This window comes from Equus asinus, chromosome 27, assembly GCF_041296235.1.
Source record: "Equus asinus isolate D_3611 breed Donkey chromosome 27, EquAss-T2T_v2, whole genome shotgun sequence".
Classification (NCBI taxonomy): Eukaryota; Metazoa; Chordata; class Mammalia; order Perissodactyla; family Equidae; genus Equus; species Equus asinus.
Genome location: NC_091816.1, coordinates 19,250,912 through 19,372,807, shown reverse-complemented (window position 1 = coordinate 19,372,807; position 121,896 = coordinate 19,250,912). Strand labels below are relative to the sequence as shown.

At 36.2% G+C, this 121,896-nt stretch overlaps 1 protein-coding gene and 1 non-coding gene across 6 annotated transcripts; both read right to left on the bottom strand.

Moving 5' to 3' along the window:
- Nucleotides 1-18,544: 18,544 nt before the first annotated feature.
- On the bottom strand, nt 18,545-117,768 carry MICU3 (mitochondrial calcium uptake family member 3). 5 transcript variants are annotated; one of them, XM_044760520.2, is made up of 15 exons: nt 117,360-117,768; nt 81,573-81,726; nt 74,290-74,321; nt 67,615-67,693; nt 64,019-64,066; nt 60,844-60,926; nt 58,019-58,090; nt 53,884-53,922; nt 43,342-43,437; nt 37,349-37,449; nt 36,708-36,879; nt 25,919-26,027; nt 23,430-23,587; nt 22,296-22,367; nt 18,545-20,581 (listed from the first exon to the last, which is right to left on the bottom strand). In XM_044760520.2, the coding sequence occupies exons 1-14, from the start codon at nt 117,747-117,749 to the stop codon at nt 22,296-22,298; spliced, it is 1,605 nt and encodes a 534-aa protein (XP_044616455.1). In that variant the 5' UTR covers nt 117,750-117,768; the 3' UTR covers nt 18,545-20,581. The 5 variants fall into 5 exon arrangements, 4 of the variants coding, with proteins under 4 accessions (XP_044616455.1, XP_044616457.1, XP_044616456.1 ...); XR_011498762.1 differs by lacking the exon at nt 23,430-23,587; XM_044760522.2 differs by lacking the exon at nt 43,342-43,437.
- On the bottom strand, nt 79,567-79,673 carry LOC123281493 (U6 spliceosomal RNA). The gene has a single exon (XR_006521039.1). It is a non-coding gene; the product is annotated as a U6 spliceosomal RNA (small nuclear RNA).
- Nucleotides 117,769-121,896: the final 4,128 nt, after the last annotated feature.

Here is a 121,896-nt window from a genome sequence, read left to right as displayed (position 1 = left end):
TTATATGACTGTAGATGTAGGCGAATATTTCCACCCAGTTTTCTGTCTTGATGTTCCATCTTTCTGCCATGCCTAGTGGACCACACAGCCTCTCTCCAATCTTCTCAGAAGCACTGGCTCACAGGCCTAAGTGTCCCACGAAAGCAGAGCCTGTCACTAACACCTCTTCTAGGAGTTAGAAGTCACCTCTGTCCACTTCCTAGTGTTCTTGCATCACCATAAAGCAATTTATCATAGAGGTTAAGAGATCGACTCAGGAATCAGGCAAACTTGGGTTTGAATCTTGATTTTATTCTTAATGGTTATTTGACTTTAGGGGAATTACTTAACTCTTTTAAGCCTCAGATATAAGCTGGGAAATAAAATATTATCTACTACCAGATAGGATAGTTTAGGATATTAATGAGATTATGTATGTAAAATGCTTAGCCTAGTGCCCACATATATAGAGAGGCTATACATATATGGCATGTGTCCACATGTAGAGTGTACTAAGCATTTATATGCATAATACATATGATGCATATATGTTGGCTACTATCAGCATTTACTGTCACAGGAGGCAAATTCATCTCATTGAAGCTGAAATTCTTTGTGTTTTTTATTTTTAAATTTTAAAATAATATCTATCTATCTCAAGGGACTGTAAGTATTAAATGAGATAGTCCATAATAAGAGCTCATCAAATACCAGCTCTTTCTTTCACCAACGCTTCGTTAATGGGAGTTAAAGGTAAAGGCTGAAGCACTGCAATTGTTGGGTCGTGTATTTTCCTAGGAAACTCTCGAGTATGGGAGTAATTGCATTTGTTAGTTTTAATATGTGAAGGCAGAGACATGGTTTTGGAAATGTATTAAGTAAAAGTCAGGCAGAGACTGTGTTTGCTCTTCAGGCTTGATATGCCTCACTCTGTTTATTCGTTCATTTACTCATCCATCCATCCACCGATTCTGTCAGCAGATATGCAGTGGTTATCTACCAGATCCGGACACTATGCTAAGCACAGGATTGAGCCGTGCTTTCCAACAAGAACAAAGCTTTATTCCCACTTCTTAAAGGAAAATATTAGATTCAAAAAATAAAAAATGGTGTTGTGGGGGCCAGCCCGGTGGTGCAGAAGTTAAGTTTGCATGCTCCACTTCGGCAGCCCGGGGTTTGCTGGTTTGGATCCTGGGTGTGGACCTACGCACCACTTGGCAAACCATGCTGTGGTGGGCATCCTACATATAAAGTAGAGGAAGATGGGCACGGTGTTAGATCAGGGCCAGTCTTCCTCAACAAAACGAGGAGGATTGGTGGCAGATGTTAGCTCAGGGCTAATCTTCCTAAAAAAAAAAGAGGTGTTGTGAGGGAATATGAGTGACTGGGGATCTGAAGCCAAAGTGAAAATATATATATATGTATGTTTTTCAGGATGACCAGATTTTTCTTTTTGTAAGGAATATTTTGCCCTGAGCTAACATCCATTGCCAATCCTCCTCTTTTTTTGCTTGATGAAGACAAGCCCTGAGCTAACATCTGTGCCAATCTTCCTCTACTTTATATGTGGGATGCCTCCACAGCATGGCTGATGAGTGGAGTAGGTTTGCACTCGGGATCTGAACCTATGAACCTGAGCCTCTGAAGCAGACCCCACAGAACTTTAACCACTCAGCCATGGACTGGCCTCAGATTCTTTTTTTTTTAATTTTGAAGAGTTTGTTTGAGCAATCATCGATTCAAATCAGGTAGGACCAGACGGAAAGTTGTTAGGAGCCTGAGATTTTATTTTAAATTAGCTTTGAGCAATAGAAGCAGTTTTCTGCTATAAAAGGAATGTATTTTAGCTTTTGAGTTAACTTAATGTTGTTTTTTTAATTTAAACTAAGAGTGGAGAATGCAAATTAAGTGAATATATGATTTGGAATCCTTGAGATATCAGCAGAAGGAGCTGACAAGAAGATAGACTTCTATTTTTTTTTTAGCCGTAGGCATTCCTCTTTTCTGTTTTTAGGAACAAGAAAAACTAGTAGACAGAAATAATCCTAGGTACATGGACTATATATTTCACATGCACAGCATAAAATATGTAATGAAGTTAAGTAGGTGCCCAAAAACCAAGAGAATTCAATAGATGAAGATGGTGACAACAATTAGAAGATGTACGGGATAGGTTTAAAGTATTTGGCAATATTTAACAAGAGAAATTTTTTAAAAAATATTTTCTTTTCACGGTTTTTATTCCACTTTAATAATCAGTACATTTTCAATTTCCCATGAATTTTTACCTTCACCTTAATCTTCAAGGTCAAGTTCATGAACATGATTATAAATAAGTTGATTCTAAATGAATTTTATTCTTTGTGCCGTTGAGTGGATTCTGACTCCCAGTGACCCGGTGTTCAGCAGAGGGGAGCCCTGCCTGGTCTTTTTGCGCCGTCCTCTCTCCTGGTGCTACATCAGACAATGCTCTGCTGCTATTCATGGGGTTTTCATGGCCAATTTTTCCAGAAGTGGGTGGCCCAGTCCTTCTTCCTGGTCTGTCTCAGTCTGGAAGCTCTGCTGAAACCTGTCCACCAGGGGTGACCCTGCTGGTATTAGAAATACCAGTGGTGTAGCTTTCAGCATCACAGCAACACACAGCTGCCACAGGATGACAACCGACAGATGGGTGGTGTGGTTCCCTGACTGGGAAATGAACCCGGGCATGAAAGAGCCAAATCTTAACCACTAGACCACTCTAAATGAATAGGGATATTATTTTAGGAATAATAATAACTAACATTTATTAAGTGATTGCTAAACTCAGCACTTTCCAGGCAATGTCCCATTTAATTCTCACAACAACCCTAAGACTCAGCTGCTGCCATCATCTCATCCTACACGTGAAACAGCTGAGGTGTGGAAAGCGTAAGAACCTTGCGGAACTACAAAGGCAGGGAGTGACAGAGCCAGGATTTGGACTTGGCAAGTCTGACTTGGAAGCCTACGCCTAATGATGCTATTCTGAATGGATAGGCTACATGTATTTCACCTGTTATGGGTATTTTCCAATTTATCCTTTTTGAAATCTTTACGTCTGTTTAGATTCTGTTTTTAGTCCTTGCTGATTTTCCCACTTTTTCCCAGGGATCATTTAACTTTATAATTATGCAAGTCCACGCCTGTGTGAATGATACACTCACTCATTCATTTAGTTGAAAGGCAGAAACCAAATCGATTTTTAAAAATACTGTAGGAACCTAATTGAAAAACTTCGTGAATCACCTTAATGAGAAACTGCTACCACGATATCAAGCACAGAGAACCTCAGACAATTACTTTTTGAAAAATGCTAATCAACTACATGTTCCTCTTGAATGAAAATACCTCTTTAGCAAAACATTGTTTGAAGACAGTAATCATTGAAGTATCGGACGTGAGAACCATTTCAATGGCTTTTAAAGAATTATCCCTCATTCTTCTGAAAATGATGATGTCTGTTTATTATTAAAAAGCAAGGAGACCAGTATTCTTTCCAGCACGGAGTAAAGACAAACAAAGTTGACATCATTATTTGCTAATTCTTGCATTTTTTCTTAGCAGCTGCCATTTATTATTTCCTTCCCTAATTTGGATCAAGCCTAGGTGATCTGTTCGAGCAGTCTGGCCACTCTGCCCTAACAGTTGAGGGCATGTTGTGTGTGTCCTTTAAACCCTCATTTTTACCTAATTTCTGCCTCATGTAAAATTTAAAAATATTGTAACATCTTGCTATTATTTGTTCTTTATAAACTTACATTCTGCTAGAGTTATAAGCTTAACTTTGTACTTTCTTTTTTTAAAGTGAACCTATTTGGAATTTGGTTGTTAAATAGAGTCCCTAAGTCATATTGATGACACTCAAGCAATCAGTTCAAACGGCTCATTGTAACTGCTCTCCAGACATCAAATTCTCCTAGAGCTTAATGCCAGGTTGTTGCCATGCACTTGGGGGTCATGAGCAGCATACTTACCACCTTAATATTCTTTTCTCTTATGTTTTTTCTAATACAGAAACCATTTTCTCCATTATAGTTTTGAGAAAATCAATACCCACTTCCAAGTAGCATAAAATATTACTCTTTTCCTCATTTGTTTCTTACCATCATGTGTCTCATCAAACCCACAGACACGCTTGCACACTGGCCCAAATGTCCATATCCCAGGGCAGGACAGGCTACATAATTTTTGGAGCCTGGTGCAAAATGAAAATGCAGGGAAGTTTGTTCAAAAAGGCAGGAAAAAGTTCTATGGTATCAAAATACAAAGCTTTTTTCTTTCTTCCATGGTCTCTCTCTCTCTCTTTCTCTTTCTCTCTCTCAATTTGTCATGATGTTTCTTATTTGCTATTGAATGTCATTTTAAGTAAGTAAAAATTTTAAAGTTTAAATTATTAGCATGACTTTTACCCTTCATCTTTATATTGTGCAATGACAGTTTTAAATGCACATATCAGAGCCTTTAACTCCTCTGTGAAATCACTGAAATTACGTGATTTGTATTTCATAGCACAGCTTCTCAGAGTGCTTCCAGTTGGTCAGAAGAGGCATCACAAATCAGACACAGGAAGGCTGGAAGGAGGAAGAGAGGATTCGCCCAGCCTGAAGGAAGCCAAGGGTATGCTCCTTCGGGCGTGGGGATGTTTACGTGGTGAGTGTGGACCCCCACAGGTGCCCGGGGACCCCATCCCATGACTCAGAATGCACGTGCATTTGCTCAGGCCTGAGGGCTGCCAGGTTCCTTCTCATGACAGCTGCTGGACTGCTGCTCATGTTCCACCTGGGGGACACCCTGGGGAAGTCCAGTCAGACACCTCTGTTTCCCACAGGCGTGGTACCCCAACGAGCATTGGATGAGCAACCCCCAAGAGTAGGGCGCCCTCTGAGTTAGAAAGCTCTCAGTACTGGGATTAGGAGTGGTTAAAGGCTTATTTCCACTGACTTGTGGCCTTTGGCTGGCTACCAGCCGATGCACCATGGCTCTGTTAGCCTAAGGCAGGATGGCCTCCTCATGTTGTGCCCCAAGACTCCATGGGGCATGGGTGTCCCTCCGCATTCCTACCCGTACCTGCACCCAGGGCCCTGCCAAAGGGCCGGAGGGTGGAGTCAGTTGCTGGGCAGGTGCAGGGAGGGTGAGGCTGGGAAGGCAGAGGGTGGCCAAGAACCCATCCTTGGGAGCAGGAAGAGAACCAGGTGTGAGCAGAGGCTCCAAGCCCCTGCATAAGCTCCATGGTCCCACTGAGCTCACGGACAAAACAAAAATTCAAAGACAGCATTATTAAGAATTTCAAGGTGGTGACTGCAAAGCATTAAACCCCAAGTGTGGGGCCCTTCTGTCGTGGAGCTTTGTACAACTGTGCAGGTCACACGACCATGAAGCCAGCCCTGCCTGGGAATACCACGAGGGAGTCATCTGACCCATAAGAAGGTAGGTGTAAACAAACAACACAGTTTTAAAATAAAATGAGAAAATAACTCTTTTTATTGTTTCTTCCCATGATTCCTACAAGAATGCTATTAAAATGCTATTTTCTTTTCTTTAAGAAAGAGAAACATCTCACTCACAAATATAAAAAATCCTACAGGATATATAACTTTCTCCACTCAAATGATATTCAAGCCTCTTGGTTCATAACAATAATAATGGTAATATTAGCTGAACATAGCCTATGTACCAGGCATATGCTACGCACTTAAATGAATTTACTTTATGTAAATTATCTCATCTAATCTCTATAATATGGGGCAGATACAATTTTTAGCCCCAATTTAGAAATAGAGAACCTGATATAGGAAAATCAACTTGTCTAAGACCAGGAAATGAGAAGAATGGTCTTCCATGACCAGAGTTTATTACAATAATATTAGGAAGCCTATAAAGCAGATATATCACATCTGGGGGTGAAATTGGAAAAAAGTATAATCATGTCACTGGGAGCTGAAAAAGCATCTGAGATGATTCAATACTCATTTCTTTTTCCAGAATCTTCTAAATCCAGGAAATAAAGGATACTTTCTTAACAAAATAAAGTATTTGTCTCAAATCAACAGGAAAATATTATGCGTAATTTGAAACATTATAGATAATCCTATTAAAACAGGAAATCAAAAGATTTCTGCTATCACTATTAGTATTTTACTTTGTCCTGGAAGCTATAATCAATGCAATAATACAGGAAATAAGAGCGATAAATAAGAATAAGAGAAATGGCAAAGACGCATTTACCATTATTTGCATATAGTATGACTGTCCACCAGAAAACTCAAGAAAATCAAGAGAAAAAAATGTCAGAACTACTGCGAGTTCAGTTAAGTGGCTGAATAAATCAACTGCTTTTCTATATACCAACAATCAGATAAAAAATATAATGGGGAAAATTCCCATTCTTTTTTTTTAATTAAAAAAATTTCTTTTAAAGATTGGCACCTGAGCTAACATCTGTTGCCAATCTTTTTTTTCTTCTTCTTCTCCCCAAAGCCCCCAGTACACAGTTGTACATTCTAGTTGAGTGCCTCTGGTTGTGGCATGTGGGATGCTGCCTCAGCATGGCCTGATGAATGGTGCCATGTCTGTGCCCAGGATCCGAACCGACAAAACCCTGGGCTGCCAAAGCGGAGCGTGAGAACTTAACCACTTGGCCAAGCAGCCGGCCCCTAAATTCCCATTCTTAAAAGCAACAATAATTATGTAGGATCTAGAAAAGACCTGTGAGAAGTGCTATGACTAGATAATGAAAGCCATAAATCTTGAGAATAAATAACTGGAATAATTGTTCCTGGATGGGATCAAAACATTATCAACATGTTGTGATGGTTAATTTTTTGCATCATCTTGACTGGGCCATGGAGTACCCAGATATTTGGTCAAATATTATTCTGGGTGTTTCTGTGAGGGTGTTTTTGAATGAAATTAACATTTAAATCAGTAGACTGAGTAAAGCAGATTCCCCTCTATAATGTGGGTGGGCCTCATCCAATCAGTTGAAGGCCTGAATAGAACAAAAAGACTGATCTCCCCCAAGTAAGAGAGAATTCCTCTTGCTTGAGTGCTTTGAACTGAATCATTGGCTCTTGAGCCACCAGCCTTTGGACTGGCACTAAGCCATCAGCTCTCTTGGTTTTCAGGACTTCAGACTCAGATGGGAACTCCATCATCGGCTCTCCTGGGTCTCCAGCTTGCTGACTCACCCTGCAGATCTTGGGACTTGTCAGCCTCCATAATCTCATGAGTTAATTCCTTACCATAAATCTCTTTCTATGTATGTGTACATCCTATTGGTTCTGTTTCTATGGAGAACCCTGACTAACAGGTGTCAGTTCTTTCCAAATGAATTTATAATTTTAAAGTAATTCCAACAAAAACCCTATTTGGAGGAGATGTGATTAAACAATTCTAAAGTTCATCTGAAAGGATAAATAAGTAAGAAGAGTTAAGGAAATTTTTGGAAAGAAGAGGAACCTAAGTGTGGCTATCGAGGGAGAAAATATATTAGTCTTATGGAATATGAAGACATTCTAAAGCTAAAATAATTAAAACAATGTGGTTACGAGGTTAGCCAGACAGTCCAAAGGAAGAGAAGAGTATCTGAAAACAGATTCAGGTATGTAAAAATACAATTTTCATTATATTGGGTGGCAAATATAACGAGAGGTTATATTTAATACACACAGAAATTGAATGAATAGATTTTTAAAAACTAAGATTTCAATATGTGTGACAAAGGACATGAACAATCTGTAAATGATAACAAAATTCTCGATGGCAAGCAAGTAAAATGCCAAAACCAAGGGATTTCTAGCTTCTGGTAATGGAGGAGCAGCTTGATTGGTCTAATTCTCCCATAGAAAACAATGACATGGTGCTCTCTCCCCACAGAGCCAGAACACATGGGTTCAGGAATGAAGGGGTGGAAGCAAGACGGGCTCCTCTCATTATTACACCCAATACCCACTTGCAGAATATTTGCTTCTTATTTTGGCATCTTTGAGCTCTACCAGTTTAGAGGTCTCAGTCCTCAAGTGGAGCATGGTCCCACCAGGGGACATAACAATGGTTCCATTTTTTGGAGAAAGAAGAGATTGCCATCTGGCTACTTTGACGTTCTTATGCCACTAAACCAACGGGCAGAGAGACGGGTTGCTCTTCGAGGTGGAGAGATTGATCCCTATTACCAAGAGGAACTGGGTTACTGCTACACATTAGGGGCAAGGAGGACAGTGTCTATAACCCAGGAGACTCTCTGGGTTTCTTAGTACTCCATACCCAATAGGAAAGTTTAATGGAAAACCACAGCCACTGAAAAAAAAAGCAGGATGGCTGACTCCAACCCTTCAGGAATGAGGGTTTGGATTACTTGACCAGGCAAAGAATCCTGATCAGCTTGGGTTCTGGCTGAAGTTTGGGGAAGTAAAGAATGGACAGTGGAAGAAGGAAGCCATAGATAACAATTAGGGCCTTGTGACCAATTACAGAAACGACTATAGTTGCTTTTCATATTTTCTTTTTGCTTCTTATAGGTCTGTGTTTATGGGTATATGTTAGCTATTTTCCTCTTCTTTCTCCTTTCAATTAAAAACATTTATATACGAGTTAGAGGTTAATTCTACAGTTTATAGTCATTAGGCAACAAAATATTCAGTGGATCTGTGATGGATTATGAGGGGTAATTAAAACAGCCCAGGAGGCGTATGCAATGATTGTTGGGCTGTGCATCGCCTTATTTGAGAAGATGGTGAGTCTCCTGTCGGATGAAAATACCGAGTTGCTTCATTGTTGTATGGCATTCAAGAGCGTGTAGAGGGTACATATGGAAGCTGAGTGGTGAAATGGGTGGACCATGCTCTTTATCAATTTATTTTCTTTCAGCCCCAAATCCACCCTTTTTGTCTACTCTGTAACAACAAAGCTGGATTTTGTAAACATTTCTCCTTTTTAGCCAGCCTGGTATTGAACCTTGTCACTAGAGGGTTCTGGAAGGACATTGGAGGAGGAGGGGATTTTCTCTTCCTGGTTCTGGTGTGACTTACTCTCTAGGATCTGACAGACTGCACTTTTCCCCCACTTCTTGATCCCTGCCTGGTCTCTCCAGTGCTAGGTTCCTGCAGGGGGCAGCTGTCTCCAGCATTTAGTGACAGCCCGCGTTCTGCAGTGCTCAACTCAGGCAGCCGTGGTGCATTTGGGATCCCCAGATAGCATGAGACTTTGTCCCAAACCAGATCACGGCTCCCACATCCTCTCTTCAGCCCTAGAATCCCAGAGCCACCCTGCGAGTAAGCTGGGCTCCTGCAGAGGGCTGCCTCTCCAGATCTGGTTCCTGAACTGCCCAGCCACCAGCAGCTCCCCCTGGTACTAGTGAGTCCTGAGGCTCACCAAGGATTCTGATGATGATCGAGAACTCCACTCCTATGTGGATGGCCTCTCCTGCTATCCCAGAGACTTCCAGAAAGTCCACTTACGAGGCAGCTCAGTGACTTCACCATCCAGTAAGCCAAAGCTGTGCCCTTCCCAGACCCCAGTCTGGGTCTCAGCCCTGGTAGGGCAAGGACTCTGCCTTGGGAGCTCCATCTCAGCCCTGGTGGTAAGCGTTTGCTCCTGGTATCTGCTGCTCTCATGTTCATTAGAATTCCCTTTCACTCTCACCAGTCTGTTCCCCCTTATTCCAATAATTCTTTGTGTTAAATTATCCTCTTTAAATCATTCTGTTATTTTTGTCTCCTGACTGAAGCTCCACTAATACATCTGGCAATATTCCTGGCCTTGACATCTATTTTGTTTGATATTAACATAACCGCTCCAGTTTCTTATCATTAGCGTTTGCATGGTATTCTTATCATTTTACATGATAGAAAAAATCCTATCTATGTCTTTATATCTAAAGTATATCTTTTCTAGACAGCAAATGACCTTCATAAAAAAAACCAGTCTGATCATATCTAACTGTTAATTGAAATATTTAATGAATTTACATTTAATGTAATTATTAATTGGTTGGATTTATGTAATCACTTTGCTATTTTTTCTATTCCATCCTAGTTTTCTTTGTTTCCCCCTTTCCTGCCTTCTTTTGGGTTAGTCAATATTTATTATTGCATTTTTTTCATCTATGATTCTATGGGTGAAAATATGTGTTAATTGAATGAATATTATATCATTTCACCTATAATGTAAGAATCTTACAACAGTATATTTCCATTTACCCCTTTCTGTCCTTTATGATATTATCAAAAATTTCAGTGATAAACTCCACACTGCATTCTTACTATTTTTGCTTTAAACAGTCGATTACTTTTTTATACATTTAGGAGAAAAAAAATTTATATTTACTAAAAATTTACCACTAATGGCAAACTTCATTATTTTGAATAGATCAAAGCTTCAGCCTGGTTTCACTTCCCAACAGCCTGAAGAACTTGTTTAACTTTTCCTGTAGTGCAGGTCTGCTGGTTGCATGTTTTGTAACCTTTATCTGAAGGTGTCTTTATTTCACCATTATTTTTAAATGCTATTTTGCTGAATACACTATTCTAGGTTGACATTTCTCTTTTCTTCTCTATACTTGAAAGATGTTATACCACTGTCTTTTGCCCTCCATTGTTACTGAGGAAAAGTCAGCAGTTATGCTTATCACTAACCTTGTGAATAACATATCTTTGGTCTCTGGATGCTTTCAACATTAAAAAAAAATTCTTTTGGCTTTTCAGCACTTTGGCTAGGATATGACCAAGTATAGGTTTCTTCACTTGGGGTTTGTTGAACTTCTTGAAATTCTGGTTTACATATTTCTTCAAACTTGGAAAAATTTTGGCCATTATCTCTTTTGATATTGTTCTGGCCTGCACCCCATCCCTGACTTTCTCCTTTTGGATTTGCAATTACACTGATGGTAGACTGTTTTATGTGGTCACTGAGGCACCCATTTTTTTTCCTCAGTAATTTTTCTTCTTTGTGCATTGGTTTGGCTAGTTTGTATTTCTCTGCCTTCAGGTCAGTGAACCTTGCTTATTCTGTCTCTAATCTTCTAAGTTCACGCAATGAATTTTTTATTTTAAATATTGTATTTTCCAATCGGTTATGTTTTTCTGTATATAATTCCCATTTCTTCTCTCATTATGTCCATCTTTTCCTTTAAACCTTTGAACCTATTTATAAGAGCTCTCAAAGTGTTTATTTGCTAATTCAAACCCCTGGGCCACTGCTCATTTGTTTCCATGATCTGCTTTTTCTCCTGGTTAAGCGTCACATTTTCCTGCTTAGCATCAATAATACTTGTCCACCTTATAGTGGATGTTGTGGATACAACATTATTGAAAACATGGATTTGGTTGTCTTTCTCTAAAGAGTACTGAATTTGTTTGGGCAGGTAGTTACTATACTGGCAGATCAGCTTGATCTTATCAAGGATTAATTTTAGGTTTTAGTAGGTTAGATCTAGAGTTGTCCATACTCTAGAGTAGCGTAAGGTATGTCCTTAATTTAGTTCTTGTTGTTTGGTGAGGCCTTTACACTGTGGCTGATTAGAACTCCAATGTCTCCCAGTGCTGCATGACCTCCATCAGCTGTCTGCTGCCATGCCTCATGGGGTCTCACCCTACTTATGTGCAGCTTAGTATTCAGCCAAAGACTTAAGAGTGCCCCATGCAGATTTCTGGTGCTCCTTCTTTGCACAGCTCCCTCTTCTCTGGTACTCTGTCCCATAGATTCCAGCTATGTGAGCTATCCTTAACTCTGGGCTCATTTCTTCCATTCCATGAAACTTGTTTTCTGTTTAGGCTTCACTTCCCTCTGAAAGCCAGAGTGAATGTAGAGGTCACCTCATGAATTTCCTTTCTCTCAAGGATCAAAGCCCTCATGTGTTTGTTGTACAGTGTTGTAGTTGTTTATGAGAGAAGGATAAGTCTAATATCAGTTACTCAGTCACGGCTGGACCCAAAACTCTCCACTGAGGATTTTTTGTTTTTGTTTTTTAAAGATTGGCACCTAAGCTAACATCTGTTGCCAATCTTCTTTTTTTCCCTTCTTCTTCTTCTTCTCCCTAAAGCCCAGTATATAGACATATATTCTGGTTGTAGGTCTTTCTGGTTATGCTATGTGGGATGCCATCTCAGCATGGCTTGACGAACAGTGCCATGTCTGCGCCTGGGACCCAAACCCACAAAACCCCAGGCTGGCAAAGTGGAGTCTGTGAACTTAACCACTTGGCCATGGGGCTAGCCCCCTACATTGAAGTTTTGATTTGAGCAATTACATTTTTTATTTCTGTAAATTCTAGCTGGTAAGTGTATCTGTTTAATCTCTATAGGTTTTTTTTTGAAACTCATTTGTGCAATTTCATAGTTTGTTTCATACACAGCTCTCATGCATTCTGTATTCAGTTCAAACATCGGCATTCTTTGGAGTCTAAATTTATTGTCCCCGTTGATTCTCACTCACGCTGTCTGGTCTTCCCTGGATTTGGTTGTCTTTAAGAGGTTATTCTTGATTGTAATGTATGGGAGTCTTGTGGGACGGTTTCTTCTGCTTTGGCCAGTTGTGTGTGTGTGTCATGTGTGTGTCTGTACACTCATTTCAGGACCCTTCAGGACCTCCTTGAACGTTTTAGCTCAGCAGAGGGGGTCTCAGATTCAGGTTCTCCTCCTCATTGCTCTTTCAAGGCTTAACATACTCACATACTGTCTGTGTAGAACTCTGACCTCAGGGCAGTCATACCCCTCCACAAAGCCTGCAGGCTCCCTATCTTTATAGTTTCAAGGACCTGTGAGCTCTGTTGTTTTGGCCTGAGATCTCCATCTGTGTCTCTGGCTATTGCCAGCAGGTCTGCTCAGGCTCTAAGCTACCTGGTCTACATCACTGGCTACTTGGGGCTCAGCTCTTTAACTTTTTAAAATTTATTTTTACCTTTCATTTTAAAGTTTATTTTAATTTTTAAAGGAGAAATCCATGGAGACTAGAAATGCTTCAGCGTATGTTGTATTTGGGAGTCTAGCTATTGTGGAGGAGAAGTTAATCTCTGAGCTTCTAAACCTCAAGTATTAGGGAGAGAAAACATATGTATTAATTTTATAATTAGAAAAATAAAGGCAACAAATATCTGTATCTGAATTACTAATGTACATATTTATGTGGTAATTAATCACTGAGAAATTGAGTTAACAGTATAATCTATTTAGCATTTTCGTGTTGCTTAATTTACTTCTTAAGTCCAAATACTAGCTAAAGGATACTTGCCATTGACTGAATCTTTGTAAATTTTAGAAAAACATATTTAAGTTGACAAATGAAGGCTGACATTTGGCCATGCTTTAATAGGCTGAACACCAAGCAAATCCTACTTCTTTATTTGTTCATTTTGCAATAAGTCTTGACATCTCCTTCTCCTCTTTCTTACATTTGCTTACTTAGCAGGGCACAATGCAGTTTTGATGTGCAATCTGATTTCAAAAGAATCTTTGAGACAGCTAATCTTCTGTACACTCATTGTAATTAAATATTATAGCACAAATGGTATATAAGATACTCAATTTCTTGAGAACCTCTTTGCACCAAAGAGCAATGACATAAAAAAAGTATAGATTGCCAGAGTGGTTTTTTGTAGATTTTTCAGCTTGAACTTTTAACTCTTATGGCACCTAGAGCTTGCAAAGAGTAAAGCATTATATACCACAGACTGGAAATATCTTTATTGTCTTTCATTCTGCCCTACACACTCAACTTTACCTCAGTCTAAAATCTGCTAGTAGACAAATTTGCTGACCTTCAAGCCGTTCGCTTCATCCTTGAAAATATGCAACAGGCAATGCCATACTGAATTGGACTAATAATCAAGTTCAACTTTTTGTCTGTTATGGTAAACATCACCAAAATAGGTTTTGTAAGGAGGTATGGCTGCTATCTTTAACATTTTTAACCCAGTAACTGATTTCCACTGATGCTCTTTTGTGAATTAATCTCTTTCCCATCCCTACCATCCAAGCTTAAACCACGTGATAGTTCCATAAATTCACAATCACCATTATATTTTTATTTTTCTTAAAACTATCTCCATCGCTTCAGGAAGAAGTAACCTATCTCTGGATTTGGTGACTAAATCCACCTAACACATGACCTTCATGATTCAGTCCCCCTGTTTCCAGACTGAGATGCCCAGTTTTAAAAACGTGCTTTTCTTTAAAAAGTAAACAAGGACATAGTAAAAACATTTTACTATGTAAAAATTTTACATAGTAAAAACATTTCAGTAACAGCTCCTTAAATATATTATACGAGCTTATGGCCCCCTTCATTAAATAACCCATAGCAGGGGCCGGCCCTGTGGCATAATGGTTAAGTTCGTGCACTCCACTTCAGCAGCCCGGGCTTCGCCAGTTTGGATCCTGGGTGTGGACTTGCACACCACTCATCAAGCTGTGCTGTGGCGGCACCCCACGTAGAAGAACTAGAAGGACTTACAACTGGGATATACAGCTATGTACTGGGGCTTGGGGGAGGGGAAAAAAAGAGGAAGATTGGCAACAGATGTTAGTTCAGGGCCAATCTTCCTAAAAATAACACAAAACCCATAGTGCCATCTTCAAAGGGCCTTCTGAACAAAACAGGGGCTAGGCTTTGAACTACGAGGCAGGAGAAATTTGACCAAAGAGAAAAAATATATTGATACTGATGGTCCAGTTTCCTCCCATGAAACGGCCCAGCCAGAACAGCAGTGAGAGGAACCCGTCAGTCAGAAGCTCATTCCACGCATGCAGAGCTTCCAGTTTGTTTTAAAATAGGAACATATGGCAAAAGATTACCAGATAGTTGAGAAAAACCTCTACTATGAGACACCTAAAATACAAACAGAAAAAAGGAATGAGGCAATGAAGGAAGCAGAAGAAAACTACAAAAAAACTGAAATTAAGTAATCAGAGAGAGAATAAAAGCTACTGAAAACACAAAACAAGAATAGGAGACAATAAAATGGTAAATTCAGAGAAAAATTTAAAAAATATGATGGAATAAATGAAAAACAAGAGAATGGGTAGAAGGTAAGAAGGTTCTCAAGAAATCTTTTAAAAAGGTACATTAAAAAGACAAAGAGATAAACAGTAAGAAAGAAGAAAAGAAAAATTCCAGGCTGAGCATAGGAGATTCAATATCTGAGTAATAGAAGTCCCAGAAAAACTAGACAGAGAAAACAAGGGGGGGAGGAAGTTCTCAAAGAAATATAGATGGTCCTCGACTTATGATGGTTCGACCTATGATTTTTCGATTTTATGATAGTGCAAGAGCGATATGGGTTCAGTAGAAACCGTACTTTGAATTTTAATCTTTTCCCAGGCTAATATGCGGTACGATACTCTCATGATGCTGGGCAGCAGTGGTGAACCGTGGCTGCCAGTCAGCCCCATGAACACCAGGGTCAACAACTGATAATCGACAGTGTGCTGTGTAGCCAGCGCTTGGACGAGCACCCATACACCAATTCTGTTTGTCACTTTCAGTACAGTATTCAAGAAACTATATGAGATATTCAACACTTTATTATAAAATAGTCTTTGTGTTAGATGATTTTGCCCACCTGTAAGCTAATGTAAGTGTTCTGAGCATGTTTAAGGTAGGCTAGGCTAGGCTATGATGTTCGGTAGGTTAGGTTTATTAAAAGCATTTTCGACTTACAGTATTTTCAACTTATGATGGGTTTATCAGGACGTAACCGGATCATAAGCCCAGGAACATCTGTAATTACTTTTTTTTCCCCCAGAATTGAATGCCATAAGTTTTCAGGTAGAAAGGACTCTTGAGTGCCCAGTACAAACAATGAGTAAAAGACCTTTGCCAAGTTACAGCAATGAGCAATTTTAGAACAGTCGGGATAAAAAAGAAGATTCTACTAACTTCCAGAGAGAAAAAATCCAGCTCAGAAATCAGATTGGCATCTGATTTCTTGAGAACAACACTGAAAGCTGGAAAACAATGGGGCAGTGCTTCAAAGTTCTGAGGGAAAAGTGTGCCATTCTGGATTTCTACCTCTGGACAAACTGTCACCCAAGCATGAGGGGAGAATAAAGGGCATTTTTAGGCATACAAGATCTCGAGCATTTATTTACCATGCAGCCTTTCTCAGGAAATATAGAAGATTGTGCTCCACTCCAAAAAATGAAATGATAAAAAAGAGGAGGACCTGGGAGATAGAGAAGGTAAAATAGAATCTGCAAGAGATGGAGAAGGGAGATTCTGGAATGACGATTCTGCATCGGGACTACAGAACAACCATTCTAGATAGGACAGTGAGACGGAGAGCGCCAGGAGGCATTTCTACAATTATAATGAAAGTTTACATATTACTTGATGTGTTAGAATGTATCAACAATGTATGTTTAGTTCTGGAGATGAGTCTGGGGATAAATCAATGATAGGTAAATGAGAAGTACATAAAAAATTAAGCAAACTGTAAAGGAGAAAATGATGAACTCTAGAGAAAGTAAGAAAATCTTTAAGGAAGGAAATATAATAATTGATGATGATGAAATAATTGATTTAACTAAAATTATGCTCTAGCTATACTGAAAGGCTGGAGAAGGGGAAATGTGTGTCTGTACATCTTGGAGGGGCTTGTGTAAGAGCCAAATCCTCATCTTCCATTATAGGAAGTTGACAATTAATAATCTAAAAATTAAATGAATCTACAAATATTGGTATAAGCATATTATCTTGAAATATGAAGGCAGACACCAAAAGAAACTGCTAAAAGATTTGAAAGATTGCCTCTGAGGAGCAGCAATGAGGGAAGAGGTATGCTGGTTTTCATTTTAACCCTTTCGAGCTCTTTGCTTTTTAACAGTATGTACACATAACTTTGATGAAGATATATTAAATATAATTCTATGCAATGAAAGTGTGTTTCAAACGCACACAGTAGCATATCACACACTCTTCGGTGCCTCACTGCACTCCTGTAAAAACACCCTGCAGACCATCTAGTAGCAGCATGATAAATGGACTTTGTTCTTTTTCAGAGTTACGTACTAGTTCATTGTCTAAATATATTTGTTGACATGCCTATTTATAAATATGTTTTGGGATATTACAATCCCAGAAGTAAAATTCTAGATCAAAACTTTTAGATATTTCTATATTGCCCTCCAAAGACGTTCGACTCAAATTTATAGCCTTACCGACAATTGGTCCCCACACTTACCAACACGACATACAACAAAACCACTCTATCTTTTCAATCTGGTATGTGAAAGGATGTATTGTCATTACTGATTTAACTTGCATTTCTTTACATTTATTTCTCTAAAAACTGTCTACTCAATCCCAATTTTTAAAATCTCTCCTCATTCAGCTCCCTTCTCCATTCTCATTTTATCTATTTTCTATTTCTCATAAACACTTGTCTTTCTCTTCTTTACAATACTGGACAAAATTTATCTTTTCCAAAAAACTTTTATAATAATGTTTTTACTTCCTGAGCATTGTATATTTATGTGCATATAGTCACAATTATAGGTATATTCCTCAGTTTTTAAGATGTGTGACCAAAATACTGTGTTATAAAGAGAATTATAAAGATATAAAGAGAATTATATCTTTTTGTTGGTTTTCATTATACAATATTTCACAGAATTTAAGATGTGATTGATTGCAAGATGCACCATTATTTCATGAGCTACTAAGAAAGTAAAAATGCTGCCAATTAAAAGAAAAAACCCACAATGTTTTCATATCATTTAGAATTTTTATTTTTACTTATAGAATATTATACAATTCATGTTTTTACATCCTTTGGACTTAAAAGCACTATAAAAATGTTAATTTATTGTAAGGCTATAAAAAGTAGGGTAATTAGTGTATTTTGAAAACTGGTAAATTTCTAGGAGTTTTCTTAGTTAAGATGATGCCTACAAAATACCAACATTAGTAAAACAGGGGCTGCTGGTTCTAATTACTTTAAGCCATTTAAACTATTCAGTTCTGTAAAGCATAACTGATAGTCCATTACGTCTCATGAAAACTTTCGGAAAGCTTTCCAGTACCTACCAATGACCATAATTCTATAATGTACGAATTCCTACTATATACTTAGACAAGCTTTATAGCTCCATGATTTATCTAGTGTTGATGAGATTAACAGTGTTGATGAGACTGATGTCATTAGCATGCATTGCTAAAGCAGAGGGTATAAGATCAACAGAAGTTTGGTAACCAACAAAGATCAGCCAAAGTTTGGAGGTGATACTTTTTGGAAGGACATTAGTTCACAGATTTACATAAAAACAAAGTACTAAGTTTCTTGATTCAAGAGCAGGTATATTTATTTTAAGATAATATAAGAATGTAACATAGTCTGCTTTACAATTATATTTTATAATAAGAACAATAAACTGGAACTTTAAGTTAAATGAATTCCTTAATATGAAATGATTCTGAGAGAACCATAAACCTTTTATCAGGGAGACTTTCTGTAAAGAGTATGATAGTAAAATTTTACGTATAGCTTCATCTTTCCAAAGAATAATTGGCAGATGGAAATGCTGAGAATAAGAGCATACATGTATTTAGTATATTACTATTTTCAAAGCATTTAAATTTTTTTAATTGATGTAAACAACAATCCAGTGAGATATTTTACCTCCATTTTACAGATGATGAAGTTCAAGAGTGATAATATAGGGAATTACTGTAATTTACTACTCTTTTCCATTTTAATTGATTAGAATATTTCATTTATTCACATTTTAATATTATGCTGCAGTCTTACAAACAAATGAATATCCATTCACTCTGATAAGCAATAAAGAATAAAGATTGCATATGTAGGATTCCTTGGGGAAATGGCAGAATTATAAAGAATTTTAATGAGCTAATTCAGTTTTTAATCTATATTTATAGGACTGTTCTAAATAGCAGTTTTTCCATGTATGCAAGATAATATAACTTACAGTCAAAGATAAAAGTAAACTGGATCTTTTCAATGGTTTTAAAATAGTCCTGGGGCATGTTAATGAGTGGGTAGGCATTTTCATTTAGTCAGTCAATTGAAGCAACCTTCAAGCAGGTGAAATTAAATTATTATACTCTATGGAATCTTCAAATTTATGCATCATATATTTCTATAACAATGTAATAAATACTATCAGATAAAGAATGTAAAAAGTCTAACAAATACATAGTCAATGTTAATAATAACATTTTCTTGGAAATAACATTACTTTTATAAATAGACTGATGGAGAACGACCAATTTCACATTTAGTAACATAAAAACAAGTCAGTGTTTCCTATTTTCATGTGCAAAAGCAAGGTAATAGTTGGAGTGTGTGCAATTTACATTAAATACATCTTAGAAAAGAAGAAAAATGAACTTATCTTCCACATACAGTATATAAATATATTAAACTCCTTGTTCTATTTTTGTATAGTACCCTTTCATAACCTATACTTTTTAATTGAACAGATTTCCATTAAGTACTATTGAATTATTTTCTCCATGTGAAAACCCAATTTTGTTTTTCAATAGAAAGTTTTCCCTTTCTTTTTTATGATTTATTATTTTGAAATAAGGAATTATATTTAAATTATTCATTATTACTGGTTGTGTGGCATCACTTTTGCATGTGGTCCTTTTACAAGAAACAAAATAATAACTTTTACCTAATATATACATCAGTCTTCTAAACCATTTTATACTAGTCTTTTATAGTACTCATTTTGACACTACAGACATATACTAAGAATATGCAATAAGTTACCAAGCTGTAAGATATTATTTTTAGTAGTGTTATTAACATACACCATGTGCAATCAGGAGCAGCATCATGTTTAAGATGATAATGACAATGACAGTGACTACTGCTACAACAACTACCAGTGTTTCTACCATCAATATATGACTTATTTTGAGGAAAAAAATCTACGTTTTAAATTTCTTTACACAAAAGAATAACAGACATTCTGTTACCTTTGGTAAGTAAACAAAAACTTAAAAAATTTTTTACATGATTCAAACAATATATGTTAAGTACTTTTAAAAGTTAAAAGTACAATGTAAACCATCATCATTTATAGTAGTTTAATTTCTATTTGTTTTTCAAAATTATTTCCATGTAACTAAAAACCTGGCAAGTAATGAGGATTTATTAACAATTTTAAGAGCCCTGAGATAAATCTCAAGGAATAGTCATTTTCTGAAAATAAGTTCACAGTCTAAAACCAAAGGAAATATGTTGTTGTTCATTTTTAAGTGATCTAGATTCCAGAAGTCATACATTATTTTGAAATGAGGCAAATTTCTAATAAATTAAAAAATATTTAAAATACATTCTGACATAGTCATTGGAAGTATCTATATACTTCTGAAGGGAATGAAAAAGTGCAGAGAGTTCAGTAAATCAAGGCAAAAGCTCAAGTTGATAACATACAACATTTGTAGTTAGTGAAGATCCATTTTATCTCTTATGTTCAAGAAAAAATTATAGTCAGCGTTTCACCTTCTCCTTCAATTCTACCTGTTCTGATCCCAGACCTCCTTCCGCTCTCTGAAAGTTTTGCTTGTTGCACTTGTCATGTAGATAATAATGCTTTAAACTTTGCTTTAGAAGTACCTAATTAAAAAAATATACATATATAAGCAATATTTATTTAAGATGAAATTCAGAGGTGATTTCATCAATCAAATATTATTATGATAATATGAAACAGTCAGGTACATAATAAAAACACTCGGAAAATATAAGATTCCAAGACAATGATAAAATATTTTCTTTAATTTAAAAGCTCAGTGTTTTCTTTAGTAACTTGTCTAATCCAAGTCTTATAAAGGTCTAGAATAAATGTAGTCATTTTTATCTATGGTTCTATGTACGACTACATAGAAACAACAGTGTCAGTGTGACACTATTACAAGTTGGTTGGGAACACCACGCATATGGACATAATATAAATGGTATAGTCCCACTTTTTTTAACGTTTACCTTCTTATAGGGCACTAGAAAGTTTCTCAAAACAGGGATTAAGACCTGACTTCTTTTGTTAGCTCAATCACAGCAGTTACCACCTTAGATAAATAAATAAACCTACTTGCCGATAAGCATTTTAGACCAGCATTTCCCAAATGGGTTCCATAAAACATTAGGCCTCAAAGCTACTTTGCAAAGTACTGAATACTACAGTTTTCCTTTACAGAGACAAACGAATAGTGGCATATTAAGATCTGATATGTTCTAAGGGGGAAGGAACCTATTTAACCATGTTTATTTTGGTATTTCTCAAACTTATGTGACTAAGCAGCTTCTCTTTTTCTTTTAAAGAATAATATGCATTGACAACCTATGGAACCACTTTGGGAAATATTGCTATAGGCAAATTTAAATGTTTCAAGCTTGAGAGAAACAGCAAGAAATATATATTTCCAAGTATGTATAAATGAACAAAACCTTCACCGCAGAGATCTAACTAGTCAGAATCCATAGCTGACCAAAATTTTATAGCTACAGTGGACTTTTAAAAGAAAAAAGGAAAAACAAACCCTTCATTTTGGAGATCAGCAACAAGTCTGAGATACTTCTTTGGGTTGATACAAATTGAATGAATCTCCTGTATCTTCCTCACCTACCGCATTCTATGGTGCTAGTGCAGTAAATACTAAGAGCTCTGCCATCAGACAGAATGAGGCTCAGACCCTAGCTGGCCACTGACTAGCAAGTTATCTTGGGCAAGTTACTCACTAAGCCTCTATTTTCTCTCCGGTTAAATGGGACACCTCTCTGTGAGGATTAGCTGAGATGCTGCCTGTGGAAGAACACCTAGCAGAGTGCCAGGCTCCCACTGTACCTCTAAAAACATTAGCTGCTATTATTGTGGTGGATGTTTGGAAGCATCATCCTAAAAAATGGTACCAAATTCTTCTTAGATGCTAATGAGCCTAAACTATAAAAATCCAATTTTTAAATATTGTATCTGTACAAAACTGCAGGTTAAACATAAATTTTTTCAATAAAGACACTGCAAAAGAATGCCAGTCAGATGAGTATTTATTCCAGTTCATTTTTAGATGATACCTTAGTGTCGAACTAATGATGGCACTAATTAGGGGCAAACTAATGTTTTGTTATAATGACTAATCCTTAAATTGAACTACTACTGGTCAAAAATCAAATCATTAAAAGATTAGTTCTTAAATTGAATTAGTGGCTTAAAAATTAAAAATAAATTATAATTCTATTTCTTTCAGCTATTTTCTAAATGTCATAATAGAAAAATAAATTATGACCCTTCCTTTATTGTTACTGGACAAATTTAGACAGCAAGCCAACATACTTATCTGCTATGAAGTTCCTTCTTCAGACAGGATTTGAAAGTGGGATACTTCTGAACAGTTTTATTATAACCCTGTGGAACAGAGGATTGAAAGTGTGCAAATGTAAATAAAATATTATGGGGCCACAGGTGTGCAATAAATGAATGAAGCAAAAATAACACAGAACACCTAAGACAGCAAAACAGTGCCAGAGGTTTATAGCATAGTTCATATTTTAATTTGATCTTGCTACTCTAAAATTTTTGAGGAGAAATACATGATTTTCAATGTCTGCCCTTCCAGGTACCTGTGCCATCATTGCAAATGTTAACTAACCACTAGGTGGCAGTTAAGTACACAGTATCTTCACCAGGACAACTTGGATTTTAAAAAATCTTTAAAAATACGGTGTAAGATGAATCTTGTTTTTTTTTGTATGTCTAACTTTTCCCCTTTCTAAATGTATAATACTTAGGGGTATTCTTACCAAAGAGGGAAGACTGAATATTCTGGCTGTTAATAGAAAAACGTTTTTCTTTTCCTAATCGTGGCACATCCACAAGTACGTTAGGTGTAAACACATTTATTGATTCACGCTATATTTCATTGTTTAAAACATGTTTCTGAGAAAAAAATCATCGAATTTCTAGTACTTGACTTTGTAGTATAAAATGTTAATGGAAAAAGAGTTCAACAGGCTAAAAACATTTTTTACTTTATTTTCCACATAGAAAGTACTAAATATGCAGTGACTTAAGAGCCTCAAGTTGCCTAGTGGAAATGCGTGTCATATAAAATGAGAAATAGTGATATTTCTCATATACTAACAAGTCTGAACAGCCAGTGTGCAGACTGAATCTATCAAAATATTTGGCAACATTCCCTCTCCCCCAACCTGAGATGAAGACATTAAAGTAACAATATGAAAATAAGTTATTGAAATTCAAACTGATTTTATATTTTAAAAAAGTAGTATCTTTTATCACCTTAAATTGTCTGAAGGTACGAAGGCCTTACGTTTTTTTTCTTTTCCAATATAACTTTTCAGTTTATATCCTTAAAAATTTATATAAATTATTTCTGAAACTTAGATGGATTTTTTTCTTTCAGATTTAAAAAAAGAATATCAATAGGCTTGAAATTTATAGGTTTACCCGGAATCCTCTATGGAGTCTGTCTTTCATAATTCCAATAAATTCTTTATAACTTAATTGATCATCTTTGTCAACGTCAAAAATCTTGAAGACTGTGTTCACTAAATGTGGTGAAAGTTTGAGGCCAGTAGCTACATAGACGGCACGCTTAAATTCATCTAGATAAATGTTACAGAAAAGGAGTAGACTGTTAACATTATTTTTATAATATGTGTTAATTTACTAGAAAGGTTATTAAAGTTTTTTTCTAAACATGGGTAATGAACTTATGTAACACAGGACTTTTCATTAACCACGCTATCTTCCAGGGAACAAAAAATTTTTGTGGTTTTAAGTAAAAGGCCAAGTAGCTGTATCTTAGGTTAATAACGCATTCATATCCAATGAATTATGCTTAACGAGCACCTAATATCAGCAACAGACACTTGAGAGGTTATTAAGATGAGTAAGTTCTCAAGAAACTTAGAGTTCAGGTGGGAGACGAGACACCCGCCCAAAGACCCATTACACAGGACCACACAAGAAGTACCAACAAAGCACTATAAGAATTTGGAAACGAGTGATTGTTTCTGTCTGTAGTGTGGAGTAGGGAAAACAGAGTGAGAAGGACAGTGATTAGGAAAGGCTGGGGCCGGCCCTGTGGTGTAATGGTTAAGTTCATGTGCTCTGCTTTGGCGGCCCAGGTTCACAGGTTTGGATCCCAGGCATGGATTTACACCACCTGACAGCCATGCTGTGGCAGTGACCTATATATAAAGCGGAGGAAGACTGGCACAGATGTTAGCTCAGGGCTAATCTTCCTCAAGCAAAAAAAGAGGAGGATTGGCAAAAGATGTTAGCTCAGGGTGAAGCTTCCTCAAGAAAAAAAAAAAAATGAAAGGCTGAAATTTTGAATATAAGCTGAGCGCTGAAGGATAGAGGACTTCAGCTTACAGGGATGGGAGAAATGGCAGATGAGATAACATAAAGGCACAAAGGCATGGGGGAGACAGGAGAGTATAAGGCACATTGCGAAAACAATGAGCGGTCTGGTCTGGGTAGAGCCCAGGGGACAGAGAGGGGCTGGAGAAGCCCTGCAGAGAGATTTTGAGGCAAGGAACCTGTGCATTCTTCAACAGGTAACTGGGGAACTGAAGAGTTTTCCATAGCAGCGTGTCATAGAAAGGTTACTCTGTATTTTAGAAATATTATTCTGTGAGTTGTCTAGAAACATCGGAGATGCAAGTGGAGAATGGCAGGAATACCACTGAGCTGGCTACGGCAATAGTCGTTTTGAGAGGTGATAACCTGAATTAAGGTTCTAGCAGTGGCAGCAGAAAAGAGATATATTCCTAGCACCTGCAGGAGTAAGCAACTGATTGCTTTCATTTCCCAGTTCCACAAAAAAGCAACTTTCCATTGTGAACCAGGTATGCAGATACTGACTTTTATTTTCTTTTTAAGGTTGATTAGTAGGTTTATCATGGTAGTTAAGGATGGTCTGTGAAGGCAGGGCTCCCAAAAGTTCTGGTTTTTAAACGCTAAAATGGATTGAGTTGAGAAGATACCCTATTTGAACATCTAGGCTAGACAAAGGATAAAATATGAAAAAATTTCCAAGCTTCTCTTCCTCAATGAATAAATGAGTGAAGCTATCTGAGGGAGTCAATATCTACATTTCCGGGAGAGAGACAATTATCATTAGCACTTACAGGCTGCAGTTTGGCTCCTCCTTAGAACTTGGTCATAAAATAACAAGACTGCCCTCTGAGATTTAAGCTTGGGAACCAGCACTTATTAGATCATGGCAGACACAGGTAAAATCACGTGAAAGACATAAACAGAAAGTCCTCATACGGCAAGAATATTAAAAAAGGATATGGTCATGCAGGGAGGGAAAGTGGTCATAGCTACAGAATCCTAGCAAAAGAACTTGACTTGTTAGTGTACCTACAGGGAAAGAATGAGCTGCTCCTGAGCACAACAGCACTCTGAATTCTATGACAGTTGTATTTCTTTGTAAATTAAGCAAAATTGACATTCAATTTTGTACATCATTCTTAAAACTTGGCTCATGTAAGTCCACAGGTAAGAGGTGACTCTGTTGACAAAATTCAGGTTTCTGAGCCAGCAGGGATTGTGGGTAAAATCAGTAATATAAATAGCATCCTGTGAAGATGTCTGAGGCGTGGCCAGCTGGCCCTTCTATAGATAGATACGTCCCTCCGTGCCATCAAGTGGCCATGAAGCTTCTTCCTCTTTGAACCTTTACAACATCATTAGCTTTTTCCCGTTATACAAAATGAAGGGCAATAATAAATTTAATACAAAAATTTAGTATATTTCCCTAAACTCTACTTAGGGAAAACAGATTTCCCACTGAAGTATACATCAAACTTACAGGCAAGGTGATGGCTAATATGATATATCTAATTAATTTGTTGTGAAAGTCCCTAGAAAAAAATGTAGGATTATTTTTCGCTTTTAATTTTTGAAAGAGGCTTACTTACCTTGCCCTATAGAACGACTTGCAAAGTTATACATGTTCAAGGCAATTGCAAAGTCTTCTAGGTTGTTCAAAAACTGGAAAAAAGACCTGAATTCATCAAATGTGATGCCCTATATTAAGAAAACACATGTAAATATATTTGGTATTGCCAAATTTATTAAAATAAGTATCTACACTTACTAGAAATAAATAGATTAAGCATCTGCAATATATCTTGTAAGTAAACATTTCCAGGGTACATTCTGACACCTTTTTCCAAATGGAATGTAAAAGTCACTCAGATTTATTTCCACTGGGTAGTGTTGCTACCATTAGAAATGAAAGGTGAAAATATTTTAAAAACACTGCCATGTCGGCACAAATTTCCTAAAAATGAATTTAAAAGTTTCAATTTTGAAAACTTTGTATTTCAGGTCTGAATTATTTAAACCCTGAAAGCAAATATGATGATTAAGAGAAAAAAAAAGAGTAAAAGAATCTAAAAAAACAGTTTTTGGGGCTGGCCCCATGGCCTAGTGGTTAAGTTCAGCATGCTCCACGTTGGTGGCCTGAGTTCTGTTCCCAGGTGTGGACCTACACGACCTGTTGGCAGCCATGCTGTGGTGGTGACCCACAGGCATAATAGAGGAAGATTGGCATAGATGTTAGCTCAGGGAAAATCTTCCTCAAGCAAAAAGAGGAAGATTGGCAACAGATGTCAGCTCAGGGTGAATCTTTCTCAGCAAAAAAACCTCAAAAAACAACAGTTTCCCCTCTACATGTACTCCTTAAATATAATTCAGCATTAGGTCACTAATGTCTTTACAATGACTATGCAAAATAAAAATGTTAAATAAGCCAACAGTAGTGTCTTCTCCCTAGTTCCTGCCATGATAACACTGCCAGGACAGCAGGAGGAAGTACAATGACTGTGTACGCACAGCTCTGGGAGGCCCAGCACCGGGCTTGGTGTGGGACCACGGAAAGGACCCTGGAATGTCCTTTATATAAACTGCAATTATGGCTACTGCTATTACGTCAATCAAACAGGAAAGTTATTTGAAATAAGCACAATGTATCTCAGATAATACAAATTGGGACATGAAGAACTGCATTTAATTAATGTGTTCTCCTTAGCAAAATTAACATAATTGAGAAAGTAAACAGAAAAGAGCAGAGGGCCAAGAGATTAGGCTTAACAAATTCTGACCTTAATACAATGCAGGGGTAAAAGGGGAAGGGAAGCTACCAAGGCAGCATTGGAAAGCTAGGGCAAGAACCAGAAGAGTCTATTTTCATATAAGCCAACTACTGATTAAGTGATTTATTATCAAAATAACATTTATTATTGAAAAAATAATACCAAATTTTGGTATACATTATTTCCACTTCAATTACAACCCCTCTTTATTGCAAGGAGAATCCTCACTGTCTTTTCTCTTAAGATCTTCTCTTTCTCTTTCCTTATATTCATTTATGGCCACGCCTCCCCTGGAGTCTGCCTGCCGTGTCTTCCAGAGAGGACTGTTTGAATCAATCAGGGAGACTGAGCCAGAAGCGGTTTGTCTCCATGAGTAGAGCTTGTTGCCAGGGAAACCGGTCACTGCTCTGCTTCTCAATCAGTTTATGCTGCGACCAGCTGCCACGGCAACAGTCTCTGTCTCAGGGTGACAGCTTAATGCTGGTACATTAACAGGAGGATGGGGTATTTTTATGCAAAGTGTAAACAAAAACGTCAATAATTTTAGGGAGTATAAAATTAAAAAGCAAATCAAAGAATGACAGGATACAATGTTTACCATTTGAACCTTTGGAGTTTTCAAAATAGGCTTCTCATTTTTGGAAAGACAGGTCAAATTCAAAATTGTACACTAATTCTTTTGTGTAGATTAAACTCTTTGTGTTTGGAAATATGGAATCGTAAATTGAAAAACAGGACATTCATTTTGATGGAAATAATTTAAAGCAATCAGTTCTTAACAGCACTGAGGGAACGATTGTCTGGGGGAATGGCAGGAAGAGCGGGTATGGCCGTTTCTTCTCCCTCCCCACTCACATCCTCAGAATCACTTCTGTAATGAGCCACTGGGACTTGAATGGAATGTGTCCTAATTGTTAGGTGTGCAGTGAAAAGAAGTAGCTTATATTTTAACAAAAATAAAATGATGATAACTGAAAAATTTAAAACATCAAAAATACATACATACTGAGAGTCCAGAAATAAACCCAAACATCCATGGTCAATTGATTTTCAGTAAGGATGTCAAGACCATTTATTGAAGAAAGAACAGTCTCTTTAACAAATGGTGCTGGGACAACTGGATATCCACACATAAAAAAAAAGAAGTTGGACCTTAACTTTACTCTGTATATAAAAATTAACTCAAAATGGATCAAAGACTAAAATTTAATAGCTAAAATTGCAAAACTCTTACAAAAAAACACAGAGGCAAAAACTTCATGACCTTAAAATTGGCAGTGCTTTCTTAAATATGGCACCAAAAGCATAAGCAACAAAAGAAAAAATAGATAAATGGGACTTCATCAAAATTAAAAACCTGTGTGCATTAAAGGACGTTATCAAGAAACTAAAAAGACCACCTACAGAATGGGAGAAAATACTTGCAAATCATATATCTGATATGAGTCTAGCATCCAGAATATATAAAGAACTCTTAGAAATCAATAACAAAGACAACCCAATTAAAACATGAGCAAAAGACATGAATAAACATTTCCCCAAAAAAGATATACAAATGGCCCAAGAAACATAGGAAAAGATGCTCAACATCATTATTCATTGGGGAAATGCAAATCAAAACCACAATGATACCACTTCAAAGCCACTAGGATGACTAAAATTAAAAAAGCAGACAATAACAAGTGTTGGTGAGGATGTTGGGAAATTAGAAACATCGTACATTATTAATGCGATTGTAAAATGCTGTAGCTACTTTGGAAACAGTTTGGGAGTTCCTCAAAATAGTTAAACATTAAGGTTACCACATGACTCAGCTATTTACTCTGAGGTATATACCTAATTCTCTGGAATTCAAAACATATTTCCAATCAACTTACAAAAATCAGTTGCCTTTCTACACAGTAACAAACTAGCAGAAAGAGAAGTCAAGAATACAATCGCAACAAAAAGAATAAAATATCTAGGAATAAATTTAACCAAAGAGGTGAGAGACCTATACACTGAAAACTATAAGACGTTATTGAAAGGAATTGAAGAAGACATAAAGAAATGGAAAGATATTCCATGCTCATGGGTTGGAAGAATAAACATAGTTAAAATGTCCATACTACCTAAAGCAATCTGCAGATTCAGTGCAATCCCAATCAGAATCCCAATGACATTCTTCACAGAAATAGAACAAAGAATCCTAAAATGTATATGGAACGACAAAAGACCTTGAATAGCCAAAGCAATCCTGAGCAAAAAGAACAAAGCTGGAGGCATCACAATATCTGGCTTCAAAACATACTACAAAGCTATAGTAATCAAAACAGCACGGTACTGGTACAAGAACAGACACACAGATCAATGGAACAGAATTCAAAGCCCAGAAATAAAATCACACATCTCTGGATAGTTAATCTTCAACAAAGGAGCCAAGAACATACAATGGAGAAAGGAAAGTCTCTTCAATAAACAGTGTTGAAAAAATTGGACAGCCACATGCAAAAGAAAGTATACCATTATCTTGCACCATACACAAAAATTAACTCAAAATAGATTAAAGACTTGAATGTAAGACCTGAAACCAGAAAACTCCTGGAAGAAAATATAGGCAGTACACCATTTGACACTGGTGTTAGCAGCATCTTTTTGAATACCATGTCTGCTCGGGCAAAGGAAACAAAATAGAAAATTAACAAATAGGACTACATCAGACTAAAAAAGTTTCTGCAAGGCAAAGGAAACCATGAACAAAATGAAAAGACAACCCACCACCTGGGAGAAAATATTTGCAAACCATAATCTGACAAAGGGTTAATATCCAAAATAAGTAAAGAATTCATATAACTCAACAACAACAACAAAAACAGCCCGATCAAAAATGGGCAGAGGATATGAACAGACATTTTTCCAAAAAAAGATATACAGATGGCCAACAGACACATGAAAAGACATTCAACATCACTAATTATCAGGGAAATGCAAATCAAAACTACAATGAAGTATCACCTTACACCAGTAAGAATGGCTATAATTACCAACACAAGAAACAACAAATGTTGGAGAAAAGGGAACCCTCATACACTGCTAGTGGGAATGCAAACTGGTGCAGCCGCTATAGAAAAGAGAACGGAGATTTCTCAAAATATTAAAAATAGAAATACCCTATAATCCAGCTATCCCACTACTGGGTATTTATCCAAAGAACTTGAAATCAATGATCCAAAGAGATTTATGCACCTCTATCTTCATGCAGCATTATTTACAATAGCCAAGAAGTGGAAGCAACCCAAGTGTCCTTCTACGGAGGAATGGATAAAAAAGATGTCATGTGCATATACAATGGAATACTATGTAGCCATTAAAAAAGACAAAACTGTCTCATTTGCAACAACATGGATGTTCCTTGAGGGTATGATGTTAAGCAAAATAAGCCAGAGAGAGAAAGACAAATACTACATGATTTCACTCATATGTGGAAGATAAACAAATACACATGGACAAAGAAAACAGATTAGTGGTTACCACTGGGGAAGGGGGCTGGGGGTGGGCAAAAGGGGTAAAGGGGCACATATGTATGGTGATGGACAAAAATTAGACTGCTGGTGGTGAGCATGATGAAGTCTATTCAGAAACTGATAAATAATAATGTACACTTGAAATTACACGGTGTTATAAAACATTATGATCTCAATAAAATTATTGAAAAAAACTTATTTTCACACAAAATATTGTATACAAATGTTCACAACCACATTATTCAAATAGCCAAAACTGGAACAACTAAAATGCCCACACTAACTGACAAATAGATCAAACGTGGTATATCTATATGATGGAATATTACCTGACAATAAAAAGGAATGAAGCACTACTATTTGCTGCAACACAGACGAACCTTGAGAAAGTTATGCTAAGTTAAAGAAGCCAGACACAAAAGGTCACATACTGCATGATTCCAATTGTAGGAAACGTCCAGAATAGATAAATCCATAGAGACAGACAGCATTTTAGTGGTTGCCAGGGGTTGCGGGGAAGGGGAGTGAAGAATGGCTGCTTAATGGGTATGGGGTTTCCGTTTGGGATGATGAAAAAGTTCTGGAACTAGTACTAGTGATGGTTTCACAACACTGTCAACACACCTAATGCCACCAAATTTTACTCTTTAAAATGGTTAAAACGGTAAATTTTGTTATGTGTATTTTACCACAATAAAAAATTACATATACTCATTGACATATGTTATTCAGGATGTGAACATGCATATATAGGTGCACTTGGATTGAACTGCGGCAAAGCATAAGTGGACAAAACTGAGATAGTTAATAAAACATAATTCAATAAAAGACAAACCAGAAAATGCTGTGGATGTCAAACTGCTACTATAATTCACTGGTTGCACTGGCTGATAATGTGCTCTGTGTGCAGCCATGACAGCGCTCTCAGTGTGCGCTCTTGCTTACCTCTGGGTGAGTTATACAAGCTGGAAATAACTGATATATGGCTAGGAGAATGGGAGAGTGGTGTCACGGAAAATGGGAGAGTAGGGTGTTTAAAGAATTAGTCCCTCCACTGAAACAACCATAAACCGGGAAAGACTGATGACATCAACTCTTGTGGAAGTCTGGAATCTAATCCAAAGTGTACAGCAAGCAGGGGACTGATTAATGAAGAGAAGGGTGGCTGAAATTCAGTGATAAAATTTCAGTTGTGGTGTTTTTGTCCACTGAACTACTATTTTTATCTTTCAGTGCTGTGGCAGCTGTGGGAACGGCAACTGGTGTTCCTGGTGTAGCTTCCTGGTGCCAGATGGCTAATACGGACCTTGTTCTTAAAATGTTGTAGTGTGCGATTTGACCCATCTGGTGGTTCCCTGAGGAACCAGCACAGAGGCTGACTTTTGTTTCATCCCCTTCCCCTTGGACTGGAGCAGCTTTCCTGGTGACAGCAACATCTATGAAAAGATTTAAAGACATACACACTCTGTGCCAGCCTGGGGCAAGTGGCAGACAGAACCCAAGAGTCTGGGAAGGAGGAAGCTGAGGAGAATGGACACTGGAGGAAGATGGGCTCAAAGGGCCACTGCATATACCTGGGAAATTGGATGTGCCCAGGAACTGATGCTTGCTTTGAAAAGACCTGAGAGGACCCTAGGTTACCCCCTCTGGCAGATCTGTGGACTCTGTGGAATCAGTAGGTGAAGCCGAATGAAGAAACTTAGGTAGGAAAAAACTCAAATGCCCATGGACAGATGAATGTATAAACAAATAGTGGTATATACATACAATGGAATGTTATTCAGCCATAATCAGGAATGAAGTACTGATACAAGCTACAATGTGGATGAACCTCAAAAACATTATGGATGAAGCCAAACATGAAAGGTCAACTATTACATGATTCTCTTTATAGAAAATAGCCAGAATAGGTAAATCCACTGAGATAGAAAGCAGACTGATGGTTACCAGAGGCTGGGGGAAAACGCTTAATAGGTACAGCGTTTACTTTTGCTGGAATGAAATGTTCTAGAATTAGATAGAGATGGGTGTGAAGTGGTAACTATGTCATTACCTTTACTGGAATTCTTTATTTCTTCATATGGCTTTGATTTAGTGTATAGTTTCCTTTCTTTTCAGCCTGAAGGACTCCCTTTAGCATTTCTTGTAGACAAGTGTACTAGTAATAAACTCCCAGAGCTGTTATATATCTGAGAATGTCTTAATTTCTTCATTTTTGAACGACAGTTTTGGCACATACAGAATTCTTGGTTGACAGATTTCTTTCTTTCAGCGCTTGAAACATCCTACTCATTTCTGGCCTCCATGGTTTCTAATGAGAAATCAGCTGTTAATCTTATTGGGGCTCTCTTCTATGTGAAGAGTCACTTCTCCCCTGCTGCTTTCAACATTATCTGTGTCTTTGGCTTTTGATAATTTGTGGATATCTAAGAGAAGAGCATTCAGGGCTCAGAAAAGAATATATATATATGATTCCTGAGATAGAAGATTGCCTAGTATTAAGAAATAGGAAAGCAGCCAGTATGGTTGGAGCAGAGTGAGAAAAGGGGAGAATGGTAGGAATGAGGTCAGCAGTAATGAGGGAGCAGCCTGTGGAGGCCTCGTAGGCCATTGGAGGGATTCTGGCTTTTACTTTGAGAAAAATGGGTTATTACAAGAAAATCTGAATCATGGTATAAAGCATTTCCTTAAATGTTAAATGGAGAACAAATTGCAGGGAGGCAAAGCTGGAAGCAGAGAGATGATGTAGGAGGCAACTGGAATAATCCAGGCAAGAGAGAACGGTGACTCTGTTGGTAGCAGTAGAGGTGGTGAGAAGCGGTCAAATTCTGATAGATGCAGTATCAAGAGGATCTACTGATGGATTGTATATAGAATGTGAGAGCAAGGAGTCCAAAAATTTTGGCTAGAACAACTAGGAAGAATGGAGTTTCCATTAATTGAAACAGAGAAGACAGTGTGTGGAGCAAGAGTTTTGGGGTGATAAGGAGTTTCGTTTTGCAACTAGTAAACCTGAGATGTCTACTGCATACCCAAGGGAAGATGCTGAGGAGGCAGTATGATGCGAAAGTCTGAAACTCAAAGGAGAAGTTTAAGCTGGAGACACAGTTTGGAAGTCTATACACAAATGATTACCAAAACTAGTCGTGACTGCATCTGATTGCTAGAGTCACATATCCAATTGCCTGCATAATTTCTTCACTTAGATATTTTATAGGAATCTCAAACTTGTCCAAAATAAAACTATCGATTCTTTCCTAACCTCAAACTTGTAGTCTTGCTTAGCTCAGGAAATGGCAATGGCACCACTGTTTCACCTTGTGGTTCTAGTTCTTTTTTTTGTTTTCTTTGGTAAGAAAGATTGGCCCTGAGCTACCATCTGTGCCAGTCTTCCTTTATTTTTTGTATGTGGGATGCTGCCATAACATGGCTTGAGGAGCGGTGTGTAGGTCCATGCCTAGGATCCAAACCTGCAAACCCCGGGCCGCCAAAGCGGAGCACGCAAATCCAATCACTAGGCCCCTGGGCTGGCCCACTTAGGAGTTAGTCTTAATTCCTCTTTTTCCTTCATTTTGAAGTCTAATCCAGCAACAAGTTCTATTAGCTCTACTTTTCAAATGATCCAATATCTGACCACTTTTCCCTACTTTCACCCTGGTCCAAGCCATGCTCATATCTTACCTATACTCCTATAAAAACACCCTAAGTTGTCTCTTTCAAAGCTGGGCCAACAAAAGTCTATTCTGTATAAACCAGCTAAGATGATCTTTTGAAACATGAATCAGATCATTTTCTAGTACTTGAGTCAGATCACACTTAACTGTCATAGTAGACAGGAAATACTCACTGAATGTGTATTTGTTGAACTAACAAACATCACACCTATGCTCGAAAGTAAGCTTGGCAAACTTTTTCTATAGAAGGCTGGAGAGTAAATATTTTTATTTTTGCAGGCTACACGGGGTGTGTAGCAAATACTCAACTCTACCATTAATAAGCAAAAGCAGCTCAGATGATACATTAAAAGAATGAGTGTGGCTGTGTTCCAAGAAAACTTTATTTACAAAAATAGGAGGTAGGTTGCTGTTCCCTATTTTAAAGTGTAAATACTACGGTAGCTTCCCGTCACTCTTAGAATCACCATTAGAATAAAATATAAACTCCTTATCTGTAAGACCTAATACCTTTCTATCTCTCCATCTCCTACTACTTTTCCACTCACTTATTTTACCCTTTTGGCAATTTCTCAAATAAATCTAGCTTTGTCTGTCCCCAGGCCCTTGGTATTTGCTGTTTCCTCTGCCTGGAATGTTCTTCATCAAAAGCTACCTCTTCAGAAAAGCTTTCCCTGACAGTCTATCTTCTTTTCTGTTCCCCTCACTTTTGGTCCTCTTCGTAATATTTATCATTATCTGAAAATATATCATTTATTTACTTTTTGTTTACTTGTTTATTGTATCTCTCCACTAAGATGTATTTCCATGAGAGAAGAATTTATTATCCTGTCACTTTATCTACAGTGGTTAGAATAAGGCCTAGTAAATCGCAGATGCTTAATATTTGTTAGGTAAATGAATGGAAATGAAAATATTTTAGAAATGTAAAGTGCTATTCAAATAGGAGAAGATATTACCCTTTTGGAGAGATGGGGCTGAGAGGTGGAGGGAAGGGAAGGGTGTGGTAGGAATGTCACTGGCTTAGAGTCTTGGGTTTGAATCCTTGGGCAAGTGTCTAAGTACCTGAGGGCCTCAGTTTCCCTGTTTCTAAAAGGAAGATGTCAATATCTGGAAGGTTGTTCTAAGTATTGATGAGGGAATGCCAAAAAAAGGGCAAAAAAAATCAACGAGAATCAATGCTGGTTCGTTTGCCAAATTTTCCTTTTTTATCGTAATGCTTTGTAGTGCTTAAGATACTTCCATCAATTAGAAGTTTTCAGGAGCGGAATTTAACTTAAAACTTTTTATTCTGAAATAATTTTAGATGTAAAAAATAGTTTCAGAAGTAGTACAAGGATTTCCCATACACTCTTCATTTCCCATTCCCATTCCCTCTTCATGGGAAAGATTTCCCATTCACCCTGGAATTGGACTTTTTGAGTTACATATTTCTCAGTTTCCATTAGATAAAAGAAAAAAAAGGTAGATTCTTTAAGGTCCTGAATAATACCTTAGGAGCTTGATAAAGTGGTACAACATCCAATATTTATCGTTAGGTGAGTGTCTATGAATTGGAAAAATTCAGTTTAACATATAAAACAGATAAAAGACCCCTGATTAAGAGATTATGTAAACTAATAGCCAAATGCATCAAGTCCTTTTTTCCTATTCCTTAGGGGACCTGTAGAATTGTTAGCACTGTCACAGTGTAACCATTTTAAAAAAGGTCAAACTATTTGCAAGTTTTTCTTGGAAAGATTAACTTGATCCTTCTACAAACACAAACAGAAGGCAATATATCCAAAACATCCCATACTTGAAGGGGTACTTGTAACACCAGTTCTATTTGGTTGCAATGATGCATTCAAATACCACTAGATAATGCAACTGTTTAGAAGTGCTGACAAAACATTTGCTACTAAATAAACAGACAATCAGTCGTCCCAGGTTCTTAACCATTCACGCCATCCAAACCCTTTGAAAACCTCACTTTAACTGCTGATAAGATCACTCACTCCCTCATCAGTGGCCGTCTTCAAATGAGCTTTTATTAAAGATATTATAGGAATGACTAAAGTGTGACTGAAATGAAGTCAATATAAACTGTTTTATATGAGTTGATGTTTATGTGGTAGTCAAAGCATATAGCTAGGCAGAATTTTCTTGAAATATGATATTCATAATTTGAATAAAACAATTGCTAATAACCTTAAGTGTTTTCAGCATATGTAAGAAAAATACAGATATCTACCCAGAATTTTAAATTAATCAATTCTTAAAATTTAGCCAGAGCACTTAGCACACGGAGTAAAAAAAAGAATGAAATATATCCAAAGTATCTGTTAATCTACAGAGGAGCAAAAGAACTAACAAAAAGACAATATATTTTAAAGGCCTATATTATTTCAACATTATAACACATATAACAAAGTAAACATGGGGATTAGATACCTTTTCTTCAGGTATACTGTAACGCACATTTTCCAAGAATACTGACGTGTTTTCCACATTTGTATATCGTAAAAGAATATGAGCAAAATCTTCTTCACTGATTGTATTCATCCCATTAGAGTAGGAAAGGAATTCTATTTCAAGAACTTCTGTTTGCAGGTTATCCATGAATCTACGACAAGAATATATGGAGAATGAACAAGACAAATGAAGAGTGATGGTAACAGATGGTACTTAGCCTCTCAGGGCTTCAGCTTCTTCATCTGTGAAAACACCTTGCAGGGTAGTGATGAGACTTAAAGGAGTTAATGTAGTACCTAGCAAACACTATGTACATGCTTACTGTCATTACTGTGGCTTAATAAGACTAAGGAATTGATAATATACTTTCTTCTGAATATACAGGAAATAAAAATCAATCCAGATACCCCAATTTTTTTCACTCAGTAACTTCCCATTATACTTATCAATATGACCACTGGTACACAGGTACTGAAGGAAATGGACATTTGTTACAGTGTATCTTCAGGTAAGGTGACAGCAGCAAAGAGCTGAGTATCACCACACTAGATAATTCCTAAAGATCCTTCTGATTTTAGCATGTCAACATTTTTCAATACAAATAGAAAAATTAAGCTCACCTATAAAAATCTTCAAAGTTGAGCTCAGCTTTTCCTTTCTTTCCAAAAAAGTGTACAAGAAGTGTAGTGTCTGTTACTAAACTTGTAATGTCATCAGCACGCTTAAAAAATCACAATTTAAAGGTTAGCTGCAATAAAACAAACAGAATAGGGATATCCAATATCCCTCAAAGAATTTTATCAACATATAAATATCAAGAACATAAATATATTAACATTAGAATAAAAAGCATAAGGCTGTATTAATAAATGCCATTACAGTTAAAATGAAGTTCAAAATTTGCAAATAGAAACAAGAATGAAATTGCTTTTTACCCTCAAAAAAACTTTAAAGATATGATTATATTTTAAGAAGTTTTCAAGTTCTAATTATGCATCTAGGCTATCCATATTTTAAATTATCTAAAATAATTGAAACCCTTTAGTAATCATCAATTATTTTATTTTTACTTATTCAGTTTGGTTTTTCCTAATGAACCTGAAAAATCCATTCATTTAGGATGTTCAAAAGAGGTAAATTCTTCAGGTGTATTGAACACATGGGGCTGACAAAACAATGGTCTCAAGCTTCACAGAACAGTTTCCTTGACCCATGATACTTTAAATAGAAGATAGTGTATTTGAAAGAGAAATTACAGTAACACTGCCTTAGAATTTACATCATCTATAATTTTTTTCAAATAAAAGTCTCACATTTTTTTAACGGATAGGAAATTAATTCCAGAAGATTTTTCCTTCCCCACTTAACTTTATAAACCAAGCTCCAACAAATGTAATCTTAAATAGCTTAATTATAGTCCTTATAAATAGTTTAATGGCCTATGAAAATCTTCTTTCTTCCTTTACATAGCTTTATAGGTTTTCCTTTCTTTTCCCTCTCTCCCTCCCTTTCTGTTTCCTTTTCTTCATTCTCTTTCTTTCCTTCATCACTTGGCCATTAACTCATACCTATCTTATAAACTCAGGTACAAAAATCATAAAATTCAAAGGACTCTACCTCTCCCATATATTATCCTGGGAAATGTAACGAAAAACAAGAGGTTAAATAATAACCACCATTTTCTGTATTAAAAAAAATAGCTGTAAATGTCCACCTAAAGGTACATATTTGAAACATTACTTCTTGGCCAGACTCCTCATAGTACTCCATAGAAAACATAAGAAATAGAACGCATATACTTCTCTACAAACGGTCAGTCGTCTTCTATGTCCCCTGACAAAAAGTCCCATCTTATTCGTCTTCCACACACTAAATTTTGGTAATCTTTAGACTCCTCACAGCCCTCTTCCCAATCTTTCATGAAGATAGCTATTTCATCCTCCATAACATTTGTTGGATCTTTATTTCCCTTCTCCCTGGACCAATATTCTTCTCTTCTAATGACTAGTATGTAGAGACGACATCTTCTGATTAGTCTTTGCCCTCCAGCATGCCCTCCTTTAATCCATGAAACTGTTTTTCTAAAGTGAGCTCTCTGCCACTTTGAATATTCATATCTCTCTTAAAACTCCAACATCTATGGTATCTTCTACTTTAAATAATCTAAAATTGTTGAAATTCTTTAGTAATGATCTATTTATATTTCACTAATTTAGCTTGGATTTTCCCAAATAACCTCTAGCATAGAACCTCTGTATAACTGGTGTGGAAGAGCTCTACTACTTGTCAGTTTAGTTGGCTGACCAGTCCCGGGTACTCTCTGGAGTTGCAATAATTGAGAAGTTCCCGATAACATAACCAACTCCTTTGAAGATCTGATTGTGGTTTGATCTGATTGCTAGGGAAAAAAATAACACAGCCAGACAGCCAGGTGTCACATACTATCTTTTAAATATACTTTCTTGAACAAGCTTCTTATGGATGTTGAAGAATATTAGGGGTGCCAGCCAATCAAGGCTCCATACGTGTCAGTAGACTAGTTTAATTTTGGTTTAGATCGAGGAGGCAGACTGTGGTAATGGAAAGAGGATAGGATTTAAAACCAGAAGACCTGAGTTCACTGACTTTTTTGACCTTCAGCTTCCTTATCTGTAAAATGGGATTAAAGCGATCTATAACTACAATTTTGAGGATAAAATTAGAATATGAGTGTAAGTGAAACATATAAATATTCTTATTGGTAGTCATAAGATGCTGCAGAAAAAATTATTATGATCTTTGGGGCACACAAATATATTTCGTTAATTACAGACATTCTTTTGTGATTGTGTATAATCAAGTCTAATCAGTTTATTCTCCATGGAACAGCTTAAATTAGTAGTAGGAGGAAACACTTGAGAAGGCATGCCTAGATGGAGTGTAAGGGGGAAGGCTCTAGCCAATTAGAAGTCAGCATGAAGAACTGGGGCATCTATCTGGAAGCTAGAGGAATGGGATGAGGGGGAGCGACAAAGTGGAAACAAGTGGAGGGGGGATGGTGTTTTAGAAAAAACCGCTTACTTCACAAATAAGCAGTAGTGTGGTGAGCAAACAAGATGATGAGCTCAAAAGTCAGATTTCTGGCTTTGAATCCTGACTTTTTTCCTTATTCCTTAAGTGACCTAGGGGAAGCTAATCTCTCTGAAGGATATTATTATCCACAGGAATAGCAGCAATGCTCCCTGAAAAGGTTGTTGTGAGCGTTAGGTAACACATGTAAATCATTCAGCACTATAACTGCATATTGTAAATGCTCAATAAATGTTAGCTATTATTATTCATTTTTGCCAAATCAATATATTTCAAGAAACTGAAATAGGACTAGACAAGACAGAAAAGATAATAACGTTAAGCTTAATGCAAAACAGATTTTTACATAGTACACTGTTTTTTGTTATTGAAACTATACACATTATATAGATCTGAAAAAAATGACTTAAAATGAGAGGTTACAGGAACACCAAAAGTTAGTGGACTCAGATAACTTAATTATGGAGTGTTTCCTCCAGGCTGTGATGTCCTTTATAATACACGAAAATGAGAAGGCTTTGTTTTACACGGGTTTTAAATAATGACCTCATTCAGCCAGTTTTTCTCATGCCCATTGAGCACAGCAGATCTTCATTTACAGTCTTTCATCATCAAAATCTTATTAGACTTAGGTTGCACTTATCCAGATAATCCAGACCCACAGAGGCATAAGTAACAGTTTGACATTAGAGGAAAAAAATTAGAAAATGAAAATGGTGAAAACCTTCTCCCTCCACTCAGTGAAACACAGCACAGCTGGGAGTCACTGAAAACTATACCAGTGTCCTTGGTATCCCAACAGTGTTATATAACTTAATTCACAGGAGAGCTGAGACAAAAATAAGAGACTTTATCCCTTTGATTCTTGTGCTCATTGTTAAAATAAAACGAATCTAAGTGTTTTCATAACAAAGCAAGAAAAAGCCACAAAAAGAACCCCATAGGCCACTTACATGAAAGGCCATTATCTAACTTTACTTTGATTAAAAATTACTTTAAATGATTTCATCAACAATAAAACAAATTAATAAATTTGCATGAAATAAATGTCAAACTATTAAAGCATTTTAAGATATTATTTCAACATATTTTTAGTGATTACAATGTGATAATAAACTGATCAAGCTCTATCCAAGGGCTGGAGGAAATCTTTAAACTCTTGATTTGTAGTGAAGGTTCTGAATAATCTACTGAAACTTATTAAGGATAAGTAAAAGTTTAAAATAAAAACAATTAAAATTTCATCGGTAAAACTCAAAACAATTTTTGTAATTTGGGTACTCACAGACTGTATTCAACAATTGCATGATAGGCTTATACTGTACTATGAATTTATTATCTATTATTTTGGTTAGAAAGTGCTGTCAGCTATGGCATATTCAAATTTTCATTATAACACGGTTTTACTAAAACTGAAAAAAACCTATGGTTAGAAATAGCTCTGGAATAAGAATATAAGAGGCTAATCTCAAATTTACCTACAATATTTAAAGAGAATTGCTTTATCTCAATATTCATATTTTAAATATACGAGAAACAAAGAAATACAAATACAAATAGATTTCTAAGCTTTCTTTCTGAACTAATTTGAATCCTGAAATACTGATACTATAAACAATTCAATGTTAACTGGCATCACTAGTAACCTATAAGAAATTACAATGAGTTGTAACTTAACTACAGTCAATTCTCAATTATCCTCTCTAATGTGGGAGGGTGGTAACAGAGATAATCCCCAAATAATTATTTTACTTTGGAACACAATGTAAGTTTTGTTTTCTTCTTTCTTTTCTCCATCAGATTTACTTTCATGATGTTTGAGTCAATTCGTTAATTAATTTAGCAGCTTATGATTACAGCGTGGATTGATTACAGCCAAAGGTGTGTTAGTAAACTGGCTCTCCAGGGGAAAAAAACCCCTGATTTGCAGCATTTACCAATTTCTATATTAATACTCCTATCACAGCCACTTTCAAAGGACTAATGGGATGTCACAGAATGTTGAGTTGGGAGAGATGTGCAGAATTAGCTCTGGGAAGCTGTAAAAGCTGCTCCAGCACACCTCTGAAAGAGTGATAAACATCCTCAAAAGATCTTCCACACATAATCTTTGAGCGTATATAAGAGCTGGCTGATCTTCTTCTGATATTAAACCTCCCAAGATTTAAATTAAATTCAACATTTAATTAGCAGATTGTGTCTGTGAGAATTTCTAGCAAAGTTAAATGAGATTAAAAACAGGTTGGAGGCTGGGAGAGATGACAGTGATGTGACTGATAATTTGAAGCTGGGCCACAGCTGGCTTGTAGGGATTTAGGGACTCTACAGGTTGGTGTCCCCAGTTGCTCTTACTTTTAGGCAGTGACTACTGTGTGCCTGCATAAATGATTACAAAAGCACTTCTAAAATATCTGTAAATGGAACATCTATTACCACTTTATGCCTAAAACTGGTTCAAATTTAAAAGGTAACTTTAAACAGTTAATTGCTGGTCATAATCACATCATATATATGTATCACCAACAGATTAGAGGTAGGACAAAATGCTTGCTTTGTTTTGGGATTTTAAAATTGAGTGCAAGTGACAAAATTAACATCTCCAAGTGTTTGCCCTAGACTAGAGGTGTCTATTGAATGACACTGCATATACGCATAACAGAAGGCACATTTGATTTCAGTTTACTTCCCAGCATATTTTTAGATGTAATTTTTAAAAGTCAAACTTTAGAAAAAGAAATGAGAAGCCAACTTTAAAGACAAAAAGATACTGAAAAATGTACCTTAGTATTTACTGAAATAGGAAACACAGAACAGTGTTTACTCCACAAGACACAGCCCATCTTTGGAAATGACAAATCCCTATTAACGGTGGCGTAATGAGAGTGGGGTGGTGGGAGCTGTCCACCTGACGGCAGCAATAAGGGGCGTGTCTCTAGGGAACTCAACAGCAGTAAGGAGTAAGGGTCAATCTGCTTTTAAGTTTCCATGCACTGGCAATCCTCAACAAGGTCAAGGTGAAATATTCCTCCCTTCCTTGACTGACTGCTCCTAGCACACCTCCCCCAAGCCCTACTCTTAGTAAGGCACTCACTATCAGTATTAGAAATTTAGTTGTTTAAATCTACCCATAGCTCTAAGGCATTAACTATCTTTACCAAGTTAAAAGTTTCAGTACTTCATATAAAATTGCAAATTATTAGGTTTAAAAAATTCAGTGAAACTACAAAATAGTATTTCCAAATTTCCTAAAAGTGATCTCTAAGTAAAAAATAACAGTATTTCCTTTTAACCAAGTTGTAAAGTCATGTTTTCTATAAGAAGCAAGTTGATTTAATACAGACTATTACAGGTGAGCTTGCAGCCCCTGCCAGCACAGCTGACATATTTAAATATACCACTTATATAAAGGAATTATTACTTTATTGGAGATAAGGGAAAATATAAAATATATTTTTGACTTCATCACTGTGACTCTAAAATGAAATGAGAACTAGATTAACAAAATGGTAAATAGTACAAGGACCTGGTGGAGGTTTAATTATACCTCTGCGAGGTCTGAAAAGAGTGCTTGGCTTGTGTTACGCCTCAGTGTATCCCAATAGCTTCTGGAGACAAGTTCCTCAGCATCTGTTTTAAGTACCTGCAGGAGTTTTAAGAAGCACAACTGAAATCTAAAGAACAGTCACAAAGAACGACAATTTATACACTTTAAATCTCTTCTAGTCAACCTTGAAAAGAAAAGAAAACACATTAACTTACCTGTTTTGTTTTCTGCTGCACACAACAGTATCATATTACACTGCTAGTAAACCCAGGGTAATTTCAAAGGTGTAATGGTATACAACCAATGTTTCCAAGTACAATGTGGCTTTGTCAAAAAGAATCACATTATCCACCCCCTCCCTCCATGCCCTTCTCCTGAAACATGTGTAACCTCTAAGAAAGTGTGAAATAAAAATTTTACTCCCACCTCATGTGAAGTGAATTCACTGGGAGAAGATTTTTGGTCATTTTGTAGCAACCTATAAAAATCATGCTTAATTTAAAAATGAATTATCGTTGGCTAGGATATATTGCGTTAGTGCATCAAAGAATCAAAATGACCACATCCATACTTTAGAGAAACAAAATTTAAACTAATCCAAAACTTGTCAAAAAGAAATATGCCAGTTTAAGTCAAACCACTCAAAGCTACTCAGTGATTTGCTAAGTGTGCCTATTGTGAACAGATAATGTACTTTATAATCCATTACAAGGACAGAACACTAGTTCCCATCTCAGTACTGGCTAGTGAGAAGAAGGCGATATGAAGATTAAGAGGTGTAGTCTAATCTTCAGATGAAAACGTAGAACCACAAGCTTAACTTGGGTCTCACAAACAAAATAAGTAAATGCCATTTCTGTGAGGATTTATCAGGGAAGATTTCATAGTTTCTCAGTCTCGGCTGTTGTAAGAAAATGCTGCATGATGTACTGAGGAGTGTCTGGCTGATGATGAGAGAACTTTTATTTTGTGTGTGTGTTAATTTCTAAAAGTGCCACCAATAAAATTATAATGCATCCGGGAATTATTTCAAAGGTCTAAGTTTTAATTGATTATTATTAAGCAGAAACACTGTTTACTGCCATATTTTAATAAAATGTTAATAGGAAAGTGTTACTTGGCAGGAATCGCTTATACAACATAGACATATTTATTACCATGAGTGCAAATGTAGCAATATGACAGAGAATCTGCTCGTCATCCCCTTTAGTAATAAATAAGCTTTAATTAAGCAGTTATGTAAGGTAAATAAGTAGAACTAGCTAACTGGAACTAACACAGTTCATTTTCTTTTATATAGGTGTGGTAGAACCTCAATAAGTGGTAGCTAGATTAAATACTCTGCAAATATTACCTAAATATTTTTATTGTGAGTATATTTTTTAACTGTAACTTAGAAGGCCAGTATATGATAAACAAACGGACTGTTAAACCTATCAAACTGGAAAATCAGGCTTACTACACTATTATTACGAGGGTAACAGGAACGATTCGCTTTGTGAAGCCATGTCTCATCCCTACTTCCAAACACTGGTCATCGTCGCACACGCAGACACACATATGCACGCACCCACGCACGCCCACACACACACGCTGATGACATTAGAAAAATATTCACAACGTGTTAAGGGATAAAATTAGTTTAACAAACTATATCGAAAAAGATCTCTATAGAAAAAATATATTTTCTGAGAGTAGAAAAGAAGTAAATATACTAAAATATACTTATTATCTCTGAATGATAGGATTAGGGTTTTAAAATTTTCTTCTTTTTGCTTTCCCATATTTTAAAATATTTTAAGAATGTATACTTATCTATCAGGATAATATACAACTTTTTAAAATAAAAAAATTTTATTTAGAACATAACAGCTTAATAGTCCCCTCTTGCAGAAGCTTTCCAACTCACCATTTAGCTCCAAAGATTAAGTTATGATAGAATATATAGCTGAATTGTTGTAACTGGCTATGTATATATTTTTTAAATCTTACATAGTCTTTTAAATTATAATGTTCTTGAGGGAAGAGCCAATACTCTCACAGCAGCTACTGTCATTCCTTGTAGTAAGTATATGATATAGAATCAACAGAAAAAATAGCTAATATAGCAGTGATTTCCCGGGCACAGTCATAGATTCCTACATATGTGTCTGTTCAGGAGCCAGTATTTAACTTTTTAATTAATGACTTGGATGATAAAATTAAGAGTAAATTTTCAGAACATTCAAAACTAGCAGAAAACTTTAATACTAGAGAAATATAATAGGATATTTAAAATAAGCTTAAAGTAGCCATGAAAATCAGGAAGATTTTAAGTGCAAGAAATGCAAAGCAAATACAAAATCAGAATATATGAGTATAGGCTAAGGAAAGACTGATAGGGGAAAATGCCCAAATATAACTGAGCATTGTAATGGTTATGAAACAGATTATTATGATGCTTTGATATGTAAATAACAGGAAACTTTGCAAAGACTTCCTGAAGCCTTCCCAGTGTCTTTGATTACTATGTGAATTTTAGGCCTCCTCATCAGAGCGTTAGGTAGACCTTCATTAAAAGACATAAAAGAAGACACAGTTCAGAAGAACTTCAAAAACAGATGGCATAGGGGCTGGCCTGGTGGTGCAGTGGTTAAGTTCGCAAGTTCCACTTCGGCAGCCCAGGGTTCCCCAGTTTGGATCCAGGGTATGGACCTATGCACCACTTGTCAAGCCATGCTGTGGCAGGCATCCCACATATAAAGTAGAAGAAGATGGGCACGGATGTTAGCTCAGGGCCAGTCTTCCTCAGCAAAAAGAGGAGGATTGGTGGCAGACGTTAGCTCAGGGCTAATATTACTCAAAAAAAGAAATTGATTAATTAAAAAAATAAAAAATCATAGATGGCAAAGGCAAAATGATGTCCCAATGTACTGTACCTGTAAGTCTGATATATTTTTTCCCTAAGTTTAGAGTCTGCTGTTAGTAGAACTTCCTTAAACTTTGCAGTTTTGGTCAAGAATTTACCTAATGCCTTTTTGGTTGAGGCAAAACAGGCTCCTATTCAAGGCATTCTATGAGGGAGGTAAGGAGGGAGGGAGGGAAGGAAGGAAGGAAGAAGGAAGGGAGGGAGGGAGGAAAGGTGGGAGGGAGGAAGGGAGCAAGGGAGGAAGGGAAGAAGACAGGAAGGGAGGAAGGGAGGAAGGGAGGAAGGAAGGAAGGAGCTATCATCTGAAAAATTCATATATTGAAATCCTAACCCTCAAGGTGATGGTATTAGGAGGAGGTGGGGCCTTTGGGAGGTGATTAGGTCACCAGGGTAGAGCTTTCATAGGAGGGATTAGTGCCCCTATAAAAGAGGCTCAGGAGAGCTCCCTTGCCCCCTTCCACCAAGTGAGGACACACTGAAAAGGTATGTCTATGAACCCAGAAGTAGGCTCTCATCAGCCACCACACTGAATCTGTCACTCTACCATCTTGGACTTCCCAGCTTCCACAACTGTGAGAAATGTTTGTTCTTTATAAACCACCCAGTTTATGGTATTTTTGTTATAGCAGCCCAAATAGACTAAGACAGAAGGAAGGAAGGAAGGAAATAAAAGAAGGGAGAAAGGAAGAAAAAAAGAAGTTAGGAAAAAATAAGACTGATTTAGAGATGGGAATATATCCCTGCGGTATGCAGAATAATGGCTCCCTCAAGTTATCCATGTCCAGACAGGCAAATACCCTATATAAAGTTCAGGTCTGCAAAAGGTTATACTCAGAGATTAGGCAAATTAGGGAAAAAACCCCAAAGTGGCAGCCCACAGAATCAGACAGTAAACTTTCTTTACTTTTAGTGATATGTAAAAAACACACACACAAAATGTAAACAAACTGTATCTTCATAATCTGTGCCACTGTGACAACTGTGGCCTGAAAAATTAAATCTGAGAATTGCAATTTAAAGTTACACAGGACTGCAGTTCCTCCCAGTATACCATAGGATCACACACTCACATTCCTCCTGAGAAAAACACACCCTTAACCCAGTCCTTAAAGAATCCCCAGAGATGCAGTCCAACAAATACATGCTCACAATACAAAATTACTAAACACAAAAGAACACAAGCCTCCAATTAGTGAGAACCAGCGGAAACAAGAAAAAGTAGATCTAGACCTGCAGACTTCAGATATTGACGTCATTAGATATAGAATACAAAATAAGTTTAATAAGTTTAAAGAATATGAAGCCGTAATTGAAAGGAAAGGATTTTTCAGGAAGAACAGACTACCAAAAATTACTAGGCTGATTAGGAAAAGAACCAAATAAAACTTCTAGAAATTAAAAATGGAACCACTAAAATTTAGTATCATATTATATATAGCTAAAGGGAGAATTAGTGAACTGGCAGATAATATGAAAAAATTTATACAGGATGCAATATGAAAAGATAAAAATATGGCAAATCATTAAAGAGAAGTTATGTGACATAAGAAAGACCATATTAACAGAGAAAATGGGAAACAGAAAATATTCAGAGACTTACTGGCAGTGAATATTTAAGAATTAATGAAAGAAAACAATCCTCATATTTGAGGAGCCAAATAAATTCATGATACATAACAGCAAAAACAGAGATACACTGTAGTAAAATTGTAGAATACCAAAAGTAAACAGAATCATAAAAGTAGTCAGAAAGAAAACAGATAACCTACAACGGAATAATAATTAGACTCGGAGCTGACTTTTCAATTTCGATGATAGAAACTGGAAGACTAGAAAAATACCATTACTTTTTGAAAGTAAATGTCAATTCACACTAATATATCTAGTAAAATTATCTTTCAAAATAGGGGCATACATACATGTATCGAATTATTGTGTTGTCTACTTGAAACTAATTTAATGTTATATGTTAATTATATCTAAGTTTAAAAAATAATTAAAGATAAAAGTAAAAATAAACAAATTCATAGAAACAGAACAGACTGGTGGTTGCCAGAGGCAGGTGGGGGTGGGGAAATGATTAAAAGCTACAAACTTCCAGTTGTAAGTCCTGGGGATGTAGGTACAGCCTGGTGACTATAACAATACTGTATTGTATACTGGAAGTTGCTAAGGGAGTAGATCTTAAAAGTTCTTATCACAAGAAAAAAAATATGTAACTATTTAAGGTGATGGATGTTAACTAAACTTATTGTGGTAATCATTTTGCAATATATACATATGTCAAATTATGCTGGACACTTTAAACTGAAACAATGTTATATGTCAATTATATCTCAATAAAACTGGAAAAAAATAAGGTAAAAATAAAGATACTTTCAGAAAGAGGGCTTTTAAAAAAACATTTACCAGAAGACCCTCACTTTAGATACACTGTGAGCAGAAAATTATGAGATTTAAGAAGGGTGAGATTAAAGAGGGAATTAGTGAGTAAAGATGGCAAATACATAAGTAATTCTAAACAAACACTGATGGTATACCTTAAGTCTAATTTGTGGGATTAAAATAAAAGACAAAGGCAAACATTGTGCAATTTCAAGTACCCATGCCAGGAGGGAAATAAAACATATCAAAACACTTTAAGACTTTAAGGAAGAAAGTAAAGATATGTCCTAATCTAAGACTTCATTATTTTAAGTATACCTATTAAAATGTCAAGAATAACTACACAACAAAATAGAAATATAGTGACTGTCTTCTAAACTAATATAGAGAAAATAAAAAGAGGAAAAATAAACTTAAGTTAATGCAGAAGAAGGTAAGAAAGGAGAAAAGAACAGTATATAGAATGGCTAAAATATATCCAAATAAATTAGTAATCACAGTAATGTAAATTGACTGAATTTTCCAATTAAAAAGCACAGATTATCAACCCAGATTAAAAGAAACCAATAAAATACACAAGATATGCTTTTAAAAAAGACACATGTAAAGTATAAGGAAAGAGAAACGTTGGAAAAGATATACCAGGCTTCTATTAATGACAGGCTAGTAAATAGCACCAATCTTCTCACTGAGAATAACTGAAAAAGCTGGACAAAACATAAAATAGATATTACCTTCCTCAAAGCATTTTAAAGACATTATTTGCCTTTGGTAATGTGTTGACATTTGTACCGATGCAAAAGCAATGGTGGGTAAAATTGCTGGAGCCTTAGTACAAGGACAGCAGTGGCACCAAAGACCAAAGTCATTACATTCTTGAGAAGTCATTACATTCAGAAGTCATTCCACATACCCACCTTAAAAAAAAAAGATTCACTTAAGAATGTACTTGCCGAAGAATAAAACTTACAACTGTGTTAAATGGACCTTTGAGCACACATCCTTTTAATATCTGGTGTGATGAAACTGGAAGCATGCACACAGCACTTCTCCTGCCTACTGAAGTTCTATGGGTGTCTTGAGAAAAAACATTTGTGTGATGCTTTGTGCCACAAGGTGAATTAGCCACCGTTTTCATGAAGCATCATTGTTACTTGAAAGAACAACTGACAGACAAACTATGGGTATTTAGACTTTGCTATTTGGCAGACATTTTTTTGAAAATGAACCAAGTGAGCCTGCCATTTCAAGGGAAACAAACGATAGTATTTGTTGCCAAAATAACATATTGCAACAGACTGAATGCAGAAGCACCTATGAGAAACCATTAGGTGAGATATTAAAGAGGTTTGCAAAGAATGTAAAATACCACACTCCTCGCTACATTTTTAAAGTTATTTTTCATAAAAACTTGTTTAACATTATTTTTAAATGGATTAATACTTTTAAATTTCTCAGTTTTAATTTCTAATATAATAAATATACATAGATAAAACCAACATAAACAAAAGCTCTTTGGGGTCTTCAATAATGTGAAGCGGTCCTGAGATGGAAATGTTTGAGAACTGTTGCTTATAGCAATAAAAGTGAATGAACTAGGACTAGATACAACAATATAATATGATCCCATTTACACAAAGTACAAAAATGGGTAAAACTATATTGTTTAGTATGCATAGACAGGTGGTAAAACCACAAGGCAAAGCAAAGAAGTGATTTACACAAGAGTTATGATTGTGGATATCTTTTGGAGGAGAAGGCGGGGATTATGATCGGAGAGACATATGAAGGGGCTTCCAGGGGCATGGCAACGTTGTATTTCTTGATCTGTGTGATGGTTGAACTTTTATTATTATTTATTTCATTTTATACACACATTTTATTTGTAGTAAATTTCTGAACTAAAATATATTTAGAAAATCAGGGAAGCTTCATCATCACTAGAGGAAAAAGTAGAAAATAAAAAAGAAAGTAATACAAAATATTAATAAAAATAAAGGTGGTATGGGGGGCCAGCTCGGTGGCGTAGTGGTTGAGTTCACGTGCTCTGCTTTGGTGGCCTGGGGTTCACAGGTTTGGATCCTGTGGGCAATCTATACACACTTGTCAAGCCATGCTGTGGCTGCATCCCACATAGAAAATGGAGGAAGACTGGCATGAATGTTAGCTCAGGGACAATTTTCCTCAAGTAAAAAGAGGAAGGTTGGCAAGAGATGTTAACTCAGGGCCAATATTCCTCACCAAAAAAATATATATATAAGAAAATAAATAAAGGTGGTATATTTATTCTGACAACTAAAATAGATTTTAAGGAAAAAACATAACTAGAGCTATAGGGATAGTATAATAACATAAGATTCATTTCACTAAGAAAATGTAAGTAATCTATATTCCCATACAGGCAATAACAATACTTCAAAATATATAAAATAAAAAACAGCAGAATTACAAGTAGAAATTAATAATCATCATAATGTGTAATTTAACATATTAATTGAGAGATCAAGCAGACAGCAACATTACTGACAGAGATTTAAAACACATAATTAACGTGTTTGGTCATATATATGTATGCATATGTGACCCACACATATATATGATAAACACACACATACATACATATATATATACACAGCAACCCTGTACCCCAAATTGGAGAATACACATTCTTTTCAAATACAGATCATTTACGAATACTGACATTGTTTTAGCCCATAAAACAAGTCTCAGCACATGTCAAAAATTGTATAAAAACTGGTACACTTTCTGGCTACAATGGAATTAGGGTAATTAAGATAACCTTTTAAAAACTTTAAAAAAGTCATAAAAGGCATGTCAAAGTCAAATATACTTGACTTTTGCATTATTTATTCTTTCAAATGTTTTATATTTCTTTCCATTATTGTGGTAAGATAATCAAGTGTTGAGTATATAAGAAATATGAAAACAATCAGGGTGGTTTGGAACAGAAAAGGTTATAAAGTAACTATCTTCATGGATACAAAGGAGTACGCTCAACCTTACACTGCAGCAAAAAATACTTCCTCAGAACAGACGCAAAGTCTACTGTAGGAATGATTAAATTTTGGAACAGGCTACTAGGGGGGCCACAGAATCTCTCTTCCTAGTAACAGTCAAGAGGGGCCCCGTCTTTCCTGAAGGAACTTCTTCCTTAAGGTAGAATCCTAGGTTAAGTTCAGCTACATGAACTGTACTCAAATCAGATACTTTATCACTCCAGTTGATCTACAATTCTGGAAACTAACAGATAACTGCCAGTTAACTTATAACATTATACTACTATATTTGTGCAATACACAAATCAAGGATATTTCATATAAATTTTTAGGTTATCTGATTTTTTTTCTAATTTTAAATGAATTTTTCTTGTTTGCTTGCATTTTTTTAAAAATAATCATTCCTTTCTGAACAAAAATTTTTCTATTATAGCAAAAAAAAAAGTCAGTTTATATAACCAACTAAACTCCTAAGGAAATTGAAAAATCATGAAGCCCATTTAAGACTGTGGATAAAAATGACATCAAGTTACATCACTTTAAAATATGTATTTTATATTCTTAGATGTAAGAAAAGATGCCTTCAGTAAAATAAATAATAGAAATAAAAGTATATATTACCACAATAAAATGTAAAATCATAAATTTACTTTCCTATTAAATAAGCAAGCATAATATGAGTGAAATAATGCAATTCAAATCTGCTTCTCAACATTATTCTCTTAATGTCTACTCGAGTGACTGTAATTTGTATACATGGCTTAAACTAGAACTATATTAGTACCCATTTCTTTTTAACAATATTACTCTGAAATGTATTTTTTTAAAAAACACAGTCATCTATATGAAAATTACACATGAGTTTAAAGGAAAAATATAAAGTGCCATGGTTGGAAAAATGGCTCATGCAATAACAGATTAGAAAAATAAATAATAAAGTCATAACTATTATCAAGTTTCACAGGGCATATTACATTAAAATCTGTGAGATTTTCATCATACGCATTCTTTCAAAGTTTTGAAATGATTAACAGATGAATCTTTTAAAAGGTTTAAGAAAATGGTTGATTTTATTTAATGGAAAACAGTAGCGAATTTTGTAGAAAAAAATTAGGGATCAAAACAATTAGTCAGTCATAAAAGTCCCATGGACTTGGCTTGTTCTCCAGCCCATTCGAGGCCCATTCCTTGTGATTTAGGCAAGATATCTTAGGTTTATTTTATGCTGAATCAGCCCCCGGTGTACGTTCAAATCTAGAACACAGTGAGTTTCAGTGGTTTGGAATTTGGATGAACTCTCCACAGAGGAGGTAGCACACCTACTTTTAGCGTGGTACACTAACTGGAACACTTCCAGCAGGCTAATACTGAGTCAGTCACCCCAAATTCAAGGGCTTCTCTCAGGTGGAATCTGCATAACTTGAGGGATCCTTCTAAGTGACTTAAGGATCATTGGGGAAATTAAATGAACTGTGCATGTTTACATTCAAAAGGGGCCAGAGCCTGCTCTCAGTTGTTTAGCAGCTGGGCTAACCAACAAGCTCTGACCTTCCAGGAGAAGAGAAAGAAGAAGAAAGCGTACATTTGGAAGATCATTTGCAGGAACTCCCAACTTTTTCCAGAAAAAGAAGAGTATGAAAGTTATAATCTTCTTTGAGAAATAAAATGATACATTGATACACTAAACATATCAAGTGTCATCTTATACTAGACTTTTTGTATAGACCATAGGCAGTAGGCAGGCATCAAAGGTTTTAGAATAAATTTGGGAGAAATACTGAAAAGTCTATCCATTACAGAAAAGACTATATATCCAATGAGGGTCTACCCAGTGAGAAAAAACAGTATATAAGATGGATAGATCTACTTCTTAAAATACCTGTGTTTTGTAGGAGCACAACCTAAGAATCTGCTCCATAATCTGTATTTAACTCTTCAAATACCAATGGAAAATATAAAATTTCAATTATGCTACCAGAGTTTTTGTTTGTTGTTCACTCACCTTTCCCTTATTTTAATCTAAAGTTAAAGATATACAATTGGTCTGTAAAGTTTAGTCTTCTCATAAATCTAGGAAGGAAATAAAAAATTTTGGCTTGGTTGCACCTTATTATATTCATTAATTCCTAAACATTCTTAATAGCAGATATAGCCTTATTTAAAGAAATAACATTATCAAGTATAACAGGTGAGGGCTATTTACATAAAGAACATTTAAAGTATTGTACATACACTATTAGTAGGAGAATGGTATCCATAAAGTTGAACACGCTGACATAGAGCACAAAGGGCCAAATGAAGTGTCACATTTCAGAATGAACCCAAGTATAGCAAAAGAAAAAAAGAAAAAGACGACAAAATAATCAATTAGGAAGGGCAAATCATTATGCTATATTCTATATAGAGCACACACATAATACAAGTGGGATAAATGTTAAAGATGAGTAGCAAAGTTTTTAAAATCTCATATAATTAAACACTAAATGAATTTGTGCTCATTTCAACTATTTTCATTGCCACCTTCTGATAGAACTATTGCTTTGAGTAGAACATGTTCCTCAAAATATGAGGTTTTATTTAGACACACTTCAGGAATTCTACATATGACGGGAAAAATCCAGATGTAGTGGCATGGCGGTGGAAATGGCATGAGAGACCTACAGTGGAATCCTGTTCTACTCTTAATAGTGCTGTGACCTTAGGCAAGTTAACGAACCTCTCTGAGATGGTTTTCTCATCTGTAAGACAGTTATGATACTTACCTGGGAGAAATGTCATGAGGACTAAATGGGAGTAACATTTATAATGGATATAGCACAGAGCTTAGCACATAATAAATGTCCCATGAAATGTTATGTTTGTTTCTCTCTTCCCTTCTGAAGCATACTTGGTTTTATTTTGGTATGTAAGTATTTTTAAATTTAGTTTTGATTTGGGTATGTAAATATTCAGTTCAAAGCAGCTGCGTGGTTCCACTAATGAAAACAGAACTTTAAGTTTTACAATTAGCTAACTTTTTTGAGTGTTTATTATATGTCACATACTGTTAAGTGGCTACATGTTTTAGCTCATTTAACCCCCATAACAATCACATGTGGTCATCACTCCTATTATTCCCATTGTACAAATGAAGAAACTGAGGCACAGAGAGGTTAAGGACTTTGTTCAAGGACACGTAGGTAATGAATGTCAGAGCTAATATTCAAACCCTGCAAATCCGGCTCCTGAGTCTGTGTTATACTGTCTTTCTAATGTAATCCACATATTTTCACTATAAGCTAAATTTCAATTGCCTCAAAACTCAAAAATCTCATAAGTTCAGATCTGCGTTATTTAAAATGTGACGACTATTAAGTTCCCATTAGTTATCATTATCATTAAACATGGTAACAAATATTTGTAGAGGGCTGCGTTGTTGTAGAGTGCTGTTTAGTTCAAAGGTTGTACTAAAGATTATTTCTGAATTGTTGTAAGGAATAGTTCTGATAGCTAAATTATATAAATAGAATTTCAGAAGCACTAATTAAACTATGTAAGATAAATACCTCTGAGGTAATGGAGAACAAGGACTTTAGTAAGCATTCCTTTACATATAAACAAGCTATGTATTAGCTGTAAGTTACTTATTTTTTTAACATTTTATTTTTCCTTTTTCTCCCCAAAGCCCCCTGGTACATAGTTGTATACTTTTAGTTGTGGGTCCTTCTAGTTGTGGCATGTGAGATGCTGCCTCAGCATGGCTTGATGAGCAGTGCCATGTCCATACCCAGGATCCGAACCGGCGAAACCCTGGGCCGCCGAAGTAGAGTGTGTGAACCCAACCACTCGGCTACTGGGCCGGCCCCAGTTGTAAGTTATTTTTATCTGTTCTTTAAAAGAAGTCTCCTTCCCCATATATTTGCCTGAGAATGCTTCACTAACCTATATGCATATAAAATAATTTAGGGTATGCTGATATAACTTAGATTTCATAATTCAGATAGACTTTCTCTAATCAATCTAAGTTAATGAAGTTTTATTATATCACTATTATGAACTTATTTAAATTAAATCAGTATTAATTTACTTTACCTGGGCTGCAATGAAGCTCAGAGCCAAGTTTGTGCTGACACTGTAGCTTTTCCCAATGTGGGTTGTCTGCTATTATTTCTCCCTTTCCTTTCTCCCTTTGTTATTTGACTTACGTATTTTAGTAAATGTTAATACTTAGAATAGTATTGTATTTTTACCGGAAGATCCATAAGTCCTTTCTGGAAGTAGTACAAATGAACAAATACATAAAACAGTTAAATTTCTATCTGCTGAAATACTATCTACTTTATCACTGAGCTATATCAAAAGATTCATTAACATAATTCAACCTCCTAAAAAATACTTTATTAACAACTTACCTATCCAGTCAATTATAGTTAATCTATCAAAAGTAAAATAATTGTTTTTTCTTTCAATATATTATATTATCTACAGAAAACAAAATTTATGATGGTATTTAATTCTCTAGTGTTATTTGTTAATACTCTAAAAAACTGCATTTATGGGGCTAATTCATATAGGATTTATTGATCACAATCTGAAAACCATGAGACCTGAATTACAGAACTCTTTTTTTTAACTCTTTTTTTTTTTTTTTTGGAGGAAGATTAGCCCTGAGCTAACATCTACCGCCAATACTCCTCTTTTTGCTGAGGAAGACTGGCCCTGAGCTAACATCCGTGCCCATCTTCCTCTACTTCATATGTGGGATGCCTGCCACAGCGTGGCTTGCCAAGCAGTGCGTAGGTCCACACCTGGGATCAGAACTGGCGAACCCTGGGCCGCTGAAGCAGAAGGTGTGAACTTAACTGCTGTGCCACCTAGCGGGCCCCAAGAACTCTTTTTGTTTGTTTGTTTGTTTGGTAAGGAAGATTGGGCCTGAACTAAAATCTGTGTCAAACCTCCTCTATTTTAAATGTGGGGATGCCGCCACAGCATGGCTTGATGAGCAGTGTGTAGATCCTCACCCAGGATCCGAACCTGAGAACCCCAGGACGCCGAAGTGGAGCGTGCACACTTAACCACTATGCCACTGGGCCAGCCCTCTAAACTAGAGAACTCTCAACGTCCCTTTTAATACTTGGCTAACACTATAATCAGCTGTTTGAATTTTTAAGAGTTTCTTCCATAAGCCTTGTCAATTAACATATTTGGAGGTGGTTCTACAAATACTGATGATAACTATATCATAAATATCCCATGAAATAATATTTATTTCATAATCCAGATAATCTACTTTTATTAATATAAATATAAATACACACTTCATAGATCTATTGGGGTTGAATATGGCACCCACTTGCTACGGATAATTCGTGATTTAAAAAATACACATCCTTGTAACAATGAGAATAATAAAAACTGGTGCAACTCCCAGTTAATTATTTGAATTCCAAATAGACCAATTAAACTACTGCATGGGGTCACCAATTTATAAATGAAACAATTATCATTTAAGTGCCAACAAAATTCACCGTGTTTCTGCTATCTAAGTACCAGATGAAGAAACATGCTATCACGGTGAAAGTGCAGATTTTGGAGCTGGCCAGCCCTAGGTTCAAATCTTGACTTTGCCATTTAACAGTTATGTAATTTTGGATAAGATACTTAACCTTTCCAACTATCCAGCTAACCTTTCCAACTCTGTTTCCTTCATCTATAATTAGAGATAATAAGAGAACTGTCAGGTAGATTAAATGAGAAAACACATGCAAAGCACCTAGCATAGTGCTGATAGTAAGGCCTCAGTAATTGTTATTTTTATTATGTGAACCTGGAATGTGGTCAGGCTGAAACACTTGGGACAAGCAAAATGAAAACTGGTAGGAAAATGGAAGGAAACGTTGCTTATCTCTACCTTCAGAATTAGATGAAAACTTACTCATCCCAGAGGAAGAATCTATGGCGTATATTTCTGAGAAAGCAAAAAACATAATTTCTTGTTTTTGCTTCAACATTCATTTTGTTATAGTATCACTAAATTCATTCACGTGTATACTTAAATCTTTGCAATTCACCTTTAAATTTTTACATGCATAATGATCTGTATTAATCTATTATATAAAATACCCTTCAAATCTCACAAACAACAAGAATATGGATGAAAATGATTTAATGAATGTGATTATGGATACAGATGTTTAATATCAATATTTGATATAAATATTGATATTGATGCATATAAATACTGAAGCAATTTTTGTGCATAACGACTTCAGAAAGTTTTTAAGAAAGAGATAGCTCCAAAGTTACAGACTTTAAGTACTGTTTCTCAACATGAATAAAACAATTCTTACCTAGAAAACCCACCTGAAACTACTATCATTATTCTTACCAGCATTGCACGCTTTTCTTCATCTCCTTTAGTTTCTCTCTTTTCATTTTTTTTCCTGAATATCTCTTGAAGCTGAAAAGGAAATCAATCAAGAATCAAATATCCAACAAGAAAACAGCTTCATCCATCGAGAACATTAAGACTACTTATATTAAGAAAATACAGATATATTTTCTGACACCAATTTTTTTTTCTCCTGAGAAAAAGAAAATACATCCTTTGATACTGGCAACTCATAGTGAAGTTAAATGTACAAAATCATAGTTTTACTTTATCTCTAAGACTCAAAGACATGGGGTCTGTGGTGCACACACAAAAAGAGATGAAGCCTTCTGGGGTATAAAGAACATTGGAATAGAACCAGGGACTCTGGGTTTGAGCCCATCTTCTGTCACACACTAATTTTATGATGGCGGACAGGTCACTCACGCCCCGCTGGGCTCCAATTTGCTCACCTATGAAATGAAGGTGGACTAGAAGACCTCTAAGGTCTCTTTCAGGTAACTGAGCACTGTGGTGGGAGCATGGGCCCTGCATGTGTAACGCCTTGAGCAAGCTACTCTAATTATTTAAAGCTTGTTTTCCATATCAGCAATAAGGAGATAATTCCTTACCTTACAGGAATACTTTTTTTCTCCACCTTTATTGAAATATTATTGACAGGTCTTAAAAGAATGCTGTGCAGAGGAAATATTACAAGTAATTACTTAGCACGTTGCCTGTCACATAATGACTTAACATATGTTAGCTATAAGTATAAATGGTATTTTTCCTCTTTAAAATCCTATTTTACAAATGGAAGCCTAATCCTACCTCTATCTCAGTTTTCTGAGGAGGTCATTGTTCTCATCTACGTAATTTGAACAGCAGTCTCAACCCTTCATTTCATTTTGTATGGCAATAGTTGAAAGTCAAATAAAATGTATTACCTCCTAAGATATGTAGTAACAACTAAAAATACAATAAAAATACAAATGATTTTATTACCATCAATTTCTTTGCACATTTTTTCTTACTGAAAAGAGTTTTTAAAAAAGGAAAGGTTAATAATCACTTTATAAACAGGCAGGAGAATCACAGATTTTAGACCCCCACAAATAACTTAGCCCAACTCCACCTCCTGCTTTCAGGAACTCTTTCTGTTTACAAACAAACAAAAAACATCCCATGTGAGGCAGCAGTATGGCCACTGCTAAGAGTAAACCACAGTTTGAAAGCGAGGGCAGCTTTAATAAGAGCATAGAGTGGTAACAAATAGAAGTTCTACACGAATATTTTTACTTTCCATCTCCACAGACAATATTCTAAAAGACATCTATATAAAAGCAGCTATTAACAGACTGAGTTCCAATAGACAGTTTATTGAAAATTATTTAGATTACTAGGTCCATCCTCAAAGTCCTAAAATACAGTTGTACACTGTCATAACAAAACTATATTAAACGAAATCTGTCCATTTTAGGATGTTGGGAACATTTCTCTATGTGTTGCAATGAAACTGAAAACTCTCACCTCCCCATTATCCTGAAAAACACTAAAATGAGGGACCCTTCATGGTCCCAGCTCCCATGGCTTGGCTCAGGGACTGTACCTGGGTAAGGGCTACACGGCTGTCAGATTAAGCCTTTTGATAGATCCCAGTAAAAGGCTGTTTGCTTCCTTTTGAATGGCTACTAATTAGCTTTTGATGAGGATTTTTATGCCTTCTCTCTTCTACCACAGAAAAGAATGATTTCATAGTTTTTCTTCCGTGTTCCAACCTCCGAAGAAAATACCAAGCTGTTTAACAGGTTTTCTGAGGGATTTTCTTTTTATTGAAGTATAGTTGACATACAATATCAAATTAGTTTCAGGTGTACAGCATAGTGATTCAACATTTATATACATTACCAATGATCATCACAAGTCTAGTTACTATCTGTCACCATACAAAGTTATTATTGACTGTATTCTCTATGCTGTACATCTAAGGGAGTTTTAATGGCTTGTTACAAGAGAAAAATAGAAAGTAAAATGGCTATTTATAGGCCATCTTTCCCTTTTATTTTTACTAGGAGAGCATAAGTAAATATAGAATTGAATATAAATGCTAAGAGTAGACCTTGTTTCTGTAAGGAATAAATTAATGTTAATCTCCACATCGGAAAAAAAACAGAACAGGCATTTTGCCGCAAAAGTAGAAGCAGGATACATGAGTAAAAAGAAACAAAAATTCTGGAAGGGGGGCAGGGGTAAGATGAGTGAGCAGCTGATGATGTTGCCAGACCAGCACCCACACTGGACCAATCAGGTGAGCACGATCAAAGGACAAATACCTAAGAACAATCGTACTCCTCCCACTTTAGATCAGCCCTTGGTCAAAGACAGGAGAAGGGAAATGGAAAATGGGGACAAGACTAGGGGGACAACACAAGGTGGTAATGAGTGGGAGAGGAAAGGAAAAAGGAAAATCATAAATCCTATAATGAGAAGGAAGGGAAGCTCCTGTGGCAAAAAGTTGTGACTGGGTGGCTGATATTACGAGACTGAGTATTAACTGGGCATATCTAATGCCTCAGGATTACCTGCTACCCACCCAATGGAAAATACTTAACACACTTCAAATTTCCAGAAAATGTGGAAACAACTAGAATCATCTTTATACACTGAATATAATTTACATTTTTATAATGTAAAAATTATTCAAAGTACATGAGAATATATTTCTTTATTAAATTCAAGTGAAAGCATACATTTTTCACTTTCTTCTAAAACAGTATTCCAAATAATACAAAAATATAAGTAACATTTAATGATTGATAAAATGCAGCATATAACATACATACCACCAAAAACTCCTTTTTATCCACCATCTCATTGCCATCGGTGTCAAACATGTTGAAAGCTATTCTAAAACCTGCGTGTGGCTCTGCCAGAAAAACAGAAAAGGATTTGTGAAATGGAAAAATGTTTTCAAAGTACAAAACCATATTAGTTGTAAGCCGTTATTCATATTTTGTACAGAAATACTTTCTTTAACCAAAAAATTAAGAGTAACATGTTACTATTAGTTAAATATAATAAAAGCCATATATATGTATACCTATTTCTGCTTCATTATATTAGCACACTTAATAAAAGAATTGATAATATACTTTCAAAGTACTTGTGTGGTACTTGTTGCATAGCACTGACAGTAAAATTTGACTACTTTCCTTCCCAAACTAAATATTTCTATTTCCTATCCAAAGTCTGTCAGTTTGTTTAAAAGGAAAATATCAGCTCATCACATTTGAAATATTTTCAACTACTTAGATCAGAAGAAAAAAAAATATGACACAACAGACTAGTCCAAATTCTGGGGAAAATAATAACAGAAATGTCCTATAAAATAAACATCAAGCCTGAGAGATTACACATTTGGATTTAAACTTCTAGAGACTTCAAAAACAGAAATAAAAAAAGAGGCTTGAATAATTAATTCCCAATTCCCTCTAAATACAAGAAACAATTGCTTTTCCGAGAAAGACTTTCACACACTATGAAGTGCTGTAATTTTATGAACCTTATAATGAGGTTCAATTCCTTTTCTGTTTTCACTTCTAAAGCATAAAGGAGAAAACTTGCACAGAAAAAAACCTTGAACCTGTCCTTCGAAGAGGAGCTCAGTGTACATGCCTTTTTAAAACATTTGACCTTTTCTTTTGAGATGACCGGCAAAAGGTTAAAAAGGACCTCCCACATTTACACTTGCCACTGCCTGTTGTGAAATCTTGGACTGAGCAAGAAAGCAGCACACAGCCCTGCTTTCTTAACTGGTAACAGCTGTCTCTGAAAATAATGGAAACGGAAGCCAGTCTTTTATGCAAGCTCATTTCTTGCATATATTTTAGGAATCTAAACTTACTTTCATTATCATTCACTGGAGAAAGAAAGAAAAAGTTATACCATCTCTGATAACCAAGTTATAAGCTTTAAAAAGATGTTGAAAATACACATAGAAAGGAAGTCCTTAGAAGCATTGTTTGGAAGGGAAAATAAAGTTAATAAGAAGTAAAGAGGAGAAAACTACACATAGGTAACATAGATTACATAGCCCACTTCCTGCCAGCCCTCTTCTCACATTTTTCTTGGTTCTAATCTGAACATGCATAATTTTCCAATTCAAATCCCTAGAAGTTTCTAAAAGGGTCCTGAACGCCAAAGGAAGACTCACGGTATCCAGAAATCCTAACCTTTCCATAGTAAGCAGAAGCCACCATATGTGTTTCTTCCTATACCCTCAGACCATACCTCGTGCCATCTCAACAAGTGGCTTTCCTAACCAGTTCTGTTTCCTTCTTGCCTATCACTCTGCTGGTTTAGGTACTTACAACTTCTAATTTAGATCCAAAGTTGTTCTGGCTAACAAGATCACTTTCAATAAGTCTCTGAGATACTCCTTGGCACCCACTCACAGACTCAAATCGTCATAATGGCCTTCCAGTCTGGAACAACGTCAGGTAGTCCTATTACTAACTACACAAGACTCGTTCTTCAGCACCAATGTTTTAATTTCATTTGGAGTCCAGGAGTGAAAAAGCAAGAAAAAATAAAAGAGGCTAATTTTTTGAAACACACACACACATTCCCCAAACTTCCTGCAACAAAACTCCAACATAACGTCATTCATTACTAAATTCAGAATAACATAGTGGCTGTGAATTTTCTAATCATAGAAGTACAAGGAATTTTAAGACTCATTTCTAATGACAGGTTTATTTATTTATTTATTTTTTAAAGATTGGCACCTGAACAACTGTTGCTAATCTTTTTTTTTAATTTTTCTCCCCAAAGCTCCCCAGTACATAGTTGTATATTTTAGTTGTGGGTCCTGCTAGTTGTGGCATGTGGGATGCCACCTCAGCATGGCCTGATGAGCGGTGCCATGTCTGCGCCCGGAATCTGAATCAGCGAAACCCTGGGCCGCCAAAGCGGAGTGCGCGAACTTAACCTCTCGGCCACCACGGGGCCGGCCCCTGACAGAGGTTTATTGACGTACTCGTTTCCACACATCTCTATAAATCCCCACAACTGGAAATTCCACTAGTGATATTCCTTCATTCATTCCTTTCTTCATTCATTTGCCAACTATTTTTTGAGAGGCTACATGTGCCAGCCACTGTTCTTGATATGGAAGTTAACAAAAAAAGATAAAATCTTTGCCTCCATAGACCTTGCAATCAAGTGTGAGGAGACAAGCAAGACAGTTTAGTGCTGTGAAGAAAATAAAACAAGGAAAGGGATAAAAAGGGAGATGGGAGAGGGAGCTACATTAGGGAGGATGGTCAAGTAATGATTCTCTAAGTCTTCACATTTGAAAGGAAACCTGAATGATGTTTATTATCATGAGCATCTTGAGGAAAAGCACTGAAGGCAGAGGGAGCAGACAGTACAAATTCCTGAGGTGGGAACTCAAGGAACAGAAAGATCCGGTGGCTGGAGCACAGTAAACTATAGGATCTAAGTTCCTCCATTAAAAGCAATGAAATTTAACTGAAACCCTCCCTTCATATATTTCATAAGAACTGCTGCACATGAGAGGAAGAGGTTAACAAAGCTGTTTGAGAATGTATGATGGGTATTCTGATAGACTCACTAGTTAGAAGACTCATTCTTTCACAATAGTCTTGCAGAAAATGTGCTTTGAATGAGTATAGCAGGAAATTTAAAATCACTACATGCCCTGACCTTTAGGCTCTCATGTAGATTAAACCACAAGGATTGAAACATGATATTAAATTTACAATTTATGACCATTTTATTACTATACCATAAGCTATAAAAATATTTATGTTTTTGACCCCTGATAGTGCTATGCTTAGCATTTTACACTGGCATTTAGACATGAATTTTGCAAAACAGCATGGATAGGCCTAAAGTGATTTTCAATAGTAAGAGAACTTAAGAAAGATTTGTTTTCCAAGATTCTGATTAAAAATGAAAACTGCATCCAGATATAGACTTAATGAATATACTTACTTGTTAAAATACATAAAAGAAAAAGATATTCTGTGTAAGAAATCACACCTAAAAGAAAAACAGTATGTTACACTATATATAAAATACTTTCTCTTCATATTTATCAAGTAGAATATTACTCTTATAATAGCAATAAATAATATTAATAAAGAACTTAGTTTTAAAGAAGATACTAAGTATTGTTTTGAATGAGAATAAATTATTATAAAATGATAGCAAAAGAAGCAACAAAATTAATTTTACATTGTTTCACACACCTCTGTAGAAACCCATGCAAAATTCCCATTAATGTTCCCAGACATATTGGCATAAAAAAGCAAAATTATAATGTTTACTTATAGCTACAAATTTTAAACTTGTTAATAGTTTTCAATATATGAATCTAACATAAAATAAAAAGGTTGGAAATGGTTAACACTGTAAAGTGCTTAATTACTTCTTAGTAATTCAAATAAAAGATTTAGACATTCTTCCTTAGAAATTTGATTTCTGTATTGCATTCAAAAAACAAAACTCCATAGTTACCACTTTTCTGCTTTCAAGTTATCATTTATTATTCTTGACAAACTTAATGCTTCTATTAAATGTACTCTAATAAGTTTTTCTTTTAATTAAATGGCTTACACTTTCTGTATATTGCATCCTGAGTTCCCTGTAATCCCACAATTACAAACTTTAAAGGAGTTTGTTCGGAGTAAATAAATATATATATTCTGTTACTCAAATTTTTGCTTTTGGACTATAACACCCAAAATTACAATTAATGGCTTAACTGACTTTCCAAGTGGATCTTGAGAAAATTAAAATCAGGAACAAGTTAGTAACACTCATCCAGATATCAAATAGTCCTGATGTATGGTAAAAGGGCATAACAAATCCTTGAATAATCAGACTGTAAACTTTAAAACTCCATTTTACCTGATGTTCTTTGAGGCTACCCTCTTTGTTACAGAACAAAGACAAGAGGAGGCACTGTCAGGCAGTTTGTCAGAAGACATGAAGAGAAGGAGCTAGGAGCCCCTGAAAGCATTCCCCTCTTTTGTTTATACTAGAATATTGTGACCTAGAGACATAGTTCTGGTTGATTGCCATGAATGTTATGGGAGAAAGATTCTGGAATGGTCAATGTATATAAAGATACAATACCTAGATTCCATAGGGATCCCTCAAAAAAAGAAAGAAAGAAAAAAATAAAGAAGGAAAGCATAGCAGGAGGAAAGAGGGAAATGGTATGGGGAAATGGGCCCTCTGTCTCCACAATCCCGTCGGACTGTTGATCTAATTGACTTGGTAGAACACAGGAGATGTTGGTTGGTATAAAAAGTTTAACTAACTCAAGATTTCCCTCAGTGAAGGATTACTTAACAGTGAGAGTCCTGATCATGATTATCGTGGTGGGCACTTGTCTGCGGAACTAAATGGCTTTTGAGGTAGTGTAATCCACAGGGAAGGAGAACAAACTGAAACTCATGATATAATTTAGTAAAAATGGTGAAGGAAAAGAGGAAATACTACTGAACATGAAATGTAGATTCTTAAAGCTTTCGCATTACAAAAATGGAAAACTATTAGACTGACCTTTCAATTTATTTTAAGGCCACTCAGGATCAAAAAATAAAATAAAAATAAATGCTAAGCATATAGTAATGTTGCAATCTTTAGAAAAAGAGGATAAGGAAGAGGCCAACTAGGTTTCTTTTGCAAATTTAATTAAGGGAAATTCCTTAAAAGCATTACACTGTTTACTTCCTATATCATGATACATTACAGTTGGCTAATGTAATATTTTTTGTAAAACTACATAACATTTTCTTGCTGGGTAATATTTTAAGCAGATAAAATTCACTTGTAAACTAATCTTTAGTAGCTCTAAAGATTTAGCTTTAAAGTTCCTCTGCCACTTAATCTCTTTACAAAAAAGCAAGGCTCTCTGTACCTCTCTACCTCACCTGACCAAATGGTTCTAAAACTTCTTGGGCACAGGGATTACCTTGATCACCATGTCATAGATTTGCACTGTCCTACAGCATAGCCAATGGCCACATGTGGCTATTGAAATTTAAAATAATTACAATTAAATACAATTAAAAATTCAGTTCCCCAGTTACAGTAGCCACATTTCAGGTACCTAATAGCCACATCTGGCTAGTGGCTACCATATGAGGCAACACAGAAATAGAACATTTCAAATCACTGCCGATAATTCTGTTGGATAGCACTGAAGAGATCACTGCCTTGAAAAAATATATAAATATGCACATACATAACAAGATCAGGACACACCTACACCCAGGGCTTCCAGATTTAACTCTCCCCTCAACTAAAAACAATTTCCTTCTTCCATGCAGTTATTTTTCTCCGATTATATTTGATCCAGTTTGTATTCCCCCAGGAGAGGTATTAGGAAATATTTTTTAAATTCACCATCTTACTTGATTTTTCTGAGCTCTGAATTTTCCTGATCCTATCATCCCACCCAAAGATTTGAATGGCAATCTTTAAAAGAACTCCCAGGAAAAAACTTCTAAGAGCTTTAAAGATAGCTTGGCCCAGATTAAAACCATAGTTACGAAAAGCCTACAATAAAAGATAAGAGTCCATGAGAACCAGGTGGACGCAATCTGGATTTCTAATTCTACTCAAAAAAATATATGGATTACAACTAATCCTTTAAGGAATTTGTCTTCATGCTAGAATAAATACATTTTCAAACCAGTATCGATTAAAATTGATGAAAAAAGTCACTGTTTATATAATTTCTTTAATATTTTTATTTTGAATACTCATACTTGCGGATACAAAAAAGCATATTTCTAAGAAAAATTCCTTTTTAAGATTAAAGAGATTTCATTAATTATTTTTTGCTATAAATATGTACAAAAAGTACACTGTAAAAGAAAACTGCAATAAAAGCTATATAATTTGATTGCAGGGAAATGGATAAATTAACGAGTTAACTTAGACACATAGGCATAGATAATAGAGTAAGTTGAAACAGGTGGCTTTTGCAGTATTATTTTTAAGAGAAACATGTTCAAATTCGGCAGCCAAGACATATCCAATAAGTTTTTCATATTGATTCGATTTAAGAAAGTCTATAATTTCCCAAAAGTAAAATGTAAGGAAGAAAAATAGACATTTGGAGTTGTTCTGAAAAATGCTTTCTGTGGCAAATATAACCTATACTTCTCAATACGGTTAAAGAAAATACTGGTTTTTTTAAACTATAAAAGTTCACTTTGTTGTAAAAAATTTGGAAGACATGATTAACATATATAAAAACTAAAACACAAACCATGCTTAATTCCACTATCCAGAAACAACCATTATTAATATTTTGGTGTTTTTCTTTCAGTTTTTTCTGTAGCGCGTGCACACACACACACACACACACGCACACGTAATTGTAAAATTATTTTAAGTATGAGGAAAATATGTATATGAAATATATATTTACATATATAAAATATATATGAATATTATACATAATATACATTATATATAAATATATATGTATATATACATAAATATATATATAAATAGTAGAAATAATATAGTGTCAATATTAAAATGCGTAAGTGCTAAAGTTAACTTACCTCTTTCTTTAAGACTGCGAAATAGCTTTGATGATCCTTTCCAAACTGGTGGTGTTTCTGAGAGCATTTGATTTAACTCCTATGACATAAAGTATCATAATAGTGATTAATAGGTAATAGGTAATAGGTTTAAATTAATAGGTTTAAATTAAATTAATAGGTAATAGGTTTAAATGCCTATGCAAAAAGATTCTTCACTTAAAAGACCCTGAGACATGGCTATATTTACTCTATTCTATATCTGTGCTTCATTCAACCACAAAAACAACATTTGCACACAGTACAATATAAAAGAAATGATAAAGATGCTATATTAAATTCAATTAGTGCTACCAAAAATTACAGGTAAATTTAATAACTGGAGGAACAATATAAGATAATCAAATTAAGATAAAACAGTGAGTTTAAGTTGTGGAGCCAGTTAGAAAAGGACAGTTTCATGAAAGCCATAGAAAAAGGTGGATTTCCTTATTAAGGTCAGAGATGATTACCTGACTTCACATACCCTCTCCTCCGGAGCCCTATTAGATTTAAGGGGCTCTGTGGTAGAGGAAGCAAATAGACAAAGGATTACACTGGGAAGGAATGAAGAGTATTGTAATAGTGACTCAAAGAACAATGACATCAGATGAAGTGGGAGGACAGGGGTATTGATTATTGTGGTGACCACTGCAGTTTTTTTTTCTAATTTTAACTTAAATATTCAGTAAAGAACACAAACTTAAATTGCTTATTTATCAGTTTTTTCTTTTCTTTTTTTTAAAGATTGGCACCTGAGCTAACAACCGTTGCCAATCTTTTTTTCTTTTTTTTCCACTTTTTCTCCCCAAATCCTCCCAGTACATAGTTGTATATTTTAGTTGTGGGTCCTTCTAGTTGTGGTATGTGGGATGCTGCCTCAACACGGCCTAATGAGTGGTGCCATGTCCGCGCCCAGGATCCGAACAGGTGAAACCCTGGGCCACCGAAGCGGAGTTTGAGAACTTAACCACTCGGCCACAGGGCCTGCAGCAGTTTTTTTTTAAAAAAATCAAACTATCAGAGCCGGAAGGGAGGGGAAACTATTTTGGAAAATTTAAACATTTGAATCATCGCTCAGATACTAAAACAATTTTGAAAGTATTGTGCATACAGTACTAAAAATAACTAAGTGAAAATTATAATTTGATTAATTGTGAAGAAAAATTATTTGGTGAGATAACTTGAAATAAAAATATTTGTCTGCTAAGCAACACAGTGAAAAACCCTAGAAACCACTTCTATTTCCAGATCTGATTCTTGCTACTCAAAGCGTGGTTCCCCAGCAGCCCAGGCATCACCTGGGAGCTTGTTAGAAACACAGAATCTTAGTTCCCATCTCAGGCCTACTGAACCAGAATCTGTACTTTTAATAAGATCTCTAGGTGATTTTTATACACATTCAAGTTTGAGAAGCTCTTTTGACAAACCATTCATGGTGCAGTTGTACCTAAAAATGCTCTGTGACATTGTAAACCATCTTTTTCATTACAAAGCTGAGTTAGGAGGCAAATAAGGAATCCCTGGGCTGCCAAAGGCAAGAGAGGTATTGTTAAGGGAGTAGCAGACTCCCTGAAGCCCATCTGTGAACCCTGCTTTCATTTTCTTCACGGTGCTAGCGTCGCACTGCAGGTAACAGATGCCACCAGGCAGTCAGTAGTGTCATTAGGGTAGCAACGGCACAGAGGCAAGCATTCAGGGATGAAGAATGATGAGAAAATGGGAGATTTACTGTTTATACAATAGTAAACTGATAAGTATTTCTGTTAGAGCAGACTAAAAAAAATTTTTGAATACATTTCATATACTTTAATTTATATCATCTCTATTTTATAAATATTAACTTCTTTCTCCAATTTAACTGTTTCTATGTATTCAACTTCATTTGTTTTACCTTAAACTCAGCTGGAGTTTAAGACCAAAAATTCACAGCTACCTTTTATTGAGTGCCCTGTATGTGTTTGGCAATGGGCTAATACAATATCTCATTTAATCCTAAAAAACAAATCCTCATTATGCATATTTTACTGAAACTCAAAGAGGATAAGTAACTCACCCAAGGTCACACAACTAGTAGATAACTAGATCCTTACTGACTCTACGCAATTTACATTAGTAATAATTTAGCTTCTTCTGGTCTAGATGATGAATTGATACACTGATCTTTGTCTTCTGTTGACTTTAAGGACTTTTAAATTTTATTAAAATCAGTATTTCCATTCAGCCTGGGAATCTCTCTCCCACTCCCAGTGCCTGTTTTGGTCTCTTACATGTAGTGGTGTTGTATGATGAAGAATTCGCTTGGCCTTTGCCCCTTGTTCCTGGGAGGGTGACTCTACAGCCTTGGATCACACCTACGTTATGAGATGACTCAGGATGGGGGCTGATCGCCAGAAAGAACCAGCATGTGATTAGAGGGTTGGGGCTTTGGGCTATCCCAACCTCTGAGGAAAGCAGAGGAGACAGTCTGGAGATCCAGTTCAATCATGTGGCCAATGAGTCAATCAATCATGCTTATGTAACGAAACCCTCAATAAAAACTCTGGACACCAAGCTCAGTGGAGCTTCCAGGCTGGTGAACACACTGACGTGCTGGAGGGTGACATACCCTGATTCCATGGGGAGAGGGCACAGAAGCTCTGTGTTTGGGACCCTTCTATAAGTTGCTCCAGGTGTCTCTTCATTTGGTTGGTCTTGATTTGTGTTCCTTATAATAATTATAAACTATAATTGTAAATATAGTTCAACCGAGTTCTATGAGTCAGTCTAGCAAATCATGGAATTTGAGGGGGGTTGTGGGAATCTCCTGGATTTGTAGCAAGTTGGTCAGAAGTGTGGTGACCCTTGAACTTGCAGCTGGCATCCCAAATGACCACAGTCTTGTTGGGGACTGTGCCCTTAAAGTGGCGGAGTCTGATGTTAACTCTCGGTGGTTAGTGCCAGGATTATATCATGATACTGGAAATAAGTACTAAATAAGTATTTGCTGGATTAAACTCATTTTCTTTGAATTATAGTTGCCTTTTAGAGGATTTATACAATTTTGTTAAATGAGCACAACTTTGTCTTACTATATAGTTATATATACATTATAGGAACATTAGTAAGTACAAAAAATAAAAACTAATTATAATCCAGGGATGAACACAATTAAAAGTTTTATTTAACATCTTTTGTAGGCTAATTATCTATCTAGGCACAGGTAATAGTATTTTTGTTGTTATTGTTGCAAATACTAAAGCATTTTCTGCATATTATTTCATAACTTACTTGTTGCACTTAATATATCATGGGCATATTTTCCTGCCAAATATTCTTCATTTTCATTTTAATGGCTACACAGCAATTGTCTATATCAGCAGTTCTGTACTGTAACTCTTTATACTCTTAAAAATTATCATGAACCCCAAAAAAGCATTGTGTATGTGGGTTATATTTATCAATATTTAAGGCATATGGAAATAGAAATAATAAATTTTTAAAACACAGAAATAAACAAGCACATATTCTATTAGTTGTCAGAGTGATGGCATCATCACTCATAAGGCAGCCTCTGGAAAACTCCACTGTACACTCATGAGAGAATGAGAGTAATAAAACAAATAGCTTCTCAGTATTATTATAAAAATAGTTTTGACTTCCTGGACCCCTGAAAAGGTCTTTGCACTTTAAGAACTGCCAGTCTATATTATTCTGCAACGTGCTGTTTCACTCAACCTTGTTTTCTAGGTCTACCCATATTGATACACATAGCTCTAATGTATTTATTCATTTTAGCTCTCTAGTACTGTGTTCGTCCTTGATATGTCTATTGCAGATTCTTTTATTCATTTCTCAACTGACTGACATTTATACTGTTTCTAATTCTTTCTCGCTATTACAATCGATGCTGTAGGAAACATGTACAGGACTCCTGGTGTACACACGCAACTGTCTGTCTAGCAGGCATACCCAGAAGTAGAGTTTTGATATGCATTTTCAACTTTACTACAAATTGTCAAATTCCTCTCCAAAAGTGAATATACGAATTTACATTCTCACCTGGTTCCTTCTTCTTCTCGTCCTTGCTAATTACCAGTATTGTTAGATTTTTGGAAGCTGACGATCTGATGGGTGTGAAATAGTATCATATCATTAGTTTAATCTGCATATCCCTGATCTCAAGTGAGGTTGAGCTCCTTTACATATATTTATTGGCCATTCAAACTATGTTTGTCCATATTTCTCTTATTGAGCTGATTATCTTTTTTCTATGGATTTATGGGAGTGCTATGTGAGTACAAGACCTTTAACACTTCCTGTTAATATGTAAGCATATTCTCCCATCTCTCATACATCTTTTAACACTGTTGACACTTTTTCAGTCTACAAAAGTTTTTGATATTTAATTTAGTAAAACTTGGCCAATAATTTCCTCTGAGTGTTGCTTTGTGTCTGTCTAAAAAATCCTTTCATGTCCCTCATTTGCTTCTAATGTTTCAGAATTTTTGTTTGTCAAAAATACGAACTTAATCCATCTGAAATTTGCTTTTATGTATACAGTGGTCAATATGAGATCTAATTTTGTTTGCTCCCAACTTGGAAAGACTATTATTCCAATACTTAAAGGTTAATCCTTTCTCTAATGATTGATAGCTCTCCCCATATATGACTGGATCTGCTTCTGGATTGTATATTCTATTACTTTGATCTAATTTCTAAAAAGACTCTTGCAATGATACAATACTATTTTAATTATTATAGCTCTATTATTAATCTTAAAATGGGACAGGCCCAATTGTTCTCATCCCAATGTTTTCCCCCCTTACTCCTCGCTTTCAGAATTGTTCTGAAAATTTGGGGCCCTTACTCTTCCAAATGAATCATCCATGAACATGATATATTTCTCTGTTTACTCATGTTTTTTTAAAAAATATAATAGCTTGCACATCCTCTCTTAGGTACATTAAGTATCTAACAGTTTTTTTTGCTATTGTAAAAAGTATCTTATTTGATAGTACAGTTTCTAATTGCTATTGCTAGTGCAGAAACATATTATTAACTTTGGTTCATTGATCTTACATCCCACAGCAACCTTGCTAAACTTTTACAAAATTTGAATAAATCTGAAATACACATATTTTCACATTTTTCTCTCAATCATATTGTTTGCTCCTGTCCCAACCCTTAGAACCTCTTTATTTTTTCTTGTCATATAGGCTGAATTGCATCTGCCTCAAATTTATATGTGAAGACATAACTCTCAATACCTCAGAATGTGACTGTATCTGGAAACAGGGCCTTAAGAGGTAATTACGGTTATTAAATGAGGTCATTATGGTGGGTCCTAATCCAATACGACTGGTGTTCTTATAAGAGATTAGGACACCGACACCCACAGAGGAAAGACAGGTGAAGACAGCCACCTACAAGCCAAGACGAGAGGCCTCAGGAGGAACCAACCCTGCCAACACATTGATCTCAGACTTCCAGCCTCCAGAACTGTGAGAAAATAAATTTCTGTTGTTTAAGCTCCCCAGGCTGTGGTATTGGTTATGGCAGCCATCGCAAATTAATGCACGACCTTAGCTTAGACCTGTATTAACACAGTGAGTAGCAGCTGTGATGGCAGACATATCTGCATTATATCTGATTTTAAAGAGATGTCTCTAAAGTTTCACAGGTAAACATGATGTTCAGTATAAGCTTTGGAAGATTCTCCTTAACTGGTTAAGGAAGTTTCCCAGATTGTTACATTAACACTGTTTTATTTTTTTTATATTGAAATTTATCATACATATAAAAGTGCAAAAGGAAGATATGTAAAATTTAAAGTTAGAAACTATTAAGAAATGGAAAATTACCAGTACTTTAGAAGCCTCTTTGGACCCCTCATGGACGATATTCTCCTCTGTCTCCCCTAGAGGTAAATATTGTCTGGAATTTACATGTATCATTCCTTAGTTTCCCCCTCTATGAATGCATCCTTAAACAGTATGGCTTCCTTTCCTCAGTTTTGGACTTTATATAAACGGAATTATACTTCATATTTTTGTGATATTGCTTACTTTGTCATTATGTTTCTGAGATTTATCTAGTTAAAGCATTGGTGTAATTCATTTGTTTTCACTGTGGTATAATACTCACTGTATGAATATATCAAAATCTGTTTATCAATTCTACTACCGATATTGTATTGCAGTCTTTTTGGTCATCATGAATAATCTAAGCACATTCCTGTGAACCTCTCTTGCACAGATTAAGAGTTTCTCTAGATATATACACTGGTGTAAAACTACTGGATCACAGGGTATATTCAAGTTTAACTTTACTAGGTACATGTCCATGTACTGTGGCAGGCTCTAAACCCAGAAGCAGAACTGCTAGGTATAGGGTATGTGTATCTTTAATTCTAGTAGATAATGCCAAACTGTTTTCCAAAACGGGTATACCAATTTACATTCCCACATGAGAGTTACCAATGATCCACATCTTCAATGCTTAGAATTGTTCACCTTTTTATTTTCAGACAATCTGGAGGGTAATAAACGGCACTTTGATGTGATTTAATTTGCAGAAAAAAATTATAGCCGTATATATCACATTACACACACACACACACACATATATGCATATACGTAGTGTGCATGCATGTGTACACCAAGAGCTTTAACTTACCTGTTTGGAAAGTGACTTCCATGTTTTAGCAACTATAATAAACAAACAAAAAGATTAGATAATAAATACTTCATGTAATGTATATCCAAATTCAATAACCATCACAACATAACTCATAACATCAAGCTTTTCTATCTAAAAGACAAAGTTTTTTAACCTCAAGATTTGGATCTAAGATATGATTTTATTTATGTTATGTATTTGTTTCATGTACTATGAACTATTTATAATAAATAATATCAGTGGAATAGGAAACATATTTCCATAATCATTACCTTACTCTAGGGATTTCTGGACTTAATAAGTTAACTTACTCCATGTTAAACATCCTATGGGCTTAAAACCACAAATAATATTTATTAAATATTCATACTAGAATACACAATATTAACATAAAGAAATTATAATTTTAAGGTGCTACGCATGATCTCTGCTGTATTAGTATCTCTGATTATATTCAAAGGTCAGGTCTCTCTGGGTGAAAGGGAAGGATGGGGGCAATGAGACAAAGAGATGAAGGGGAGAGCAGGTAATAAGAGAGGGAGACTTGTGTCCCATTTTCCATTCTTTTTCTCTACAACTATTTAAGAATCATTTCTGGAACAAGAGTATTACAGTTGAATAAAAGGATCACTTTCTTTTTCTGATTCCTCCTCAGACCCTTGAAGATTTCAAACACTATAAATCTTATAACATTGGAATAAATGTGCAGCCAATATTGCTATTTCCTTTGTTCAGATTTAAACACTGTGACTATCTAATACCTTACCAAGAATTATCTCCAGATTTATATGTGATTACATTCTGTAATACAGCTACATCAGGAACTGGTAAATATTATTTCAGCTACATTCAAATAATGACAAACAATAATTTTTCTACATGGCAATGTGGCTATTTCTGCACAATTAACAATACTTAATGCAAACAACATCAAATTCAAGATTATAGGATAGGCATTTTTTGCTATATAACTTTCTCTTTTTTAAGCAATATATTTCATTTTAAGTTCAAATGGGAAGAAATACGTTCTAAAATTTAGCAAACTGACTTTTATGGAGATAGATTTCTTCTCTAAATAGCAACAACATCCTTTTTTTACCCAAGATAGTTTAATCAAACTTAATCAAGATGTGTAATCAAGTGATGAAAATCACAGGTCTATTAATAAAGTAGAATTCAGCATTTAACCTTAATTATGATACTGTATACACTTATTCCATAAAGATACCCTCTTTTCCCTGATGAACAGAACGATGTGAATAATATGTATTATTCTATTGCTTTTGAAATATAGCAGTAAGAAAAGAAGGAAAATAAATGGTACAAAAGTACATGCACGTGCTCTTATGCAATGTTCAGAAGCTATTTATCAAAAGAGGAAGTTAGGCACTCTTGAGTTTTGTAGGGTTTATGAGATTTCCAGGGTAAATTATTCACAAAAGACATATTCATTCTGCCGGATATGTCACCATGTTCAATATTATTAGCTTTTTTCTTATAAAGACTAAAGAGCCATTAAGACTGTTCTTCAAAGGATTTTCTGATTTTCTGAACTCCTTATTTCATATGAAGTTACTGCATATATAAATATAACTCGGATGAAGACGGACTTCAATTCTATTGGATATATTTTATTTCTTAAGCTATAGGTTGATGTTCATTATATTTTTAATACTTTTATGTACGTCTGAAATTTTTAGTAATATATTTTTTAAACTAAAATTAAAATAATACTTGAAGCTATATGAAAATAATCAATTACTTATTTTCATTCTAGAAGAGAAATTCACCTTTTACGTTCTATTTAAGTAGGTAAAAGAAGAAATTTTCTAAATTTGAAACACAAAGTCACAGTCAACAAACAGATATATATCTTGATTAACATTTATTTGAATGTAATTATTAAGCAAACGTTTACATAGCATACCATTTTTTCCTGTTGAGGTCAACATGAAATTATGTTAAAGATTTTTTAAAAATCGAGGTTACAAATTCAAGTGATGATGATGATATTGACGATGACGATGACAACAGCTACCAACATTAGTTAGGTGCTTATTGTGTGTCAGGTACTATACTAAACACAACTGATATCATTCAATCCTCAAAAAACTTCATGAGGCTGTTATTATTTTTATTTTTATAAATGAGGAAACAAAAGATTAATAACTTAACCAAGTTCTCAAAGCTAGTAAACGAAAGCCAAGGTTTAAACACAAGTGTAATTTCAATATGCTATTTTGATATGTATATGATTTAATATTCAGTCCATGAAGGCTATTTTCTCTTCTGAGGCAAATATTTCTTTTTATAACACTACATTTTCAAAAATATTTTTAAAACTATCTTGATCTTTAGTGATGGTTCTTAATTATGTTTTATAAATGTCAGTTAGAAATTAACTGATGTTAATGTGTCATTGTTAAATATCCCGTGCAGATTTTTTGAAATGGAAACCAGTTTTTTTTCTGCAAGTGATGGTTTTGGAATACCTATCAAAAGAATCATCACAAAAGTTACTTCCAAAAGGCAAAAATCCAACAGCAGGCTTTCAGTGAGTATAAAGAAAAAATTCAGGAAAATAACAGACTAAAAAATTTCAAGCTATAAAGTTCAAATCATTAAGCATCACCTAAAGAATAACTTCCCAAATATAACTTTCACAAAATTATAGAATTTGATGCAAAAATACCATTTGATATTCTAATATATTAATATTTTTATCAAATCTATACTAACTTCATAATAAATATTAAAAATCCACGTTGTACGAAATCAATTAAACAAAAATGTATTGAACACATATATATCTACTTATGTGTAAAGGGTCTTTTCTATGTACAAAGTCCCTACACTCAGGAAACTTAAAATATTATAGGAGGACAAAAAAGATAGAAACAACTAATTCCAAGGTATAATATGGTTGTCTGGCACATAGTAAGTACTCAATAAATATTTCTTGAAGGGAGGGAGGGAGGAAAGAAGGATTAAGGAGCAGAGAGAGAGAAAATCCTTACCATAGCCTTCAAATTCCTCAAAAGAAGAGCCCTACTTAATTTACAGCCTTTTCTATCGCTACTGCCTACATACTCCCAAAGTGGACTACAACGAATATACCATGTACTCTCTGGACCCCATGTTTTGGCTCGGGTAGCTCCCTCTCCTTAAGATGCTATCGTCACAGTCCCCTGTCAAAATATTGCATGAGGAAGTCCTCCTTCAACTACTATCTGTCATTTTCTTTCTCTCTCACAGTTAAACATCTTGAAAGAGTCCTTTACACTCACTGTCTTCATTTCTTCATCTTCTACTCTTGCAGTCTGGTCTTTAATCGCTATACTGAAACATCATTTTTAAAAATCATCAGTAACCTTTATATTACTAAATCTAGTGGACATATTTCTGTCCTCTTCCAACTTGACTTCTCAGTAGCAGTCCATTCAATTGACCATTGTGGTCATTTTCCTTGGCTTCTATGACTCCATATTCTTCTGATTTTCTTCCTATGTCTCTGGACATTCCTACGTTTCCTGTTGAGGCTCATCCTTTCAAGTCTTTGTACCTTTATTCCTTAAAGTGCAGGAATTCCTCAAGGATTGGTCATCTAACTGTACTGCCTCCCCAGACAATCTCATCTATGCACATTGCATTAATTACCAATCATGTACAGATAAATCCTAAATATATACTCTACCCAGCCCTCTCCCCTAATCTCCAATGGAAATCATCCAAAGCAACAAAAATTAGTTCATTAAAAGCTAATTTGCAAAGTAGCCAATTTGCCACATTATTTAGGATTTAATTTTTTTGAACTTTTACAATTTTTTTTCACCTTGCACAGTAACCCTTTTTTGTTCCTGTGGAGAATGCTTAAGAACTACTCTCTTAGCAAATTTCAATTATACAATACAGTATTATCAACTACAGTCACCATGCTATACATTAGATCTTTAGGATTTATTTTAAGGTTTGCCATATCCCTGTCTCTGAAGAAAAAATAGCTATAATTTTTCTAACCCACCTTAAGACATTTGTTTGACAGTTTCAAGCAGATTACCAGTCAAACAACTGATTAATTGGTACTATGATTTTCAATGAACTGAAATGAATGATCAAGAGCCAGATCCATATCTCCTCTTTTGATATCTCCTCTTTTACATATCTAAGGCATCTTAAATACATCATGTTGAAAATTGACGTCATTTTTCCCTTCAAACCTCGTCTCTATTGCCGTCCATCAGTTAAGCCAGTCAGAAATCTGTAGTACTCATTATTCCATCATCTCCATTACCGCCATCATTAGAAGCTTTTGAAGTCTAGACAAGAGTCTCCTCTCTGATCTGCTCATGCTTACTCTGGCCCTCTCCAATCTGTCTCCACCCTGAAAGATCTTTTCAAAACACAATCCAATCATGGTATGCACCTGCTAAAAACAAGACAACAGGCCCCAAATGGAATCACTCATGCTAAGCCCCATGTCACCAAACTGAGACCTAATTATAGTTTCGGCTCTTCCAGAAACGGAATATTAAACCAGTCAACCAGGAATCTCCTGATCAGCACTAGTTAGGTAATCTGCCTGATAGACCCCTTCCATCCATTAAAGGAAAGTAACCTTGCGATAGTCAACCCGCTTTTTCACGTAGTATAACTTCCTTGTTCCTGTTCCCTTCTCCCTATAAAAGTCTTTCATTTTGTACCCCTCCTTGGAGCTCCTTTCTATCTGCTAGATTGGATGCTACTCAATTCATGAATCACTGAATAAAGCCAATAAAGATCTTTAAAATTTGGTCAGTTCAGTTTTGTTTTTAGTTTCTTTTCAAGTAATTTTATTGAGATCATAATGGTTTATAACATTGTGTAATTTTGGGTGTACATTATTATTTATCAATTTCTGAACATGCTCTATTGTGCTCACCCCCACTGAGCACCACTCTGGGTCTTTTTTTTTGGTGAGGAAGATTAGCCCTGAGCTAACATCCACCACTAATCCTCCTCTTTTTGCTGAGGAAGATTGGCCCTGAGCTAACATCTGTGCCCATCTTCCTCCACTTTGTATGTGGGACACCTGCCACAGCATGGCTTGATGAGCGGTGAGTAGGTCCATGCCTGGGATCCAACCTGCGAACCCTGGGCTGCCAAAGCAGAGCGGCGAACTTAACCACTATGCCACTTGGCCGGCACCCCCAGTAGTCTAATTTTGGTCTATCACCATACATATGTGCCTTTTTACCCCTTTCGCTCACTGCTCCCAACCCCCTTCCCCTCTGCTAAAAAAATATGGAACGCTTCACAAATGTGCATGTCATCCCTGCACAGGGGCCATGCGTATCTTCTCTGTATCATTCCAATTTTAGTATATGTGCTGCCGAAGCGAGCAATGAATTTTGTTTTTTAACACACCAAATTCTTCTGCAGCTTAAACTACCACCATGATTTTCCACTACTTTTAGAATAAAACAAAAATGTTTAACATAATCTTACAGACTATGAATGATTTGGCCCCACCCCACATACTCAGCCTTCCCTCATATCATATTCCTGCTTGCTCTTTGCACTATGGCTACCCAGATGTTCTTTTCATTCCTCAAATGTATCACGTTTCTTCTTGTCATGGCACCTCAGCACATGCCATTTCTTCTGCCGAAATTCTTTACCCTCAACTTCTCATTCACCTAGTTAACTCTTATTCACACTTCCTATTTCATGTTGATACTTATTTCCCCAGGGGAGATATCTCTGAGTTACCTGACTAGGTCATTTCTCAAACACATACTCTCACAGCATCAAGTATCTTTCTTTAATGGCACTTATCACAGTTATTATTTGTCATTTGTATAATTCCTTGAGCAACTCTGGTTTCTTCCATCAGACTGTAAGCATCATGATGGTGGAGGGCATTTATTCTTTTGTTCCCCTCATCACTGCATCTCCAGTGCCTAGTGCAGTACCTGGAATTTGATAGGTGTCCTTGAGTACATGTCATTTAATACTCTGTGAGATGAAATGGGAAGTGTGCATAAAGCACTTCTGCTACATTCCAAAATAATATGGTTGTCTTGAGAAAAAGCAACGTGTGATTACTTGAGTTGTGAACTGACCTAACTCCTTTTTCCATGGAACACAAGTTTTACTTGAAAAAACAACAGAAAAACAAATTATGGTTATTTAGACCTAGGTATTTGGCAGACATTTCAATACAAATGAATAAAGTCAGCTTATTGCTTAAGGAAAACAACTGACAATATTCGTTGATGATAACATTTGAGATTTCAAGTGAAAATCAGAATTTTGGAAAATTTGTATACACCCCAATGAGTTTGACAGCTTTCCAATGAGTAAAGATTTTTCTGATAAGATTATGACAATATTAATAAAAGTGACTTTTTAAACACATTGTATAATGAAACATGTCAACATTTGAATGCTCTACATAACTTAGGGAACCAATATTTTCCATTTGATGTTACAAGATTATACAAGGATAAAAGATCCATTCAAAGTGCAATGTAGGCCACTTGATTTTAATGTAACAGATGACAAAAATTTCAGATTACATATTCCAACTAAACTTTAAGAAACTACCACTAGCCAAGTGTTGATATAGCATCAAAGAAGAATATCTACAATCATCTGAAAAGACTATTAAAATACTCTTCCCTTTTCCTACCTGTATATCTATAAGGCAGATTTTCTTCATACACTTCATGAAAGACAACATATTCTAACAGACTGAATACAAAAGCAGATATGAGAATCCAGCTGTCTTTTATTAAGCCAGACATTAAAGAGATTTGCTGCCAGAATGTACATAACACCACAAAGTTTGAGAAACACTGCTCTAACACATGGAAAGGTGAGAAACAATTAGCCTATATTTACACAGTAGGAGTCATGACAAATAAAGAGAGATCCAGGCAGAATTCTTGCCCAGGTCTAACTTCAAAGCCAGTCCTCTGAATTCCTCTGTTCAAGCTGGATATAAGAATAGAATAGGCAGAATATGAACCTATTATAAAGAACATCAAGAGTAAGGTGGAGCTTAAGTTTGATGTACTGAGAAAGAGGGAACAACCGAAAGTTTCTGAAAAGAGAAGAGATGCCAGTTTCTAATTTATAAGAAATATTATTCTGGTAACATTGTATAGCAGAACGTCTTTTGAAATACCACGTTACCTGGTCAGTTGCTCTGAAAAACTTATACTGCTCCACACTTTTACAAACTAGAGATAAGAAAAAAATCTTATAAAATTGTTAAAATAATTTAAAAATATACTTACATTTGGGCTCATCAGTTGTAACAGCCAAAATAAAATCATATGGAGTCATGAATAACTGCCCTTCACATTCTATGGAAGCAAACAAACGGAATCGCTTCTCCCGAGACGTAGCACAAAGGTCTAAGTCTTCAACGTCTGTTCTGCTGACAGCAACCTAAAGTTAAGAAAGCAAATAAATTTGGACTGTGTGAAGTAACATCCCTTTCAGAAGATAAATGCTTTTAATTAGGTTGAAAGTGAATTAATAGAGTAAATGAAAAAGTGTAAAAATATTGTCTTCTGGAGAACTTAATCCTTTTATAAATAAATTACCAACATGAATAAGACAAATTAATATTTGAAAGATCCTTCGATGAATATTATTAAAGGCTTGAAGACTTTAAACTGGCACTTTGAAGAAACTGTGATTTATTTCTTAAGTTTCGCTTTCAGAGAACACTGAATTTCTAAGCTAGTAGTTTCTTTAAAAGAACACCAACAACTGCTGAATGCCTACTATGTGCCCTCTATATAGGCTTATTTATTTAATTAGAAGTCTATTCATTATCGTCTATGAATTTTCTAAAAGAGAAAGTGAAACCCTGATAGCTGTTCATGTCTGCCACCACGGAAACCACGTAGCGGTGGTGCTTAGATTAGAGCTGAAGTTGCTAACTCTAGATCACTAGTTAGTACAGCTACCATCAATGGTCATTCTGAATTCCACTAGGGTTAAGATTAACAGAATTAGAAGGAGTGTGTGTATACATGGGGGAAAGGAAGTCTCTTTTGATTTCCTTAATTTCAAGACCTTTCCTTGTAGAGAAATAATTTTTCACTGCTACTTATTTCCTCTCTGAACTACAGCAACTTTATTTTTTAATAAAGGGATTTTTTTCCTGACTATAAAAGTAAAGCATTATTATATATAATTCAGAAGATAGAATTTTGAAAATTTTACAGATATAATTTTTTTCTTTATTGGCAAAAAATGGGATTATACTACACTGTTAAGTCATCTGATCGTTTTTACTTAGGAATATATGAGGGTCACTTCCCCAGGTCATTAAATGTTTTAGTAGACCATTTTTAGTAACTGTTTAATAGTTCACAGTAAATGTTTGTAGCATAACACAATTAGTGAATTCCACATGGTTAAGTATTTAAGTGATTCATAGCATTCTACTATTAGAAAACAAAGTTCTCATGACCAGCCTTGAAAATATTTAGCTGTATCTACAAATAGTTCCTTGAGAGAAATTGCTAGGAGTAGACTTGACTGGTCAAACAAAACCTTTCGTTCGTATTTATCAAAATGCCTCTAGGGAGTTTAGAGCAATTTACATGCCTATCAACAATATAAAAAATTTTTCACTTATTTCATAAAAATTATTTTATATTAAAAAATTCTTATTTAGGATGGCAAGCTGTTTCTCTTGTCTCTTCTATGTCTATTAAGTCATAATGCAGATTGTGTACAAACTATTAAAATTATTTAAGTTATCTAATATCTTGAGAAGTCATACCAAAACAATCCATAAGAACTTTCGGCGAGGAGACTACAGTTTATCTTTCTAAGTTACACTTTATTAAATGAAAAGTCCAGCAAATGATTAATCTTTTCCCACTATTCTGAAGACTAAGACTTTTCAAAACATTACACAAGTTAGTCAAATAAAAAGTAAAAGAAAGGTTCACTCCCTACTTTTTAATGGCATGTAAGAGAGAATACATAGTCTCTGCCTTTAGGAAATAGACAATCTACATGGAGGGACAAAACGCTAGCTGGAGAGACAACATTTTCTACGGACAAACATAGAAAAGGTGAAAGTCAAGTTAGAGTAAAAACAGAAGAAAATCACTATAGGTTGAGGTTAATAAGAAGGCTTCAGGAAGAAGAAAATGTGAATTTTAATGTCAGGAACAGATAGGAGCATTCTAGGTTTACAGAGCATATCTGAAAGATGGTAATAATCTTCCTGGAGCAGAAGATTTGCTTTCATGGAAAAGGGTAGGTGAACTGATGATGATTTCTGAATGTCACTAAAGCACTAAATGGCCTTAGGAGGTTAAGTGGAGTGATGACATAAAGAAAATGACACTTTAGAAAGATAATGCAGGGGCCAGCTCTGTGGCGGAGTTGTTAGGTTCACACACTTGCCTTCAGTGGCCTGGGGTTTGCTGGTTTGAATCCTGGGCACGGACCTACACATCACTCATCAAGCCATGCTGTGGCCGCATCCCACATAGAAGAACTAGAATAACTTACAACTAGGATATACGACTATGTACTGGGACTTTGGGGACAAAAAAAAAGAGGAAGATTGACAAGAGATGTTAGCTCAGGACCAACCTTTCTTGCCAAAAAGCATACTTTAAAAAAAAAAAGAAAGTCACCCTTAAAAAAAAAAAAGAACGAATGAATGAATGAACTAACAAACGATAATGCAACCTGGCAGCAGACAAGCGAGCTCAGCAGTATATTAATAACAATTACTCAGGTAATCCGTAGGTATTGGGAAACTGCTATGGCTCTGGCATGGGTGAGAAGTGAGACACTGAACAACTCCATCTCAATAATGGGCAATCACCTCCCTGAACCCTCCTCAGGCATCACTCTACCATCTTAGGTCCCCTTCTGCACGTATATCGCAGGGTTTTCTTCTTCCTCCCAGGGCAGGGACATCAATCTTGTCTGTGACCACAGTTTACTTTCCTGCTTTCTTTTTGCAAGGACATTTCCTTGGGCCTAATTGGCCCCAATCAACCATGACTCATTTCCAGTGAATTTCCCGGGGGACTACTCTGTGCGGAGTGCTCACTGTTTCTGCACCACAATCTGAAGCCACGCCTCAGTCTAACATCCTGAACCACAATTTTTGTCTATAACATCTATATTTGCTATGACTTAATATGGACTTGATCTGTGACTTCTGTCCTTACCTGGTGCTGCCATTACTGCTCGTGAGGAACCTACGTTTTCTCATCAAACTTTCCTTCGTTAAGCACAGTCTACCATTTGTCCCAGCATGCCAAACCTGCTTGACCACTGCAGCTGGGAATTTGATCCACCTTCTATGAGCTAATGCTGACAACTCCTCCTTTTCCTTAACTTCTAACAATCAATTAACAAGGCCTGTTGTTCTCTCTCTTTCTCACATGCACCCATCGTCACTACCTTTGTGCGAGCACTGACTACTTTCCTTAAATTTTTCAGTAATGGCCTAACTGTGATTTTTGCCTCTAATCCATCCTATACTGAGAGAAAATAAGAGAAAACAGGTAGAACTGTAACATAGTTTGTATTCTTTAACCAACCAAGGGTATCAGAAGAAACTGGACCAAGTAGAGGTAAAGGTTTTCATTAAAACTCCACTGTATGAATTCTATCCCTTGTTGCCTTAGCAATAGTATTCGTCATTTGTGATCATTGCATTAGGTGGTACTGACAGGTCTATTTAGCATCACCTTAAAAGAAGGTCTAGAGAGGAGTTTCGGAGTGGCTTGTGCCCCAAACAAAAAAAATATATCCTAAAAGGGAAGAAGATGATTTATGTATAGAAGAGACTACCAGAACCTAGGTGTTTAAAAGGGCTTCCCACACCGCAGGCTTGTTGGTTCGTCCATTGCCTCTGCACAATTTAGTGTGATAAATCACATAGTGTAATAATACACATTGGCACTGCTCAAATGAAACATGGATTAGTAAAAAGTGAAAACCAATTTTCCCATGATAACTCAGTAAACTGGCCTGATCCTAGAACAGTCTAGTTATCATCAACTAGGAGGATTGGGCTCATCTGGTTGAAGAATGGGATGGGATGAAGAGCAGACAGGAATCAATACTCGGGTTGGTTTTTATGTTCTCTATTCTCTTCCACTGACTTATCTGTCTCTTCTTACTCAAATGTTACACTGTGTTTTTTGTTGTTTTTTTGTTTGTTTTTGCTGAGGAAGATTTGTCCTGAGCTAATGTCTGTGCCAATCTTCCTCTATTTTGTATGTGGGTTGCCACCACAGCATGGCTGCTGATGAGTAGTGTAAGTCCACATCCAGGAACTGAACCCAGGCCACCAAAAGGGAGCACACTGAACTTAACCACTAGGCCACAGGGCCGGCCCCTCAAATGCTGTACTGTTTTAATTACTGAAACCAGTGGCCAGATAGCCATTAATGATTATTCTTAAAAGTTATGTAGATAAGCAGTATATTATGAGACTCCCATTAGGTTCCTTATAGATAACATTTCTGATGCTTGGGTTACCATGGTAACTAGTGCTTAAGTTGTTTTCCAGGCACTGAGAGTGGACTTCTTGTCCAGTTCAGGCTGGTTGAGACCACCAATCCATCAACTGGGCCTTTTCAAATTTCTGATAGGTTACCCTTTGTCAGGGGAGCCAAAACTCCACCCTCAGATTGTGCTAATGCCACCATTTTGTGAACATGAATGCTATGAAGAGCATGAAGCTTGACTATGCTTGTGCAGATCATCAATAACCTTGCTTTCCTTACTTTCAATCATATATCCTCACACTTCAGACCTCCCTGCCTCTTTATTCCATAAATATTCCTAATTCCCATTTTCAAGAAGGCAGATTTGAGACTTGTTCTCCTATCTCCTCCCTTGGCTGCCTTGTGAACAAACCGTTTCCCTGCTGCAAAACTCGTTGTCTTGATTGGCATGTTGTGTGGTGCACAAAACCTGCCTGGCTTGGTAACATTACTATAGCTTTTGATTATGTTTTGACATTAGGTAAAGCAAGATTCCATCTTATTGCCAATCTTTTAAAAATATTCATGGTGATTGATATGCAATTTTCTCTTTTAAGAGAACTTTGAAATGTAAAAATCCTACTAGTATTTCGTTTGGGATGACATAGATGACATTCAATTTTGGTGTAATTTAGAACACTTGACTTTTCCCATCTGGGAACATGGATGTCTACTTATTCAGGTCTTCAACTACATCTTTTAGTAAAGTTTTGCAGTTTTCTTCATATAAATTTTAAATATTTTTGGTGGATTTATTCCTATATATTTTATAGTTTCTCAATTGTTTACTTCTGATGAATGAGAAAGCTACTGACTTTAATATATTTGTTTTGTATATAATGACCTTATTAAATTCCTTCATTAATTTTAATAACTTTATTTTTGGATTTCCTAAGTAAATAATCACAAGTTCTTTAAAATAATAACAGTTGTAGCTTTTCCACTTTAATGTGTACACCTCATTTTCATTGCCTTAATTACTAGTGACCTAGGTCTCTAAAAATGATGTTGAATAGTATCAGTAATATTAAGCATTTTTGTTCCATGTTTTGAAGAGAATGCTTCTAATGAATTGCCATTAAATGCAATGTCTGCTGTTGGTTTTGATAATTATCTTCTACTTTAAATCGAGAATATGTGCTTACCCAGTCTCTTTTTCACCGAAAATAAATAAGTTTAGAATTAGAATGGTCCTTAGAGATCATTTGGTCCTCGTTTCTTTACCTTTTTACCAGAATAGAAACATAAATATGAGTTCCTAAACAAAAAACGTGCTGGGCAAGTAGAAGCATAAATAGAAATCCCCAAAGACCTAAAAGATATAGGACAAAACTCTATTATTTATATTACCTTTTAACTATTTTTACTTTCCAAGATGAAGATTTAACATCAACTAATGAGCTAATGTAAATTCATTCATTCATTCAACAGATACTTGGTGTGCGTGTAATACAAATGAATTAGTTACAAAATAATTAGTCAGCTGGAAGTTTACTTACTTGATCTAAAACTGTTTTAGGGACAAATATGAATAAACGAGCTTGGTTTAATCATGCTCTACCTACATACGCCTAACTACTTCTAAACTTTTCAAGGTCCATATGCTTCTTTCTCTGTAGCTTATAAACAAACTATTTTCCTAATGAATGACCTAATGGCACAGATGAAGAATTAATACTTTCTTTTTCTGTGGTACAGTTCTAATCAAATTAAACTCTACAGTGTTTAGGAGGGTGGCACGAAGCAGCAGTCTGTGAAGTTCAGCTGAGGACGCCTGACCTGATCTACCAGAACCTCTGAGGAAAGGGCAGCTTCTGGCCAGCAGACTACCAAAATGTTAGGAGGAACTCAGACCTTAAAAGATTCAGCTTAGCTTTGAACTTTCCAAAGGTTAAAAAATCTAAACCTTCTGATGCTTTAACAACACTATTATGAACATTCAGAAACAAGAACCAATAAATAAAGGGGGAAAATGATATTCAAACCAGTTTTCAAATCCTCTTGGCAGTCGTGTTTGCCTACAAATGACAATGATCTTGGATCATGTTAATGTTCTGGGCCTTTTGGAAAACAAATACATCCATTTCCCTCGAGCACACTGGCATGAATGTGTGCATATAGTCCTTACCTTATTACAAGGAGCAGGCTAAGTACACGTAAATTCACTGGCTGATCTACTTTCTTGAATATCTTTTTTGCTTATCTAAATTTAATATATCTTTTAAAAGTTAATGTCGAAAGCCTAAAATTAACCTAAACATATTCTATTAGTATGTAGTTTCAGTAAATGACACTTTTTGCATCACAGATTGCCAATACAGTAAAAACTCATCAATAAGTATAATGTAGCTAAGGCTAACGGGAAAACTAAACTGAAAGTCCAAAAACCTGAATTATATTCACTTAGCTGTTAAAACATTAATTGCTAAAAAGAAAATCTTTATTATCAATCCAATACTATGTACTTAAAAAATAGGCTTTTCATAAGCGGTAAAGTATAACCAGACCATTTGTGAACCGCAGGGAAGAGACTGAAAGGAATTCTAGAAGTCACGCTCATTTAAGAACAATTCTTAACTTCTAGAGGTTGACAGTCAAACTAAAAAACACATATTTGGGAAGTTGAGGAAGCGAGGCCTTTAAGTTGTTAAGAAATATTGAAGAGAAAACTCTTAAGCTTATAATGGCTACAAAGAGCTATAGCCTCTCTAAGAAGCTGGAGGGTAGCAGAAGCCTAGAAGGAAGCTCCAGACTGGCTCAGCTTCTAAGAAATAGTCTCTCCAAAACAAACACAACACGAAGTTCAACACAAGCTTTCCGGGAGACGCCAGTTTAAAGTGGCCTATAATAAGGTGAAATCCTTTCTCTGCATGCGCTCTGGCTTTTGCTTTTTTGTTGATGTTATCATCAGCAGACACACTGAAGAAGCTCTTACGTGCAGGAAGTCTGAAACATAATTTTTGTTAGGGAATAAGTAGCACATCAAACCATGGAGTATAACTTATTAATTATCAATTTCAAAATTTGCTCTAGTCAAAAATTCTTACAGATTGAATTTAATTAATATTATTTACACCTGATAAATGTTTTCCCTGATTTTTGTAAGAACGAGAGCCTCATTGTGAGAACTCTGATACTAAAATAGTATCCTTTAACTTCCTCTTCCTATGAGCAGCTGAGGCAGAAGATACTTAAGTACTATTTGTGGTATTCACTTCATATCCGTCTCTGGAACCAATCCTGTCCCAAGATGGAGGTAACCCAAGACTTTTGGGCCAGAGATTTTGGTGGTGTCTGTCCTGTTCTGGGACCAGGAACGGAGCTCCTGAATTGCTTCCTATCATCAGAACCTATTGCTTATTTCCCAAGTTCAGTACCTGGGTTCCTACCCCTCACCTGTGCCTGAGACCTTTTCCTGATATGTCGGTAGTTCCCTCAGGTCTACAGCGCGTGCTCACCTCCACACGCCAGTACTTGGTGTTAAGCTGCTACTTACCAGGTCTCCTCGATGGTTCTCTCTAGAACGTCTGCTAACAGAGATCGGCTAGTTATCATCAACACATTTACTGGTTGTCTACTGCTAGCACTTCCTGAAACCCCCTAAGGTAATCCTAACTAAAGTCTAGTCCTAACCTGTTGATAGAAACAAGAATGAGTCTAATTTCTCTCTGTGCCTGAGATGAGCTCTGGGAACTGTAACAGTCTCTCAGCCGTGGTCAGCTCCAGTAATATGTGAGATCAATTGCAGTTTCCTGTTTGGTCTTCGGTTTCTCCGCAGGTGAGCCCTGATGCCTTTGCAGCTATTACCAAGGAGATGAATCTTTGCTCCATATCAAAGGATTCTCCTACTCAGACTCTCAGGAAGGCTACCAGCCAGAAAACGTCTGCGGCCATGCCCTCTACTGTATAAAGATACTGTGCCAAATCCATCCTGACGAATCACATCCCTCGGGATAACATATCTCAGACTTTGACAACACGCATTCCTGAGTCAACCTTGTACCTTGTATAAATCCTAGTTATTTCCTGTATACAGCCCTAGTATATCACTTGTACTCCTTTCCCCCATTCACACTGCAAGTATCTGTTTACACATCTGTTTCTGCCATTTAACCACGAATTCCTTCAGAGGAGCAGCAGTTCTTACATTTATAAGAACTAGTGATCAATGTAGTGCCTGGCACATCTAAGAGGCTTAGGAAATGTTTATTGTGTGAATAAATGAATGCTTGTGGATGAAAAGGCCACTGGGTAATAAAGAGCCAAAAGGGATACTGAGTCTGGGTCAGATGGTGGTTAAAGACAACCAGAAGAGAGGCCTCTAATTCCAAACTGGGAATTTAGACTGAGATAATAAAAGAGAATCTAAAGCTTTAGTGAGAAAGGTACGACATAAAAACTTATGGGTATCCATCTTTTAAAAGTTTTTCGAACATATCACCTTTAAAATTAATGTTGGTAATTGTCTAAGTTTAGCTGTTTTAATAAGAAGGCTTATGGGATGTATTTTTCATTTGGATTGTTTATTATTTTAATAGAGTAAAACTTCTGGTAAGATGAATCTCTTCTTAAGTAGGGAGGCAAGAAAAGTAACTTGTGGCTTAAGTCTTGAAATGTAGAGCACTCAATTCTCAGGCACACCTGCCAAATTTCTGCAATGTATAAAAAGTGCATAGACATTTTTTCATATTTAGATTTTAAAAGAGGGTTCTATGTACTTAAAATTTTAAACTAATTACCATGTTACTAGCTACATATTACTACAGTTGGCTTCTTTCAGTTATACATTACCAATTCTTTTCTACAATAAAGAATAATTTTTGCTTCTATAATGTCTTTCCAAAAAGAATTAATGAAATTCACAAATTCTTCTCACTTTTAACTACATGAATAACAAGGACGTATGCACAGTATATTTGGTGAGAATTTTATCAGTATATGAATTGAGGAAGGCCAGAAATGAGAATATAGCTTTTCAAATTTGAATGAATACTGAGAGTTACAACATAGAAGTGCTTGGTTACTGCTGGAGAAAAAGACAAAGATGAATATAATTTGGAAGAGGCTCAAATTTGGTAGATTACCCTTTTTGCTACATGGAGGGTTGCAGGAGGCAGCAACGGAAGGGATAAGAAGCCAGAACAGGAAAGGTATGGGAGATGTAGCACATGATTCATTTGGCACAATCCTGAACCACGTAGAAGACCCAGACTATGGATCTCAGCCAGGAATACAGGTGATACACAAAGGATCAGGCAGCAGGCAAATTGGCTGAAGTCCATTATTCAAAGAAGAGATGAGGAGACTAGGTCAAGAGGAGCCTGGGTTCAGGCAGAAGAAATTTAGTCCCTGGGGAATTGGCATAAGGTCACTGGGGTATAAGATAGGAATTCATAAAACCGGGACTAAATCACAGGGATCAGTTACATTAACAATGTCAAATGTGCCCAATTTGCCATTAAGCTCCTTATATTCTCCTGTTCGTCTTAGTGTCTGTGGTGAGGCTGAGGCTGAACCTACAGGTGAGCAGTTAGGTAAACTTTCATACCAGGAAAATATAGGAGACTAGCCAAGCTGACAAAGTTAATTCACTTTCATCAAAAAAATAATCATTTCCCTTCTCAATGATCAAGGTCTTTACCAATCAATCTTTTCTCTACCGTTTTAGATAAGATAGGCTAAATTCCTCAAAAGTAATGGTTCAAACACAACAGAAGTATATTAATTTCTCTCTCATAAGAGTCCAGAGAGGACATGCTAGGACTGGGGCTGGGGTGGGATGGGGGAGCTCTGCTTCACATGGTCATTCAGAGACCCAGGGTGATAACACCTCTGACATTATCAACCAAGGTGGAGAGCGGCGGGGGGTGGGGGGGGGGTGGTGCATGCAAGAAGTCCATGTGAGAAATTTTTATAGGCCAGGCCTAGCTAGAAGTAGTCTAAATCACTTCTGCTCACATTCAAGTGAAGAGAACTTAGTCACATGGCCACACTTAAGTGCAAGGGATAATGGAAAATGAAGAACTGGGTATCCACAACCTTAACTATCATAGGGGAAGAGATGAGATTATGGTCAACAACTTGCAGGCTTTGTTACCCACAAATTTTAGGTGACAACATCAAAGATTCATGGAATAGAAAGGACTAGGGAGAAAAATATTAGAATTATATAGATGTTTAACAAAGACTTGGAGAGATTCACTTCCAAAACAAACCACATCTGTAAGATTAAATGGGAGGTAACACTTCTAAATCACCTTCCTGAAATTTTTAGGAAATACTAAGCTGCTCTGATTCGCTTAGATTGACAGTTCCAGACATTTTATCCTCTGCATACTGTATCTGCCTTTCCAAAGCCTTAGACACAGCGACTACTGGCTTAAAATATAATGTTGTTTGCACTTGAACTCTCCCTAGCTTTGTTTTTCCAAATTTGCCAAATTGCTTCTGTAGCTCTGACCTTTTCACAAAACACTGCAGTGAGATTAGGAAAACATTGGGTCTGGCCTTCCATCCTTGAATGTTGAGAGATGTTGAGCGTAAATAGAAGCTTTGTGCTCCACCTCCACACAACTACCCATGTTATTCATGGGAGGCTGAACAGTAATTACTGTCCTATAGTTTAATTTACAAAAACGGAAATGAACCATCTATAGGTAAAAAGATGACAGTCTTCAAATTTTTGCTCTACAATTATAAAACTGAGTTATTTCTTCTTCTTCTTCTTTTTTTTTTTTGGTGAGGAAGATTCACCCTGAGCTAACATCCCTTGCCAATGTTCCTCTTTTTATTTTTTTGCTTGAGGAAGATCAGCCCTGAGCTAACATCTGTGCCAATCTTCCTCTATTTTGTACGCGGGATGCCTCCACAGTGTGGCTGAGTAGGACCATGCCTGGGATCGAACCTGCAGACCTGGGCCACCAAAGTGGAGCCCATAGACCTTTACCACTCAGCCATGGGGCCAAGCCCCTAAAAATGAGTTATTTCTCAACTAAACTTGGTGACAGATTGCTGTACTCAAAATATCCTAGTAAAATAACTAAAACTTCTAAATCTAAAATCTAAGTAACAGAAACAAATATAAAATTACCTGAAAATTCATACATATATATACAATTAAGTTTTGATTTTAACAACTTCATTTCTTTCATTAATACAGTAAAATTCACTTTGAAAATATGGTATCACCAAACTTCAAAATAATGAAACTACAGCACGTGTGATTTTGAGAAATATTACCTATAAAATGTAATATAATTATGATTTCTTGGCTTCATGTGAGCATATTCTAAGGACATATGCTAAAATTTTTATAGTGCTATTTTTCAGAGAATAGGAAAATACAGACATGGTAAGTTTAAAGTAAGGTATCAATGCAATATTTTTAAATGTGGCAAATTTTATTGAGGAAATGGAATTTATCACATTAAAAAGATCTTGCAAAACTGATGTTGCAAATTACCCAGGCATGCACCTCAGAGTTGGCACGTAAACTATCTTATTTGTAAGCGTAAGGCCACACAGCAGAAAAATGACATCACAGAAATCTAGAGATAGAAGAGAATTTAAATTTGCCTTTTCATTTTACTTCTAGGAAATCACATTTTATACCTCCTAGGAAATTTATGGGAATTGCTTAACATTCTTTTCAAGTTTGTTAAAAATCTTTAAGGAATCTTCTTTCTAGCTCTGGAAAGCTCTCTCTTTTCTGTTTTACCGAGAAATTGTGAGCTACGTTCTAGTTTTTTAATCTCGGTGTTCCTACTTATAAAAATGGAAATTTACCCAGAAACAAAAATTTCAAATGCACCTGTAAAATAACATACATAATTTATTCATAAAAATAAGTAATGATCATTTTCAGGTAACTCTGTGGATCCTCTAAGTCATGCTGACATAAGTAAGAGTGGTTTAAGAAGTGGTAGAAATGATAAAAAGTTAACATTTTTATTACCTCATCTTTCCAAAAGAAACAAAAATACTGTATCAATGCAATTATCTTTGGAATTTCCAAACCCAGACCTTTGCAACTAGTACTTAGATGTTACTTCTTAAGGTAGTGAAACCAGGGCCTTCAGGCAACAGAGTATATCATTATCCTTCCTATGAATAACAGTGAGCAAAGGTTGGCGGCCAAGGCACGGGCTCATGTTACCTCAGGTCAGCAATTCAAAATTTACTCTGTGGTAAGGGCTGGTTTTCCCAGGAAGGCAAGATTAAATGCCAGATAAACGATTCACTACTTGACAATTAGAGAAACTGATGCCTACAAGTTGATAATACCCTAAAGACGTAACTTGAAACAATTATATCAATTATCTAAATACTGTATGATGCACTACCTTTTAGCAGGTGAGAAACAGAGACGTGGGAATAAAGAAGGGAAGAAGGAAAAATAAAAACCATTTGTATTAACCAAAATTATTTCGATTACTCATCCTTCTTAGTTTCTTTTAAAAAACATTTACTTTATATTAAATCAAATCAACACTAATTTTTTTCAATGGAGAATGATTAAAAAGTTTATTTGATTTCATGTAGGAAGTTAAGCCTTTGGTATTAGGCCCTACTTGATACTGGCAACTGTACACTAACATTTTTATAAAACATTAAAGTGCAAATATCTTTTAAATTTAGATTTTTTAAAATATTTTCTGGCCAAGAATCTTATGAGATGTGCATGAGATTCTACTCATATCTGTTTTTATTCTAGCTAAAAAGATGTTCACAGAAGTACTACATTTGGCCTTCTCAAATGGCTTCAGGCTTATTTAAAAGCTTCTAAGAAGATAAAAGGGGTAACGTTTTCTTTGCTTGTTGGGTGGTCGAAAGGTTAAACATCAAATCCCCAGTGTGGGAAAATCCCAAAGTGCTCTAGGTGAAATGTTTTGATGCTTGGTAAACGTGTCTGTGGAAATACGTACAGCTGAAGACCAGCCAGTAATGTTTCCCTGACTGAGATCAAATAGACAAAAAAAGTCACAGAATAGAAAAAAAAGGGCAAGTGACCACTTAGGATTTTAAAGTCTCCGCTTGTATTGTGATGGTAGCTTACATATAGGGTTCTTCACAAGTTTACAAAGAACTTTCACATGTTTCATCTCCTGGTTGGACAGGAAGACGACACAGTGAAAGTACCTCTCTAAGTAGGCAGTTTGCACCGTGGTTTAGTGTGCACATCTCACCCCTTCTTGCCTATTCAAGGACTTTGCTCCAGCAATACCTGTCTTGCCCTAACTACCTCACTATTTTCACCTCTTCTACTGAATACTTCTCTTCCGCACACACACGTGTTGATATTTCTCCCATCTTAGCAAGCTTCCTGTCCTACTTCTCCATTTAGCTACCTTTGCCCCCCACCCCACCATTTCCCTCCTGCTCTTTACAGCAAGGCTACCGGAGAGCGCTGCCTACACTTCCTGTCTCTGATTTCCTTTACTTCAGCAGGTTCCCCTCTCTACCACTCCACTAAAATGCCTGTCAAGGTCATCGATGACATCCTTGTTGCCAAATCCAAAGGTCAATTCTCAGGTTTCATCTTACAGCATCCAACACAGTGGATAACTCTCTCTTCCTTGAAATAATTTTTCTCGGTTTCCAAGACCTCACTTCCTTGGTCTTCCTCCTACTCCTCAGCAGTTCCTTCTTGGTACTTTTGCTGCCATTTCTCATCTACATACTGCCCTAGGGCCAGTCCTTGGACCTCCTCTCTTTTTTTAATCTATAATTACTCCCTTCATGATCTTATCTAGACTTTACATATTATAAATATACTGACAAATCCAAAATGTATATATCCAGGCTTCAAAAATAATATAAATTCCTGAAAGGGAGGAATTTTTGTTTACGTGGTACACATCAGCTTCCCCAGTGCCTAGAAATGTTTTTGGCTTGTAGCAGGCTCTCAATTATTTGCTGAATAAATGAATGACTCAAAGTGGTTGTAAAACTTATGGTAATTGTCAAACAGTGACTCTTTTAAAAATTAAAGCATAATATTAAAAAAATCAATAATTATCTGGTACTAACAATATAGTTGACTAAAAACAATGTGGGGTATGGAATGCAATATAGTGAAACATGTTTAATGATTTGTCTTCTTGGAATGGAAAATTTTTGATACTGATTTATCCTCAAGTTTCAGACATATATATTAAAAACTCTTGTTAAATTTATGTGTAACCATTTGAAGACTAGAAATAGGATGTATAGCTTTCAAACAGCTAGAGGAAGAGAAATAATCAGGAAAAAAAGGACCAATCCAATGTCAGGTGATAAAGAGAAAGAAGTAGTGTACTCTCACATAATACAGCAAAAATGAATGCAAACATGTCCATAATCACAATAACTATGATTCGGTTAAACTCTCTTATTAAAAAAAGCAACTCTTTTGGGGCCAGCCTGGTGGCGCAGCAGTTAAGTTCGCACATTCTGCTTCAGCAGCCCAGGGTTCACTGGTTCAGATCCTGGGTGTGGACATGGCACCACTTGGCAAGCCATGCTGTGGTAGGCATCCCATATATAAAGTAGAGGAAAATGGGCACGGATGCTGGCTCAGGGCCAGTCTTCCTCAGCAAAAAGAGGAGGATTGGTGGCAGATGTTAGCTCAGGGCTAATCTTCTTCTTCTTCAAAAAAAGAGTAACTCTCATATTGTGTTTTTTAAAGAGCCACATAATGGTTCCTTAGAAGAGTCAGAGTTAAACAACATCACCCAGAATGTTTGAAAATACATGGAATTAAGAAGGGCCAAAAGCATTACGTGGGACAAAGAAAAACAAACCAAGAAGTTATACACATAAATAAAATAGCTTAAAATTATATGATGGAAAAACTGTTTGAAGAATGCAATTTGATCAATTCACAATCAGGGCTGAGATGTCAACACATCTCTACTAGAAATGGATAGATCAAGTGGAGAAACCAAGTAAGAAACAGGATCTGAGTAACAAAACAAATAAGGGCTTATTAACTTTGTTTTTAATAAACAGAAAGTTTTTAATAAAGTGACCATATACTAATGTTTCCACAAAAATTTCAATAATATATAGGTTTGATGAAATATTCATACAGTAGAGTATCATACAGTACTGAAAATAAATTTGGTGGAAGTATGTGCATCAATATGGATAAATTTCTTTAATATTAAATTAAAATACAAATTATAAAAGAACAGGTACTATTTATGTAATTTTTTTTTTCTTTTGAGGAAGATTAGCCCTGAGCTAACATCTGCTGCCAACCTTCCTCTTTTTTGCTGAGGAAGACTGGCCCTGAGCTAACATCCTTGCCCACCTTCCTCTACTTTATATGTGGGATGCCTGCCACAGCATGGCTTGCTGAGTGGTGCCGTGTCTGCACCGGGGATCCAAATCAGCAAACCCTAGGCTCCCGAAGCAGAATGTGCGAACTTAACCGCTGTGCCACCGGGCCAGTCCCTATGTATTATTTTAAAATTTGCAAAGTAAGTGTATATTATTCAGGGATACACCCATTTGTAATAAAATTATGAAAACTTGCATGGAAATGATAAAAATCAAATTCAGAACAGAGGTTAACTCTTTGGGAAAGAGAGAGAATTATGATGGGAGAAGGTATGTATGTTGATAGTTTATTTTTCAAGCTGGCAATACATACATAACTATGCATTATATTATTATCTATTGTCTTTTTTGAAAGTTGGATATATTTCATTTTTTAAAAAAAGAAATCATTCAGATCTTATTCCTTGCCTCACATGAAAAAATGCTAAAATTTAACAGCACAAGACTAACGGAAAAAATACCACTTTGGAAAATTTAAGATACACTATTAAACAATGAAGCAATTCTTGGGTTAAAGAAGAAATAAAATTGAGATTACAAGCTTTTTACAAATAGCAACTCTGTAATTTGGTCAAAGCCATTACTGACACAGGAAAAATCATATCCTTAAATGTATTTACGAAAAAAATGAGAATTTAACACAAACTATGTACTCAATTCAAGAAGCTAAAAAAAGGATAACATAAATTTGAAGAAAATAGAAGGGAATAGTCAATAAAGATAAAAGCAAAAATAAACAAAACAATAAAACAGTAAACTACTTTAATAAAAAGAAATGGTATTTGAAAAAACCAATAAAACAAATCCCTATCAAGTTTGATTAAAAAAAAGAACTGAAAATGAAATAAACAATATTAAACATAAATTATGGTATATCCATAGTTTGGAAGAGCATCCAAATATAAAACAAGAATGAGACCTATAATACATTGATAAAATAACCTCTCAATATAATATCAATTTAAAAGGCAAGAACAATAGGAACAGTATGGTCACATTTCTGTTAAAAAGGAAACGATACATGTGTTTAAGTTTATATGTCTGTAAATATATTTTAAAAAGGTCTAAAGTTAGAAGAAACACTTATGACCTATAAATTAGGAACAAGATTTAGTATTTTTATATATCTTAGAAATCAATAAGTAAAAAAACAAAAACTGGCAAAAGATAAGGTAATTCCTAGGAGACTATGAACAGACAAAAAATTCTCCATCTCACTCATTACTGAATGAGAGAAACGGAAATTACAACAATCATGATAAATCATTCTTTCATACTCAAACTAGAAAAACAATTAAATTTGATAATATTAAGTGAAGAGGGACACTGGAAGCCTATTACTTATGACCGGTGTGGTAATGGTTAATAAATTATGGCACATCAATGGAATAGTCTGTGGCCATTAAAAAGGATATAGTGGATCTAGGGGTGGTACTAATAATAAGAGTCACAAGACACATAGTTGAGTGAAAAAAAGCAAGTTATAGAAGAATGGGTAAAAAAAGACAAAAAAGTTCATGCTTTAAAGAAATATAATATACATGTTACGTGTGTATATATATACACACACATATATATACACACACACATATACATATATATATACAGAGAAAAAGTTGTATAATGGCGTATTATTTTTTAAAAAGCAAACAGAACATACATTATTAGCTCAATTTTTCAAAAGAGTTAGCTTAGTCTAGACCGACCTTCATCAAGGTCACCCAGATAGCAAATGAGTCTGGCACCAGGACGCAGGTGTTATGACACCCAGTCCAGTGTTCTTCCACATTAAACAACTTGGTATAGTAAAATAAAAGTGCATGGGTTTGGTAATCCTTCAGGCCTATATTCAAATGCCAGCTTTACCACTTCCTGGCTAGGTAATCTTGGGAAAAATAATCTCTTTGAGTATTAGCATTTTCAACTGTAAAGTGAACAAATAAATACTAACTCCACAAACTGTGATAATTAAATGAAAACTAAATGAGAACACTTCCTTGTCCCTTGGCCAACAGAATCAGTTTGTCAACATATCCACTCTACTAATCAGCAGGGTCCAGAAATAGTCTTTGGCAGCTCAGCTCCATGCATAAAATTTGAAGAATTGAGTACCTCCGTGGCACTCTAATTTGGAAGTTCTCTAAATATGCCTCTGATGGTAAAACTATTCCAACTGTCTGGCATTTCCCTGTGGCTCCCATCTGCCTCATGCTCTATCACCTTGCTCAATCTTCCTGGCTCAGTTCCAAACATCTAGAATAAACAATATGTGGTATTCTATTTATTTCTTGAGAGTGATGGCTGACTCTTAATGACAAAATCTCTAGCTATGCACTGAGCCACTGTCTCCTAGCCTAGCTACACAATGACTCCAAGATAGCTTTTCTAGATTGCAACTGAAAGAAATGAACACAACATACCATTAATAGTTTGAACTATTCTCCCTAAATGAATCACCTTGAACTTATCCAACTGTATTAGTTAGCTTGGACTACCATAATAGAATACCACAGACTGGATGGCTTAAACACAGAAATTTATTTTCTCACAATTCTGAAAGCTAGACATCCAAGATCAAGGTGCCAGCATTGTCAGTTTCTGATGAGAGCTCTCTTTCTGGCTTGTAGATTGCCACCTTCTTTCTATGTCCTCACATGGCCTCTCCTCAGTGTGTGGGCACAGAAAGAAAGTGTGAGTGACCTCTCTGGTGCCTCTTCTAATAAGGACACTAATCCTATCAGATCAGGATCCCCCCCACCCCCCATGACCTATTTAACATTAATTACTTCCTTAGAGGCCCCATTTCCAAATACAGCTACACTGGGGGTTAGGGCTTCAATACATGGGTTTTACGGGAAACACAAACATTGGGTCCATTACACCAACCACAAAACAACTCATCTGCCCTTTTTCTCTATTCATTCATACAGGCCTTAAAAATCTTCTGGCAGGTCATTCCCCTCAAGTTGGCATTTTACTCTCTGGAAGAACTTGAATATTTGGAGATTTTACCATGTATTCTCTCTTTTGGATCATTTATGAACAAACAAACAGAAAACATTAATTAAGATCAGTCCTAGAATCCTCGGCCCACCTGTACCACACCGGGGGGGCGTTTCCTGCTTGCTAGACACAACCTGAGGTTCCCTGCCCACCAACCAGCCTTAGGCTGCAGCATTCTAGTGGGGGGGTCTCCTGCATGCCAATTCCAGCCCATGGCTCCCCGTCTGCCAACACTGCCCAGTGGCACCCCAGCAGGCAGCTTCCAGGATGTCAGGCCCAGCTTGTGTTTCCCTGTTGCCAGCCTTGGCCTAGCAACTGCGGGAAAGCTCTAGCTGTGAACACACCTTTCCCAAGGAGGCCTGAATCCCAACCCAGGGAGGCGGCCCCCCACCCCAACTTTTTTGTTCCTTCCTTAGGTACTCTCCCTCAGCCCTGGAGTAGTCTTTTGAATTCTGATTCCTTCTTAGTAGCTAATCCTCAGCAAATAATTAATAATTCTTTATATTAAACCTTCTCTGTTCAAATTTCTGTGTGGTTTCTGTCTTCTCACTGGCCCCTGTCTGATACAGAATAGCTTGAAGACGAGTGTCACTGTGTGTTCCACAGAACGGCCTCAGGAACAAGCAGAACAGCACCCAGTAGAGTGAGAGCGAGCAGCCTCTTCTCCTGCGTGTCCCTGCCTCAAGCCGCCCCGGCAGAGGAGAAATGCTCACAAGTCCCAGCAGCAGCATCACAGGCGGGGCAATGGTGGGGAGGTTGGCAGCTGAGGCAACAACCCGACACCCGGCACGCTAACCTCGCTGCTGCCCATGCACCAAGTCCCTATTTAGCTACAAAAATGTTTTTTCTAAATAGCTGACACATACTAAGGCCTTCTTACACGCCCCGGCCACTGTAGGCCCTGTTAAGAATCCCATAATGTAGGTACTATTATTTTGTCTATTTTACAGATGAGGAAAATGCGACATGGACAGTTAATTAGCTTTGGCAAGGCTCTCCAGTGAAAGAGCTGAGGTTCCAATCTAGGTATTCTGACTCCACAGGCCACTCTCTTAACCATATAGCCATATTCACCTTTGTTTTTATTACTAAGATAAAAACAAGTTTAAGAAAATAAAGAGAAACTCTATTAAAAGCCAATGTTCTTCAATACTGCTATTAAAAAGCATACTTAGGTAGGAAGTTTTTATCTCTGAAAAAGCCTAGAAACAAATACATCAAAACGTTAGCAACTATTACCTCTAAGTGGTAGAATATATCATTTTCTACATCTTTCTAATTTGGCAAAAATAACTTCAAAAAGAGAGTGCTAAAAAAAGCACTAACAAAAGATATAACATTTTAAAAATAATGTTTGATTTCTCATTAGTAGAAATTATTATAGAAAAGGATGAGTAAGTTTTAAAATTATATAATATTACTTAGTTTTGGCAGTTTATTCCCATCACACTGGCATTTTATTTTCTGGAGGAAAAATGTTACTGGAATTTAACATGAATGAAAGTTGAAAAGGCACTATCTGGGAAAAAGTTTATCAAACTAATGTTTTGATTTATAAAACAGATTTTAAAATTAAGTTTAGAGAGGATTAAGGGATGGAAACAAGATTAAAGCTGCTGCTAGTAATAACCAAATAAAATATTAGAAAAAGTAAAGTGATTTTAAGATTAAAGAAATGTAGGTGCAATGGACCTTACAGATTCAAATCAATCATCCCCACTGAGGTTATTTCATAGAAGAATAACGTCCCCGGAAGGTTAAATCATTTAGTTATTGCTACAGACATGGACAGGGCACTAAAGCTGAACCTCTTTACACACTCTATCTCATTTGGGAAATAAAGGTTTTTAAAGGCACAATTAATAAGTAGTCTCTAACGTAGCCCTGAAGGTTTTATATTTGGAGAGTACTGTTTGGAGACTCAGTTTCATCAAATAAGAGAAAGTCTGAAATATTACCATCTAGAAAGTTACCTATGAAAGAAGAAAAAAAGGCTGATTCTCAAGGAAATAGAATAAATTCTTCTCTATCCCCAAATACAAAATTGTGCAGTGCTTATGTGCAGGAACCACAGCACGCTGATAAATTTCCAGCAGATTACCGAGTATACTGCTGGAAAATGGCTCTACATCAGGATCAGAGAGGTGGTGGTTGTGGAGAAGATTAAGGCCAGTGAATTTCTCCCACCACAAAGAAACTGTAGGCATGAGGTAGGAAGCAGATTCTCCTTCAGGCTTCATCAAGGCAGTGAGATTTATTTTTGCAGACTGAGATTACTGAAGACTGCCCAAGGACAATATAAAATCTACACATATAATGTTACGTGTGATATACATACTTTTGATTAAAATTCTTCTTTAAACTTGGGGACTTAGTTCTTATAATGAGAATTAAAAAGTTAAGGACATGATGTTTGAAGTAGTTGGTGGTAGAGAAATATATTAATTATATTAGTGAAGTAACTGATTGCTCTTCCTAGGCATACCGCGTGAGTACATTTCCCAGTATCTCTTGCACTTAGATGTAGCCATGTGACTGAGTTTAGAAAATGGAATGGAAGTGATGCACGCCACTTCCAAGCCTGGCCCATAAAACTTTCCCACATATGTTGTCCCATGCCCCACTGCTTCCTTTTGGGTAACTGGGATGTTGACATCCTGAGTAACCTTGGAAACCACTTGCTGAAGATAGCAAAGGCATTATCAGTCTGGGTCCCTGAGTGACAACCTGGAGGAGAGTCACACAGAGGAGTCTTCCTATCAACCCCATATACCCACCTAGAATTATTACACAAAAAATAAATAAGCTTTCATTGGGTTAATCCACTGAAATTTGAAGGTCTATTTGTTACTACAAACTAGCCTACCCTAACTAATAAAATCATATTTGAATATGATTCTATATATTAAGTTGATCACGGGTCTTGAAGATGATGTGAATGTCTTGACAAGAAGCAGCAGAAAATGAAAGCATACAACTAGATTACTTAATCTGGTATTTCTTTCCGGAGAAGAGTACATTGCAGGGAAAAGACAATGCTTCAGGAATGTGATATATTCTAAAAATTAAGGAGAAGCTAAAGGATTTTATGTGGTCAAGGGTATAACGCTTACTTTTTTAACAATCTTCCTTCACCTGTAGAACTTGGTCCTAAACATACTCCCAAGAGTTCAGTTTACTTGTGGAACTGAATGAACCTGGTCTCCTGTCTTTTATCAATGTTTTTGTCATGGATGAGGATGAACTCACTCTGCTTTTCTCTGCCACTGACTGCACTTAGACACCAATATTTGGAAAATAAATTCTGAGCCATTGATACTGATGGAGGCAGGTATGCCCTGGTTATATTACTTACCACCTTGCCAGTGGCAACTTGTAGGCATTCCTACTCACTTACTAAAGAGGACTTTGAAACAACTCATGGTCCTTGCCATCCCAAATCACATCAGAGAGAACTTCAACATTCAAGTAGATGACCCATCCAATATCTTACCTCAAAGTTCTCTGACTTCCCAACTTCAAAATTCAAGGACAAAATTCTATCACCATGCTACATCATCACCTAGAATGGCTCCATCTCTTGGGCTAGTGGACACTGCTAGAGAAAAATCACGGAGCCAATACCCACTTATGAACTGAAACTCTTTTCTCTAGTATCACAGGAAGATTCACTCTTTCCTATGGAACTAAAAGTGAGGGTGAGATGAAGGCAAATTTAGTGTGAGGTAGTAATACATTGAGCAAATTTACTTCTGATAGATCATTTCCTCTGTGAAGAATGGAGGTCATTTGCTTGAGACAGGGAAGGGTGGGGTGTGCTGCAGGTAGGGTAGGCAACAAGATCTTGGAGTAGCTGCTGTGGGATGAGAAATGGAGGTATCAGGGACATGTAAAAGGGTTGCTAAGCATGTCTCCTTGTGCATGTTTCTGTTTCTCAAGGGTTTATACCTAGATAGAATTTGAGTTATTAGGCATGTGTATCTTCAATTTACTACATAATGTCAATCTATTTTCCAAGGATTTGTACCCCTAACAGCAGAGTATGAGAATTTTGTTGCTCCATATTATTGCCAATAGTCACTGTATTTTTAATTTTACCAATTTAATTGGTAAGAAATGGTGCTTCATTGTGGTTATAATTGTATTTCTCTTTTATTAGCAATGCTGAGCATCTTTTCATGTTTATTGGTCTTTTGACTATCTTCCTCTTGTCCTGTTCAAACCCTTTGCCATTTTTCTATTGTGCTATCTTTTTTTCTAATTGATTTGTAGATCATCACTATATATTCTGAATACCTATTCCTTGCAAATGCTATGTACTGTTAAGTTTCTTCTTCCAATCCAAAGCTTCTTTGTATTTTATTAGATATTTTTGTTTTAATGAAGTGAAATGTAGCAGTATTTTCCATTCTAGGTTGTGGTTTTTGTCTTGCTTTGAAAATCCTCCCCCTCATGGGGTAAAAAATTTATTTTCATATATCTTCCTCTAAATATCTTAAAAGTTTTACTTATTACATTTAGGACTCTAATCCACCTGGATTATTATGGCATGAAGTAGGCATCTAATTTTATTTTATTTTTTCACACACAGAGCACTTTAAGTCTAATCATGGCCTATTGTCTTGCATATCACTGTTGTTCAATATTTGAGATCCACCTTGGTTTAACTCCTTTCAAAATAATAATAATAATTATTGCTGTAATATGTAGTCAATGTTTAAGAATTACCCCCATTTTTACCAATTTCTTTATATAGCATTGCTTCTTGAATTTCACCCTTCTTTTTATGTGCATTTCTTCCTGATATTCACTCTTTAATAGTTCTTTCAATGATGATCTAAGACTGGTAAAATCTTTCAGTCTTATGAAAATGAATTTATTTTATCCTCACTGCTAAATAATTTACCTAGGGATAAAAATCTATGTTGCAAGTTATTTTCTCTCAGCATTTTGAAGATATATTCTACTGTCTTCTGGCTTCTATCCATTGTCACAGATTAGTCTTCAATCAGGCCAACTGCTACCCCTTTGTAGGAAATCTGCCGTTTCTCTTCATCTTTGATTTTACATTTTCACTATAATCTGCCTAAATATAGATTTATTTTTATTTACCCTGTTCAGAACTGTTTATGCTTCCTGAATCTGAAGATTAACGCCTTTGCTCCTTTCTGAGGACTGTTCAGCCATTCTCTCTTAGAATATCGTCTTTCTCATTCTCTCTATTCTTCTAGTCTTAACCCTTAATAGATGAATTTTAGACCCTGTCAACCTATTTTCCACGTTTCTTAAACTCTCCTTAATATTTGCCATTTCTTTAAAAGTGTGTTACATTTTGTGTAGTTTCCTCAAAATTATCTTCCAGATTACTAATTGCCTCTTCAGTTACGTTTTATATGCTGCCTAACCTATCCAACCTCCAATGACTGTATTTTACCTTTCTAGAAGTCCTAGTTGATTCTTTATTGTAATCTACCTATTCTTTTTCATACTGATTTCTCATTATGTCTTTAATCATTTTGAATATATGAATATACTTAATTTACAGACTCAACCAAATTATTCTATTATTAAATTGTTAAGAATCTAATCACTCAGTTTGCTTGCTCTTTTTCATAGAACTTCATATATTTTGTACTTTTCGACTATGAGCTTATCCTCTTCTAAACCTTATCTGTAGGAATTACATATGGTCATTGTTTAGTGCATTTCCCTCCAAAGAAGCTTTGCATTTCTTTCTGCCAGCTACATCAACTTTTTCTCTCATCAAATAACGTAAGTTCTAACTCTGAACCCATATAAAGTAGAGTGGGATCATTTTTATACATCCTCAAGAGAGTCCCTTTTTCCACTTAGAGCCCAGGCAGACATCTTCAGGTTTCCCTGTCAACAACTTGTAATGGGAGGATAATTTTTTTCTACTCCATTCTTTTAATGAGGGCTCTGGCTTTATGAAGGTGCTGTCTCAGCTCCAACTTCCCAAGGCCTGTCTCTTGCCCCCAGACAGGCATTAAAATCCAAGTCCCTAGAAGTCCATGAATAATGACCCATCGCTCCTCCATGTAAGCCACAGCTCGCACAGCTCGCACTGTTCTTGTTATTAGTTTCCTCCTTATTTCTGCCCTGGCAATGTCCCTTAATTTCTTATAAATATAGTACGGTTTTTAAAAGGATGTTTAAAATATCTTTATGACAGATTATATAGCATGCTGTATTGCTAGAACCAGAAGTATGAACCATTTATTTTATTAAAGGGGCATTCCATATTTTATTTATGAGTATTTTCATTTCATTTAAAAGCCATTTTCCCAACACAATATACTTCACACCTAACAAAGACTGACAGATATCTATTACTCACTCTCTAGCTTTTTCTTAGAAAGAAAACTCTGATTTTCAAATAGGCACAATAGCACATAGAATAAAGGTTACATTTTCCAGGCTTTGTTGCAGTTAGAGAGAGCCATTTGACTAAGTTTTGGCCAATAATGTACAAATAGAAGTTTTTTGAGACTTCTTGGAAGGCCAATTAAAAGATGCTGACTCAGCCATGGGAGGCACAGGTAAGTAAAGGCAAAGTCATTATCTTGACTCATTTCTCCTGACCCCAAGCCAACTGCTCTTATTGCACCTTGCTTTCACTTACTTCAACCTATGTTACGTCCATAATCACTTTAATCCCTGAGCTTAAAGCTGCTGTAGAGGGCAGCCATAAGTAGAAATGGGCAAGGAGATCATTGCAGAGGGAGGACACGAGAGAAAGGAATGGGAGGAAGATCTGTATTTTCCCAAGCATAGCTAAACAATCAGCTGAAGATCAAAATTGCTTTGGACTAGGATGTAGTGCTGTGAGTGAATCAGTAAGGATACCACAGTGTCTTCACCAACTTTTCTAGGTTAGGTACCTCTGACCCCTCGTTCCCAAAAAGAATTCAACTCCCTAGGGAGCCACTCTGCTCGCCTACAATTAAGAAAGCACAGTTGCAAATACTTGAATTATACAGTACATTTAAGAATGCCACTTTCTCTGTAGATTCTAAGAGATCACTTCCTGAATAAAACGTATCACCAAAATATGGAAGAGACATGTTTCTAGAACTTTTCTATCAGCCTATAATCAAACAATACACCCCTACTACCTGAGTAACTTCTGCTTTTATGTATCTGACATTCAGATAATCCCTCTCTGGGTCACTCCTCCATATCCTTCCCATTTTCAACATTCTATTGGTGATCAGAGTTCAACTCAATCTATGGCATGAGCCATGTTCCAAATTCTGTTGGAGGAGGGGTGTGGGTAGAAGACCAAAGATACAAAGTGCTACTCTCCTATAATTTGCCAGCCAATGGCAGGAACCTTGAGAAGTCTGCCTGCTTGCCTCTAGTTTTATAAAAACTTAAAAATAACTGCTATAATAATTCAGGAGAAGTCCTAGATCTTAATTATTTGATAATATATATGTGTAATATTTTTTATAATTAAATATTTAGTTCACAATAGCACGTGGTATTTGTACTTTGGACTAAAAAGTTTAGAATCTAATGATCAAAGTATGAAGTGTAGATTTTAACCTTACTCCCCAAATATGATGTCTTGACTTAAAGTCTGTGTCATAAAAGACTTGAATCAAAGCTCTTATGTGACTTTTATGATGATGAGATAATCACCAGGGCTGGCAGATCAGAGGAGAACATGACAGGCATATGTGAGAGCACACCTGCACAGTAAATGGACCGAAAGGTTACTAAGACTGTACTCTCTATGATGAGGACATAAAATCCTGATGTGAACCATTTATTTGGACAGGAAGCAGTCTGGAGGAAGCCATGTGCCAATTAAGATTGAATGTGGAAAGGAGGTAAAGCTCAAGTCACACTGATATCCTTTCACCACAAACCCTAATCCAAAAGCTACCTATTACTGTCCTTGGGACTCCATCATTAAGCTTGATCATAATAATATTGTGAAACCTTTCTTAATCTGGGGACAATGAGTGAATGTGCTTGAGTGTATATGGAGATTACAAATCATATCCCATCTTTACATTAGTAAGAATAAATTTAAAGTGTTTGGAAGAAGTTCAGATAATTCCATTTGAATAGAACTAATTTTCACAGGTTGGAACTACCTTAAACTGGACAAAACCCATGAGAGCCTCTCTGAGCTGGGTGAGATGTGAAGCCGGGTAGGAAAAATTCACGTTGAACTGCTGCAAGCATGTTGAATAATCCTAGTCACCTAGGATTATCTCATCTAGTCAATACTTACGGTATCAATTGGATAGATATCCTCCTTATCAGAAAGCAGAAAAAAATAGAATTATTTCAAATTCCTCTACATAAACTTCCTGTATTCTAAATTCTGGAGATGGAGCTGTGTACTAAAATAGTTTAAAGGCAACTTAGTGAATGGGCGCAAAAGCAGAATACATGCATTCTATTTTTTCAATTTAGAAAAATAACTCTTTAATGAGCAAACGCTTACTATGCTAGTCAACTAAATAAAACAGCACTAAAGCTCGCCATTTTACTCAGTTTATATAATCTACCAATACATCAGAGAATAAAAGAGTAGAGGTTTACTTAAAGAAGAAGGTGAAGAAAATAATATATCTAGAAAATGCTGTTTAGTACACAAATGACTAGGCGTTTTCTTTAATGCTAGAAAGATAATGCCATAAATAGAACTTGTTTGATTTTTTTAAACACATTTTTCTCCAGCACAAGAGTGTTTACACTACACAAAATAAAGTTACTCAAATTCTTAGTGTTTGGCACAACAATTACGGTAGATCAGTGAGAATTAATATTCTCCAGTTTCAACTTGCCCATCAAGTTTAAACAAAAAGAATAAAATCTGTACTGTACTATAAATTTGGTGCATTTCCTATGTAACTTAAACATTATATCATGAGTAAAAAAGTACTAATTAGATCATATTACTAAAATTTATACATCTCATAAAGACGGATAACATAAACAAGAATTAGAACAGCAAAAGTTGTGACCATGTAAAAATATTCATTGAAAAAAAATTTTTTTCTTTTTTTGAGGAAGATTAGCCCTGAGCTAACTACTGCCAATCTTCCTCTTTTTGCTGAGGAAGACTGGCCCTGAGCTAACATCCATGCCAATCTTCCTCTACTTTATACGTGGGACGCCTACCATAGCATGGCTTTTGCCAAGCAGTGCCATGTCTCCACCCGGGATCCGAACTGGCAAACCCTGGGCCGCCGAGAAGCGGAATGTGCGAACTTAACTGCAGCACCACTGGGCCAGCCCTCATTGAAAAATTTATATTTCATGAGCAAGTTCAAAATTCATTTTATCCTTTAAAATCTCATACTTAACTTTGCAAATTATAAAACATGAGCAAATTAAAGGATTTCATGGTTTTCTAGCTTCTTTTTAAAATGGTTATTTCAATCTTCCACTCTCTCCCAAGTCTCTATCACAGTTACTCCACAAATGTCTATTATCTTGCTCCTAGAAGATGACATCACCTTCTATTTCACAGAGAAAGTAGAAGCCACCGGGCAAGAACTCCTTCAACTACTTGCCACTACATTACTTGTGATGGAAATGGCATCACTCCTACTATCTAAGATTAAATTCTTCCCTGTGCTTTAACTTTCATCTCCCATCTCCACCTTGGTCCCTGGCAAATCAATTATCCTCTCTTCCTTTGGGTTTAGTGTTCCTCTTCTTTCTTTCAGCATTTAAATATATTTAAAGGTCTTTCATCTCAAAAAAAAAACCCCAAAAAACAAAAAACAATTCTATGTCCCTTAAGCTACTGCCCTCTCTCCTCCCCTTCATGGCCAAATTCATGAAAGGGTTGTCAACACTTACCTCATGTTGTCCACTTCACCTTTTCTTTACCTGTACTCTCAACTTATCCAACTATAATCTGATTTTCACCTCCAAGATCTTACCAACATCACGCATGACCTCTTATTGCTAAATACACCAAACACTTTCCACTTCTCATCTTAGCTGACCTCTTCTGGTAGCGTTCACTGTAACTGAATACATCTTATTTGAAGTACTATCTTTTGTTGGCTTCCATGACTCTCCTGGCTTTCTTTTTACCTGTCTGGACTTTACTTCTCAGCTTTTTGCAGAGTTTCATTTCTCTGTCTGCCTTTAAATCAATGATGCTCGCCAGGGCTCTCTCCTTAGGTGCTTTTCTCTTCTTGTACATATTCTGAACAACGTCATCCATTCTTATGACTTTAACACTTAATGATTCTGAAACCTATTTCTATAGTGCAGATTTCTCTCCTGAGCTTCTGACTTATGTAGCCAACTGGAATTTTGCTTTAGCTGTCCAAAAGACACCCTGATCCACTGTGCAAGTTAAAAGCTTATCATCCATGCCCATACCCCCACACCTTTTTTTTCCCCCTGAGGACCCAGTCTCGGTGAACCACTATGCAATCCACCTAGTTGCCCAAGATAAAAACTTGAATATCATCCTAGACTCTTCCATCTCTCTCATCCCTAAAATCCAATCAACTACCAATCCTGCTGATCCTACCTCCTGAATCTCTCTCCAACCCAGCAACTTCTCACTGCTTCACTGCCATTTCCCTAGTAAAGCCAGAACCATCTCTTGTCTAAAGAAATATTATGGTTAAAAACTGCTTGACACGTATTTTTTTTTAAGTAAAAAATATGGAGAATCATATCCTCTAACATTCTTATCTAAGAAGCAACAGCACCCTACCTGGCCTCCTACTTTTCAGCACTGCCTCTCTTCCTCTAGTTCCCCATTCAAAGTGATACTCTTAAAATGTAAATTGGATTATATCATTCTCATGACTAAAAATCTGTCAATGCCTCCCTATTACTCTTAAGATAAAGTTCAAACTCCTTAATAGGCCTAGAAGGTCTTGTACCATCTGCCTCCCGATTACCTTCTAGCCTAAAGTCTGATCACTCTTGCCTTAAATTTTCTGCTATACATCCACACTGACCTTTCAGTTCCGGGAACACACTATGCTTATTCTCACACATGTTTTCTCCTCCACCTAGAAGACATTTCTTCATCTCCCTGCCTCCCTCTTTACCTAATAATTCCCACTCAACCTTCAAGTCTCAACTCAGATGTTACTTCTGGGAAGGCACATTTAAGGTCACAAGTCTGGGTTACATGTCCTTCCTGCATGAGTAGACTCTCTTTTTCCCACCACATCACCTTACCATATTGCATTATAATTATTCTGTATCCTCAACTAGACTGTAAACTGCAAAAGGACGTGAATTTTATTTTGTCCACCACTAAACCCCTAGCACCTACCACACTCCAGTAAAAATTCCTTGACTAAAATACCTGAACGACTAAATGGATCAATTGACAGATGAATGGATAAATTTACTGTTTCCAAGAAGCATATAATATGGAAATCTTGATTTTTATGGCTATGAAATTGAAAGAAACTGCTTGATACATAAGTCTTAAGAATTATTAATCATTTAGATAGAATCATGTACGCTAACATAAATGATCTTCCCTAATACTTTTCCAGGACCAGAAAAGATAATACTCTTTGGCATATCAAGGACCGTTAACATAATGCATATTATTTAAAAGAGAAAGAGGTGGAGGGGATAGGAGTTTAAGGAAGATTTTCTGACAGAACTGCTACACTGATAGCAACTAAACAACTTCTGAAAACTGGTATGGGAATCGGGTGGTCAGCAGTTTAGATATATAATTTTACATGTGCAACAATCTCAAAATAAAAACACTGAAGTATTTAATACTAAAAGACTAAGGACTCCAAAGAGAATGAAGCTGTTGTCTTCTTACATGTTTAGAGAGAGGAAAACAAAAATGTATGTACTCTGTATCTGCTATCTCGTGAAACTGTAACTAGTTACTAAATTCACATCTGCTGCTAATGCTCTGACTCAGTTTCCAATCCTTAGTCCTCACAGGTAACATAAGGAGGTAATACATCCGTTATTCTACCTTCCTAAATTAAGGTGTGCAGATGACTTCCTAATTTATAAAGTCAAATACAAATTTGCACAGATGAGATGATTTTGTAAAAGCAAGATTTCTAAAGGACTGTAATAATTAACATATTGTAATTTATTCTTGGATTTAGAATTCATTCAATTGGTCATTAAATAAGAATTTATTAAAAATATTATGAGATACAAGGCTTATGTGTTATATGGGGGATGAATAAAACTTCCCTGAAAGAAGCTTCAAAAATTTAGGCTTAATATAATTGTTTTAAGGATCCCAAATATCTTCTTTAATCATTAGGTAGAAAATGGCATCCATTTCTCAAAAATTATTAAAGGTAAATTATATATTCAATTCATATGAGGGCAGCTACATTTTACTTTACTTAGTACTCATTGACAGTCCAGCCCCAAATTATACAAACAGAATTATATGTGAGAATCAATTAGGAAGTCAAATTAAACCTAAATACTATTTACCTGAACTCCAATTCAAAATACAATTCAGTGTTTTTATTTTTTAACGTAAAGATCATACAGTCCAAGTTAAAAAAAACCTGTTATACACCTGTATTCAAACTGATTGCTGTGCATTATTTGAAAATCTCCAAGTCTTGGAAAATAGAATTACACATGAGAATTTTTTCTTTTTAATTTAAGTTCAAGGTCATGATGGTTGCAATTCCTGATTCCCAACGTGAATCTGAATAAAAGGACATCCATAAAATGTTGTAATTATCTTTCACTGCAACCCAGACAAAATGTGCATGTGTTTCACAACTCCTGGTTTGGTGTAAAACGAAAGAGGATATATTTTTTTCCAAATTCATCTAAATTTTATTCTGTGATTTACTTAGGAAAAAAATCAGCACTCAAATTGTTGTATGTGAATCTAGAACATGATCAGACCACTAGAAGGAATGCAGGTAGAATCTGATGCATTTACTTATCACAGAGTGATTCAGGAAACCAAAAGAGGGATCACCTAGTTTAGCTTCCTATACTAGAATGTTATTCTACCAGAATCAACCCATCTAATTTTACATCTATGTGACTTCCCTCACTCTATAAAACATTAGGACTTTTCTACATTTATACTTCTAGCGAATTCTTAAATATTCTGGGAAAGAATAAACATAATCTCATGTCTCAAAATGTGCTGCCTTAAAAAGAGGCTAGAAAAGATATACAGTGAAAGAGACTTAAAAATGCATAATTATTGGCAATGATTATAGAAATATACAAAGGAGATACAAATATTGTTTTCTTTTCCTCTTCTCAAAGCTTCTTAAGATAAACAAATCATAAAATAGATCACATGTTCTCTATAATAAGTGAAATACCAGATTAAAGTGTGTTAAACAATCTAGCAGATTTTTTTTTTATTCTGGACCTAAAACAAGCAGGCAGTTCTAGAACAAAAATTTTTTCCACTAATAAAAATAACGCTTTAAGGCTAAAACTGTAAGGCTTTAAACAAAATCTTGCTAACATCTCTTTATAATACTAATAAAGTTCATGGTCATGTTTACTCAAAAATTTTGGCAAGCTAAACATGCACAATTAAAATAAATAGAATGTCACATGACTTGGTCTCCCAAAACCTGGAATGTTGACCTTGACTGAAGTATTCCCAATTCAAATGCTATAAATAACTACTTTAGCTGAACAAAATATAAAACTATTAATTGTTGCAGAATATGGTTATGCCTTTTCAATGTGTATGTCCCATGTGAATATTTAGCATGGACTTCTTTGTTTGACAAATATTTAGTGTGTGTCCAGGGCTAAGCCCTATGACAGGCAATGAAGACATAAAGGTCATCAAGAGCAACACAATGCCTCTTCTTAAAGGGCTAAGACAAGCAGAGAAGACAACAAATAATTGCAAAAAGTCATCATCTGGGAGTATAGGAAAAGCAGCGCTATTTTAACAAATCTATAGTCAAGGAAGGCCTTCTGGCAGAAGTTCCGAAGAGTGTCTTTAAAACAAAAATTTCCAAGGCTATGGTAATACAACGGCATGTCTGTAGGTTACTGCTGTTCATGCCATCAGGTAAATTATTCTCATAACACATACACATTAATTTATATACTAGGATTTTGTTCAGTATAATATGCTGCTTTAAAGAGGCTTTATAAATCAAAGGTTCTTAGGTATAGTTTTAAACATCAAAAAGGATCATTTCTACCACTTCAAGAAAATCAAATAAGCATAATAAATGAAGTGGCAACAAAGGTTTAAAATACTCCTGAAAAACAGGAGATTGACCTCACAATTTCTTTCAAACTCTTCCTCCCCTAACCACATTAAAATCACAATAAAGGTATTTTTAAAAAGGTGGAAACATACAAGAACTAAGAAAGAGAAAATAGGAGACGAAAACACTCAAGAGAATTAATCAACTTTTTATAAAATTGAAGAGATGGGGGAGTGATAATTGACCCAGGGGAGCACAGGCACTACCGGTGTACTGTGGAGGAGGAGGTGAGATGGAAGTGAGCTGATTTATGGTACACACCCCAGAAAGGATAAGGCCTTGAGAACACAAGGAGCTGTGGAGGCAGAGTAAGCGGTGGGGCTGGAAACAGAGGATTAGATACAATATGTGAGTAGTCACTGGATACTCCCCCAGCACACATGCTCTCACACATATGTGCACGTGCACCGGCATCCAGATTACTACTCCTCTCACTTCTCCTATTGTTTGCAGAAGCTCAATGACACCAGAGAAAAAGACTTAAAAAACACTGACCTTTGGATGTCACTCTAATGAAAAGCCCATATCATCAAATGAAAAGCCACACTCGTGTATAAAGAGCTTCTGAGCGGCTCTCAAATATAGACAGGAAACAATCACAGATATGTGATGAAAACCTCCAAAATGAAAGTGATAGCTTAGACAATGAAACAGGAATAAAAAAGAACCTGGAGGAAATGACACATGGAGCAGAAGACAATTAAAAAGCAAAACAAAACTAGAATCAATATCCTTATACTAAAGAGAGAAATTTAGCAGCCATGAAACAAAATAGAACGCTGTAACACATGAACATTGGAGAATACAAAATAGTTCTTCGAATTAAAAGTCTGGATAGCTGAAATAAGACATTCCATAGGAAGGCTGGAAGATAAAGCCAAAGATATCTCCCATAAAAACAAACAAAAAGATTAAAAAGTTGGAATATAAGAGAGATCAGAATTAGAATTAGATTAAGATCTGTCATGCGGTATAACTTCAGACTAACAGAGGTTCCAGAAAAAAAAAAAAACCAGAGAAAATGGAGAAGAGGAAATTACCAAAGAAATAATACAAGAAAAGTATAAACTACTTTCAGACATGAATTTCCATATTGAAAGGGCCATCGAGTACCTAGCACAATACACGAAAAAATGCCCACACCAAAGCTCATTACTGTGAAATTTTCAAATACCGGGGATAAAGAGAAGATTATAAAAGTTTTCAGAGGGGAAAAAAGATCAAATACGAAAGGAATAACAATAAGAATGTATGACTAGAGATTAGGGAAGGGTAAGATACAGGACATCAGTATTATCTGACTTCTAAAACAACGTACAGGATGTTTCCTAAATACTAAGCAATAGTAATGTAAGGAAATAGATAATAAATAAGTAAATAAATGAATAACAAAAAATAAAACAAATTTATGGAATACTCACTACATGCTAGGGGTACCATTCTAACTTTTAAATGTATTAACTCATTTAAATCTCTTAACTCCAGAGGAAGACACTATTAACCTCATTTTATAGTTGAGGAGACAGGCACTGTGGGGTTAAGTAATGATACAACTAGTAAGTGGTGAAGCCAGAGTCCCAGCTTTCTGAGTGTTGTCTTTTAAAAACTGCATGATACTGTTTCTCAACTTTAAAAGTAAAATTAATTTTAAAAAATAAGAAAAGAAAGTACTATTTTAAAGTTCCATACCATCCTATTCTGTTCCCAGATGAACTACGGTTGATTAAAGTTGTGACATGGTCAATCACGACACAAGTTTAATGAGTCTGTGTATTACTCATGGTGGGGGGGTATGCAGGTTGAGGGCGTTTGCTAGTATTTTAAGAATTCATTGTATAAAAGTACTTTCTGCTTTATGTATTTGTGATTTGCTGCTAGAAGGTCCATAAAGTAGATTCCCCGACCTAAATATATCAACAACCTCCACCAAAAGAACTGATGCACTTACATCAGATCATTACCGTGTATTTGGGAAAAGAACCAAGGGTATACAAATTTCATCAAAGTTAAAAACAGCATGGCTGCCTCTTTTCTAAATTATTGGCATCTAAGCCCTTCACACTCTTCCAGTCTTGCAAGGAAAACGTCCCTAGATGACTTTCCTAGTCATTTACATGACTACTTATTAAATTTACTGATATGACCAAAATATTGTGCTCCTTTACTCTCACCTTATGCTCATCTTCACCTTAGTTTATGAACGACATAATGATACTTGCACATTTTCATTTGAGTTCCCCTGTAGGAGTTAGCTTCATTGTTTCCTACTTTTTTGCTCTCCTATCCATTTTCTCACTTATTGTTCCTACTTAAGAGATTCTAGCGTGGGGGTGGGGGGAGAAATATACTCTTCTTGAATAGACTTTTTATTTCTTTTCCATTCTGGTGACATCATCATTCTTTCTGACCAATGATAAAGAAGCTAGGCAATTTTGGCATTTCCTCTCTTGGGACTAATAAACTTCCACACAATAACGTAGTAGCTTTTGACACCTCAGACCACTGCTTCAAAACTCATCCTACTGCACCGGACCTCCTGAATCATTTGCTGTTGCACAGCCCAACCTGGCAGTTACTTTCTCTCAGCTATAAAGACCTCCACTTTCTGCCTGCTATGCCCTTGACTTCTTCTGAGTCGGTTTTTGGTTTTGTCTTGGTTTGGTGGTTTGGTAGGTAGGTGGTAGCTGCAACTACCCTTAAGGTTCTGATGCATCAATGACAGCATCATCTGTGTCCTCCAAACACCCGCATTAATGGACCCAGAGCTGCCTGGCCTAGCAGGTCTCGGTCTCGTTCACAGGAGGTCCCCATCGGCGCCCGCAGAGCTCACACTGCGACACCTCCAACGTCCGGAGTCACTGGGGACCCCAGTCTCAGGCGCCCCCAGCCCGGCTGGGCTGTCACACCGTCCCTCCCCGCGCTCAGGTGGCACACCTGCGGGCCGGCCGGCGCGCGCACGCGCTCACACACCTACCGTCTCCTTGGCAGCCGCGACCGGGATGGGAAGCAGCCCCCGGCCGCGCGGCGGGTCCTCCGGCTCGGCGGCCGCGCCCTTGGAGGGGCGCCCGGGGGACGGCCCCCGCGTGGAGTCGGCCCTGGGGTCCCCATACAGCTGGTAGCACACGAGGCCGACCAGCCCCCCGCCGGCCGCCGCGGCGATGCTCAGCTCCCCCCAGCGCCGCCGCCGCCTCCAGGCTGCCTCAGCCACGGCCCCCTCCTCCTCCTCCCTGCAGGAGAAGGGCCGGCCAGGAGGGCCCGGGGCTAGCCCTGCAGGCCGCCCCCACGGCCCCGGGAAGGGGTGGAGAGGGGAAGGCGGAGGCGGGAGCCGAGGCGGCGGCCACAGGAGCCTCCGCAGCGCAGCCATAGCGGGAGCTGCCGGCGCCAGAGCTGGGGGGGGGGGGGGGGGGGGGGGCGGGGAAGGGGGGCGCGAAACCTCGCGAGAAGTCGGTGTGCGGAGCTTCGCTGGTGTCCGAGAGCGACCCCTACAAATACTCCGCTTGGGGTGCCCGCCGGACCCCCTATAGCTGGCTGGGCCGTGGGTCTCCGGCCGAGGAGAGCCTGGGGTAGCGGGCAGATCTCGGGTGGTTTTGGCTTCGCACTCCCTGCCCGGCCCCGCGCTGCCAGCCCAACCCCGCAGTCATAAATAACTGCACCTACCCCCCACCCCCCCGGGTGGCACCTGACTGCGAGAGAACCCAACACCGCAGGCGACACCCAGGTCACCGGAGCTTAGACGAGCCCTCGTGCGCGGGGGGTGGAGGGGAGTGCCGGACGCCCCTCCGCTAACTTGGCCCTTCGCCTCTGTTTTGCTGGGTTGGTCTCGGATCATTGATAGCCCCCCTCTAAGAAGTCACATCCCCTACCGTTATTCTGGCCTTCTGACACAAGGTCGTGAATAATTTGCAATCGTATCTTCAAGTGTACAACAGAAATGAAGTATGAAATTTTGGCTCAAGTCATAAAGATGGTAAATTAAGTCAAAGGATGTTTTGACTACACAATAACCACTTCTGAACTTTTGCTGGGAGAAGGCTAATGCCGTTTTTTACTTACCATTAATACTTTTAAAAAACATAACCATACCTGCGGTCACTTCAACAAATCAGAACTGTCTTGAAAGATACCCTTACTTCTAGGGGAAAGCTGTTGGTATAAATATAAAGAATTGATAAGTGTATTGTGTCTTTAGTTTTGGCATTGCAATATTTAGTTTGTTTGCTACACTGTCAGTATCGCTTTTATGCGTATATACGTATGACATTCTTATCAGTTTCCCACCTTGACCCCAGTTTTGGTTAACTGAGTTATGCTAACTTTGCTCTCTATACTCAAATAGTGCCAGGAGCCCTTAAAATGTTCTGGGTCTAGCCGTGTAGACCACTAAATCCAGTAGCCAATCAGTTGAGCTGCAGTCGCAAGGGAATTAGATCAGCTGATTTTGGCAATTCTTAAGAAGACTAAGGGCTTTCAGAGGCAAAAAAAAAAAAAGAGGTTTTTGCACCCAGATCGTACTATTCCCATTCCTCACTAATTTCTTGCCTATAAATAATCTATCGCATACATTTCAGTTATACTGTTTTGATAATGGTTAATGGAATTTTCCTTTCTTAAAGCCACTAAAAATGGTAAACAGAAAAACTTTCTGTAACATGTGAACAAAATGTGTCTATTTTAGGATGCCATCTCTGTATTTCTTTCACTTGCGTCCTGTTGGTTATATAAATAACGAATGCCATAAGAAAGACTCAGTGGTAGCTCCTTGCTTTATCACCAAGATTCCTTCAATTTCTGCCTTTCTTGAATTCTGGAAAATTTTAGTATTCCCCAAAAAGCATTTGTTCTTTGGATATATGACAGGGTTCTTTTTCTGGCATCGTTTACTTTGAGCTGAACACAATTTCCAGATTTTCTCATAAATTTCCAACATGGCCTAATGGCAGAATTCTTGGACAGACTGATAAATTTTTATTAGTTGCCTGTTAAAAGCTGAGTAGCTCTAAACAGAATTAGAGAGGTCATACAATAACATATTATAGATAAGGAAAATGACAAATTCGGCATCTAAGATAACTTCAAATATGGATGTAATTTCTCTCTAGTTTTAAAAAATTTAATATAGCTCTTGCAAGTCATTTCGCTGACTGGAAGCCAAGTTCTGCTGTAAGAGTTGCTGGATTTGGGTTTGTGGAGGACTCAGAGAGCTTTGGAGAAAAGTTCTCTCTATGTGCAAAAGTTATTCTCATAATTTTCCTCAGTATCTCCCTTCTAAAAGCCAAATTTCCTTGAGAATAATTACTGTTTTGCTCTCATATTTTATGCTCTGTAACTATAGCTACATAAAAATAACCAGATCCCTTTGTACCTCTATATTTTTCTGAGTTTGATTCTCAAGGGGAAAAATTATAAGAAAACATGATATTAGGAATTTGAAACTCTTTTGAAATGACAGAAAATGTTGTTACATCAATATAGATTTAGCCCAATTTCCTTCAACTTTTATGTCAATTCTACTGAGCATCAGTAATATCCAAAAAAATGTTCCTGCTAGACAGTGAGAGCTCACACCTTCAAAAAAATGTTCACTTATGTTTACTATGGTCAAGTAATAAGAAATGCTCTGAAGTATTTTAAAATGTTTACAACAGCAGGGATTAAGCCAGAGGGTTTTCAGAAAGCATATCCATCAGTAGATAGAGTGATAAACTAGAAAGCAAATGATCTGGACTCATGATTTTGCTACATCTTAGTTGTATAACCTTATAATGCTTTGGAGGCCACAATACTGAAATAGAATAGGTGATTACCTTCTGAACCCACGATCCTAATTAACCAAAATGCTCCAAGCATATCAGTAAATCATATATAGATAGTTCTTAGCATTTTTCACATGGCATTTCTCTTCTCAAAACCCGTAATTGCCCTACAATGGCTTTATTCTTTCCAATTAAAATTCCATCCTTCCCAGGACCTAATTATTTTAACCTTTTACTACTTTTTAAATTAAAAATAAATGAGTGACTTAAATTTTGAAAATGTGAAATTTAAGTGTAGTATGTGTCATGGCTAGGCAGAAATATCTTGTTTAACAAAACCTATTAAAATATGCTACTTATCATTTTACTCACTCTGAGCACTAGAATCTTGACTAGGAGGAAGAGGAGCAGTTATATCTGAGGCCCTACATCAGGGTACATAGACCCTCACCCCCAGGTCTACTCAGTTCTGACAGAGGGACACTACCAGCCAAAAGCAAGGCTGTAGCAAGCAACTTCTCTCTTGGGAAAGTTGTCATACACGTTGTCCCCATCTTCCCCTCTGTTGTCCTTGGGGAACAGTTGGCCAAATGAAAGGAAAAAGTCGGGGGGAGGCTGTGTCCTGTGGGGTTGCAGCCTTTTCTTGTTCTTCTATCTTCAAAGTGCTAGCCACTAGGAGTCTGGAACTCAATTCCCCAGCATCCAGGGCTATGGAAAACCAAGTTACCCAAGGCACTGGGGGTCTGTTTTCTACTTTGACTATCTCCCACTCTTAAAGACAATTGACAATGGTTTGTGCCCTGTCTTTTTTGGTAGTCAAAACTAAGCCATCTAAGCTCCATGAAGCCAGAGCATGTATTTAGCCCAGCTGCTGACACATAGTAGGATGTCAATAAATGTTTGTTAAATGAAAAAGGGAATGTATTATTGTTGGAAGGGAGAATGCCAAGATGAGAAGGCAGATTAGGAGACAAGGAAATAAAGTAGCTCATCAGATGCTAAAGGAGTTGATAAACCAAGCAACACATCTGGAAAAGCAATTAATGCAAATGGAAGTCCAAAAGGAGAAAGCAAGGTGTTGGCAAGGAAGGATCAGAGACAGAATGTGGTCATGGAGAAAGGTTGATTCAGGAAAAAATTTTGTGATTTGAAGCTATCCTCTTACATATTACAACTTGGCATGATCCTGCTTGACTTAGACCCTTGAAGCAATATGCTTCTGCCAGGTTCATTTGGTCCTTTGAGGAATTCCACTATGATCCATGGCAAAGGTCAGTGACTTGATCTTGACATCTCCCTTTTTGTTCTTACATATCTCACTGTGACACCACCAAACTGCCAGTTGGACACAATTAACTATCTAACTTTAAGACCAGTAATAGTCTCACTTTGACCCTTTGACCATTACATCTGTCCAGTCTGATTTGTATAACTTCTGATTTAATATAATTTCCAGTGTCTTTCCTGACAGTGCCTCACTATTCAGTTCTTGTCATTATCTTTGTTCTCCATTTGGTGATGATCTTACGTATTTGGGAAACAACGAATGGCAGCTCAGACTTGCTACAGCAAAGACCTCTGCCTGAAAACAAGTGAGCCCTTTCTCCATTGCCATATCCCATTTTCAAGCCTGATAGTTATTAAAGCTTGATGCCCATCAAAAGCTGTCGTCTGGTGGAGGATAGCCTCAGAGTAAAATAACTGCTGTTCATTATGCAAGCATGACACTTGGGTAGCAAAACAAATAACCTTTCTAAA

Excerpts from the sequence above, each read along its gene's own strand:
- MICU3 (XM_044760520.2), bottom strand. The coding sequence starts at position 117,749 with ATGGCTGCGCTGCGGAGGCTCCTGTGGCCGCCGCCTCGGCTCCCGCCT. Across the intron at positions 81,727-117,359 it reads TCGCGGCTGCCAAGGAGACG|GTTGCTGTCAGCAGAACAGA; the intron begins GTAGGTGTGTGA and ends TCTTAACTTTAG. Across the intron at positions 26,028-36,707 it reads ACAGTATACCTGAAGAAAAG|GGCATCACATTTGATGAATT; the intron begins GTATCTAATCCC and ends TTCTTAATATAG.